This window comes from Peromyscus californicus, unplaced genomic scaffold (genome assembly GCF_007827085.1).
Source record: "Peromyscus californicus insignis strain IS unplaced genomic scaffold, ASM782708v3 Scaffold_11__1_contigs__length_118956290, whole genome shotgun sequence".
In the NCBI taxonomy this organism is placed as follows: Eukaryota; Metazoa; Chordata; class Mammalia; order Rodentia; family Cricetidae; genus Peromyscus; species Peromyscus californicus.
Genome location: NW_026294402.1, coordinates 59,930,986 through 60,073,817, shown reverse-complemented (window position 1 = coordinate 60,073,817; position 142,832 = coordinate 59,930,986). Strand labels below are relative to the sequence as shown.

Genomic DNA, 142,832 nt, shown 5'->3' with positions numbered 1-142,832 from the left:
TACATTTTATGTAAATGTATGTAATTTTATGTAAATATATGGGGTTTTTGCCTGTGTATGTCTGCACACAACATGTGTGCAGTGCCTGTGGAGGCCAGAAGAGGGCATCAGATCCCGAGACCAGAGTTAGACAGTTGTGAGCTGCCGCTGGGTGGTGGAACTGAAGCTCAGCCCTCTAACCACTGAGCCATCTCTCCGTAAAGCCCATAAAGTGAAGGTTAGACCGGCATAAGTTAGAGTTGTGTAAGAAAGCAGGAAATGGCTACTCCTCACTCAGTCCTACTATGTGGTTATTTAATGACACTTACTGCTTTGGGGTGTTAGAACTTTACTTACACAAGTATTGTATAGCACAAAGTAAGCACTGAACAAGCTGGGCGGGGTGACCACCTAGGAAGCTGACTTGGAATGATGCCATTCCAGGCCTGCCTGGGTTACACAGCGAGTTGCAGAATAGCCTAAATCATATAAACACTGCCTCAAAAAACCACAACTAACAAATACAAGATAAGATCAAATCAAACTTTTATGCAATTTATAGTTCAGGTTGTTTTACATAATTCATATTTCCTACAGAACACATTTAAGCTAACATACCACACTATTGTTATATTTAGCTCTTTAAAGATAGGAAATGTATAGATGGCAATAAAGACAAAATAACAAAAATAACCTTATTTCCATCTCCAGAGCCGTCTTTGTTTGCCCCATCTTTTGAGGCAAAGTACGCTGGTGTTTCTGAAAAGGTTCTGAGAGGAACTCTGCGCAGAATCTGAGTGTCCACGGTCCCCAGTCTTCCTAAAATGGGCACGTGAATGCGCCCACAAGAAATACCTGGAGGGAGAAGAAATCTATTAGTTTTCCACACCAAACACTGGTATGTCTCAATAAATTCCCAGTAGGAACTGGAGAGAATGCTCTCAGTGCCTCCGCTTCCAGAGGACCTAGGTTTGATTCCCAACACCTACACGGAGGCTTACAACCACCTGTAACTCCATTTCCAGGAGTTCCAATGACCTCTTCTGTCCTCCGCAGGCACCAGACACATATATAGCACACATACATACGTGCAAGTAAAACACTTACACACATAACATAAAAGTAAGTCTTAAAGTCCTGGCAAGTAAAAATTGAACAAAAGAGGGTTGAAAAATGCTAACTTTGACAGCAAAGCTACACACCAAGGGAGAAAAAAAAGTAACACTGTCAGAGTCAAAGCCTTTTCACAAACAAGCCAGGACTCTGAATGATTCCAGCAAGATACATTGTTTTCAGATCAATCATTTAAAAGTGAGCAAGATCAGGTGAGCGGTGGTGGTGCACGCCTTTAATCCCAGCATTGGGAGGCAGAGGCAGGCGGATCTCTGCATTTGAGGCCAGCCTGGTCTACAAAATGAGTTCCAGGACAGCCAGGATTGTTACACAGAGAAACCCTGTCTCGAAGGAAAAAAAAAAAGTGAGCAAGATCATGTAGGCTCTTTTGAAATATGACAGACATTTAACACTTGTTTTACCTGTACGTTTTTGAAAAAGGCCTTTATATGCTATATTTGCACTTTTTGTGTACTATTTCTACCCTTGAGAATAAGCATTTAACAACTCTTGCCTCTTTGGTTACCGGGGGCAGTTATCACTTGTTTTAAAACTTACATGAGTTTCAGTTTTACAAAATCATGGATGGTGGTAATGGATGAACACTATAAATGTACAGCTGGCAAAATGGCTCAGCGGGTAAAGGTATTTGATGTGCAAGCTTGAAGAATGGAGTTTGATTCCTGGAACCCCCATAAAGATGAAGGAAGAAAACTGACTCTACAACGATGTCCTCTGGCCTCCACAGATGTGCCATGCCATATAAACCCACAAGCACACATCATAGATACAAGTAAATAACAATAACTTTAAAATATTTAATATGTATTTAATACTACTGAATTATACATTTTAAAATAGTGAAGACAAGCAGAGAATTCAGTATATACTTTTAATCCATCTCTGACATATAGTAAGTTCAAGGCCAGCTTGAGCTACTTTTTTTTTTTTTTTTTTTTTTTTTTTTGGTTTTTCGAGACAGGGTTTCTCTGTGTAGCTTTGCGCCTTTCCTGGAACTCACTTGGTAGCCCAGGCTGGCCTCGAACTCCCAGAGATCCGCCTGGCTCTGCCTCCCCAGTGCTGGGATTAAAGGCGTGCGCCACCACCGCCTGGCCAGCTTGAGCTACTTTAAAACCTTCCTCAAAGAAACACATCACACACATGTACACACGCATGCACGCACACACATACCCCAAATCGGGCAAAGTGGCACATGCCTGTAATTCTAGCTTGTAATTTTAGCACTCAGGAAACAGAGGCAGGAGAATTCCTAGCTGGAGCCTATCCTGGGCTATGGGATGAGACGCTGTCTTTAAAAAAAAAATAATAAAACAAGGATAGAATGGTAGTGTAGGCTTGTAATCCTAGTACTTAGTGCAAGAGGATTAGTCCAAGGTCATACTCAGCTACATATTGAGTTTGAAGCCAGCCTGGACTCAAGATTCTATTTCTTTTTTTTCCCTGGGAGACAAAGTTTTTCTGTGTGGCCTTGGCTGTCCTAGAACTCACTTTGTAGACCAGGCTGGCCTCAAACTCAGAGAGATTTGCCTGCCTCTGCCTCCAGAGTGCTGGGATTAAAGTATTATTTGTATTCCTCTCTTGATGGACATTATATTGCTCTTCGTGTTGTTGTTGTTGTTTCTTTTACCTTTTCCTTCTCCTTCTCTCTCTCTCTCTCTCTCTCTCTCTCTCTCTCTCTCTCTCTCTCTCTCTCTCTCTCTCTCTCTCCCCCTTCTAAAGACAAGGTCTCTATATGTAGCCCTAACTGAACTGGAACTCAATATATAGACCAGACTGACCTTGACTTGACTCATGGAGATTTCCCCTGCCTATGCCTTCTGGTTGCTGGGATTAAAGGTGTGCACCACCATGCCTGACTTTTTGTTCTTTTTTTTCTTAATTTATTACTACTGGGTATCTATGTATGAGGGCATGTATGGGTGCAGTGGAGGCCAGAGGATAACTGTGTGCAGTCAGCTCTCCTTCTGCCTTCACAAACAAAAAGGTGACTTGCCTTTGATTAAACAAAATTCTATTTTATTTCAGTACTGTGGGTCTACTAAGAACCTTACAGCCGGGCGGTGGTGGCGCACTGTGCATGCCTTTAATCCCAGCACTCGGGAGGCAGAGGCAGGCGGATCTCTGTGAGGTCAGCCTGGGCTACAGAGTGAGTTCCAGGACAGGCTCCAGAGCTACACAGAGAAACCGTCTCAAAAAACAAAACAAAACAAAAAAAGAACCTTACATAAGCCACAGACTGTAGTGAATCACTAAGGTGGCTTGCTAACAGTTTACCAAAGTGCTGTTAGGAGGTACTAAGTAACAATAAAAGTGGTAGAGGAGAGATTAGCAGTTAAATTTAAGAAAACATTTTTTTCTCTCATTTTATTCTTTTTTTTTTTTTTTTTTTCTGAGACAGGGTTTCTCTGTGTAGTTTTGGTGCCTGTCCTGGATTTCACTCTGTAGACCAGGCTGGCCTCGAACTCACAGGGATCCGCCTGGCCCTGCCTCCCAAGTGCTGGGATTAAAGGCGTGTGCCACCACAGCCCGGCTTCATTTTATTCTTTGTAAAATTCTGAACTCATTCTTTAAATTTTATTTTCATATGATCAAGGATTTGCATGTCTAAGTATACAGTGTTTCTAAACACAAAAACCAATGCAATCACACAGAAAACACTAGCAGAAAAAATAATCCATGTGTCATTTAAACTTCTGAAGGTAAAGATTTCTTTACTGAAACTTTTCATATGGTACCATAGTGCTATTTTAACATGCTGTAATCTAAGACCATGAACAAGAAGCCAAGCTATAACACAGGTGGTTCTCAAACTCAGGTGTGCATCAGTATTGCCTGGTGGATTTATTAAAACACAGTGCAGGCACTCTTCCCTGGTTCTGCATAAGGTTGGAGGCAGGACCCGAGAATGACCTTCTAACAAGGTCCCAGGTTGATGTTGATGCTGCTGCCAATGCTACTGCCTTGGGACTGCACTTCAAAAACAACTGTACTAAACAAAGAGGCCAATCACCAATCATAAAACCATCACAGAAAATATAAGGCACTACAGCAAACTAATCAGGGGGTTCAACTGGTTTTCTGTAACATAAAACCTACATACTTTGGTGAAATGTTTGGACAGATTTCAGATTTTTTGAATGTATACTATAAAATACATAAAGAAAATTCACCATACTAAGCTAAAGAAGATAAAAATAAGGCTTGATGGCATAGACTTATTATAGCACCCAAAAGGCTAAAGCAGGGCCAGAGAGATGGCTCAGCAGGTAAAGACATTTGTGACTAGCCTAACAAACTGAGTTCAATCCCTGGGACCCACATGGCGAAAGGAAAGAACTATTCCCACAATTGTCCTCCACAACACAGTGTCATGATACATGTGTACAGGCCCATCCCCCCACACACAAAAATAAATAAAACGTAATTCTTTAAGGAAATGTGGTTTTGAGGGAGGCCAAAAGCAAGATCTCTTTTTTAGGTCCGGGCCAACTCAAATTGTAGTATGAAAATGTATGATTCTGACTGGTGACAAATTCATAGATACTTCTAAAACTATGATTTGTTGCCTACTTTGACAATTAAAGGAAATGCTATTTTTCAGTTAAAAACTAGTGGAAATAAGGATTAGAAAACCTGATTCCCATCTATGGACCCCTGAAGGTCCTATGAACTTCAGGTGAAAAACCCCTGAAAGCCAGGGAAACATTCCTGTACATTTTGCAACACTGTTTGGCAGCAATGATAAAAGTCAGTTAACAGTTAAACCATTATGAACATCTGTCCTACAGATAAAGCCTTGAGTTTCAGAGCAGCTGTCTTTTAAAATAATAGCATAGGAATGTCCATTTTAAGGCTCTTAAGAAATAGGAGGAAGCTAGACCTGGTGGCACAGATCTTAGTCCCAGCTGCTTTGGAGGTTGAGGCAGGAGGATGGCAAGTTCAAGGCCTGTCAGGGTTACAAGGTGAATTCAAGACTAGCCTAGAGATCTTGGTGAAGTCCTGTCTCAAAACAAAATATTCTTAAAGGGCCAAGCATACAACTTGGTGGTAGAATGCTTGCCTGGCATGTGCAAGGTGCCTGGTTCAATTTCCCACTATGGCTAAAACAAAAAGAAATACATATGAGAAGCCAAGTATTGTGGTGTATGCCTGTGATTCAAGCTGATGCAGGAGGATCACGAGTTTGACAACAGCTCAGACACAGTGAGTTCCAGGAAATCCTTAGCTACATAGTGAAACCTTGTCTCAAAACAAAGACATAAGAAAGTAATTAACTCAGTATTTAATTTTTTAAAATGTGTATGAGTATTTTATCTACATGTAATCTATGCAACACATGTGTGCCTGGTGCCTATGGAAGCCAGAGGGTGCTGGGTCCCTAGAACTGGAGTTACAGACAATGTGAGCTACCATGTGGGTGCTGGGAATTGAACTTGGGTCCTCTGGAAGAGCAGTTAGTACTCTTCAGAGCTCTATCTCCAGACTCAATTTATTCAGCTTTTAAATATTATTCTTAACATATACATTTAATACATATTTGATTTCTTTTTCTTTTTAGGACATGCTTTCATTCTACAGCCATGCTATTCCACTCTCTTCTATGGCTTAAAAACCATGAGGGCCCTCCAAAGTGCTAAGGTTATATACAGGCATGAGCCCACACCATACCTAACACTGTTTTCTGAGTTTCATGTAACCCAGACTGGTGTGAATACTCTAGGTAGCTGAGGTTGGCCTTGAATCCCAGATCCTCCACCTCCCAATTACTGGGATCATCTTTAGATTCTTGTACTTTATTTTGAACTAAGGAGCCTAAAAACTTTACAAATGATCCAGCTTTAAAAAAAAATCCAATCTATACATTTTAAATAGCATGAAAGAATGAATAAGCAATAGTAGAGTGTGCTCTCAAAAAAGTCTCAAAAAGATGAAAAATGATTACCGATTTTAGTGACAGTATTTTAATTGTGTAATAACTGGTAAAGTAGAAAATGAAGCTAAATCTTCTCTTACAAGTTTAGCCTCAAACCTCTAGCACAAATTGAAAAACAAAAAATATCAAAAAATATCCGCAATTTAGCTGGGTGGTGGTGGCACACACCTTTAATTTCAGCACTTGGAAGGCAGAGCCAGGCGGATCTCTGTGAGTTCGAGGCTAGCCTGGGCTACAGAGTGAGTTCCAGGAAAGGCTCCAAAGAGACACAGAGAAACCCTATCTCAAAAAAAAAAAAAAATTTATATATCTGCAACTTAACAAGTGCTTACTGCATTTATTTTTTCCAACACAGAGTTTCTCTGTGTATCTTTGGCTGTCCTGGAACTCACTCTGTAGACCAGGCTGGCCTGGAACTCAGAGATCCGCCTAGCTCTGCCTCCTGAGTGCTAGATTAAAGGCGTGCACCACCACACCTGGTTGCTGACTGAATTTATTAATTTATGATGGGATTTTTATTTTATGCACTAGTTATTGTTTCGTGAGCTCTAAATACTGTTTAATAAGGAAAAATAACATCATTTCTGTAACATTTGATGGGTTTTTAGTAAGTCCATTCTGCTTGCCAAGAAAAAAAGAGCTCTTAAATGCTTTGAAGGCCAGAGACAGTATGCACTTGCCTGGCATACTCAAGTCCCTGGATTCAAGCCTCAGTACAAAAAATCAAAACAAAAAGTTTTGAGAAACCAGACTTGCTTGTGAAGGCCCATGACTCTTGCACTCCAGAGGCAAGACGAAGAAATCATGAGTTCAAGGCAGCCTGGTCTACCCAGCAAAACTGCTAAAATGAAAATGTTTCATCAATTATTAACTTTGCCCTATTTAATCTATTATAATTTGAGTACCAGAAGGAAAGGAAGAGGGAAATAGGACTAAAAATTAAGGTAAGTGCACTATATAATCATGAAAACTATGGTCAACATGTTTGACCTCTTCACTCAGACATTTTTATTAAGTGATACCCTTTGTCTTGGGGGGAGGGGGGCATGATTCAAGACAGGGTTTCTCTGTGTAGCCCTGGCTGTCATGGAACTCACTCTGCAGAGCAGGCTGGCCTCAAACTCAGAGATCCTCCAGACTCTGTCCCTGAGTACTGGGATTAAAGTCGTGGGCCACCACCACACTGAAAGAACACCCTTTCTACAAGGATTGGATTAAAAGAAGTCAGAAACTGAAGTTATATGCAATTCTACAATTCTTTCACCTAAATTCAGGGTCAACACTGTCACTGAGACATTTTAAATGGGCATCAAGTACTTCTGAATGCACATATTTAAAATACAAAGTGACCTCATCTATGTCAAGCACATTTAAAATTTGTATCATTCATGTATGTATATATGTATGTATGTACACTCATGACCATTTGCAGGACTGTTCTCTTTCTACCTTGTAGGTCCCAGGGTTGAACTCACAGCAAATGCCTTTATTTGTTGAGCTATCTTTACAGCCCACATGTCAAGTCCATTTAAACATATAAAAATCAGCCAGGCCCGGTGTCACATGCTTTTTAATCCTAGCACTTGGAGGCAGCACACAGAACTGAGTTCAAGGCCAGCCTGGCCTACCAAGTTCTAGAGACCCGCTTGCCTCTGCCTCCCAAGTGCTGGGATTAAAGGTATTCACCACAATATCCTGCTGACATATCAAGAACTTCCTCCTGTCCAGAACACATGACCCTTGTTAATGCTGTTGTCTACTTGACCAAATTCAAACACGAAAATTTTACCTAGCACCAAACAGTAATACCTTAAGCCCTCAACAAACGTATGCCAAATAAACGGGTTAAAATTAGTTCCTTTCAAGTGTTTACAAATCAAGCCTCTGGAATTGGGACATCTACTTGCTGAGGTGTGGCAATCTTTTAAGACTAAACCTTACACTTACGTGTCACTTCATACAACAGGCTCCCACCCACATTAACAACTCCATTTCATGTGTTTCATAAAACTGTCAATTATACATTTAGTAAGCAATGAAGATTTTATAGTTAATCCAAAAAACGTAGGAAAACAGCTCTTATTGACCCAAGGGTCGTCATGAAAAGACGTCTGTAAGATCACAAAGTCTAACAGGACCTAGCCTCAGTCTGATATGCATAGATTTGAGGAAAAGAAAAACGGGTTTCTTTCCCGGAATCTCTTGGCAGGTGTGCACTCTGTCACAGGCCCTGATGATAGAGAGGCAAAGTAAACAAGAGCCACTCTTGGGGACAGATTCCAGCTGTCAAACTGGGGGGAGCCCAAGAGCGACTGTTGCTGTGTGTGAGTATTTGAAGAATTCCAGTAGTCGTTTCCCATCTCCCCAGCCACTTTCCTAGAACCCCGAAGTTTTCCAAATATCTGGAAGCCCCGTGAGACCCGTGTTTATGTTCTAGCGTCGCCGACCGCACAATGACAGTGACACCCGAGTGTTGCGCTGCCTGAGTCCAGGCGGCTAGCCGGACAACCGGGTACCCGGAGGCCCGCAAAAAGTGGCAGGCCCGAATAGGGCTGAGCGATTGTCACTTTTTAACGACCGAGTGCAGCACTCGGCCCCTCTCCCAGAGTTGAGGCGAGATGGCCCCATTCCAGCCACAAACTCCGGAGGCCTGGAGAGCACACCGGCGGGCGACAGCACACGGAGTTTTCTTCAAAACCAGACCGCCAGCGACTTCAGAGGCTCGCAGCGCCTCGCAGTCCTCATGCCCTCCTCCCCAGGGTCCTCACCGGTCCACTTCCCGGGAGCCCAGAACGGGCTCCAGCGCGGGACTATTTCGTTACCTCTCTGCGCGGAGGTGAGCGAGGTGGTGAGCAGCCGGGCGGCCGCAGCGCCGCAGGTACAAGCGCCACAGCTGGACATCTCCGCGGGGCCTAGGCCGGGGCTTCGCACCCTGCGGATCTCAGGGGCTCAGCGGCCCGACTGTGCCGCTCGAGGGCTGCGGCGACTGGCTCCGCTCCCTTCCGCCGGCTCTATGCTGGCGCAGCGTTTTCGCCACCAGGCAGCCAGGCCCGGCCGATCGGAGTGTCCCACTGCCGTCTACTCACCAGAGTAGACACCTTCCCTCCTCCCCTCCCTCCTGTTCTCCCCCATCCCCCACCTACCCCAGCCGGGGAGCGTGCGCGCGCCTGCGTCCTAGGCCCGGGAGGGGGCGTAGCACACGCCGCGCATGCGTGGAGACTAACGTGAAGCTAGAGAATGGGGGCGGTAACCTGGGCACCAATGAGCGCGCTACGGCAAGCAGCGAGCCCAAAGTTTTGCGATCGCTTAATTTCTCAGGAAGCGCCTTTTTTCTGATCTTGGGAAGTTTCAGTCCCAAAGGATGCATGTCGGGAGTTATCCCTACCCTTCATAGAAGCAGGGAAAGTAAAAGCGAAAAAGGTGAGGGCTTTTTTTTAAGTGATTCGAAGACTGAGAATGTAGTTCGGTGGTAAAGGCCCTAATCGCACATAATAAATACATTAATAAAGTGCCAGTAACCAACAAGCGCTTACACTTCAACAAGTTTCTCCCCCCATGGACTCTACATTCTGTGCTCCTTTTATATTTTTTGTTTCCTTACTTGTTGAATGGAAATGTCACCGAATCCCACTCCCATCCCCAGCAACAATTGTTGGATAGAGACAGCTTTTCCTTGTTCTCTTAAGCTTAGTGATGATACATTTTGTTTTGGTTTTGGTTTTTTTGTTTGTTTGGTTTGTTTTGTTTGAGGGGGGTTGTTGTTTGGTTTGGTTTGGTTTTTCGAGACAGGATTTCTCTGTGTAACAATCCTGGCTGTCCTGGAACTCATTCTTTTTTTTGTTTAATAATTTTTTTTTATTTCCAAGCTTTCTTTTCTTTATTGAATGTTTGTCTGTCACCATTTGCCATTGATTCACAAGTGCAGGCTGGCTGCTTCCCGCTTTGCGCAGGAATATCTCTATGGCAGTGGTTCTCAGCCTTCCTAATGCTGAGACCCTTTAATACAGTTCTTCATGTTGTGGTGACCACTCAACCATAAAATTATTTCATTGTTACTTCATAACTGTAATTTTACTACCGTTATGTATTGTAATATAAATAATTTTGGAGGTAGAGGTTTGACAAAGGGGCTGCAACCCACAGGTTGAGAACCACTGCTCTATGGTAACTGGTGTCTTGGCCAAGTGGAGAGGATACCGTTAGTCCTGCAAAAATCTCCATAGTTCTTCCTGTTTGTGCTTCTCAGACCTGAGATCATGGTCTCATATTTTCTCTGCTGAGTACATTTCTGTTTCTTTCCAACTTTGATTTTCTGTGTCCTGATCACTGTTAGTGGAAAAAGAATGGAAAAAAAAAAAAAAGTTTCTTAGGCTGTTTTATATAAGACTGCTGGTTTCAGCCGGGCGGTGGTGGCCCAGGCCTTTAATCCCAGCACTCAGGAGGCAGAGCCAGGCGGATCTCTGTGAGTTCGAGGCCAGCCTGAGCTACCAAGTGAGTCCCAGGAAAGGCGCAAAGCTACACAGAGAAACACTGTCTCGAAAAACAAAAAACAAAAAACAAACAAAAAAAAAGACTGCTGGTTTCACAAATTACTATTTAGCTCCTTTTGACTAGACCAAACACAGACCTTATAAAAATAGAACAAACTTTTTAAAACCTTCAAATATATGGCATATAAGAATTATACAGAAACACATACATACTTGTAGTAGTTAAAGTCCTAGGACCAGATGGTGGCATGGCAGTTGCCTGAGACAAGCAGGACTGGGGAGGGGGTTATTGTTTGATGGGAACAGGGTTTCTGTTTTACAGAATGAAGATAAGCTGTATACCTATAATGCTGGCACTCAAGAAATTGAGTCAGGGGCTGGAGAGATGGCTCAGAGGTTAAGAGCACTGGCTGTTCTTCCAGAGGTCCTGAGTTCAATTCCCAGCAACCACATGGTGGCTCCCAACCATCTGTAATGAGATCTGGTGCCCTCTTCTGGCATGCAGGCAGAACACTGTACACATAATAAATAAAATCTTTAAAAAAAAAAAAGAAAGAAAGAAAAAGAAAGAAATTGAGTCAGGAGAAGCAAGAGTTCAAGACATCTGGGTGGTGTTGGCTCACACCTTTAATCCCAGCACTAGGGAGGCAGACACAGGGGGATCTCTGTGAGTTCAAAGCCAGCTTGGTCTACAAATCAAGTTTTAGGACAGCCTGGGCTTACACAGAGAAACCCTGTCTCAAAAATAAATAAATAAATAAATAAATAAATAGAGCTGGAACTCATTCTTTAGACCAGGCTGGCCTCAAACTCATGGAGATCCACCTGCCTCTGCCTCCCCAGTGCTGGGATTAAAGGCATGCGCCACCACCACTGGCGACTGTATGTTTTTTGTCTGGGTTGTTGGTTTTTTTGTTTGTTTGTTTGTATTTTGGTTTTGGTTTTTCGAGAGTTTCCCTGTGTAGCTTTGCGCCTTTCCTGGAACTCACTCTGTAGCCCAGGCTGGCCTCGAACTCACAGAGATCTGCCTGCCTCTGCCTCCTGAGTGCTGGGATTAAAGGCGTACGCCACCACCACCCAGCTTTGTCTGGGTTTTATTTGTGGTTTATGCCAGAGTAGTTATGCTTCTTTTATATAGGTCTGATCAATTGCCAGATAGCTCAGACTTTGCAATGTAGCTAAAAATGACTTTGAACCATCTGATGTTTACGCTTCGCTTCCACCTCTAGATGACTGAGATTACAGAATTGCCCCACACCCTGCTAGAACCTTCAGAGAGAGAGATTTAGAAGAAGCCGGGTGTGGTAGAGCTTGCCTTTAATCCCATCACTCAGGAGGCAGAGGCAAGGGGATCTCAATGAGTTCAAGGCCAGCCTGGTCTACAGAGTAAATTCCAGGAGAAACCCTGTCACACAAAAAAAAAAAAGAAAAGAAAGGAAGGAGGGATGGAGAGAGGGATGGAGAGAGAGAGAATCAAGCCAGGACCAACACCAGTTCACTAAATCTCCACCCAGAAAAGTGATTGACAGTTCTCCAGGTAAAGCTCTGAGAAGGGGAATTCCAGGTGTGGCCCATATTACAGAATTCTTTCTTAGGGCGCGGACTCCTGATAATTCCTCGTCTTAAAGTTGCAGAGCTAGAAGAGAATAAATGTCTTCCTTCACTAGGACCGACTTCTTTCTCAGACACATCCTTTAATACAATTTTGAAGGTACTCTGAAGTTCTCTCAGTACATTGTTTTTTGATGTGTTCTTGGAGTCTCTCAGAAGCTCTCCCTCCATGTCTGCTGTGGGGGAACCAAGTACACCTTCCCTGCATTCTCTCCCCCGCCACCTTTAATCCGAAAAGAGAAGTTACACTTGTATCTGTTTTATGTATTGGGATTTTATGTGGGAAAAGTTGTTCTGCTTTAAAACAGTATTTGGAGCCGGTCAGCCATGGCACATGCCTTTAATCCCAGCACTCGGGAGGCAGAGGCAGGCAGATCTCTTTGAGTTCGAGGCCCCCCTGGTCTACAGAGGGAATTCCAGGACAGCTAGGGCTACACATCAGAGAAACCCTGTCTCGGAAAAAAAATTATGCATATGGGTGTTTTGCCTGCATGTATGTCTATGCACCGTGTGCATATAGTGTCCAAGGAGCCCAGCAGATGTCAAACCCTTTGGAACTGGAGTTAGACATGGTTGTGAGCAGTCATGTACATGGCTGGGAAATGAACCCAGGTCCTCTGGAAGAACAGCCAGTGCTCTTAACTGCCAAGCCATCTTTCTACCACCCTTCCTCCTCCTCCTCCTTCCTTTGATATAAAAGTATGGACCACGACTCACCATCATTTACAATTAAGGAAACAATATATGCCGGGCGGTGGTGGCGCATGCCTTTAATCCCAGCACTTGGGAGGCAGAGCCAGGCGGATCTCTGTGAGTTCGAGGCCAGCCTGGGCTACCAAGTGAGTTCCAGGAAAGGCGCAAAGCTACACAGAGAAACCCTGTCTCGAAAAACAAAAAAAAAAAAAAAAGAAAACAATATACAATTGGATAGCATTGTAATTACTCCAAAGTTATTTTCTTGGCTTCTGCTGAACCAGTAACCCAAAGGACTGCAAAGACTGAGCCCACACATAGGGACCGAGTTGGGGTCCAGAATAAGCATTCAGGTCAACAATTGGTATTACAAAATTGTGTTTCCCCCATTGTGCTAGCAGGTCCTGAACTGCCAACATTTCCAGCCATGTGCCGAAATTCTCATGAACCAAATGAGATATCACATGAACCGCCGCCCTTTAGTGCACAGGTACTAACCGGTACTAAAGGGATTAACTTTCTGTAAGGAAATAGCTCACTGGAAGAACCACTTAAGTCTTTAAAACAAACCAGGATTTGTCTAGTCTCCTCGTGTGAGGAGAGATTTATTGGTAGTGTTCAAATTTTGCTTTTCATGGCCTGCCTCCCAGTGTTTGTAGATTCTGTCAAGGTCATAATTAACACTAACCATCATACTACACAAGCATAAAGACTTGAGTTCAATCCTCAGAATCTGTGGGAGCCCGTTCTCGGGTTCCTCGTGGCTTTACCCAGCAGGTCCACATAGAGGATGATTAGACCACGGGCCTGAGTGCAGGTGTCTGAGATGGTCTGCACTTGGCTGTGCTGGGGGAGGAGGTCTTTTGCTCCACCCCTTGGCGTCTCTATAAAAACCCTGGGGCAGAGACAGTTGGGGCCATTGGAAAAGGTTCCAGGCCCTCTCGAGGCTATCCTTTATTTTCTATCTGTTTATCTCCGCAATAAATCCTTCTATCTAATATTTCCCGCTGCTCGCACTCAAAACTCTGGGGAACTGTGGGGTTGATGGGTAAACTCCCCACAGAATGGCGCCATGAACAGGGACTAAAGAAAAAAGAAAAAAAAGGGACTAAAGAATAAAAAGGGGACCAAAAAAAGGGGGGACAAAAGACAAATGGACAGGGACTAAAGATAAAGGAAAATAATAGTTTTATTACACAGTTTTTGGCGAAAGTGTGGGTCAGCCCTGCCAGTGGAAAGGCATGCCAGTGTTATGGAAAATATATATTTTACATATATATTATTGAGAGGCAGGGGTTTTATCCTCGAGAGAAAAGGAAAGTGGACTGGAAGGATGTCCGATGCGAAATTCTCTTCTGTCAAAATTTTCTATCTTCTATTCCTTTCTCAATTTCTATCTGCGAAAAATAAGTATAAGATATAGGATAGTAATATAATGTAGGAAAAACTTAGAAGTGTAAGATCGTGTAGGAAAAAATAAGTAAGGCAACTAGACAGAAAAACTCTTCAATTTTCTAACTTTGGGGGCTTTGAACGCAAACTGGGGGAAAAAATCTTTCTTTGGGCTTTTTGGGTAGTAAAAAAGCTCTTTGAGCTTATGGGGAAGAAAAAGTTTCCTATGGAAGCTTTTGACCTGGGGACAGCTGAAATGCTAAGTCCAAGCGGCAAGAGAAAGTGTTTTCTCCCTGAGGCAAAAATGGAGGTGTAAAAAGCCAAAAAGTTTAAAGTTGGGAAGTTTTTGGGAAATGTTGGTCTTTCTCTCTTGGGGAAAAAAATCTTTCTCTTAACTAAAAGCTTTTCTTAGAAAATTTGGGGGGAAAATCTCTCTAAAACTTTAATCTTAAAAGCTCTCAAACTTAAAAACTAAAGCCTTCCAGAACTCACTCTCTCAGGACAAAAATTAGAATCACCTGAAGATATTAGTATGAGGACCACCTGTGATTAGCTCTAAGGGAAAAACAACAAACCTCTTAAGACAGTAAAACCTCTCTAAGTTCTCTTTCAAGCTTTAAAAATCCTCCCTGCAATGCAGGAGGCAGGGACATGTTCCTAAAAACCTCTCTTCTAAGCTCTGTCTCTTCAAGCTAGTAAAAGACAGTGGGTCAGAGTACCCTGAGGGAAATGTTTGGGACAGTGTGGGTAAAGAGCTACAGAGAGCCCAAAAGGGCAGGAAACTCTACCTGAGAAAAGCAAAAAAGCCAAGCTTTTCAATTACAGCCAAGCTGAGGCATCAAGGGTTTTGTTTCTGAGTGAGCATTTCAGAATGAAAAGGTGCTCCTAATCGTCCTAATGCAAAGATCCCCTGAAGCATTGTATCCTCACTTCTGACCAAAAACCCACTGGCCAGCGTCTGAGTTGAAATGCATTTCGGGGATACTAGGATTCCTGCAGTTGCAAACATCCTGGAGCACAGAGCTGAGGCAGGAAGGTGCAGGACCCAGGGGAAGATTGCTAATGAACAAACAAAACTAAAGCCAGTGGGAATGGCACAGTTGTCCACTTTCCTACAAGTCCCAGGTTGATAGGCCCACAGCTGCAAAAAGAAATCTGAGAAAAAGCTTTCCTATCAGACTAAGGACCTTTCTGGGAAAATAGTAAAGCTGAACTGAGTCTGAAGCAGTTGTGCTGCTGAGTCAGAATGTTGTCTGGGGAAAGAGCCCAGCCAGGGCAGAACAGAACTATCCAGGAGTAAAGCTTTCTTTTCTGTCAGAGAAAGCATCTCCTTGAGAAAAGCTGTTTCAACTGACTCCCGTGAGATGAGGAGTGTAGCCCTGAGGGGTGATTGCCTCTGGCCTAAGCTCTGTCCTTGAGTACCCTGACAAACAAATCCAACCCACTGGGCGACTGGGCCAGGTGAAGGCCTGATGAGACAAAACACCTGTCCTAATGGGAGTTTAGAGATGGCAAAAACCTCCCTTGTTAGATTTTCAGTCTGTACGCAAACCACGCAGACCCCGAAAACAAAAGGACAAAAAAGCCCCTACCTTCAGGAGCAGGGAAAGCTACCACTGTAGTGTCGGAAACTGTTTCTGGGGTAGAGAGAGTAAACTGAGACCAAACTGGGAACTGTCTGGGAGAAAGACTCTGAAGAAAGAGATGGGACATAATCCTCCCCAGAAAATATATGACCTGAAAAAGCTGCTAGAATTTGAGGCAGATTTGAGGGGGAAAAAAGCCCCTACCTCCAAAGGCAGCTAGCAAAGGTACAGAGCCGCAGACAGATACCTGAAGCTCTGCATCTGCGGGGGAAGGAACAAGCATAATGAGAATAAAATCAGTGGGAGAAAAATCTCTCATGAAGGAGCTATGGAAAAGCTGTTGTACATGATCTTGTTTTTCACTGACTGGCTAAGACAAACACAAGCCCCGAGGAAAGTTGCTATCAGAAATGCCAGCCTCAATGCCGGCTAACGAGGCAGGTGCAGTTCTGATTTGGGGCCAGTGTCAAATGAAGGAGAGACACCTGTTGAAGCCAGCTGAGGCGAGAATAGAAATCTCCCAACGTGCCATAGCTGAAAATGTAAAATGCTTGTTCAAATCTCCCATTGTAAAAGCAAAAAACTTTGTTCAAACCTCCCGGGCAAGAATTTGTAAGCAAGTCTGGTAAAAGAGAACCAGTTGACTCTCAGACCCGAAAAGAACTATGGGAAATGACTGATGGGAAATGATATAAGGGAAATGATATAAGGGACTGATATGGGACTGAATAATATGGACTGATATAAGGGAAATGCATTCTGGGAAAGGTAGTTTTTCCGCTAAAGATGGCAACATTGCCCTGAAACACTTTTGTCAGCTCGAAAATAGGTTCATGGTAAACTTAAAATACAGCTTTTAAAAAGAATAAGAATAAGAAAAATCATCTAAGAGTTTAAGTGTCACTTCCAATGAAAAATTGAAAGGATATGGAACTAGGCGCCTCGCGTTTGGGGGGGAGGGGGTTGGCTTATTTACCCTAATAGCTGTGCAAATTTTTACGATAGTTGGATGACAAAAAGCTACCTATAAGAGCAGACAAGCCACTGCGCAGTTTATACACTGAACATTGTCTTAGATATGAAGAAACTTATGTTGAAATTAAAAAAGTTCTTTGCCTTTTGAACAAACTGCCTGCAATGAGTAATTCCTTTGCAAATCTAATAAGGATATGAGGAAACAGGCATTCAAAAAGAAATGATGCTTTATAGATGGGAAACAAACCAGAAAATCTAGCTGTCTTACAAAAGGGTTGTTTCACCTGAAAGTTCCTTATAAGAAATCAATGCTGAATATCACAGCTGCTAATAACATCAGGAGTTAAAGCTAATGAAGTGAAAATACTAAATACAGTTCGGAGCTGTGCCACTTGTGGCTTTACTAGCTCCTTTAGAAAAATACTTTATATCACCTAATAGCTGTGCAGTACTCTGCGAAGAGCTTTACAGCATCTAAATATGGTAATTTCACCCTCAGCGTGAAGTGAAGTTTTTTGGTAGAACAAACCAAAAGTACTACTGTAATAGAAACGTTTGTCTGAATTGAAGCACTTAGGGGAACTATTATGAATTTGGGTGAAGGGACAGCCTCTAGTTAAAAACTGTCTACCGCTGACAGTGCATCTCTGCAGGTCCGGAATGGCTGAGAGAACTGACAACTTTGGAGTGTGGCGTCATCCTGGGAAGGTTATAGTCCCCTAGCAACAACTATCACAATTCTATAACAACACTCACTAAATCCCAGTGCTTTATAACAAAGCTGACTATAAACTCTAAACTTTAGAAATGATGTCCGTACTTCCTGTCTAGTTAAGAGAATCTTTCTAATAGAGATAGTGATAATAATTAAGAGTAAGAAATAGAAAAAGATGAAAATAAGATATGAGTTTGTAAAAATTCTCTTATTAGATCTCTGTGTTAAGAAATCTTTAGGTGTTTGCTAAATTAAATATATGTGCTAATGGTAGCCCTATATAAGTTTGTAAAGTAGATCTATAGAGTTTCTTTAAGAATATAAGCTTGTAAGAAGTAGTTAAAGTAGTCTTAAGACATTTAGTAATAAGCTTGTAAGAAAGATACTAGTTGTAAATGTAAGTTTAAATAAGAAATAAGATAAGCAGTATATGAATAAGTAGATGTTAATGTTATATGTGAGTTTGTAAAAATGTATAAATGTTGAGTGTGAGTTTACGCTTAAGCACATGTTATATGTAAGTTTGTGAACGTGTAAATATTGAGTGTGAATCTGTTTAATGTATATGGTAAAAGAATCTGAGACACAGAAGTTAGTGTCCTAGGAGACTGCAAAGCAGGCAGTCTGAGCGGTTTTCAAAAGTTCCAGAAGCCGCTAAGAAGCTAAGAATGGCAGATTCCAGAACCAGCACAAGGCATCCGCAGCTGAGATCCGTGGAAAATCGATGCAACACAGAAAAACCTGAGCTAACATCAAAAACGGTGCGGTTTAGAATACTGCTGTACCTAAAAAGGTCTCTGGCTTGAGGAAAAAAGTTGCAGAGACGCTTGTTTGAACTAAAATTGTTAACTGTAAAATGTTTTGGTTGCAAAACATCTCTTCATATTTGGAAGTGAAAGCCTGATACCAGAAATTATTTCTTGTTTGAACTTTTTGAACTTAAAATGAGATAAAACTACAGAAAGATTTTGGTTATGGATTTCTTCATAATTGGAAGGCTAGTACCAGAATTTATCATTTGAATTCTAGGACTTAATGAACTGAACAATAGATTTCATTGCAATGGGACAATTTTGAGTTTACTTACAGTAATGACCTAGAAACTGTTTTCTGGAACTGGTTTTGTGTTACAAATAGAACTGCTTAAACAGAAAAGTTTGGGTTTTCTAATTAGCCTTGGGACTTTGTTTAAAAAATTATAAAGAAAAGGAGGAGTTATGAGTGAATTAAGGTTGAATGTATGTTCGCAGAAACCTATTTATATTAATGCACCCTGGTTTTGTGGAGTTAAGGAAATATCTAAGTTTGATGTGAATACATCAAAGTTTTTCCTATGTTCTGTTAGCAAGAAAATTCAAATGATTGAGTTAAAGTTGTAAGACGAAGAAAATTGTTAACTATATATAGCACCATATATGCTAATTCAAATGGTTCTGTTAAGAGTTTGCTTTGAGTCGTAAGACTGAGAGAATTATGACTATGTATATCAATATTTATGTTAACCTGTTAATGGTAATGATGAAGCTAAGGGATTCTTTAAGTTTGTAGTCACCTTAAGAGTTTTTGGTTTAGAAAGGGCTTGAGGCAGCTAAGACTGCTGTAGTCACCTTGGACCTAATTCAAAAGAGAAATGCCATCTTTATCATCCTCTACTCCCATATTGGGAGGTGTAACAGCTATGGAGATTGCTGTAAGCCATTAATAGTTATTTTTATATATTAGGAAAGGGGGACCTGTGGAGCCCGTTCTCGGGTTCCTCGTGGCTTTACCCAGCAGGTCCACATAGAGGATGATTAGGACCACGGGCCTGAGTGCAGGTGTCTGAGATGGTCTGCACTTGGCTGTCCTGGGGGAGGAGATCTTTTGCTCCACCCCTTGGCGTCTCTATAAAAACCCTGGGGCAGAGACAGTCAGGGCCCGTTGGAATAGGTTCCAGGCCCTCTCGAGGCTATCCTTTATTTTCTATCTGTTTATCTCCACGATATTCTCCGCAATAAATCCTTCTATCTAATATTTCCTGCTGCTCGCACTCAAGAAAACTCTGGGGAACTGTGGGGTTGGTGGGTAAATGCCCCACAAGAATCCACATTAAAAAACCACTAAAACAGCTGGGTGTGGTGGCATGTGCTTGTAAACCCAGCATTTTCAGTCTCACCTACTCACAAGTTCAAGGCCAATGGGAGGCCCTGTCTTAAAAACAAGGTGGATGGCTTCAGAGGGGACAGTACCTGAAACTGTCCTCTGGCCTCCGAATGCAACCATACACATATGCCTGAACACCTATGTACACCAACATGGACATGCACACATGTGAAGTTGTAAGTAATGAATGGAAATTTCCCTAACAAAGACTATAGAGGTCCATCCCCTTAGAGTCTTCTCCCAGAGTTCCAGAAGAGACGCTACCAGTGGCGAATTAATCTGAGGGATGTTGAATGAATCTAAGTACACCAAGCTCTTTAGTCCATTCACTTTAGTCTTCTAAGTGGAGATCTTTCCACACAGCTTCAGTTCTGTTCTCACACTGAGCTCCTCTCTTGCCTGATTCTCTCTACATTTTCTGCTGTTCTCTCTACGTCCTGTCTTAGTTCTACCCATCTTAGTCCTACCCCGGCTTCCTTCCTCCCCATCTCAATTCTTCATCTTAGTTCTTCTCAAGTCTCTGAGGTTTGCAGGTATATACCCATGCCATCAGCAGTACTATGGCCGAAGCAAGATCACACAGCTTGGGTTCTTTTAGGGTCAGAGAGGTGATAAGATCCACACAAAGAGCAGTAATAGTTAGCTATCATTAGCAACCCCAAAGGGAAGTGACTAATGGGGAGTGAAACCACTAAGGGCTAAATTCGGGTAATAGATCTAAAAAGGGAATTTATGTGCTCAAACTATATTCCTAGAAGTGGTTAGGGAAAATGTTAGGAGTCTATAAGTCACTAAGTCATGAATGAAAACAAAACTGCCTTTTTTCCCTTTGGCACTGTATCTGCCCAAGCTTAACTCGGCTGTGCCGTTTTCTGGCAGGGCAGGGAAAGTGTACTCAGGAGCTAGGCAACCTACATCACAGCTTGATGTACCTGGTGTGTAAAAGCCCTTTTGTTCTGAGTTAATTGTTAAAGGGAGTTCTTTAGAACTAGAAATAACACTTGGACGGTTAAGCTTAATTTGCACATCTGTCTGGCCTGGAAGGTTGTCTCAGTGTAAATTTTTACCTTATCTAGGTCTGGGAAGTATCTCAAATAAAATACTTTTATCAGAGAAGGTCCTGGCCTGATGTTTGCTAATAAAGATGATTACAGAAAGGCCTGAAATTAGGGGTCTTGGCTGCGTGAGTGTTGTCAGCACATTTGGGGGATATTATCCAAATGGTCCAATTGTACAGGGGAAATGTGCCCAATGAGTGATCAACCATACTGATAGAAGTTCTCAGGAGGGGCTAGAGAGATGGCTCAGAGGTTAAGAGCACTGGCTGTTCTTCCAGAGGACCTGAGTTCAGTTCTCAGCAACCACATGGTGGCTCTCAACCATCTATAATGAGATCTGGTGCCCTCTTCTGGCCTGCAGGCACATATGCAGGCAAACACTGTGTATATAAAAAATAAATAAATCTTAAAAAAAAAGTTCTCAGGAAAAGAATCACATGGGAAAGCTACAATAGCACACACATTCATTATAGGAAACAGCTAATATATTCAAGAGCCAATATCACCGATACTCCTTGAGTTTTGGCTTTATCCTCTGGAAGAGCCCTGCCCTTACGGGTATTAGCTTTTGCCATTGTCAGATGAACTCCTACTTCATATTTCTGCAGCTCACAGCATTTCCCTAATGTTTAGCAGAAGCTTTTCTCCAATTCAGAGGAAATGGACCAAGTGCTTTTCTGATAGAGGAAGCAGAAATGACTGCAAAGAGCCGGGCGGTGATGGCGCACGCCTTTTATCCCAGCACTCGGGAGGCAGAGACAGGCGGATCTTTGTGAGTTCAAGGCCAGCCTGGTCTACAGAGCGAGATCCAGGAAAGGCTCAAAGCTACACAGAGAAACCCTGTCTCGAAAAACCAAAAAGAAAAAAAAAATGACTGCAAAGAGCCTCAAAGTAGCCAGAACTAGGCTACAAAACAAAAAAAATCACAATAAATCCCTTGATGTTTTCAAAACCAGTACACCAAACTTCATTTTCATTAGAACATTGTTATTTTTTTACTTAATAATTAAAAAACCAAGAACCATAGGCTTTCAAGATATCTCAGTGGGTAATGACATTTGCTACCAAGCTTAATGATCTGAGTTTGATTTCCAAGAGCCACATGGAGGAAAGAAACAGATCCAACAAGTTGTCCTCTCATCTCCACACTCTATCTGCCCTCCCACACACACACAATGAATGACAGAATAAATAAATGTAGTAATAATTAAGAAAAAAACAAGATGGGGTAGTTAAGAGTGCTCATTGCTCATGCAGAGGACCCGGGTCTGGTTCCCAGCACCCAAGTCAGGAAGTTTCCAACCACCTGTAACTCTAGCTCCAGGATGGGCTGATGCCTCTGGCTTCCAAAGGCACCTCCACTCACATAATCACATATATAAATTAAAAATAAAATAATTTTTAAGGCCAAGAACCAGGCTGGATGTGGTGGCCCACACCTGTAATCTCAGTACTTGGGTGGAAACAGGAAGATCAGGAGTTCAAGGTCAGCCTGGGCTGAGACCAAGTCTCAAAAACAAAAGACAAATTGCCAGGCATGGTGGTACATGCCTTTAATCTCAGAACTCAAGAGGCAGAGGCAAGTGAATCTCTGAGTTTGAGGCCAGCCTGATCTACATGAGTTCTAGGACAGCCAGAACTACATAGTGAGACCCTGTCTGGAAACAAAAAGCTTGAAGTGATGCACACTTGTAATTCCAGCACTTGTAGGCAGAGTCAGGAAAATCACAAGTCCAGTCCACCAGCCAGAGCTACATAACAAGACCCTGCCTCAAAAGAAAAAAAAAAGAAAAGAAAAAGTAGAACTGCATTTGGTGAAAAGGTGAATATTAGAAGACAAAGCCTATAAACTTGTATAACAATTAATCTTAGTGTCCAGGAAGGGATTCCCAGTGGTTGCCCAATTAGCAGACTGTAGACTTTGCCCTAGAAAGCACAAAACACAGTGAGCTGCACATAACTCAGGTTAAATTTTCTCATCAATGTGAACAAGGGTTGTGTGGCTCTGGCATCAGGCCAGGGAAGGTTTCCTCACGTGGCAAAGCAAAGTTGGTAGTTTCAATTTGTTCTCTAAAACTGTGCTCTGCACTCCAGAGGCAGAGGCAAGCAAGTCTCTGTGAGTTCAAGGACAGCCTGGTCTACAGAGCAAGTTTCAGGACAGCCAGAACTACACAGAGAACCCTGTCTCAAAAAAACAAACAAAGAAACAACTGTGCTCTGCATTTCAGAATGCCTGAACTATTGGGATTTCTGTTTGTTTGTTTTTTTGTTTTTCAAGACAGGGTTTCTCTATGTAGCTTTGCGCCTTTCCTGGAACTCGCTTTGTAGCCCAGGCTGGTCTCGAAGTCACAGAGATCTGCCTGCCTCTACCTCCCGAGTGCTGGGATTAAAGGTGTGTGCCACGACTGCCCGGCATCTGAACTATTGGGATTAGCACTCACAAAGCCTGGGTTGAGACACTGGCTTCATGCAAAGCTCTTTCATGGTTATAGCTCACAGTAGTATAGATGGAACACCTTGTAAGTGGTGTTCGAACTGGGGAACTTATAACTGGATATGATGGTGAATTCTTTTAATCCCAGCACTAGGGAACCCTTGTCATCTCTGTGAGTTCTGGTCCACTCTGATTTACATACTGAGTTCCAGGCCAGCCAGAGCTATATAGTGAGGAGACCCTGCCATAAAAATAAAGGGGACTGAGGAATCACTGCAGTACTTTCTCCTCTTACAGAAGATCTATTTTGGTTCCTAGTACCCACAGGATTCACAGCTATCCCTAACTCCAGTTCCAGGGCATCTGATGTCTTCCTCTGACTTCTGTGGGCACCAGGCTCACACATAGTACATATACATACACACAGGCAAAACATTCATGCACATATAATGCAAATGGGTGTCATATTTAAAATAACAACAATGTTGGAAACTATAAGCATTGTTCTGTTTGTTTGTTTGTGTGTTTGTTTGTTTGTTTTTGAGACAGGGTTTCTCTGTGTAGCCCTGGTTGTCCTGGAACTTGCTCTGTAGACCAGGCTGGGCTCAAACTCAGAGATCCATCTGCCTCTGCCTCCCCAGTGCTGGGGTTAAAGGCATTTGCCACTACTCAGCTGTAGGCATTCTTTAGGAACTGTTTAGCAAAGTGCATGCTCCATTTTACACGTGTACACTTCTTGCCCTGATATTCACAGGTTGGGACAGGCCCAGGGTTATGGTGAGCAGCTGTGAGACGGAGCAGAGCTGGGAGTCTGAACATGGAATCCCAGAGGCATGCTATGGCTTCTGTCTCACTTGGCACAGCACCGATAACCTCTGGTCAGGTTCCTACCAGGTCATTCTCTCAAGTTTTTGATTCTGAACTACAGGGCCATTTGAGATTTCCGCTGTGATTAAAAAATGGATGGGAAATACTGCTGGTCACATCTCACCAGCTCTTTGAGACAAAGCACTTCCACATTACACCTACTTCTACCCTTTTCAGACAGGTTAATGATGCTTAAAGTAAATCAAGTGCAATTTTCCATCTCAAATAGTTTTAATGGAGCCGCTGAGTCCTTATCTCGAGTTATTATCTTGTGTAAACTACATAGCTGGAGACCATAGCTTTGTGTATCTTCTTCTTGCATAAAACTCATTTTTTCTTTTTTACTCAGTTTTATCTCCTAGCATTGTGAATATTGTGGGTTGCTGTGGAAAAAAAAATATATATTTGTATAGGTTAGAGTCAGCACATCATCCAAAACCAACACTGAGTTTTTTTAGATTGGATCGTGGGTAAAGGTGTCTGAGGCCATAAGTTTGAACCCTGGGACCTGTATAGTGGAAGAAAAGAACAAGTGTTGTCCCGAAAGGTGTGTTCTGACCTCCACATGCACAGTGTTGTGTGCCTATTCACACACACACACACACACACACACACAAACAAATAAATGTTAAAAGAAAAAGGTAGGAATTTGAACAGGATCCTGTGGTGATTCAGAAAAGAGACAGAATAGAGCTCAAGTCTTCTGGTTTAAAAACTTTACTGCTTGGGGGGGCTGGAGAGATGACTCAGTAGTTAAGAGCACTGGCTGCTCTTCCTGAGGTCCTGAGTTCAATTCCCAGCAACCACATGGTGGCTCACAACCATCTGTAATGAGATCTGGTGCCCTCTTCTGGCCTGCAGGCATACATGCAGACAGAACACTGTACACATAATAAATAAATCTTTAAAAAAAAAAAAAAAACTTTACTGCTTGGAACTATTGAGATGGCTCAGTGAGTAAAGGTGCTTGCTGCCAAGACTAATGATGGCTGGGGTTCAATCCCTGGGGCCCTCATGGTAGACGGAGAGAACCAACTCCCAAAGATGTGCTCTGACCTCCACATACCCCATTGCACACAAATACTGTTTTTAAATCTCACCTTCTCTTTCACCAGGAATTCTAGTGCTGCCTCTCAGAGAGCCATGGGGTCTTAGTCAGTGTTACTATTGCTGTGATGAAATACCAATGTGGTGATATTTTATTTGTGCTCTAACAAATAAAGCTTGCCTGGGGATCAAAGGAAAAAGCCAGCCACTAGATTAAACACAGAGGTCAGGCAGTGGTAGCACACACCTTTAATCCCAGCACTAGTTAACCATAGAGGTCTGGAGGTCTGTGCAGACAGACAGGAAGTGATAGAGCTGGGCAGAAAGAGAAAGAAAGATGGCAGGACACAGAAAGGTATATATGGCATGAGTATACAGGAAGTAGCTCTCTTTGGGCTAAGGATTTCCTAGTGGTAAGAATTTGTGGCTGACTTGTTCTATCCCGCTGATCTTTTAGCTTTCACCCCAATATCTGGCTCTGGGTTTTATTAATAAGACCGTTTAGCAATTTGTGTTTCACACCATGCCCTCAATAGGACAGGAACCTGGAGGCAGGAGCTAATGCAGAGGTCTTGGAGGAGTGTGGCTTACAGGCTTGCCTGCAGCCTGATTTTAGGGAGGAATCTTCTTGAAGTTTCCCTCTCTCAGATGACTTTAGCTTGTTTCAATTTGACATAAAACTTTCCAGCACACATGCTCTTCTACAATCACTATCGCCTTTTTGTTTTGTTTTGTTTTTCGAGACAGGGTTTCTCTGTGTAGCTTTGTGCCTTTCCTGGGACTCACTTAGTAGCCCAGGCTGGCCTCAAACTCAGAGACCCGCCTGGCTCTGCCTCCCGAGTGCTGGGTTTAAAGGCGTGCGCCACCACCGCCCGGCCACTATTGCCTTTTAAATAAAGATGTTGAGTGATATTTTGATCACTTTCTGACAATAAAGTTTGCTTTGAGTTAGAGGGTGGATGGGGTTGGGGATTTAGCTCAGTGGTAGAGCACTTGCCTAGCAAGCACAAGGCCCTAGGTTCGATCCTCAGCTTAAAAAAAAAAAAAAGAGAGAGAGAGTTAGAGGGTGGAGCTATCCACTAACTAACCAAAATTAACCATGAAGGTCTTGGACTGAGGACAGATGGGAGACAGAAAGTATTAAGGTGAGGCTGAAAGAGGGTCTCAGCCTTTCGGATTGAGGAACAGAAGAGAGATGAGGTCCCTGTGGCTTCCCCGTCGCTTCTCTGATCATTCAGGTTCTTACCTTATATCTGACTCCCGATTTTCTATTGGTGAAAAATAAAACAGATAAACGCTTCACCTGGAGCCCAATATGGGGCACAAAAATCACAAGACAGTCACTCACCACTGGCTTTGCGGCCTCCACAGCCTCCAGAATCGGCTAGCTATTCGTCCCTTACCCCAATCCCTCTGAGCAAGTCCGGGGTTTTCCTGTCTCGGCCGCTTTGCAACAGCCTCCAGCTGCACCCCAAACTCACTCCACAGACCCCAAACTCCACGTGGGCTGGGCTCCAAACGCGGAGTTAGTTAGCTGTCCAGGACCGGCTGGCTCTGCCATCAGGCAGCTCCGGCCACATGTGCCTCTTCCACACATTCCTCTGTATCTGCTTTTCAGACGGCTGGCTCCTTGGCTCCTTCTCCCTGTGGGTTGTGGGGCTTCCCCTGGACCCCCTCCTCAGGCTGCTGCCATACTAGGTTAGCCGCCTGGACACCTGCTCAGGCTTCTATGGCTGCAACCGCACACTCGGCTCACAGCTGCATGTGAGCAGGTACCGCTGCCCTCAGCCAGGCTGTGTGCACCGTCCAACTGTGTTTTCTGTCCAACTGCGCTGTGAAACAACAGCCAGACTCACACTTCACTGTCACCGTCAACGGATTTAGTGAGACAACTGGGAATTCTTTTTTTTTTTTTTTTTTTTTTTTTTGGTTTTTCGAGACAGGGTTTCTATGTGTAGCTTTGCGCCTTTTCCTGGAACTCACTTGGTAGTCCAGGCTGGCCTCGAACTCACAGAGATCCGCCTGGCTCTGCCTCCCGAGTGCTGGGATTAAAGGCGTGCGCCACCACCGCCCGGCTAACTGGGAATTCTTAAAGGGAGGAAAAATGGGAAACAATACTGCAATGGAGGAAGTTAGGTCCCTGTGTGATTCCACAATGAAAGGTTTGAAAATGGAACTATGGTGATATTTTATTTGTGCTGAAATGTGATTTTATTTGTATGTTAATAAAGTTGCCTGGAAGCCGGGCGGTGGTGGCGCACGCCTTTAATCCCAGCACTCGGGAGGCAGAGCCAGGCGGATCGCTGTGAGTTCGAGGCCAGCCTGGGCTACCAAGTGAGTCCCAGGAAAGGCGCAAAGCTACACAGAGAAACCCTGTCTCGAAAAACCAAAAAAAAAAAAAAAAAAAAAAAAAAAAGTTGCCTGGAGATCAGAGCTAAGAGCAAGCCATTTAGCAGAAGTCTGGGTGGTGGTGGCCCAAGCCATTATTCCGATTACATGGCAGGCAGAATCTCTGTGTGTTCAAGGACACAGCCAAGCGGTGACCAAACCTTTAATCTCAATATGAACCATAGAGACCTGGAGGTCTGTATAGACAGGCAGTGATGAGGAAGTCATGTGGTTGGGTTTACAACCAATGAGAAGGCAGAACAGAAAGGCAATAAAAAGACAGGACACAGGAAGAAGGTCTCTCTCTCAGGGGAAGGACAGCAGCGAGTGGTAAGATAAGGTTGTCTTAGCTCTTGGCTGCTGCTCAGTCTCTGGGCTGTTAACTCTTTATTTGGCTCTGTGTTTCTTATTTAATAAAACCTTTAGAATTACATCTACATGGAACAATTAAATTAAGGGATAATTAACTTAGCTGGGATTTACATAATGTCAATTATAATCATTATCAATTTGGTAATTCTTGTTTTATACCAAAAATGTTGGTTGATATCAGTGCCAAATATGAAAAATAGACTTATAAGATAAAATTATTAGAAAGACAGACTAATGGAACTAAAAAAAATATTCACACACAGAGAATTTAGAGCAGAAGTTACTACATCATTGCATTACAAAACGGAAAAGAAGTGGCCCAAGGTTATTAAAAAACAACTTTAGCTGGGCGGTGGTGGCGCACGCCTTTAATCCCAGCACTTGGGAGGCAGAGCCAGGCGGATCTCTGTGAGTTCGAGGCCAGCCTGGGCTACCAAGTGAGTTCCAGGAAAAGGCACAAAGCTACACAGAGAAACCCTGTCTCGAAAAACCAAAAAAAAAAAAAAAAAAAAAAAAAAAAAAAAAAAAAACAACTTTAATTTATCCAGTTACCATTCAAGAATGACCACCAGCTGGTAGGCATCCCCAAGGCTATTCAGAAGTTAACTGGGATCCTATAGATTTTAAGAGATTTAAGGAAGCAATAGTTTCTTATGGTATGCATTCACCTTTTGTGAAGCAGATGTTAAATTCATGGGCTACTCGGAACAGAATTATTCTACAAGACTGGAAAAATTTAGTTACAACTGTATTAGAAGCTGGTCCTAAGTTACAGTGGAGAACCTGTTGGAGAGACAAAGCTAGGGCCATTGAACAACAAGGTAGGGTTAGAAGTTATGAGACTTCCCAAGATCAAATTCTCAGTAAGGGCCATTATGCTGATGTGGAAAGACAGATTACATTTGATGATCACAACTTGGCCCTGTGCTATACAACAGCTTTGAATGTTTGGGACAAGATTTAAAAATCAAGAAAGAGAACTGAGCCATTTATTAAAATTATAGAAGTCCCAAAAGAAGCTTTCACTGAATTTTTACAAAGATTGACTTCAGTTGTAAATAAAATATCAGATACAGAAGTTAGACAAATATTAATTGAAACTTCAGCTTTTAAAAATGCTAATTCAAAATATAGAAGGGTGATCAGGCCTTTAAAAGCAAGATCAACACCCGTAGATGAATGAATTAAAAATACAGCTGAGTTGGGCAGTGATGGTACATGCCTTTAATCCCAGCACTCAGGAGGCAGAGCCAGGCAGATCTCTGTGAGTTCGAGGCCAGCCTGGTCTACAGGGCAAGCTCCAGGACAGGCACCAAAACTACACAGAGAAACCCTGTCTCAAACCTCCCCCCACCAAAAAAAAGAAAAAGAAATACAGCTGAATTTGAAGTTCATGCTTATGATACTTGGATAGGAGAAGTGAGTTCTTTTTTCTCTTTTTTAAAAACTTATTTATTCTTATTTTATGTACATTGGTATTTTGCCTGTGTGAAGGTGTCAGATCTTGGAGTTACAGACAATTGTGAGCTGCCATGTGGGTGCGGGGGATTGAACCTGGATCCTCAGGAAGAGCAGTCAGTGCTCTTAACCACTGAGCCATCTCTCCAGCCCCAAGAAGTGAGTTGTAAAAATTTTAAGAAAAATCAAAATGTTAGATGTTTTAATGGTGGTAAACCAAGTCATTGGAAAAGGGATTGTAGGCAAGGAATTCCTAGGAGTAATGTTCTTTCTAAAGAAAATCCAAATATTAGGCCCCAGCCTTCTGGCATATGCAGAAGGTATGGCAAAGGCTGACATTGGACTAATGGAATGCAGATCAACATGGTACAGACAAGATAACCCTTTGCCATCAGGAAATACCATAGGAGGCCTCTTTCAGGCCCTCATATTAAATTTGGTTCAATCATTCCCTGTCAGCACTGGGGAAACTTCTCCACGGAATAATTAAAAGATTTTTTTTTGTTGTTGTTGTTGTTGCTGTTTTTTGAGACAGGGTTTCTCTCTGTAGCTTTGCACCTTTCCTGGGACTCACTTGGTAGCCCAGGCTGGCCTCGAACTCACAGAGATCCGCCTGGCTCTGCCTCCCGAGTGCTGGGTTTAAAGGCGTGCGCCACCACTGCCCGGCTAATTAAAAGATTTAATGTCTGTTATGGAGAACCATACTGCTCTGGATGACAGAACAGCTTTAGAAGATAAAACAATTTTCAGAAAAATCATAAAGCAAATATTTTGGCAAACTTCCATAAATGATCAAAGTCCAAAGTTAAAAATACAAATAAGCCGGGCGGTGGTGGCGCACGTCTTTAATCCCAGCACTCGGGAGGCAGAGCCAGGTGGATCTCTGTGAGTTCGAGGCCAGCCTGGGCTACCAAGTGAGTTCCAGGAAAGGCACAAAGCTACACAGAGAAACACTGTCTCGAAAAACCAAAAAAAAAAAAAAAAAAAAAATACAAATAAATGGCATTGTAATTGAGGGTTTGGTAGACACAGGGGTAGATGTAACAATAATTGCACCAAAATCTTGGCATCCAAATTGGCTTCTTTAGGAGGTAAATGTTCAGCTTTTAGGGATTGGAACTTTATCTCAGATAAAACAAAGTGAGAGATGGGTCGAATGTATAGGGCCAGAAGAACAGAAAGGAAAATTAAAGCCACATGTGTCTAAGATAGCAATGAATTTATGGGGATGTGATTTGTTATAGCAATGGAATACCCAGATTAACATTCCTTCAATCTCAAAAACAAACCATAAACTAACGTATGTTTCTGAGAAAATATTAAAAGGTTTTATAAAGAACAGTCACCAACCATTCAGGTTGTACATACACAGGACACAACAGCTGCTAAACTTTCAAAGGTACCAACAGCCCTACCTTTAAAATGGTTAACTGACAAACCTGTCTGGGTGGAACAATGGCCTTTGACATCAGAATAATTACAGGCCTTAGAACGGCTAGTAGAAGAGCAGCTGAATGCTCAGCATACCAAATAATTGACCAGTCCTTGGAATTCTCCTATATTTTTCATTAAAAAAGAAATCTGACCGGGTGGTGGTGGCGGCGGCGGCGGCGGCGGCGGCGGCGGCGGCGGCGGCGGCGGCGCACGCCTTTAATCCCAGCACTCGGGAGGCAGAGGCAGGCGGATCTCTGTGAGTTTGAGGCCAGCCTGGTCTCCAAAGCGAGTTCCAGGAAAGGCGCAAAGCTACACAGAGAAACCCTGTCTCGAAAAAACCAAAAAAAAAAAAAGAAATCTGGACAAAGGAGAATGGTAACAGATCTAAGAGCTATTAATAAAGTGATTCAACCAATGGTCTCTTTGCAGTCTGTAATTCCCTTGCCTTCTCTATTACCTAAAGGATGGTTTATATTATAGTGATTGATGTAAAAGACTGCTTTTTTTTAACTAAACCTTTGGAAAAACAGGATAGAGAAAAATTTGCTTTCACATTACCTACTCTTAATAATTCCCCAGCCTGTTAAAAGATATCAGTGAAAAATTCTTCCACAAGGAATGTTAAACAGCCCTACCATGTGTCAATATTTTGTACAACAGCCTTTAGAAATAATTCATAATCAGTTCCCTCAATCTATAATTTACCACTATATGGATGATATCTCTGATTTAGATGCAGATACCTTAGGAAAAAATGTTTGAAGAAGTAAGGAAAATTTTGCCTTGTTGGGGATTACAAATTGCTCCTGAAAAAATACAAAGAGGAGATTCTATTAATTACCTAGGATATAAGATAGGTTTACAAATAATTCAACCACAGAAAGTACAAATCAGGAGAGATCAGTTACAAATTCTTAATGATTTTCAAAAATTGCTGGGAGATATTAACTTACTATGACCCACAATTGGATTAACAACTCAAGAACTCAGTAATTCAAACCCTACAAGGTGATAAGGACTTAAATAGTCCCCCAAAAAATATTATCAGCTGAGGCTGAGAGAGAATTGGCCTTAGTAAAAAAAAGAAACTACAGGATGCATATATGGATCATTTGGATCCACAGCTTGTTGTATTCTAGTTATTTTACCTTCTACACATTCTCCTACCTGTTGTCTAGCTATGCCTTTACCTCTTTTTATGTATGTATATATGTATGTAAGTATGTATGTATGTATCTATCTATCTACCTATCTATCTTATTTATTTATCTAAGAATTACATAGTGAGACCTTGTCTCAAAGGGAATGAAAAAGAAAGGAAGAAAGGCAAGCTAAGTGATAGTTTTCTAAAATGAGACAATGATGACATGCTCATGGCAAGTTTACTTCAGTGTGTCAGAAGGTAATTGTTTTCCTGCTCGACCAGGTAAATCTTCCTATATACCTCACTCAAGAACAAAAATTAACATATATGGTAACAATGTAGATGATTTCTTATTATCTGCCTTTTTGGTCTTCTGAATAATTAGATTAATCCCCAAATGCACACATGATTAACTAATGCTGATATCCCTAAAAACATTGATGACACCATTGCATGCTATATCACAGACCCTATCAATGTCTTCTTCCCTCTCCCAGAAATTAAAGCATGTAGATGTAACAGTCTTATTAACTAAGAAACACAGAGCCAAATGCAGAGTTAAAAGCCCAAGGGGTCAGAGCAGTATCTAAGAGCTGAGACTAAAACCGCCTTAACACCCGCTGCTGTCCTCCCCTTCCCAAAGAGACCTACTTCCTGTGTATCTGTCATTTTATTGACTTTCTGTTCTGCCTTCTCATTGGTTGTAAACCCAACCACATGACCTCCTCGTCACTGCCTATCTATACAGACCTCCAGGTCTTCTATGGTTGATATTAAGATTAAAGTCATGTGTCTCCATGATGGTGGTGTCCTTGAACACACAGAGATCTGCCTGTCATGTGATCAAGATTAAGGGCATGTGCTACCACTGCCAGAATTCTGCTATGGCTTGCTATTAGCTCTGACCCCTAAGTAACTTTATTAATTAACATACAAATAAAATCACATTTCAGCACAAATAAAATATCAGTGTAAGACCAGGCATCCTTTAGCTTTGTGTCAGTGATTGCAAGTTGATAAGGAAGTGTTATATATTACTTTCCCTCCACCTGCAACTGTGTACAAGCCTAGACTTCCCCTCTTCTAATCCCTAGACCAAGCACAAGCTCTAATGAAACCTGGTTCTTCACAGTGGTTTCTTGACTTCTGACATGTAGGTCAGGTAAGGCCATATCTTGCAGTACAAAAACTGCAACCCCTATATTTACATTAGAAACCTATATGGTAAAGAACCTTTTTTGTTCTCTGACGTGAAAGGTCTGCCTTGCCCTTCAGAAGTCCTCTGTTCTGTCAATGGTGAAGTGTCCTAATTCTCCTTGTATCATGGGATTTGATGGAAAGTTTCTCCACTTCCAGGAAGGGCCAATTATGCATGCCTATGGCTGTGATGCTTTATCTCTTCTAACACTTTCAGAAGTTAATTCCTAATCATGGCTGCCTGTGGTAGTGCTGCTAGCTCTACTAATATAGCTCATCTGAGGATAATTTTGAGTCATTTTCCTTCAATGATCCTGCTTGTTAAATCCTAATACATAACTGCAGTGTTTTGTTTTTCATTTCTCTTGGAGGACAGGGGATGTGTGTGTGTGTGTGTGTGTGTGTGTGTGTGTCTCACTGGCAGGAAGGGTGGCCTAGGGTCACAGGTTAAAGGGCTGGGGAGGTCAGGTGCTGTGGGATGTTCTGTATGTCAAATGTGTTGCTGATTAGTCAATAAATAAAACACTGATTGGCCATTGGCTAGGCAGGAAGTGTAGGCGGGACAAGGAGGAGAATAAAGCTGGGAAGTGGAAGGCTGAGTCAGAGAGACACTGCCAGGCGCCAAGATGAGAAGCAGCATGTGAAGATGCCGGTGGGCCACGGGCCATGTGGCAAGGTATAGATTTATAAAAATGGATTAATTTAAGCTGAAAGAGCAGTTAGCAGGAAGCCTGCCATGGCCATACAGTTTGAAACCAATACAAGTCTCTGTGTTTACTTGGTCGGGTCTGACGGCTGTGGGACTGGCAGGTGAGAGAGATTTGCCCTGACTGTGGGCCAGGCAGGAAAACTCTAGCTACAGTCAGGGGCTACCCAATGGTTGCCAAATTCACATGTGAGTAGCCATAGATTTGAACTTTGCACTCATCGCTCCAGGCCTGGGCCCTACATGGAGGACTCAGCCCAGTGGCTGGTGTTCCAGTTCAAAGGCCAGCAATCTGGTTTCACTTGGCTTAGTGTTTTGGTCTTCAGTGGGTCCTGTACATTCCCACCAGCCTCCTGGGTGTGGAGAGTGTGGGATGGGACCAGAGCAAGCATTGTGCAGTTTCAAAGCTGTGCAGATTCATCCTGGTTTAGAAATGGAAGACCTTCAGGGTGGGTGTCAGAGGCCCCAATTACCCTCAGAAACAGTAAACTTTTGTCCAGAATGCCTGAGTGTGTGGTACCAAGGACCAGTTAAGAGCTTGCTCTTTTGGGTCCACTCTGGATGCAGTTTAGCTAAGTTCACAATGCTGAGGCCCTGAAATGAACCCCAGGTTCTGCCTCCTGGAAAGGGGAGAGTAGGCATTAGCTAGAACATAAATTGGAAGTAGAATATCTTAAGCATCCCAAACAATACCTACACTGACATTTTAAAATCTGCCATAAGTCCAATGTACATTTATATTTATTAACACATATCAGTCTATTATCTACTATATATAATAGATTACTTTATTATATATGTTAATTGTATATATATTGTGTTTTTTTTTCCCCAGGGTCTTACCAACTTGGAACTTGCTATGTAGACCAGGCTGGCCTTAAACATACAGACATCTACCCACCTCTGCTTCCCGAATGCTGAGATTAAAGGCTTGGGCCACCAGACATGGTTTATTATTATATTTATTAACCATGTTAAGAAATGTTGTTGAGCCAGGTGGCACCCACCTTTAATCCCAGCACTCGGGAGACAGAGGCAGGCAGATCTCTGTGAGTTCAAGGCCAGCCTGGTCTACAGAGTAAGATCCAGGACAGGCACCAAAGCTACACAGAGAAACCCTGTCTTGAAAAACCAAAAAAAAAAAACCAGAGAGAGAGAAACATTGTTGAACTGGGCATGTAGTTCAGTTTGCAGAATACTTGTCTAACATGAATGAGGCCCTGGGTTCTACCCCCAGCACTGCATTTTCTAGGCATGGTGGCAAATGCTTATAATCCTAGCATTCACAAGAATCAAGAGGATTGGAAGTTCAAGGTCATTCTCAGCTGCATAGCTAGTTCAAGGTCTCCAAATTAAAAAAAAATCACTTCATGGGTCATTTCTTTACTTCAGGATTTCTCAAAGTATGATTTCGACAACTCCAGCCTTAGGCACAGACAGCTAGCTGAAGATATGGACTCCCTGAGCACAACTCCAGGTTGTGGAGCCAAAATGTAGGAAGAGAAACACTTTAATTTTTCTAAATTACTTTCATCTGGAGGGGTGGGGCACTGTAGCACTCGTGCGGAGGTCAGAGGACAGCTTGCAGCAATCAGCTTTCTCTTTCCACCATATGGATCCAGGAGATCAATCCCAGGTCGTGAGGCTTGGCAGTGAGCACCCTTACCAGGTGAACCATCTTTTCAGTACTGAGAAATAGCTCAGCGGTTAAGAGTACTGACTGTTCTCCCAGAGGACCCGGGTTCAATTCCAGGGAGGAGCAGAGGGAGGGGAGGGTTTACTTTACCATATGGAGTTTACTTTCTTTTTAGCAAAAGTTAGCCACTGGGCAAGAAACTGCCCTCACCTCGACTGCTGACAGTATGATGTCCAAATTGGACAAACAGGACACAAAAGAAAGTGACTGCTGAACTTTGCCAAGACAAGGCTGGACAGTCCTTCAAAATTGCTGCTTCACAAAAAAGTCTATCAGGTATTCTAGGCCTATTAGCTGAAGATGGACACTCCAGTGTTACAGAAAAACCTTGGATAACTGTCCAGGCAGTCAGTTGTTTCTGTCATTTCTTAGTTTTGGAAGTTGTTTGTTCTACACTTCCTGTTTACTCAAGCAGGAAACTCAAGGTCTCTGATGGAGTTAAAGACTAGATCATTATGATTATAGTTTTCCTTGTTACCAAATTCATAAAAGAAACTCACCAAAGAGATGTAAAATATATAAGGTTGAGAGATATAAAAAGATAGTTTTGGGTTGGTAATGAAAGTTGGGATAGAAAGTGAATTAGGTCCAAAACTTTGGACTCACCAAGATAGGATAGGAATGGAGTATTTTCTCTGAATTTGCCAAATGCAAATGGACTAGACATTGTTAATGTAATTCTTATCTGTACATATTTGTATATAGTTATTGTACTTATTGTATATAGTTTTACTATGTTAAATATTTTTACTATGTTTGTTAAATGTTTATTTAGACAAAAGGGGGGAAATATTATGTGATACTTTGATTACATTCTGACAATAAAGTTTTTGTCCTTTGAGTCAGAGGACAGGGCTAGCCACTAGCTGACCAAAATTAACCATAGAGGTCTTGGACTGAGGACAAATAGACATGAAGTAGTAAGGTGGGGCTGAGAGAGGATCTCAGCCTTTTGGATTGAGGAACGAAAGAGATCGGTCACTGGTGGCTTCTCTGCTGCTTCTCTGATCATTCAGGTTCTTACCTGATATCTAACTACCAATTTTTTATTGATAAAGAATAATTAGAGGGGCTGGAGAGATGGCTCAGAGGTTAAGAGCACTGTCTGCTCTTCCAGATGTCCTGAGTTCAATTCCCAGCAACCACAGGGTGGCTCCCAACCATCTATAATGAGATCTGGTGCCCTCTTCTGGCCTGCAGTCATACATATTGTATACATAATAAATAAATAAATTTTTAAAAAAAGAATAATTAGATAAATGCTTCATAAATTTTTTTTTCTGGTTTTTCAAGACAGGGTTTCTCTATGTAGTTTTGGAGCCTCTCCTGGATCTCACTCTGTAGACCAGGCTGGCCTCGAACTCACAGAGATCCGCCTGGCTCTGCCTCCCAAGTGGTGGAACTAAAGGCATGTGCCACCACTGCTCAGCCACAAAGACGTTTTTAGTATGTGTGTGAGGGGAGTTTGTGTCATATGACATATGCACATGCCTGTACACATATGCAGAAATCAGAGGAGAATATTGGGTGTTTTAATCACTCTCCATATTCTCCTGAGACAGTCTGTATCACTGAACCTGGGAGCTAGGCCCATGGCCTAGTGATCCTCTTGTCTCTGGCCTCCCCCATCTCCCAGCACTGGGGTTACAGTCACAGCAGCCGTATCAGGGTGGTATATAGTTATAGTTATAGCTATAGTTATAGTGAGTCATCTCCACAGCCCCAAATCCCTAAGTAAACCTCCAGGTTCAGCTAGAGATCTTATCTCAAAAAATAAGGTGGGAGAATAATGGTGGGAGACTTCTGAAAGTCAGCCTCTGGCCTCCACAAACACACAAGTGTGCAAGCATGCGTATGTCGCAACATGTGAATATACACACACAAACATGCCACGCACATAGATAAGGGTTTGCGTCTGTAGGTGACGTGAGCCACCATCGTACAGAACTTCACAGTTTTGAAAACCTCTACAGCCAGGCGCAGCGGCCCCTGCCTGGAATCAAAGCACTTCGGAGACTGAGGTGGAAGCACGGCTACCGCTGGGAAGGCAGCCTGGGCTACATGCTGGGTTCAGGCTAGCCTGGGCTACGAGTGAGCCGCTGTCTCAGGAAAGCAAGTGAGGGCTGCAGAGGTAGCTCAGCAGTCCGAGCTGGCTCGCCAGTCTAGCCTTATCAAGAAGCTCTGGGTTCCAATAAGGACCTCTGCCTCAGTGAATAAGGTAAAAAGAAATTGAAAAAGACAGATGCTGTCAACCAGGGGCCCTTGAGGGTGTGTCCACACCTACATACACATGCACACATGCACACCACACATACTTGTGTAAGAGGAAAGTGCCTTTTTCACATCTGTATTTTAATCCAGTCCTCACAACAGCCTGAGGTGTAGCCAACTGTCAGCACTTGGGTTTAACGGACTGGCCCAAGCTAGCTGAAGCAGGACTCAGACTTAAGCCTCCCATATGGACTTCCCATTTCTCCCCTGTTTCCTCCTTCAAATGATAGTGAGGTTTTAGATTTGCAGAATCTCTACCCCTTACTTAGAAATATCTCACTTCAAGGATTAAAACTCCACTGCTTCATTAAGACAAGAACCTACCATTCTTCATTCTCTTAAAATTACACACACCCCCGAGGGGGAGCATGGCTTAGTGGTTAGGAGTGTTTTGTTTTGTTTCAGAAGAACCGAGTTCAGTTACTGCACTGGGTCAGTCTATTATAAATCCACCTCCAGGGGATCAGACTCCCTCTTCTGACTTCCAAAGGCACCTACACACTTGGCATAAAGTTACACACACACACACACACACACACACACACACAAATACTAAAAATTAAAAAAAAATCCTGGAGTGGCTGGGTGTGGTTCATGCCTGTAATCTCACCACTGGGAAGGCAGAGGACTGAAAGTTCAAGGTCAGCCAGGAGTAAACAGCAAGATCCTATATCAAAGAGAAAAAGCATGAGGGTGTTGGTTTTTATACACCTAAGTCCCTGCCCCAAAATCCAAAGTGCTTTGATAAAATACTCTGGATTAGGACTCAGGAATATTTTATTTGTTTGTTTGTTTGTTTGAGACAGGGCCCCAGGTAGCACAAACTGGTCTCAAACTCACAGCACAGTGGACGATGACCTTGAACTTCTGATCCTCCTGCCTTCGCCTCCCAAGAGCTGGAATGACAGGCGATGGGTACTATGTCTGGTTTGCTTGGTGTTGGGAATTGAAGGGGGGCTTCGTGCATGCTAGGCAAGCACTCTATCAACTGAGCTACATTCCCAGCTGAGGAACCTATTTTCTGTTGCTGGAGCAGTGAGGAATGACTCCCCTATGGTAGCACAAGCCTAAGTTTCCTGAGATCTCTCTTTTTGGCTTTTTTCCACCAGGGTCATTGCTCACGTTTTGTGTTATAGTGAAATGAAGGAGACCTCAGGACTCCCCGATCTCCAGTGGCAGTGCTTTGGGGTGGAAGACCTCAGAAATGGAGGCAGGGGACGCTATCATCCTGCTGTTTTTAGAGAGATGGTCAGCAGGGGGCACTAGTTTACCACACTTCCCTTGGACTCTGGGCGCGGTGGTGAATTGGTTCTTGAAGCTAACCCAGTGGAACTCCAAATCCTGAAGACAATGCCAGGAAACACTTGTTTGAGGGTTTGTTTTTGTTTTTCGAGGCAGAGTTTCTCTGCGTAGCCTTGGCTACCCTGGAACTCGCTCTGTAGACCAGGCTGGCCTCGAACTCATAGAGATCCGCCTACTTCTGCCTTCCAAATGCTGGAATTAAAGGCGTGCGCCACCACCGCCCGGCTAGTTTGAAATTTTTAAAGGGCACAGATAGTAATTTTCAAGCATGAGGACAAAACCGAAGCATTCCAAGTAACTGAAAATCATGTTGGGGGAGTCACACTTCCTGCTTTCAAAACTGCAGCCACCAGGAAGGCCAACAGTACTGCTGTAATAGCAAAAGCAAAGGAAGAGACTGGTAAATTCATAGATCAGGTCGTTGACAGTCAATCGATTTTCATCAGGGCTGCCAAGACCGTTCAGTGGAGAAGACTTTTTCACCGAATGGTGCCGGGTCAACAGGATAATCACATGCCGAAGAACGAAGTGGGGTCTGTCCTTTGTACTGTATAAGAGAACTGCATCAAAATGGCCACACAGACAAGAAGAGCTGGGGTGTAGCTCTGACGGTGTGGTGCCCAGCATGCATGGCTCTCAGGGTTTGATCCCCACCACTGCATAGACAGGGCGTTGCCTCCAAATTTGCTTATATCTTTTCAAGCTCCACAGACTCTGTTCTTGTCTCGACAATTAGTGACTTAGCTCCAGCACCCCAGATGCTGGAGATGGCCAAACTTCCTATTTATGAGCAGAGCAGCGGGCCTGGCCCCTCTTGTGTGGCTTCCTGCCTGCTTTTTCCTACTGCTACGACACATCTATCCTGGTAAAATTCACTCTCACTATTGAGTGATCAGCCAGCATAGCACTGGCTGAGAATAAAAACTGAGGTCTTTTCTGAGGTGAACATTTGGTCCAGAAAATAAACAGACGCCACAGCGGAGAACAAGCCATGAGTCAGTGCTGTTCCATGTTTGCTTGTTTGTTTTGCTGTGCTGGGGTAGGAACCTGGGACCGTGTGCACACCAGAGACATTTCCAATTGATTATAAACTGCACTCCCAGGAGCTAGGCAGATGCTGATCTGAGAATCCAACACAGCATAGTGGTGGCCAAAGATGCTCAGACTGACCAGGGAAATTTTTTGTCCTGATTATAAATAACGCCTTGTCTTCCTCCAACCCTCCATGACCTGTTTTCCTGACAGTTTTGAAGTAGTTTCAATTCCATCCCAGTTCCGCTTCCCACCTCCTGACTGGTTGTTTGGTTCTGATTTTTCAAGGAGGAGCTTATGTAGCCCAGGATAGCCTTACTTTGAAGCTTAGGCTGGTCTTGAGCTCCTGGTTCTCCGGCCTCCACCTCCCAAATGCTGGAATACAATTCAAGCTTGTGTGCTCCCATGCCCACTATTTCAAACTGTTTAAACCAAAAACCAAATCCTGTAGACCCATTGTTTCACTCCAGGGAGAGGTGTTACCCACATCAGAGGCCTGCAGTCTAGAAAAGTGGGGTGTCTGTGGAAGAACTTGAAAACAGAGAAAGAGAAAGCCCGTCGTTTGGAGCAAGGTCAACCAGACCAGCTGAATGAGACAACAGACTTGGGAGAAGCCAAAGGACCACTTGGCCAGAATGCCAGATCCTAGGCCAGCTATTGTATAATCTCCTTCATGCAGGAAAAAAAAAAAAAAGAGAAAAATTGGGACATATTTTTTTAAGTCTTGCTTAGGAGCCCAGAACAGGCTCACAACTCCAGGAATCTCTGCTTTTCTCTGAAAATGGAAAATATGAGCTAAGAGAAGAAATGTGGTTGCTGGGGGTGCCCAGCCCTGTAACTTAGGGACATTGGGACTTGCACCTTGGCCCTGCTTTCCAACACCCCTGTGCTCTGAACATCTGGCGTAATTTAAAGGCTGGAGGACAGCATGGCAGCCTCAAAGCCAAAGCACAGAATGTGCATTTGTGGACATCTGCCCTGGCTCTGCAGGGCTTCTAACAAGAACAAAAGCAACTAACTATAAAGGGACACACAGAGGACTGGGGATGTCACTCAGTTTGTAGAGGACTTGCCCGGCATGCATAAAGTCATGGGTTTGACCCCCAGCACCACATAAAACTAGGTGCAGTGATGTTTGTCCCTAATCCCAGTACTTGGTGGATGAAGGCAGAAATACCAGGAGTTCAAGGTCATCCTAAGCTTTATAGTAAATTTGGGGCCAGAATTCACCACAAGAAACCCTGTCTCAAAAGAGAAATATACACAATTAGCAATCTGATGTAACTGTGGGGACTAAGATATTCTTCCCAGAGTTGGAGAAACTGTGATAACCCTCCATTCAATATCTTTGGAGGCTGGAGAGATGGCTCAGCACTTAGGAGTGCTTATCACCCTCACAGAGGATCCTGGTTCTGCTCTCAGAACCCACATCAGATGACTTTAAACCACCTCTAACTCCAGTTTCAGGGAATCGAATGCCCTCTGGACTTCTTGGGCACCTACACACACAGATACACACACATACACATAAATTAAAAAAAAAACTTCAATCACCTACAATTACATGTATACCAGAGTCCCAAATTTGCTGAAGAAATAAATGTTAAAGGACTGGAAAGATGGCTCAGTGGTTAAGAGCACTGGCTACTCTTCCAGAGGACCCTGGTTCAATTCCCAGCACTCACATGACAGCTCACACCTGCCTGTAATGTCAGTTCCAGGGCTTCTGACACCCTCTCACAGACATACATGCAGGCAAAACACCAATGAACATAAAATAAAAATAAATTATATATTAAATAAATAAATTTTAAAAAGAAATGTTAATTGCATTTCAAGAAAAATATTATCGTTTATTTCCTTATTTGACCACCATTTATATATATATATGAACTTTGACAAAGGCTTTGCTTACATTTTTGTGGAACATGGCCAAGAAATATGCTTTAGACTGTTCATTTGTTTCACTTGTATTAAATTATCATTAGTATAGAGGCTGGTAAAACCATACAAAAGAAGTGTATTTGCAGTCACAGGAAAATGAAGAGCCAAAGTTGCAGAAGTGTACCCATTCCTTTTGTTTCTTTTTAAAAAGGGATCTTTATTTTGTCATCCTGGGGGCCATGTGCCAACCAGCATCATGAGATAGAGACAAGAAGTAAAGGTACAGAGAAGCAGGATGCACCAAAACAGATGTGTTTAAATTAACAAGTGACAATTCGTGCAAAAGTCTCACAACAGCTGTCACCTGAGGTGGACAGGGAGGACTATGAAGACCCACCAGACTTAGTTGCTCAGAGGTTGTTGAGCAACCCCAGAAAACCTCAGAGGGACCACTCCTTCACGCCGGCGCAGGCCACCCCTGCTTGCCCGCTGTTGCCTCATGGAGGGTGCTCTTCCTTGGACAGTGCCTGCAGCTGGGGACCTGGCGGGTGTGCTTTGGAGGTACTGGAAGGCACTCTGGCGGCCTACCTGCCTCTCTGCGCAGTTAAAGGTCAGGGCAACTCCCACATTGCTCTTCATGATTCTGGAGGAGCCATCAGAAGTGCCATCAAAACACCGGCCAAGTGCAATCTCCTTAGCTGTACGAGGGTCCTGGTCAGTGACCGTGTAGATACCGTAATTATGGCCCAGGGGGTCCAGGGGTGCCAGCATGGTATACTCACTGGTGTCATTGTTGACTGCTAATGGAAGGTGGTTGACCAGATACTCATGCAGCATAGAGTTAACACTGGCCCGATGGCAGCTGCCCTGGGGGATGACCTTTACTAACGTGCGGTCTACACGATCTTGGTCATAGAGCATTCCACTGCACTTGAACTCCAGGCAGGCGGATGAGACATTAGGCTGGTCTCTGTCCCGAGTACTCTTCACATCTCGGATCCCATAGAGCTTCCCCACGGTCTGCCGGTGGGTGCCCCCCATGTTGCGGGATCGTACATTCACCTCCAGGGGCCCCACAATCTTTACCTTGATGTAGCAGGCCCTGAACTCCATTGGCTTGGGCCACCATGCCAGGTAGTCTTCAGTCCAGCTCATGGGGTCATCTTCACTGAAAGGAACTGTGTTGTAGTCATAGCGATCCCCTTCAATCTGATAGAACCGGAAGTGGGCCGCACTGGGCGGTGCCTCTTCACACGCCCGAAGGTTCTCAAAGGCGTAGATGGGTCCATTGCTCTCTTCAGCTGAGTTAGGTCTCGGCTTGGCCATACTGATTTGGAAAGCCGTCTTTTTAACCCGTGGATCCTCATGGTCTGTCCGACGGTATTTAAGTTTGTTGAGGTAGGGTTGAGGGACACCAATTGCATTTGGGTTGAATTTAGGAGAAGACTCTACTGCCTCTAGTTCTTCTCCAGAAAGGCTTGCCAAGACATAGACGGAGTAAGCGTCAGGGGACTGGTCATCACAGAAGGCAGGCAGGCAAGCCCCATTGGGGCCTGTGATGACACTGTCAAATCGGCCCCAGGCCCTGGGGTTAGATGAGAAGCCAGTTCTGGGCTCCAGATTGATCACCGAGACTACAACCCCCTGGATTTGCTCACTGGGCAAGAACCTCTCACTCCGGTAAGTTCTCACCTTGATGAAGCACCTTCGGCTTTCAGGGACGTCCAGGTTAAAGAGCCTTCTCTCTCGGATCTCCATGTTGCCCACTAGGAAGGTTCTCTCTTCCCTCTTGTTCCTCCTCTGGCTTTCAAATTTGAAATCGCCTTCCTCTTCCCACAGTCCTGTGTCTGGGTTGAGCGACCAGAGTTTCATGGCTGCCACATGGTCTGGCATCTTGACCTGGGTCGAGTCTAGGTGGACCTTCACCTTGCCAGCATTGAGTGACTCAGAAGTGGCCTCGTCTCTGAAGTCCACTGAGAACATACCGTATGTTCGAAGGGGAAAGGTGTCTCCTTCATCATTGATGAAGTTCAGGTCACTCTGGGCAGCTGTGGCCGTGGAAATATTCCGAGGATCCAGGAAGGTCACACTGGCCTTCACCTTTCCTGTGAAAGGCTCCCCATTCTGCCTATAGAAACTTTTGGATGGAATCTCCAGTTCAGCCACAGGGTCTTCACCAGCCACCTCTCCCAGGGGGATAATGTTGGTTTCCATGGCTTCCAATGTGATAGGCTCTTTCTGCCGAAGCATCTTGATCTCATGGAACACTGCACTCCCCTTTTTGTTGAAGGGCAGCACTTTGGTAGTATTGACAAACTTCTGCAGCCTGTCAACAAATGTGAGCACTAGCCTCTCCGTATCCTGGGGGATGTGGAGGGTGAACGTGCCCTTGTAGCCAGTCATGCTCACACGGTTATTCCCCATGTACACATGGCCAAAGCGCATGGGCTCTCCGTTGTCAGCCGCACTGACTCGGCCCCTCACGATGCTCCGTGTCTCTGCACATCGCTGGCAGCTGCACTCCATGGCCACCTTGGTGGGTAGTGTGTACCCACTGCACTGGATCTCCCTCTCTTCTGTTCTGGAGATGCCACAACAGTTCTCCACAGCATCCCGGCACCGGATCCCATTGTCTTGCTGCCCTGCACAGGTCTTGATCGGACAGCGGCCTACATCATAGTAGAAGGAGTTGGTGGCATTCTGGAAGCAGTCGTGGGGCAGCCGGATAAGATAGCTCTCAGGGGTTGGGTTGCAAGGACTCTCATCATGTGCTAAAGAAGAATGGTGTGGATGTTAAAGTGTAAATTCATGTCTTACACAGAGTACTTCAACTCAATGTGTTCTCTCTCTCTCTCTGTCTCTCTCCTCTCTCTCTCTCCTTCCCTCTCTCTTTCTCATCTCTCTTGATTTTGTTTTTGTTTTGTTGAGACAGGGTCTCACATAGCCCAGGTTGGCCTCAAGCTTGTGCTGTAGCCTAGAATGATCTTAAATTCATGATCCTTCTGCCTCTACCACCCAAGTGCTGGGATCGCTAAGTATGTGCCTCCAAGCTTGGTGTATGTGTTTGTGTGTGTGTGTGTGTGTGTGTGGTGGTAGTGCTAGGAATTGAACCCAGTGCCTTGTGTATGCTAGACAATTGCTCTACCACTGAGCCACATCCCTTCCTTTCTACAGTTTTCAAAGGACTTATATGTCTGCAACCGTGACTCTCTTAGAACTTTCTTGGGGATATGGGACAGCTATTACTAACCTGTTTATACATGCACGAGGTCAGTAGAATAGCAGTTCTCAATGGAGGGATCTTGAAAATGTGAGGGTGTTTTGAGATTATCAGCAAAATTGGAGGTGTTGCTGGCATATAAGAGAAAGGAGCTATTCGTGACCTGTGTCCTGCAATGACAGGCACTTCTTGCATCCTTGGGGATTTTCATGCATCTCAGGAAACATTCGTGTAGGCAGAAACCCTGTTTTTCTTGTTTTTATTTTGTATACATGGGTGTTTTGCCTGTGTGTTTCTGTGCCTACAGAGGCCAGAAGACTGTCCATGGAGGCCAGAAGATGGCATTGGATCCCCTGGAACTGGAGTTACAGATGGTTTTAAGTTACCATGTAGGAATAGAACCTGGGTTCTCTGGAAGAGTAGCCAGTGCTTTTAACCACTGAGCCATCTCTGTAACCCCAGAAACCCTGTTTTACCTGGGCATGGTGACACATACTTATAATCCTAGCACTTGGGAGGTAGAGGCAGAAGGATCATAAACTCAAGGTCATTCTTGGCCATATAATGGGTTTGAGGCCAGACTGGGCTATATAAAACCTTGTCTCAAAACAAACAAACAAAACCAAAAACAAACAAACAAGCAAAAACAAGCCCTGTTTAAAGTAATGGCAGCCTGGTGTTTTCCCCATGGCCTCTACCATACACTGAAGTTCTCAAGACTTCAACTACCACATGAATCAATATAAGACTCCACTTTGCTTAGCTTGGAACAATGCCCAGAATTGTTTCTCAATTGAAAAAAAATGATGTCTTTATAATAGTCGTATTCAAAGACTAAACCACTGGGATGCCACCTCTGTACCCATCAACCTTTATAGGTCACATCCATGGTCACTCTTCAGTAAGCACAGATGTCAGCTCTCTCTTCTTAGCTGTTGTGCCAAAGCTTTTAGCTGTTGACACAATTCTTTTTTTCTTTTTCTTTTTCTTTTTTTTTTTTTTTTGGTTTTTCGAGACAGGGTTTCTCTGTGTAGCTTTGCGCCTTTCCTGGAACTCACTTGGTAGCCCAGGCTGGCCTCGAACTCACAGAGATCCGCCTGGCTCTGCCTCCCAAGTGCTGGGATTAAAGGCGTGCGCCACCACTGCCCGGCTTGTTGACACAATTCTATTTCGCATTAACACCATTTTCTCTTTAGTTCCCCTTTATGTTAAACTTAAAGCAGTATACACACATATTTGGAAAGAATATGCAGTTGTTATCTGTCAACTGAACTTCCGAATAGTAAAGTATCATGAAAGGATCACTGTGGCAGCAGGGTGTGTTGCTGTGACAGCTGGCACACTCCTCGCTTCCTCCACTAAAGGCCCTTTGCCTTGTCTGTTCTGAGGTCTGTTGCTCAATTTTCTTGGAGTCTGTGAAATATTCCATAATTCTTCCAATGAATTTTCATTTCCTCTGCTTTGTTTTATTCCATTTAGGCCAATTCCTAAGATATCCTCTTCCCCTCACTGTCCAAGACAGGTTTGATAGGCCTTTGGCTTGAAGTCCTTGCCCCTCCAGTTTTCTTCTAGAAGCCAGCTTTAATCAGGTCACCCTTTCGTATAACACATGCTCAGTCCCCTGCTTCTATAGCCCCACAATCCATAACACTTCTCCCTCCACACACTGTGCTGAGGCTTCTCTAAGATCAGGACTGGCCAACCTTCACTGCAAAGCAGAATGAAGTGAGGAGCTTTGAAGCCATGCATGCCCAGGCCACACCTCAGACAACAATCAGACTCCTGGGGGTCACTGCACAATATCAGTTTTGGGGTTTTTATTTTTGGAGGAGGCCTGGATTTTTGAGATAAAGTCTTATATAGTCAAGGCTAGCCTTGAACCCACCATGTAAGAGAAGATGACCTTGAATTCCTGATCCTCCCCTTACCTCCCAAATGCTGAGATTACAGGCATGTGCTACCATGCCTTAGCTATCTGGAAGGGATCTATTTCTTGTCTATTAGGGCCTGGGCTCCTATTTTAGCTACATTTTTTTCTGAATTTCAGGGGCAAGTTGACAGGATCTCATGTAGCCAAAGCTATCTCAAACTGATGATGTAGCTGCTGATGATCGTGACCTTCTGACCCCCTTACTTTCATCTTCTGGGTTTTTGCAGTGCTGGGGACTGAACCAAGGGCTTCATTCATGCTAGACAAGTGCTGTACCAACTGAGCAGCATCCCCAGGCCCTACATGTTTTTGTCTTGATTGAATTTTATTTACATTTCTATACACACACACACACACACACACACACACACACACACACACACACACCTCAAATGATGGTGCTGCGACAGCAAGACATAGCTCTTCATTACATCCCGGAGGGCCTGGTACTGTACACATCATAGAAAACCCCAAGCTTTTCCTGCCCAGTGATGCCGACTGGAGTAGTGCTCAGCCAGCCCTGATGTAGACCCAGGGCCCCTGAGACCCACACAGGCTTACCGATGACAGTCAGCTGGGCAACCTTGGACTTCACAGCCCCAGCATCACTCTGTGCCTTACAGAAGTACTCCCCTGCCTGGTCCTGCTGCAGGTTCCTCAGCACCAGCTTGCTCTCATGCTTGTAGAGGGAGGGATCCAGCAATGTGTTGTTGTGGTACCTGTAAGGATGCAGAGGTAGAGCCCCAGTGGGCCACAAGAGGAGAGGTAAACCTGAAGATGTGCCGGGAAGCAGGGGACTGGGAATGGTTCACTTTCACTTGGCTTGCCCAAGAGCACCTGATTGCCTGGGAGTTGGGAAACTGCTTCTAAGCCCCAGCCCCACCTCTTAATTGATGGGGGATCTTTAGACAAATCCTCACACCTCTCTGAATTACAGCTTCCTGCTCTGTAAAACAAGAGCGCTGATCTCCAACTGACCTCCCAGAACTGTTGGCATTCTAAACAAGCTAGTGGCAATATGTGCTTATTGGAGGGTAAAGAACTCACCCCTAGCATTGGGGATTCTGACCTTGCTGGGGGAAGCAGAACTGAAGAATCTTGCTGATTGGTATAGGAACATGCATGTTAGGACCCTAACTAAGGTCAAGAGACATTTTGGAGACAGGCATGGTGGTGCATGCTTTAATCCTAGCACTCAGGAGGCAGAGATAGGTGAATCTCTGAATTTGAGGCCAGCTTGGTATACAGATCGAGTTCCAGGAGAACCAGGGCTACATAGAGAAATCCAATCTTAGAGAGAGAGAGAGAGAGAGAGAGAGAGAGAGAGAGAGAGAGAGAGAGAGATGTTTTGGGAGAGTGAGCTGAGCTTTGAGGTGTAAGAGGGTTGGCTGGTTGTCTGATCAACAACCCTGCAGACCCCCCACTTGTAAACGCCATTATTCAGGCACTGCACCAGTAGCCCACATGTGCCTTTATTCTATGAGCCATTGCTACGGTTTGGTCTAGAAACAAGGCAGGCAAGCCCCAATTTCTGAGAGAACTGGGGAGGGTGGCTGAGAGAATACACACCAGAAGTACTGGTCTGGACTGGGTTTCCCTGTGGCCTTGCAGCACAAGGACACACTCTGCCCGGCCCGCCGTGCTTTCGTCTCCGGGTTCATTACAATGTATGGAGTCTCTGGGGGAGAAGATGAGAAACGGTGTCGGGTTTCTTACTTTGTGACAGGCTCTAGAGAGCCCTGCTTCCTCAGGGTCTTCGGCGGTATTGAAATTGTATGGCTTTATCCTACCCACTGCCCATCTCTGGTGCCCTCCTAATACCCAAAGGAACTGACCACCAGTGGATTCCCCTCCTCCATCCTCTCCATCTGGGACCTGTTCCCAAACTTCTCTGGTAGCCTCTGGATGGGACAGTGGAGAATGCTGGGACCTGGTGTCAGCCACACTCTAAGTGCTACAAAGGATAGAACCAAGTGGCTCACTTGTGCACTATTCATGATCTTCTGCCTCCAGCAGAACAAGGTTTTTGTTATGTTTTTGTTTTGAACTATTCTACACCATTTCTGAACTTCCCAAGCTCCTCTAGGACCTACAAACCTTTGTGGTAATTGACTATTTTAGACAAGGTAGTCAGGGAATCCTCATGCCTCAGGGTGCTGGACCTACCAATATCTAGTAGAAGAACACTCTACCCTGAGTACACACAGCAAGTGCCAAAGCCCCGAGGCAGGGATGTATCTATACTTGAGAAGCAGACAAGCCATTGTGGCTATAACAGATTGATTCTGCACAGTAGGAATAAAGAAAAAAAAAATTAGGGAAAGCCAGAGGATATAGGGCTTGTGGGTCATAGCAAAGATTCTACACTGAGTGAGCCGGGGAAGGAACTTTCAACTTTGTAACCCTCCTACCACAGGGCACTTAATCACCTGCCCTCACAAACTCTGCGTTGACAGTGGCTGACTTCAGGCTAGTCTTGGGCATCGTGAGCACAATCGGAGCAAACTTGGTCTTGGTGATTTTCAGGATGCTCTTGCCATCAGGACACAAGCCGGGAACTCGGAACCTCCCTCTACTGTCTGTCTGGGTCAGCATCTTCGGTGCCTTGGCCAGCAGGTAGACAGTGGCCCCCGGAGCTGGGGCACCTCCAGGGAGGGAGATGGCCCCATGAAGCATGAAGTCCTGGCACATGCAGGCATCACAGTCAGCATTCACCTGGCCCATGGGGCAGGTCAGGTCACAGGCTGTGGGACAAGGAGCCATATCAGCAGGACTTTATGGATTCTGACTCATCTTCCCTCCTATCCCAGCCTGGATGTTCACGCACCCTTCCTTTCTTCCTTGGGTCTTTCTTAACTCCTTCTTACTGCCTGTACAACTAATTCATATTCACCCTTCAGATTTAGCCCAGGAAACTTCCTCTATACAACTTCCTGGTTTCTTTTCTTTTCTTTCTTTTTTCCTTCCTTCCTTCCTTTCTTTCTTTTCTTTTTTTTTTTTTGTTTTGTTTTGTTTTTTGTTTTTTGAGACAGGGTTTCTCTGTATAGCTTTGGAGCCTGTCCTGGATCTTGCTCTGTAGACCAGGCTGGCCTCAAACTCATGGAGATCCGCCTGCCTCTGCCTCTGCCGAGTGCTGGGATTAAAGGCGTGCGCCACCACCGCCCAGCTTTCTCCTCTCTCTCTCTCTCTCTCTCTCTCTCTCTCTCATATTCTTTCTTTCTTCTTTTGTTTTGTGTATGTGTGTGTGTGTGTGTAGGGTTCAAGACAGGTTTTCTCTGTGTAGTCCTGGCTGTCCTGTAGACCAGGTTGGTCTTGAACTCAGAGATCCATCTGCCTGTGCCTCCCAAATGCTGGGATTAAAGGCATGCACCCCCACTGCCCAGCTGATTTCTTAAGCTGTGATAATTGACAATGCCCTGTGTTCCTAGCTGCCTTGTATATCTCCCATCAGAGCAAATGACCTGCTCAGTTAGGGATAGATAGTGAAGGAATGACTCAGTCTTTCACTGACCCTCTAGCCCATCCTTCAGGCTATTTCAACCTCACCTATCACAGAAGCCCAGTGCGCAGAGGGAGGCAGGTACCTGTGCAGGGCTGGCTCACGCAGAGCTGGCCCTCCTCGGTGGCCTCACTGCACAGTGACACTGTCTGTGCCAAGCACGTGCGGGTACGAGTCTGGACCCCGGTGTGACCACAGGCAGCTGAGCACTTGCTCCAGGGAGACCAAGGACTCCAGATGTGCTCTGTATCTCGTCTCAAGGACCCTGGAAGATGAGAGCAGCAGAAGTCACTTTCTCCCCCAGGGGATTGGGTCAGAAGTCTGACCCCACGAGTGTTTCTTCTCTGGTGCGGGAGCACAAGGTCCCTACTGACATCAGAAGCCTCACCGATATTTCTATTTATTTCAATGAATTAAAAATAATTTTTGAGGCTAGGGATTTAGCTCAGTGGTAGAGCACTTGTCTAGCAAGCACAAGGCCCTGGGTTCAGTCCTCAGCTCCAGGAAAAAAAAAAATTTTTTTTTTTGGGACAGTCTCATGTAACCAAGATTGGCCTCCAATGTCTGATCCTCCTGCCTCTACCTTCTGATTGCTGTAATTATAAGGAGGCAGGCTACCACATATCCAGTTTAGGTGTTGCTGCAGACGAAACCTATTGCTTTGTGGATGCTAAGCCAGCACTTGACCAACTGAGCTACACCCCAGCCCTACAATGATTTTTTTTTCTAACAAGGGAAGTTAAGAGTCTTGAGGAAGTAATGTTTCTAACTTGCACAGAGGCAACATATGGGTGAAAGGTGTTTTGTTTTGTTTTGTTTTTGTCCTCCACTGTTGTCTTAGGACCTATGTTGGCGGCGGCCCATCACCCTCCACTAGTGTGAAAACAACCACATGCTCCCTGAAGACAGGCTCCCTGGGAATTCAGGGCCTGTAGTTTACAATGACCCAAATAGCCAGACTCCTGCCTACATCCTCACTTCTCTCCTACAGCCTGTGCATAAAAAGGAGGCTCAACCCTTGCTGAAGAGAACAGCTGGGTTCCCAACAGCATAAAACTATCACAGGCTCCGGGGTCTGCAGCATCAGTCTGTATCGACAGGTAGAGCCCCAGGGGCAGGGTGCCTGTCCAGAGTGCAGGCCTGCAGCAGGTCACTTAATATCTGCACTGTCCAGTGTGTGGATAGAATGAAATATAAAGAACATGGATTCTGCAAGCATGGACGTGTTTCAAATCCCTGTGTAGCACTTAGCTGTGTAGCTGGTGTACTAACTTGACTTCTCTAAGCCTCGTGTGGCCTGTTGAGATAGCAAAGTCTCAAGGTCAATTGCCAAGGCTGAATAATGAGGGTAGCCAGCATCTTGCACACAGAAATTGTAGCAGCAGTTGACGTTTAGCGAACCTGGGCTCAACTGCTTCGTTAATTATCTCACGTAAGCGTCATCAAAACTCCCACGAATGGAGGGACGGCACTTGGAAAGCTGAGTCAGATGATTATAGGGACTAGTTTGAGCTACATAGTAAGTTTGAGGCCAGCCTAAACTATGCAGTGAAAAAAAAAAAACTAAAAAAAAAAAATTAAAATTGTAAACCCTTAAGATACACTGTTACTCCTGTTCCACATGTAAGAGGCCAATAGCTATAATCCCCTAACAGAAGGATCATGAGTTTAAGGCCAGTCTGGGTAGTTTATCAAGATTCTCTCAAAACAAAAATACAGAAAAAATTTTTTTAAGAGAACTAGGAATGCAGCTCTGTGAAAGAGCGCTTGCCTAGCATATGAAGGGCCCTACGTCAAATCCCTAACACTGAGGAACATGTGAGAACATAAGACTAAGGAGCCTCAAAAAACTGTCTAAAATATGCAGCTGGGCATAGAGGAACATGGCTGTAATCTCAACATTCTGGAGAGAGGCAGGAGGGTCAGGAGTTCAAGCATAGCCTGGGCTACATAATGATTCCCAGGCAGACTAGGGCTAGACCCTACTTCCCCCCGCCCCCCAAAAAAAGGAGGAGGAGGGAACAGGACTGGGGATGCAGCTCATAGAATGCTCGCCTGATACACATACGGCTGTGGGTTGGAGACCCAGCCCCTAGGCCTGGTGCTACATACCTAGAGTCCCAGCACTTGGGAGCTGGCACCATCAGGAGGATCTGAAGTTCAAGGTCATCCAAGTCTACATAGGAAGTTCAGGGCCAGCCTGGGCTATAGGAATACAGTTGCTCTAGGCTTGTTTCCCTATGTTTATAATCCCAGCTACGTGGGACAGAGGCCGGAGAATCATATGTTGTAAGACCTGCCTGAGCAACTTAGTGAAACCCTATCTCATTATTTAAAAAATAAATAAATAGATAAAAGGGCAGAAGGCTGGAGATGTAGCTCAGTAGTAGAGGGCTTGCCTAACGTAATGTCCTGGGTCCAATCCCCAGTACCACAAAAATAAATAATGAATAAATAGACAACACAGTTGTACACAGCAACTTAGAGTCAAACCCCAGAAGTTAGATGAGCGCCATCTTCCCTACGGAGTCACTGGAATGCAACACAACAGGTTGGCTGGAGCAGTTCTGGGGCCCTTATCACACTAATGAGACTCTGTAGCTGTTACAAGACTGGGAGCTTATGCAGGGATGTGCTATCCGAATCCTGGCCTCTCCTGGGCCAAGGCTGCCCAGAGGCAAGGGCTGGGGCCATTCAGACTCACCTGGTGGGCAGAGGAAGCGCACTGTATAATTGGAGCAGTTCTGGCCTGGTCTCTGTTCCCTGTTGAGGCACCAGAAGCCCTCACGGGGACTGCCATGGACCACCTGGCCAGTGCTGCCCGCAGGCATCCAGTCAGTGGTCCGGGCCTCTAGCCGCAGGGGACGGGCACACACACGCTCCCCATAGTAGAAGCGAATAGCATCCAATCGCTCATAGTCACCCTGCCCACCTGGGTGGTCGATGTTAAACCAAGTTGTCCACTCACCAGGACCTGAGAGACAGAGCTAGGTTGAGGAGGAACCATCCCTGAACAGCAGGTGAACTCCAGCTATCCTTTCCTGATGCATCCGGGAGAACCCGCCCTGTCTCTATTCAATCCCCATTTCCCACCCCCACCCCTTATTTCACCACCAACTCTTCAGTCCTTTCTCTGTCTTACAATGTGGAGCCCTCCATCCCAGCTCTCATCAGCCTGGAGGGCCATGCTAGGGACTTGCTGTCCAATCTCTTCCTCCCACTCTACCCCTTTCTAACACTGTACATGGGGTAAGCTTTTTCCATGTGGCTTGGACCACAGCATTCTCTGGCACAAAAATCTCTTAGCAAGTCAGCGAGGGTGAGACTCTGCTATTTTTCCATGCTCCTCTACCCCTTCCATCCCCACCAGCTCTAGTGTGCTAGCACCCCGTTTCTAGAAGACATCAGGCAGCTTCCTGGCTCTGAGCTTTCTTATACTGCACTCTTCTGCCCGGCGAGAACAGCCAAGTGTCTTGTTCAAGTATAGTTTCCATGAAATCCTAACTTCCTCCCCAGGCTTCAGAGACGGACCTAGCAAGCCCAGTAAAGACCCCCTCCCAACTCTCCCTGCTCTGATGGAGACTCACTCTCCAGGGAGTCAGCAGACTTGGCAAAGGTGTTAGAGGTCCTCTTCGCAGGCTGGACTCTTCTCACTGACTGGGAAAGCATCTGTCTCCCTGCAGGACAGAAGAAGAGAAGCCAGGGCTCACAGGGTTTGAAGATGCAGAGAGCTGGTCTGGAGAGGTGGATTCAGCATGAACCCTGAGCATGGGTCCAAATCCCCACTGGGCCGCTCACTGCTGTGAACCTCCCCAAGTGCTTTCTTTCTCGGCCTGTTTCCCATAAAACACACCGAGGCTGGCATGGAGGGCGTGCTCGACAAATGACAATTCCCTTTTCAGTCTTGTTCTAGAAACAGATGAGCAGCTGGACTTTTTACATGCATGTAATCTCAGCACCTGGGAAGTGGAGGAGGCAGGAGTGTCCGAGGTTCAAGGACAACCTTGGCTACATAGTAAGTTCCTGGCCAGCCTCAGCTACATGAGACTCTGTCTCAAAAAAAAAAAAAAAAAAAAGAGAGAGAGAGAGAGAGAGAGAGAGAGAGACCAAGCCTAGCGGTGCATGCTTTTAATCTCAGCACTTGGCTAGACTGGTCAACCAGGCTACATAAACCCTGTCTCCAAAAAAAAAAAAAAAGAAAGAAAGGAAGGAAGGAAGGAAGGAAGAAGGGGGTGTCAGCAGGAGTAGAAGGAGGACAAGAGAGGGCAATGGGAATTAATTTTATCAAGATATACCACACATATATGAAAATGATATCATGAAACCCATTCTTACGTATAGTTAGTATATGATAATTTAAAAAAATTAAGGCCAGAGAGATAGCTTGAGAGGTAAAGGCATTTGCTACCAAGCCTGACACCCTGAGTTCAATCCCAGGGAAGGAGAGAACAGACTCCCCAAGTTATTCTCTGACCTCCCCGCACACATACACACAGGAATAGTAAGTCAATACATAAATAAAAGTTTTAAGTGGGGCCGATGGATACTTCAGGTAGCTAGTAGGTTGAGGCTCCTGCTAGGGAGTCTAGACCTGTCCCAGGGAAGATGGAGCCTTATTTTCCTTTCTTATACAGCGGAAACACTGATTTCCCCTTTGTAAGGTGCTGCTGGCCTGAGGGTCCCATGAAATGAGACACCAGTATCTCTGGAGAGGGCTGCAGACTCTGCCACGTTCTAACTACCCTTGGGCAGGCTATTTAAGCCCCCTGACCCAGTCCTCAAAAAAATAGGAGAGTTAAGAGTTCATTCACAAAATCCTCAGAACAATGCCATATACTGAATAAATGTTAGCAAGCTATTCTAGCTCAATGCCTGGCACAAAGTGTGTGTGGGGGGGGGGGGGCTGTCCCTTTCTCTTGATGGGCTGACACTGAAATCCACCATCCCATAAAGGACTCAGTGAACCTACTGGGCCAGTGATCTTCCCTGTTCTGACCACAGCCTCATGAGCAGAGGGTCCTCAGGACAGGGGCCACCTTCTCTAGCCCTTCTCTACACAAAGCTGGGTTGAGGGCTCCAGAAGCAGCAGAAGAAAGAAGAGCGGAGGCCTGCAAAAGCTTTGAAAGGCAATTAACTCCCAGGCAAGGAGCCAAGTCAGAATTCTCTGTGCTGCTTAATTGGGGTGATGGGAGCCCTTTTAATCAACCTAATCTGATGTCCCCTCAGATGGCTGAATGTTAATCATCTTTACAAACAGCAGCTGCCAAGGTAGAAAGGGCGAGGCAGGAGGCGGGCACGCACAGCGCTGGCACTGTGGAGGAGCTGCCTTTGTTCCCGCATCTGTGGTCACGAGCCTGCGGGGCATGCAGCTTGAAAAGGGTTGTGAGCAGTCTTTGCATCAGCAGTGTGATGAGAAATGAGAAGAGGCGAGCGACATGGGAGAGTTCTCCGCAAAGTACAGACATCTCAGGCCGCCGGCAGCTCCGCCAGGCACCTTCTTTCTGATCTTTGGGTCACCTCCAGGAGCAGAGAGCAAGCAAGCCAGGACAATGTCTGGTGTGTCCATCCAACCTGACTTCAGGGTGTAAAGGAACTGAGTTTTCAGGGCCAGAAGAATTTTCATGCAACTGAAAACAGACCAACCCCAAACCTGCTTCTGAGAACTCCGTGGTTCCCCTGTGACTCCCTTTTGCTTTGGCTGCCGGGAGGCTCAGAGCTAAATTTGGTGCACAGGGACAGAAACTTTCCCATCTCTTTCCCTTCCTCCCCATGTGTGACCGCTCATCCTGGCCATTTGATTCTGTTCTGTGCATTTTAATACTAAGTATGATCTCAGAGTAGATACTATCAAACACCCTCAAATCTCCAGGCCAGGCAGATGCATAATTGGGTCCCAGAACAGAAACGACTTCTCTGTGTCAAGTAGAAGCTATGGGACTTAGTGCGTACCGAGCACAGTGGTGAACTCCAGGACCAGGAAAGAGAGTACCCAGGTCTTGGTTGCTGCCATCTTTCCCTCAAGGCCACGTAGAAATGTCACAGATAGGTGATACTGCTTCACAAAGTTGGGCCAGTGGTTCCCCAGGGATGTTTCATAGAGCCAATGATCTGCAAAGAAGCAAAAGGTATCATATCCCACACTTCTGGATCACTTTTTTTTTTTGAGACATGGTCTCCTGTAGCCCAGGCTGGCCTCAAATTCAATGTGTACACAAGGATGATCTTGAACTTCTGATTCTCCAGTTTCCATCTTCTGAGTGCTGGGATACAGTCTGGCTCTATGTGGTGGTAGGGATGGAACCCAGGGCTTCCTTCAAGCTAGGCAAGCACTCTACCAACTAAACTACATCCCAAGCCCGAGTCACATCTCTTATGGCTCCAGCAGAAATAGCTCTTGACCTCTCCAGGGTGAAGGGTAGATAGAATGGAGTCTTACTGAGGTGACAGCTGCTTGAACGGCCAAACCGAGCTGTTTGGGAGATGTAGAAATGTGCCAGGTACCACAGCAGGCAGGCCACAAGGGAGGATAGAGATAAAGAAGTTCCTTGACAGTAGGAAGGGCCTGGCTTACTTCCAGGGCCTTCTGGGTAGCTTACTGATCACTTTCAAGACCCAGGCTTTTGTTTCGCTACCCTTTGGTGGGATTCATAGTTTTGTACAGGTGGCGACATATTAAGGCCATGCAGTCCTGGCCCCAGCCACAGCGGGCTCTCTTAGGGTAGACAGGCAGGCTGAAAGTCACCCATGCCTCAGCCGCACCACCTCCAAGAACACATTCCCAGATGTGCACGGGCCACAGCTGGAACCCATTCTGGCCTGTTTGTTTTCGACCTGGCTAGGAGCACCACAGCCAGGAGCCAGCTAAAGGGAACTGGATGGGGTGCATAGTGAGAACCCAGGGCTCCCAATAACTGGAAACATAGAGTCAGGGCTGCAGGACCAGGGAGAGGAAAACATGCCCAGACATAATGTTAAAGAACTATGGGGTGGGCATGAGTGGCCCAGGCTCCTCTCAACTGGGTATTTTTTCCAACCCAGAATCTGATCTAAAAACCCATTCTCTCCAGTTGCGTACGATGACTTATACCTAAAATCTCAGATTGAGACAGGTAGGTGTCTGTGAGCTGGAGGCCAGCCTGGGCTATTATAGTGAGTTCCAGGATGTCTTTAGCTACAGAGAAAGACTTAAAAAAAAAAAAAAAAAAAAAAGTTACCTTCAATTACCAAGTTTGGTGCGGAAGGAACAGGAAGAAAACGTCTCCTTTCTGGAAGAAAAAGATCCCTTAAATTTTTGGATGTCTCAGGAGACGAAAAAACCCACAATGCAGACTGTCTAGCCCTGAAACCGCTGTACCAGGTTGGTTCAGGCTACTCCAAGCTTCCGGGCTCTGAGCAGGCCTGCAAAGCCAGAGACAGCTCCAAGACTGTCAGAGAGGCCGGGGTGGCCTGAGGCACCTTGTGGAAAAGCCATTTCCCATCTGGCAGCCAGCAGAGAGGCTCTCTACAATCCCACCATTTCCTCCCAGTAGGCCTGACACTCAGGCTCCCCAGCCGACGCTCCCCGGAGCTCCTGGACAGTGCACAGTGGCCGGCCACAGGAGGAAAAGGTACAGAGACCAAGATGGGGCCATTGCGGGGACTGTGACTTCAGGTGGGCAGGCCTGAGGCACGACTTTGGATAATAAGGGACAAAAGAGAAGTGTCAAAGCAGGAAAAGGGCGTCTTTCGTGGGGGATGAGGTGGTCAGCCAGAAAAAAAAAAAAAAAAAAAAAGAACAATGAGGTGTCTATGGATGAGGGTAGGAGCAGAGCCAGGCAGTGAGATGCAGGGATGGGGTGAGAGGGTTGGAGCTCACCGTGTCCTGAACAAGGCTCTTAGCTTGGGGTCCAAGTCTTCTTCACCTCTCCAGCAGTCCAGCCGCGGGCCTTATATAGCACAGCTGGTGGCTCAGCCCGTGGCAGCCAGCCACGGGAAGAAGCAGGGAAACCAGATCTGAGCATGAGGCTCCCTCCCTTCCCCACATCCCCAGCAGCTCACAGGGGCAAGAATTTAACATCAAGATCCTTGGGGATGTGGGGGGGCGGGGTGGGGAAGGACGCCATAGAGCAGGGATGGCCCAAGTGGGCCACAGCCTAGGCACCACAGTCTGTGTCAGAGAGACAGGGGTCAGGAGGAAGGCTGGCCATTGGACCCAGTCCTGGGAAAGGGCCAAGGGGAATTCTCCATCTGGGCAGCATTTCATAGCTTGGGATGGTGCGTGCTGGCCTAAGCTTGGTCTGCTGATCCCCCACATTCCCCAGCTGGCCAGCCCATGCACAACAAGATCTTAGCACATACTCTCTTTGGCACACAGGTCACCTCAGCCTCCATGGATGGGTGTGTCTGGTCTGAGCTGGGCAATGACTCAGCTTCTCTGGCCTTTGAAGGAGCACTCAGGGACCCTCAGAAGGGATGAGGGACAAAGATCCTGGGTTACAGGCTATCACCTAAGAACAGTTCATCCTTAGCCCTCCCCATTTTCATTTGTGTGCCTCCCTGCACCCACCGAGACCAGAGAGATTCAGCATTTGAGGTGCTTTGACCCTGCCGTGTGTGTGTGTGTGTGTGTGTGTGTGTGTGTGTGTGTGTGTGTGTGTGTGTCTGCCTGTATGCATGTCTACCAGCAAGCCTGACCCACAGATGACTAAGCAGCTGCCTGTACCTTAGGGCTTCCCCCATCTCCTTCTTCCAGCTCTAGCCTGAGGCTCCCTGTTGTCTTAGGCCATGGCTATCTAACTTTAGCATCATAAGAAACAGCTAGAAGGGAACAGGGTGGGGGAGGTGGGAGGGGGGGTGGTGTAGTTCCATTGGTAGAGCACTTGCCTGACCTGAACAAAGCCCTGAGTTCCATCTGCATAAACCAGGTGTGGTGGTCCATACCTGTAATCACAGAACCTGGGAGATGGAGGCAGGGCAATCAGGAATACAGGATGGTCCTCAGCTATACAAAGAGTTTGAAGTTAGCCTGGGCTACATGAGACCCCTCCTCAAAAAAAAAAAAAAATTCAGAAGGCTAGTAAAATCTGGGCTTCTGGGAACTGGAGGCTGGAGAAATGGTTTGAAGCTTAAGAGCACTTGCTGCTCTTCCAGAAGACTTATATTCAGTTTCCAGCATCCAAATCGGGCAGTTCACAACCACCTGTAACTCCAGTTCCAGGTGGATATCCAATACCCTCTGGCTCCCATGAACACCAGGCGTGCACATGGTGCACATATACTCATGCAGGCACACATACACAAACAAACAAACAAATAAGTCCAGGTTTCTTGGCCCCCCACACAGACTTTGTAGAACATGAGACTTGGGTTTGCGATGGAGCTGGTGGTCCTCAGACCACATTTCGAAGATAACTGGTTGAAAAGACGGAGAACCACAGCTGGAAGGAGAAGATGAAGAGGGGGTCTCCCGAGTGCTGCCTCAGGTCACAGCCTCATCCAGCTGGCCTGGGCTTCCTGTCCCATGCCAACACTTGGAGGTAGAGGCTGGTACCTACAGCCGTCCACAACAAGGTCACTCCACAAAGCCTGACTGAGCTCTTCTTCATGGCAGATGGCTAGCTTGGCTGGGCAGCGGGAAGCCACAAGAAGGATGTTGTGTTAGTCACATTTCTCATTGCGGAGCCAGGATAAGAACGACAAGAGAGAACAGGTTTATTTTGGCTCACAGCATAAGGATCCACAGTCCATCATGGCGGAAAAGTCACGGCAGCAGGAACTTGAGGTGGCTGGTCACATTCCAACCACAGTCAGGAAGCAGAGAGAGGTGGATGCTACAGCTTAGCCCACTTCTTTATTTAGTCCTGGATCCCTGCCATGGAACAATACCACCCACACACATTTAGTACAGGTCTTCTTATCCCAGTTAACTCACTTCTAAAACTTCATCAGACACATGCCCAGAGGCTTGTCTCCTAAGTGATGTCAGAACCTGTAAGGTTTACAATCAATATTATACATCATAGACATGTCTCTGCACTCAGAGGAAAGAGCATCTCGTGGACCAGTTCCCACAATGCAGCAGTATGGATCCTCTTGTCGGCCTGTGTGGGCATGCATGCTCAAGCCTGATTGTATCTCTGCTTTTCTCGGTGTGTAAGCAGAGGATCAGAAACTTAGTTTCTTAGTGGGGACACGGCCTGAAAGGAGGGACAGAGGAAGGATGCTGAGTAGCAATGACTCTGGAGTTGACACAGGACACAGGTCTGTTTGGCTTTTTCTTATGGAGCCTATTTTCCAATCCAGCATCCAGGCCTTAGCCAACAGGCTCTGTAAATATAGTCGGCCCCAGCCCGACCCGCTCATCAGAGCCAATCCATGAAGTGGCTTCAGCTAAGGCTTGGTGGTTTGCTTTTCGTTGTTGTTGTTTTGTTTTGAGAAAGGGTCTCATTGTAACCTCAGACTGGCCTCAAACTTGTTATGTAGCCCAGGATGGCCTTGAATTCCTGATCCTCCTGCCTCACCTCCACAGTGCTAAGATTACAAGAGTGTGTCAGGCTGTCGAGTGCTTCGCAAGCACTCGACCAACTGAACCACATCCTCAGTCCTCAGCTCAGGCTTTGACAGCAGCTGTATGAAAGGAATGAAGCCCAGGTGAGCAGGTCTGAGGAAGAGACAGACAGGTAGAGAGAGACTGAGCTACAATCACTAAAATAAAGGGCAGGGGGAAAAAAAAAGAACCTGGGGTTCAGAAGTCTAGTCCTGGTCCTGTAACTCATTCTGGTTTGTGAACTTGGACTAGTAACATCCCAAGTAATCCTGGGCCTCAGTGTCTCCAACCTTGCAATAAGAGTTTGGACTGAGTGAGCGCATTCCTAAACCCCACTCCCCATCCCCCCAGCTCTAGGAGAGCAAGGTCTGTTAACATATGGAAAGGAGAGAACAGGAGAAATGGCCCTGTGGGGCAGGAGGCTTGCTAGAAAAGCAGTATGACTTCGGAGGTTGGCAAGATAGGTAAGATTGGCCGGGCGGTGGTGGCGCACGCCTTTAATCCCAGCACTCGGGAGGCAGAGGCAGGTGAATCTCTGTGAGTTCGAGGCCAGCTTGGGCTACAGAGTGAGTTTCAGGACAGTCTCCAAAGCTACACAGAGAAACCCTGTCTAGAAAAACAAAACAAAACAAAAACAACAACAACAACAAAAAAGATAGGTAAGACTGATGGGAGAGGAAGACAGACTCTCTGGGTCTTAACTCTAGCCCTGCTGTTTGGGTCCCCCTAGCTCCTGCCCCGCTCCTCTCCCATGCTCCCATCAGTCTCTTCTCAAGAGCTATATACAACTAGACTCAGGGCATCGGAGCTTTCCCAAGCCTCTCCTCCAAGATCCCCTCTGAGGAAGAGGTTGCTGCTCCCTCAGCCAGGACCCTGAGACAGACAGGGATTGGGAGGCAGCCATAGGCCTGTACTATCCAAGGCCTGGCCTGGATGGGTCAGCCATCTGGGACTTCTGCAGGCCAAGCTTGTCTGCAAGCAGCTCCAATCCCCTGCTTGGAACGCACTGGAAATTCATTCATCAACCCTACTCCCACCCAGGCAGCAGAAGAATTTGGGGCCCAGCTTAGCTGGCCTTCTGGGGCCAAATCCTATGGTCAAGGATCCCCACTCTGCTGTTGGGAAAGAAGCTTGGCAGGGAAGGTGGGATGGGCTGACCCTGATGACTCCAGAGGGCGGTGTTGTCTGTCTCTAACACTCTTGACACCCCCACCCCCACCCTGGGTGCCCTCCTGTGGCCTGGAGAGGCTTTCCAGACCCAGGCAGGCCTTCATGTAAGCCAAGGCTGGCCTCAAACTCACTGTATGACCAAAAGTGACCTTGTGCCTCCTGCCACCACCTCCCAAATGCTAGGAGTATAGATGTGCACCACCATGCCCTGTTTTATGCAGTGCTATGGACCAAACCCAGAGCTCCATGCATACAAGCAGGCATTCTATTAACTGAAACATCCCCGGCCCTTACTTTATTTTTTGAGATGAGATCTCATACTGTAACTCAGGCTGACTTTGGACTGTATCAGTCTTCTTGCCCCTGGCTCCAAAGTGCTGGCATTACATGCATATACCATCATGCTTGTAAAATTAGATCCAGGTACACAGACAGACAATGTCTTCAGAACTGTTCTCTCTCCGTGTCTAAGATGGCTTCCATTATATCGCTCATTCTTTTCCTCTTTCTTTTTCTTCCTTCCTTCCTTCCTTTCTCTCTCTCTCTCTCTCTCTTTCTTTCTTTTTTTTCCATGACAGACTTTCTCTGTGTAGCCTTGGCTGTCCTGGAATTCGCTCTGTAGATCAGGCTGGCCTTGAACTCAGAGATCCACTTGCCTCTGCCTCTCAGGTGCTGGGATTAAAGGTATGTACCACCATGCCCAGCTATATCATCCATTCTTGTACAAAGTGAGTACACTACTCCACATCAAGATGAAGAACTGAACTTCTCTCACCTTGAGTCTCAGGTGGCCTCATGACTTTCATGCCATACAGCTTCTCTTGGGTCATTCAGTGTAGTCCATTGGTTCTCAACCTTCCTAATGCTGCAACCCTTTAATACAGTTCCTCATGATGTGGTGACCTCCTAACCATAAAGTATGGTCATTGCTACTTCATAACTGTAATTTTACTACTGTTATGAATCATAATATAAATATCTGTTTTCTGGTGGTCTTAGGCAACCCCTTTGAAGAGAGGTCATGCTCTATAGATCTATGAGAAGCACTGCTCTAGGGAGATCCAGCTGCTGAAAGAAGTCAAATCTGATTACCACGAGACCACTATACCAGAGAAGCCTACTGCAGCAGCTCTTGTCGACAGCCCCACTGAGCCCGGCTTCCAGCTGTCACCACCAAGGCTGCAGACATGTGAGTGATGTTGTCTTGGGTCCTCTTTACCAGCTCACCCATCAGCAGAGTGTCATTAAGTGGTCTTAGTTAATGCCTCAAAGGACATAATTGGAACTGGTCCCAGTATCCATGGAGACACCTGCACTCACATACACATAGCCACTCACAGACATGTACACACATACATATAGTTCAAAATAAAATGAATTTTAGGGGGCTGGAGAGATGGCTCAGCAGTTAAGAGCACTGACTGCTCTTCCAGAGGACCCCGGTTCAATTCCCAGCACCTACACGGCAGCTCACAACTGTTGGTAACTCCAAGATCTGACACCCTCACGCAGACATACATGCAGGCAAAAACGCCCATGCACATAAAATAAAAACAAATAAGATTTTTAAATGCTAGGACTTTGTAATTTAAACAATGAATTCAAAAAAATTTAAGGGCCTATCGAGGTGACTCGCAGTTAAGAGCACTTGTGCTCTTCCAAAGGACCCGGGTTTGATTCCCAGCTCCCACGTGGTGGCCCACCACCAACTTTAACTCCAGTCCCAGGAACTTGATGCCCTCTTCTGTCCTCTGGGGGCACCAAGCATGCATGTGACACACAGACATACATGCAGGCAAAACACTCATCTACATGAAATAAAAAGTTTTAAAACTGTAGGGGTTTCTACAATCGGGGCTGGAGAGATTGGCTCAGTGACACAGAGTGCTTGCTGCTCTTGCAAAGGACTGGAGTTCAGTTCTCAGAACCCCATCAGATGCTTCACAGTACCCTCTTCTGGCCTCTTTGGGTACCTGCACTCACATAGCATACACTCACCCCAACATATAGACATACACATGTTAAATAAATAGGAAAAAGAAGCAAAAAATCTGAGATGTTTATAAATCCCAAGAGTATTCCAAATGGGGGGAGGGAAGAACACATTGTCCAGCTGATTCCTACATGAAATCTTGAGCTACCGAGTCTGCGGGGCATGATAAAATGGTTATCACTTAAGGCAGAGAAACTTGGGTCATTTGTTCCACAGAGACAGTACCTGGAACAGATGGTGACTCCATGTCGTCTCTCCCAAGCAGTTTCAAGACCCCTTCTTGCATATTTCAGATCTCTCAAGCAATCGTTCCATCAAAATGTCCTAGAAAAGAGAGCTGGAGGGGTGGAGATGGTTCAGTTAAGAGCGCTGGCTGCTTCCGTAGAGGTCATGTGTGGGGTTCCCAGCACATTGTCTCTCAGGCACCTGTGTTTCTCCTGAAGTTTGTCTGCTCCCTGTGGAGAGACTCAGTCCTTTTCTGCATCTCTGTCAGTTAATCTTTCCCTAGACACACAGAGACACTTCCAAGAATACAGACTCAGACTCCAGATTTGTGAAATTCCCTCACTGTCTATGGATAGTAGGGCTTGCCCCAGGCACCCATCCATTCCTCTGAGAGCCCCTCCTCACAGCCCCAAGCTAAGCCAATGGTCCCTCTTCTGCCCCACAGTCCCTGAGCACTCCTCCAGAAGAACTGTAATCACAACCTACTGACGTTTTTCTTGCCCCCCACCCACCCTCACCCTCCCCGTGGTGAGAGGCCCTACAGGAGAGAGTATCCTGGCTTAGCTTCCCATTCTTGGCCTTTTAGCACCCAGAAAGCTCTGACTATGTGTAGAGTAGGCCTGGCCTCTCACACTCCCACTGAGATAGCCCATGGCCCATGGCCCACACTGCTGTGTTCTCTGCCCTCCCCAGAGTACCGGGTAAACCAAACATAACAGACCCACAGGCTTTCCTCAGGTCATCATGCCAGGGCCTTCCTCTGGCCCAGGAGAGGCTTGTGCTAGTCCTGAAGATGGAGATGGCCTGGGATACAGGGTGTGGGTGACCGCTAGTTGACTCCCTGCAGACCCCTGGGTCCTCAATAACAAGGATGTTTCCTCTTCTTCTCTGTACTTTCTGTCTCTGGCATGAATCTTGTTGGCGCCATTGGACTTTTAATATTTTCCGTTCATGGCTGTTAGACAACATTTCACCTCAAAAATGCTTCCTCCCCCTCACCAAAGGGTGTGCCTTTCCAAAGAGGAACCCAGGATTGAACCAGTAGAGGTGACCTACCCACACTCTAGGCCTTGGAGTAGTCACAGCCTAGCCCTAGAAAAAGAGGTGACAGAAATGTCTTCCCAGCCAATGGAGTGAGTTCCCAGGCTGCCTGGGGCTTCACGGTCCCTCAAGAAACATAGGTTCTGTGACTCTGTTCTATCTGAGGCCCCACCCCCAGCCTTCTGTCAATTCTCTGACCTTGGCCAAGAGGTTCTGCTTCTGTGGGCTGCATCGGTCTCCTCCGGAGAACCATAGTGCTTATCTTGCCTGGCGTTTGTGAGGCCCTCAGACTACATGTTTGGGTCATCCAGGAGCTGTGAGGACTGGGAAGATAGCTCAGTCTGAAAAATGCTCTTCACAGGAGCACCAGAACCTGACTTTGAATCCCACCCACCCTCCCCACAAAATGTCAAGTGTAATAGTGTATGCTTATCTTCCTAGCCCTGGGGAAGAGACAGGCAGATCCCGGGAGCTCACTAGTCAGTCTCACTGGCAAATTATAGGTCCCAGAGACCCTTTCTCAAAATATAAAGCGGATAGCTCCTGAGGAACAACACCCAGGGTTGACCTCTGGTTACCACATGCATGCTCACACATGTATATCTGCACACATATGTGCACATGAGCACATGAACACACACACACACACACACACACACACACACACACACACACACACTTAGTCCCTGGCCAGAAAAGCCCTTTCTGAGGTGACTCTCTACTTCTGCTTTGATGATCAAAGATACCTACCATACTACCCATTTCCTCCCATACCTCAAGGAGGAAAGGCACACCGAGGGAGAGCGAGGGTCCCTATGGGTAAGCCCAGAATTCCCAAGTCAGCTTCGCCCATAGCAGATACCTGGGAGCCACTAGCTCTGTCCCAGGCCAGGAGATCTCCGTCACCACCTTCCTCCCTGGACTGCACCCAGCTATCTGGGCAGCGGACCAATAGCCTCTACGCCCCTAGGACAGACTGTCAGCCGTGGGAGTGGGCTGTGCGATCAAGGCCACCCTGCCACTATCATCTTCCTCGTTGCCCTGGGAACTAATAGGTGCTCTCACTCGAGGGTTAAGTATGGAGAAAGCTTGTGGCCTGTGCCTTGCAAGGAAGGATCATCCCACCAGTGGGGGGAGAGCTGATAGGGGCTTTTCTCCTCCTGGGGAGGGAAGGTCTGCAGGGGGCTTTCACAGCCTAGAGGAAGGGAGTTAGGAGAGCCAGGTTCTACCTAGTAGAAGCTCAGCCTCTTCCTGGCCCCAGCAGAGACCAGAGCCCTCAAGCTTTCAGGCCACTTTCTCCACTGCCAGTGAACAAAGCCTAGGGCTAGAGACACCCCCAGAGGCTTGAGCCACATGACTGCCCTCTTCAGAGGAGGTTCCTGGTGAAGGAACAGGGGGCTTGCAGAAGCTGCTCTGAAGGTTGCTTGCAGCTCTCCATGCCAAGCTTTTGGGCAATGGTGGATATTAGGTCCACGCTGGCCCCCAACCCACAGAATGACAGCCTGGACTCAGCTCAGGCTAGACCCTGAAGGGATAAAAAGAGGATTGCTACGCTTGCACTCAGTGTGAATTGGTTCTGTGTGTCAGGAAGAGTCCTACTTCCCTCCTCTCCCCCTATAGGCAAATGGGGCGTCTAGTTCCTTATTAGCACACACCTTTAACACATATCAAAATCTCCAGGCTGTTCCAGTTCACAGATTCCCTCCCCCAAAACGCCTCCCTCCCCACCTTTTACTATTCTCATATGGTGCCTCCAGGTTTTTGGTTTTTTTTTTTCCTACCTAGGGCACACTGGGAGGCAAGTGTGAGCACCAGCAAAGCTCCGGGCTTTAGAACTGGAAGCTGCAGAGGCTGGAGAGATAGCTGGGTTGGTAAAGTGCTGTCTCACAAGCCCGGGAACCCGAGTTTGACCCCCAGAATCCACAAAAAAAGCCAGACATGTCAGGACATGCTTGTCATCCCAGAGACGGTGAGATGGGAGGTGGAGACAGGCAGATGCCAGAAGCTTGCTGGCCAGTTAGCCTAGCCTGCTTTGTGACATCCCAAACAGTGAGAGACCTTGTCTCCGACAAAAAGTGGAAGGTACTTCAACCAGGTGTGGTGGCACATACTTTTAATGCCAGGACCTGGGAGGCAGAAGCAGGTGGATCTCTGTGAGTTCAAGGCCAGCCTGATCTTCAAAGTGAGACCCTGTCTCAGGAAAACTAAAGAAGGAGGAGGAGGAGGAGGAGGAGGAGGAGGGAGCAGTGGTGGTGGCACTGGAGAAAAGGTAACTGAAGTTGTCCTCTGACCTCAACAGCCGTGTGCACGCACATGCACAGATGCGCCTGCTCCCATACATTCACCCACATGAAAACCCACGTTTTCACACATGCAAAACAAACCAAAGGTTCCTTCTTTCCTTCCCTCCCTCCCCCTCCCTCCCTTCTTTCCCTTACTGAGAAGGGCCCTGGGCATGCTAGGCAAATGCTCTACCACTACAGGCCTAGCCCTCAACCTTTGATTTTAGAAACAGGTTCTCACACTCCTGATCAGGCTACTTTGAACACACAATCCTCCTACCTTGGCCACTCCCAACAAGTACTTCTTTTTCCTACCTAATTTTTTCTCCTTTGTGAGTTTGCAAAATATACGTCTTTTTAAATTTTAATTGTATGTGTTTGTGGGAATGTGAATGGCATGGAAATCAGAGGACAACCTCAGAAGTCAATCCTACTCTTCTATCTTGTTTTGAGGGAGGATCTCAGGGCCTGGTGGTAGACACACACCTTCAATTCCACTACTCGAGGCAGAGGCAGGTGGATCTCAGTGAGTTTGAGGCCAGCCTGGTCTACAGAGTGAATTCCAGGACAACCAAAGCTACATGGGGTGACCTTGTCTTGAAACCCCATCCCCTCAGAAAAAAGAAAGATAGGGTCTCAGGGCTGGGGAGATGGCTCATTGGTTAAGAACACTTGCTGCTTGCTTGCTGACCTGGACCTTGATATCCTCCCTATGCTAATTCCCTGCCAGGTTCCACCCTCCTGAATGCTTAAGGGAAGTTCCTTGTCTGTGTATCCTGCATATTGGGCGTTAACAGCTAAGATGCAAGATTGTAAAACATCAGTAGTGAACTTCTGCCTTCCGGGGTTCTCCCATTGTGCTGTAAGCCTGATTTAAGACCTCCTCCCTCCTTCAATAAACAGCATTCATCATTAAAAACAAATAAATAAATGAATGAATGAATGAATAAATAAATAAATAAATAAATAAAAGAACACTTGCTGCTCTTCCAGAGGACCTGGGTTCAATTCCCAGCACCCACCATCCACCATGGTGGATCACAACCATCTGTAACTCTAGTTTTAGGGGATCTGGTACCCTCTTCTGGTCTCCATGGACATCAGGCACGCATAAAATAAAAAATAAAATAAAAGTAAATAAGTTTTTTTTTTTTTTTTAAATAGTCTCTTTGTTTTTCCACTGTGTATGCCACACTAGCTAACCTGGAAGTTTCCAGGGATTCTCTTGTTTCTGCCTCCAATCTCCAAGTTTCTACCACATACATTTAGGCAGGACATGTTCAAACCACAGCACTTCAGGTTTTTTGGAGAGCCTGCCTAGCACACTACCAGTTCTCACAAATTACTCCATCCCATAAGACCATGTAAATTCAAGTTCAAAGCTGGGCGGTGGTGGCGCACACCTTTAATCCCAGCACTCGGGAGGCAGAGGCAGGAGGCTCTCTGTGAGTTTGAGGCCAGCCTGGTCTACAGAACAAGTTCCAGGACAGCCAGAGCTGTTACACAGAGAAACCCTGTTGTGGCAGGGGTTGGGGGGTGGGATGGTGGAAAGAAGGAAAAAAAAATCTCATAATTTTTAAGCACAGTAAAAATTAAAATTATAAAAATGTCCTTAAGGCAAAAGACAGTTTCATAGCTCAGATTGCTATGGGATTATAAATATTTTTGGCTTGAATATTTCTTGCCTTCTTGCCAGTTCAGGCCTATTTTTTACAGTTTTTTTTTCCTTTTCTTTTATCCAGAATTATTTCCAGAAGGAAGTGGAACTCTATTTCTTAACCTAAAAATTGAGATAATTGGACTAGAAAATAGTTCTTACTGTGTCTGGACCACAGATACTTTTGAGAATCTGATAAAAGATAGAGCCCTCAAAAAAGAGCACATTTGAAAATGTGCACAATTGCTGTTGTTCTGAAACTATTCTTTCACCCAGCATTAAAAGCTCCAGTGAGGGAACACTTTTTTCTTTCTTTCTTTCCTTTTTTTTTTTTTTTTTTTTTTTAAGACAGAGCCTTGTGTGTTTTTGAATTTGCTGTATAGCTAAGGATAACCTCGGACTCAGGGTCTTCCTGCTTCCACCTCCCACAGGCTGGGATCACAGGGCACTACCATGCCTGGTGTATGCAGTGCTGGGAATCAAACCCAGGGCTTTGAACTCAGGGCTTCAGGCAGGAGCTTAGAACTTTACTAACCAAGCCTCAGAGGTAAGTTGTTTTGTTCTGTTCTGTTTTGTTTTGTTTTTGAGACAGGGTTTCTCCATATAGTCCTGGCTGTCCTGGAACTCTCTGTAAACCAGACTGGCCTCGAACTCAGAGATCCACCTACCTACGCCTTCCAAGTGCCGGGATTAAAGGCGTGTACCACCACCACCATCACCACCACCACCACCACCACCACCACCACCACCACCACCACCACCACCGGGCTTCAGAGTTAATTCTGATGCCACCATGACTCCTGTTTTGAGCAGAGTTCTTCCTGCACTTCCCAAATCTCCAGTTCTCTTGTGGAAGGAGAAACAGAACTGTCAGCTAAAACTACAAAGAGCTCAAACACTGTAAACCAGATCTCTCCACTTCTGTTCATTCCAAGTATTCACTGGGGGGAGGCATGGGAGTGCAGGCCTGCCACCCCAGTACTTGGGTAACTAAGGCAAGAGGATCATGAGTTCAAGGCCAACCCAGGTTAACTAGACCGTGTCTCAAACAAAACAGCGGAGTATTTACTAAACTCTATTCCCACTGACTACTGCTGCTGAACATACCATCCCTAAACTTAGTGACTTACATGATAATTGTTTGACTCTCGTGGTTCCAGGAGAAATGGGGCACCACTGGGCAGCCCCTACTCAGACTCATATGACTGTAATTATATGGTGTCATGATTTATTTGTGGTCTGATCACAATCATGTGCTAGAAGCTTAGCGCCCAGTGTGAAGATGTTGATGATAGAACTATTAGAAAGTGGGGCCTAATCAGAGGGAATTGGAGCATTGTCCTCGGCAGGGTTAACGTAGTTCTTGCAGAATTTGAAAATCTTCGACTTTCAGGCTCGAAAACCGTGAACTTAATCGACATCCTGTCTTTGTAAAGTATCCAGATTCCACTGTTTTGTTTTAGCAATAGGAAATGGCCTAAGACCTAGAAGCATATTAAAGGCTTCTGCAGTTCATGCCCAGCAGTTGGTGCTGACTATGGGCCAAGTACTCAGTGGAGTTTTCTCAAGAACTTCCGTGGATCTCTGTCTGTGACCCAGGCATCCTCACAGCAGAGCAACTACCATTTGACTTTGTCCTTGGAGGAAAGGGGAGTTGCTGGCTCTTTTGTTTGTTTTTGTGAGTCTTGCCATGTAGCCCAGGCTGGCCTTGAATTCATGGTAATTCTCCTTCCTCAGCCTTCTTAGTGCTGGTATAAAAAGCTTGTGCCACCAGACCATGCTGGCAACTGTCTTTTGAAAGGGAACATCCAAAAAGAAAGCCACCAGGAAGCCAAGCTGCCTCTTGGGCCTGCCTCAGATGTTCCACAGTGCTGCTTCGCCACATCTAGTTAAATAGATACAAATGATCAGACCATCTCAGACAGGTAGCTAGACAGACAGACAGACAGACAGAATGCGCCCCAGGGTGAACTCAAACACCTGAGATCAAGTATTCTCTGCCATGACCTCGTGCATAGCTGGATTACAAGCCTGTACCAGGAGTTCAGGGCCATCCCGGGCAGCAAAACAAAACCATGCCTCTTTAAATTTCATTTTATTTTATTATTATGTGTATATGTGCATGGTGTGGGGGGGGGGGGGCGCACACATTCCATGGCGCACATGTGGAAGTCACATGACAGCTCACATGTTGAAGAGTGATGGGAGTGGGTTCTCTCATTCCACTATTGCATGGGTTCTTCTGGGAATCACACTCAGGCCACCAAGCTTGTACAAGTACTGAGCCATCTTTCAGGCCCTTAAATATTTGAAAAACAATATAAATATGCATTTTATAGTATTATGGAAGATGAGGCAGGAAGCCATGAGAATTCTCATCACACATCTGTATGGCCTCAAACAGAACTGAGGGGAAATCCTACAGAAGAGAAATCTGAGTTGAGATCTGAGACCTCAGTGGACACTAATTTGGTGAAAAGGGTCAAAGAACTTTCTAGCATGAGGGAAGACCCGGTCAAGACACCAGGGGCAGGATGGACACCGGCCTGAGAGGCAGTTTGTGTCTGGAGACAGCAAATAAGAGACAAGACACAGAGGTGGATGGGGGCCGCGGGGCTCTGTGGATCAGAGGAAGCTGCTAGAGGCTCACATGTTGAAGAGTGATGGGAACAGATTTGCAACTTCAAGATCACTTTGGCTGCTGTGTGGATGGCCCACTGCCAGAGACTGAGTCAGGGCCGGGAGGAGTGAGAGGCTCCTGTCTGCAGTTACCTCCCGGCCCCATGAGGCTCTCCCACACAAGTCAGGCCAGCTGCAGCCCCAGCCCTATATGTCTGGTCTGGGACGCCAGGCCCGGCTCTCTTTTCTTTTTCAGACAGGTCCTCACATAATAGACTGGGCCCAAACTCTTGATGTATCTGAGGATGTCCCTGGACTTCTGATTCTCTTGTGTCCACTTCCTAAATGCTAGGATCACAGGTGTGCACCTCCATGCCCTGGGTGCTGGGGATTGAATCCAGGGCCTCATGCACATTAGGCAAGTCCTGTACTAATTGACTGTATCCTTAGCCCTACCTTCTGATTTTGAAGCAGCTTTTTTTTAGAGATATAGTTAGCATATAATTAATATGTCACATTGTACAATCTGTTAAAGTTGACATATATATACATAGACACACGCACACATGCATGCACACATATTCACATATCCATTAGGTCATCAGTAAAACAAAGAAATGACACATCAAGAAGTAAACGAGCAGCCAGGCAGTGATGGCACACATCTTTAATTCTAACACTTAGGCAACTGGATCTCTGCGAGTTCGAGGCCAGCCTGGTCTACAGACTGAGTTCCAGGCTACACAGTGAAACCCTGTCTCAAAAAAAAAAAAAAAAGGTAAGCAGCTGGGGTGATAGCTCAGTGGTAAAGCATAAGGACCTGAGTTCACGACCTGGCTCCTATTTAAAAGTTGAGTACAGTGGCACACATCTGTAATCTCAGCACTCAGAAGGCAGAAGCAGGAGGATCACTGGGTGTTCAAGGCCAGCCTGGTCTATATAAGTTCCAGGACTCAAAACATTAAATTAAATAAAAAAATAAAGTTGCAAGGAATTGAGGAAGACACTGGATGTTGGCCTCTGAACATAAACACACACACAAGAGGCAAACAACCCCTTAAAGTTTCCTCATGTGCGTCCGTACATGTGTGGTTTCATGCCTGTGTAACACTGACTTTATTGGCGTTACTTACAGGGGACCTCATGCTCCCTTGAAATCCAGCTCTTCCCAACTCACTTCCTACCCCCAAGCTTCAATGATCCACTTTAGGTCACTACAGATTAGTTTTTTTTGTTTTTTTTTTTTTTTAAAGATTTATTTATTTATTATGTATACAGAAGAAGGTACCAGCTCTCATTACAGATGGTTGTGAGCCACCATGTGGTTGCTGGGAATTGAACTCAGGACCTCTGGAAGAGCAGTCAGTGCTCTTAACCTCTGAGCCATCTCTCCAGCCCACTACAGATTAGTTTTTATTTAAAAGTTTTTTATCCATTTTACATACCAACCATAGTTCCCCTCCTTCCCCTTTTCCCGCTCTCCTCCACTCCAATCCCCCATCCACTCCTCAGAGAGGGTAAGGCCTCCCATGGAGAGTCAACAAAGTCTGGCAGATCAAGGGAGGCAGAACCAAAGCCCCAATCCCCTGTATCTAGGCTGAGCAAGGTATCCCTCCATAGGGAATGGGCTCCAAAAAGTTAGTTCATGCAGTAGGGATAAATCCTGGTCCCACTGCCAGTGGCCCCACACACTGCCCAAGCCACACAACTGTCACCCACATTCAGAGGGCCTAGTTTGGTCCCATGCAGGTTCCGCAGCTGTCAGTCCAGAGTCCGTGAGCTTTCACTAGCTCAGGTCAGCTGTCTCTGTGGGTTTCCCCATCATGATCCTGACCCCTTTGCTCATAGGATCCCTCCCCCCTCTCTTCGACTGGACTCCAGATATATTCATTTTTATATTTACTCATTTTATGAGGCTTCATGGTTGAGAGTCTGTCTCATCCATGTTCTTCACTCTATTCGTGACTGGTCCCTTTTCTTGCTGAGGAATGTATCTCAATTTCTTTATGCATTCTTCTGACGATGATGCACATTGGGTTTCTGGAAACAGTCATGTACCTACAAGTCTTTGTGTGGACTTCTGCCATCATTTGGGTAAATACTTTCGTAGGTCTATGTTTAACTTCCTGAATGACTGTCAGGCTGTTTTCCGAAAACAGTGTTTGTACTACTTACATTCCCATTACCAGTGTCATAACTGACTTGTTCCAGGATCTGGGTAGCACGTGACGTGCTACCACTTTTTAAACTAAAACAGCTGACAATTTTATTTTCACATTTCATGATATAAGTGAAAGCTGCACCTCATTTATCCCACTTCTTCCCTCCAAAGCTATTGTCTCTGTTAGGAAGGGGTTAGTCTTCCTCATCATACAGCTAGAAGACTCTTGGGCTCAGCACGGTGACCTCCTGGTGAAACAGAACAAGAAATACAAAACTGATAAATAGCCTTTCTACTCTACCTGTCTGGCCGAGTCATGCCAGACTGAGTGGGCACCATCATAGGGCGAGCAGGAGGTCTCATCATTGGAGGCCCAGGCATCGTGGGCATGTGGCCACCCATGGGAGTCCTCACTCCAGGAGCAGGTCCCACAGGCATCATCCCGGGAGGAGGGGGGCTTATTATTAGCATCATGGGAGGGTCTCCCACGTGGGGTACAGGCATCATGCCAGGGCAAAGAGGACCCGGGAGACTGGGAAGAGGTGGGATCATGGCCCTTGCAGGAGGAGGAGCAGAGAATGGAGCTGGAGGTATCTTTCCTTGGTGAAATGCAACCATTGTTTTGTCAGTCAGGCTCTGGGCCTGCTCTTCCATCCATTTCTGGTAGTAGTCTTTCACGTTCTCTTTGTGTTTCCAACCACTGTGATGTGTCTCTCACAGATGGAGGGACACGGGCCAGATACATAGCGAAGTAGTCACAATAAAACTTAGGTATGGGTTTGGGGATTTAGCTCAGTGGTAGAGCGCTTGCCTAGCAAGCGCAAGGCCCTGGGTTCCGCCCTCAGCTCTGAAAAATAAATAAATATAAATAAATAAATAAATAAATAAATAAATAAATAAATAAATAAATAAATAAATAAATAAATAAATAAAATAAAACTTAGGGATGTTGCTCTGCAGGCTGCTGGCTTCCTGGTTCCGTGGCCCTTCTTTTTAACTGTAGCTGTTCTAGTGTCTGTTCAGCAGTACTCATTAAGGTTTAATTTACACTCTCCTGCTAAACAAGGAGCATCTTTCTGTTGTGTGTGTGTGTGTACATGTGTATACCAAGGTGTGTGTGTGCATGAGTGTGTAAGCAAGAGGTCACTGTCAGCTCTCACTCTTTAGGAACTGTGATCTGCTATAGCCCAGGCTTGCCTCACTCACATTTGCTGGGTGGTTAAGGATAGTCAGTGCTGAACTTCTAATCTTCTGCCTCTGCTCCATGCACCGCCACACCCAGCTGCTTTTAAAAACCTGTATTCTAGGGCTGGCAAGATGGCTCAGCTGGTAAAAGCCCGGGCTGCACAAGCCTGATGGTCTGAGTCAATCCCAAGAACCCACATAAGGGTGGAGAGAGAATTCGCCCCACAGAGTTATCCTCTTGACATATATAATAATTATAAATTAAATTATAAAATTAAAAATTTAAAACAAGCCAGGCAGTGGTGGTGCACGCCTTTAATCTCAGCACTCGGGAGGTAGAGCCAGGCGGATCTCTGTGAGTTCGAGGCCAGCCTGGTCTACAAAGCGAGTTCCAGGAAAGGCGCAAAGCTACACAGAGAAACCCTGTCTCGAAAAACCAAAAAAAAAAAAAAAAAATTTAAAACAAACCCCCCTGTATTCTAGATTGAAGTTTTTGTTGGTTATGTTTTGTAATTCTCTTATTGATATTTATCTTTCATTTTGGGGACTGGTGTTCACACTGGAACTCACTACGTGGTCCAGGCTGGCCTGGAATTTTCAGCAACCCTCTTGCCTCAGCCTCTCAAGTGCCTGGGCCACTGGGACTGGCTGACGTGTGGTTTTCATTTTCTAGAATATCTTTGTATCTGGTATCACAGCGATGCTGGCTTTGTGGAATAAGTGGGGAAGTAGTCCTTCCTTATCAGTTTTTAATGTAAAATTGGCATTGTTTCTTCCTCAGATGTTCGATATGTATTCCATTATCTCTGTGTTCTTGGAGGTGACCCACTTTTGCTAGAGTCTCCCAGGTCTTCCCCTCATACCTCAGTCCTTCCTGTGGCTCATGAAGCCCTGTCTGGCCAGCTCCATCCCTGCTCTCCAGCCACGTCCCTACCACTTTCCCCTGCTCCCATGCCCCATGCTTCCGTGTTGGGTCCTCTCATTGTTCTAAGATTAGGGGGCCTAATGTCTGGGTGTTGGGTCCTCTCATTGTTCTTAGTTTAGGGGGCCCTGTGCCTTGGTGTTGCTTTTCTCTCTACTTGGCATTTCTTCCACGTACCCCTGCATAGCCCTTTCTTATTCTCCATCCCACACTGCAATCAGGGTACGGTCTGTAGAGAGCTGTCTTCCACGGAACCCCATCTTCACCCTTCCTGATAGAAAACGTGTGGATCTCACTCATCACCGTTCTTTGCCAGCTCCCTAAAAGCAGGGCTCTTGTCTGCCATCCTTGTGCCTATATCTCCTGCATCCAGCAATGATTCGGCACAAACCAAGTCTGGCAGCGAGGGAGAATCTGTTGAAGGAGATGAGCAGCAGACTGGCCTCGTGGTCAGACAAGCGGCACATCAGAGTCGCTGACAAGCCTGTCAGCCAGCCTGAGGTCTTGGTTCAGCCTGGACCGGGTCAGGCAGCCCTTAAGTTGGGTGGGTTGCTCTTTGGTGAGTGTCTGTTGACTGATGAGTCCACAGTGAAGTCCTGGGGTGACAACAAGGCAAAAGACCCAGGCTTTCTTCCAAGAAGTGTCTGGCCCACTCTCTACTCAGTTTCACTGCTCATGGCTCTCCCGCCAGGAAGTGAAGTCTTGTGGTGCGGGGGAGCGGGGAGACTGGTGAGCCTGTCCCCACCCCTGGCAGCTGCAGAGACTGCTGTAGGGCTTCTGGACCCCATAAAAGCCTCACCTGGGGTGGCGGCGCTCAGAAAGAGCCCGTGGGATCACAGAGAGGGCTTTGTGGCTTGCCTGCTCCCCACCCCAGTCCCCCCAGCGTGGGCTCTCTGCTCATGGAAACTCCCCTGCTGGACTTGGCTGCCTGGCCCCAGGAGACAGGCTGGGTTGCACGTTGCCACTGTCCAAGCTCTGGTCGGGGTGGGGGGATTGGAGGACAGGACATAAACCTATGCCTCTAAAGACCACTTTTTATAAATGAACTCACCCTCAGTGACCCTCCTTAGGCCAAGGGAGGCCCTGCTCCTGGAGGAGGGCAAGGCCTAACATGGAAAGTAAGGGCTGGGACAGTTAATCCCAGGCATCCCCAGAAACACTTCTGCTGTGGGGTCATGGATGTGGCTGGAGTCCCATCCTAGAAGATGCGTAGGAGGGCATCCCAGCGGCTTCTATGGGAAGCAGCTGTTCCCAATAACCGACAGTGGCACCAGCTGTCTGAAATCGTGTGACCTCCGTCCCGCTCACTGACAAACTCCATGACCAGAAGGCCCCACTCATGGTGACATCATTCTCCATCTCACACTGCTGAGGGAAATGAGCTCAGGGCGGCCATCAGAGGCGGCCTGTTTACTTACAGAGACCCTGGCCGTCACCAGCTCTTTGACCAGACATTCCCAGCCCTGGCCAGCATGAAGCAGAAATTTCCTTAAACACATTACTTTGGCTACAATCTATCAATTGCTCCCTTCCTTTCAACTTTTTTTTTTTTTCAGTAGGAAAATTCCTAGTTCTGATCCCAAACAGAGAAGCCTAGAGATGTCAGGGAAATATCACAAAGACCCACCAGGGGCCAGGTGTGGCGGTATGTGCTTGGAATCCTAGCATTTGGGGAGCTGAGGCAAAAGGAGTGTGGCAAGTCTGAGGACTGCATGCACTAGATAATGAGTTTAAATCTAGCCTGGGCTACATAAGGAGACCTGATATCAAAATAAACACAAGACTCCACAGGGTCTTTCTTTCCTAGCTTAAATCACTCCCACCTGGGCCACCTTGAGCTCGGGAGCTGGGAAACCACCAAATGGGCTCTCTGTCCCCATGGGACGAGGGTGTCAGGATGACGGTTTCATGACCTGGAGTGGAGGGCAGACCCTTTCCAGCCTTCCCTAGGCCCTGGGCCCTGGGCCACCCTGAGCTCCCTTTCCGAGCATCTCCCAGCCTGCAATCCTGGCTGCACCCTGACCCCTCCTTCATTCCCTCCAGGTCAGAGATATTTCAGGAGAGCATAAACGCCGCCAGTTTTAACAGGTTCTAGGGGATTCCCAAGACAGGCACCCCACCAACCCGAGCTGCCTCCCGCCCTACCCCACAACTCCTTCTGTATTGTCCACCCTGGAACTCAACCATTCTAGGTGTCCTTGAGGAGACAGGAGTCATGGAGGTCTCCTGTCCCTCTATTGCTCCAAGATCTCAAGGCCACCCATGCCAGGAGCAGAGATCCCCACCTAGAGTATCAGCCGCGAGGACAGCTGCCTGAGCTGACCTGGGGCTGGGCAAGCAGGCATAGACATGTCAAGGAGCTGAGGCCTGACGTGACCCAGCCCTGCCCTGTGCCTAATGCTGCTGAACTCAGCATGCTGCGGCCCTGGCATAGGCTGGAGACAGTCCAGATGGAAGAAAGCATTGAACTTGTGATTACCTGCGTGTGGACACGTGACTAGAAGGTCTCAAAGCTCCACAGTAGAGGAGGGTGGGAGGGTGTAAGGGTGGAGGGAACCGCTCACCTGCACTGAAGGAACGGCTAGGTTTTCTTATAGCATCCCCAATTCTAGGCCAGAACTACCTAGACATGTGGTTTAAATGAATTCAATCAGTCATTACGTCTGCTGGACCCAGGAGTGGTAGGGTATGATAGCAGAAAACTCCAGAAAAGAACAGAAACAGGTATTTATTGACCACTTACTTACCAGACACCATGATCCTCAACACTTCACGTAGTTCCTTTAATTGTCTTAACATTCCCAAGAGAGGTTCAGTAACTCAAGAACGAACAGCCCATATACGGCAGAGCTGGGATTCAGACTCAGTTCTGTCTGAGCCCAAAGAGCCTGGATTTGAGTGTCTCCCACTTTGACCTCTAAAATGCACTTAACTCAGGGGCCAGCAAGATGGCTCAGAAGGAAATGCTGCTTGCTGCCAAACCTGCTGATGTGAGTTCAATCCCTGAGACTCACATGGTGGGAGGGGCAACTGGCTCTCACACGTTGTCCTCTGACCTGCACATGCACACACACACACACACACACACACACACACACACACACACACACTAAATAAATGTAAAAAAAGTATTGACCATATTCCTTCTGTAAACTAACCTTCATTCTATAGTTTTATTTTATTTTTCAATTTGTTTTGTTTTGGTTTGAGACAGGGTTCCTCTATGTAGTCCTGGCTGTCCTGGAACTCACTCTGTAGACCAGACTGGCCTCAAATTCAGAGATCCACTGCTTCCCAAGTGCTGGGATTGAAGGCATGCACCACCACTGCCTGGCTGTAGTTCTATGGTGAACTGTTCCACAGATGAGACCCAGACTGGGTGTAGGGCAGAATCTTGAACTCTTGATGCTTGCTTGCTCTTCCTACCACCCCAGCACATCTCGTTGTCCTAAGTCAACCCCAGCAGGGAAAGGAAAGGCAGAAAGCTGTGGGCTGGCTGTGTCCTCTAGGAAATCAGACATACATGTAGCTAACATGGAGGCAGACACCCAAACATGTCTCCAGGCAAAGGTATACACTAGACACTTGGACTGAGTATATTGCTCTTAGCTCTTTTCCTGTCATAGTTTCATCCCATAAGAAATAGACAAGAAAGGTCCCAGAAGGCCACAGCACAGCTCTACGTGGGTCACCAATACCCTCTAGATTTTTCAGTGCCAAGTACAGGACATCACTGAGCAAGCACTTCAGAAATGTCTCCTGAATAAATGAGTATACAATTTTATGAATGAATCAATGAATGTAAGATGAATGCTTCTGAATAAATATAAAGAGGCCACCCACATGTTCGTAGAGGCTCAGTGACCTGCTATAGACCAATCTGCATGTTTCCAGAGACAAATCCCTAAGCTTAACATCTACAAAGACAAGCTCACATTTACTCCAAAATGACCTCATAGGAGCAGCTCCACTCATCTCTGTGAAGACACAGAAGCCCATAGTTTGTCCTCCATGACACCCACAGGCAAAGGCTTACTCAGAGGTGTGGACACTTACACGCAGGCCTAAGTACACATAAGCACACTTTCTACCAAAGAAACCAGCTTCCACGAAAACACAGCTGCCCACACAGGCAAGCCCAGGACAGTCGCACAAACCCACACAGATGTGGGCAGCTAGACAAAGGCACAGCCTGAGGCCTAAGACAGACCAGGATCGAGACACCTGTCCACAGAGACTCCTGAGCTACCCCAACCCTCCCACGCTGTCTGCTCCCCACCGTCCTGTCTGCAGCTGGGAAGGGAAAGAGATGGGAATCCTCCTAAAGGAATTCCGGCTGCAGATGGCTGAGGCATCCCCCCTCTCCCCCCTCACCCCGCCCCAGTAATCTCGGGCCAGGATCCTGGGGCACAGAAGCAGATGGTGTGTGTTGAGGAGAGGGGGGCTCCTCTTCCTGAGGACTCTGCCCTTAGTCCCTGGCTTCTCTCGTGACTTGGCCAAGTTAAAGCTGGGCGCTGGACTCTCGGACAGTGGCAGAGACCCTGCTACATCAACTCTGCTTCTGACAAGATGATTTAGCAGAGCCGGGTGACCAGTGATTTTCCGGGGGCTGTCTTCCCTCTCAGGAAACAGTCCCGCCATAAGCTTGATCTCCAAAACAGGCCTAGGATGAGAACACCCTGCTCCCCTCCAAATGCATGGGTAGCCCATCGTGTCATCAAAGCAGAGTGTCCACGTCATCCCAAGGTCGTAGGAATCAAAGGCTTACTCAGTTCTAGTCTCATTCTGCCTCACCTCTCTCTTTCCACTTCTCTGAAACAAGCTGTTGGGATATGATGACTGCAGGTCTATGCAGAGAGATGGTACATTTCAAGTGCCCCAGGTAGTAGTTCACAGGCTCCAACTCCAAGGACAATGACCCAGTAGGGGGTCTCCTCTGAACTGACAGAGTTGAAATGCAGGTTGAGATATATAACAGCTCAGTTGATAGCATTTTCCTACCATGCCTGAAGCCCTGGGTTTGATCCTCTGAATTTCCTAAACCAAGCATGGTGGCATACACTCGTGATCACAACACTCAGAAGGTGGATGTGAGAAGATCAGAAATTTAAGGTCACCCTCAGCTACAGAGCAAGTTTGAGGCCAGCCTGGGCTACATGAGACCCTGTCTCAAACAAAACAAAAACAAAAACAAAAACCAGGACTTGGGGCCAAAATGCCTGGGACTGAGGCAAAATAGAGACTCAAAAAGTGTCCTCACTAACACATAGGCCTCTCCCCTCCCCCTCTCCCCACTTCCAGGGCCCCCAGGCCTCAGCTGGAGGTGGACACAGAACTATAGCCAGCCAGGAAAAGACAGAAATACTGCTCGTCACAGCTGGCTAGACAGCGGAGACTGTTTATTCTCTGGTGTCCGGAATAACTCAGACAATCAGAGAAGGATTTGGCTGCTGGCAGTCCCTGGATTTGTGGTCTCGAAGAAATCATAATCTGAGCAGGCTGGAGGCTTAAGCTCTGAGCAGCAGCTGGGAAAGGAGGGAGGGTCCCCCTGCCTACCTCTCCTTCAATGCCCTGTGAGCCTCATGGTCACCTCCTGGACCTGCAGTGACTGGGATCAACAGTTGACTAGGGTTGTGTGCAAGGCTCTGGTTAATAAGTGAATATCCGGGGAGATTTCCCATGGGATCCACTTCTGGCACCCCCAGGTGGCCCATGCTTAACTAGGCAGAAGGGCTAAGGGCTCTCAACAGGGAGATTTTTCTGCCCACTGGGGCTGGTTCTGACACCACAGCCTTCCTTCACCATCAGTCTAGGTCATCAGTTCTCAACCTGTGGGTCACAGCCCATTTGGGAGATCAAACGACCCTTTCACAGGGGTCGCATATCAGATACCCTGCATATCAGATATTTACATTACGATTCATAACAGTAGCAAAGTTACAGTTATGAAGTAGCAACGAAATAATTTTGCGGTTGGGGGTCACCACACCATGAGGAACTGCATTAAAGGGTCACAGCATTAGGAAGGCTGAGACCCACTGGCCTCGGTCTTTTTCACTCCAACAGCTTCTCCAGCTGTAACCTGTGCCCACCGGCTTCCATTATTACTCTAGCTCTAGAGTCCACACTTTCTGGGATCCATCTCTCGTTTTGTGTACATTTGAGTACATTGTGGGATCATCCATGGGTTATAACGGCAATCAAACCTCATTGATCCAGACTCACCAGCTTAAAAGTCACATTTTTTTTTTCGTAATTCATAGACTTACACCAAAAGTAAGAATCCAGGACAGCTGAGGGCATCAGTTAAGAACCCTGTCCTCCCATGCACATGCCTTCATTTCTCACCAGATCCAATTTAACTTCATTAAATCACAAAGAATATATTGATCACCAAGTGAAATGCCTGTGGTTTTTTTTTTTTTTTGGTTTTTCGAGACAGGGTTTCTCTGTGTAGCTTTGCGCCTTTCCTGGAACTCACTTTGTAGACCAGGTTGGCCTCGAACTCAGAGATCCTCCTGCCTCTGCCTCCCGAGTGCTAGGATTAAAGGCGTGCGCCACCACCGCCCGGCTAAGCCTGATTTTTAAGCACTTCTGATTTAGTGAATAGCATCCCATGGTAGCAAGGTGGCAGCCGGGTGGTAACAAGGTCAGCAGGATAACACTCACCTGTAATCCCAGAACTCTGGGATGGGGGTGGGGGAGGGTGGGGGGAGGGGTGCAGAGGCAGCAGGACTGAGTCTCATGCCATCCCAGGCTACACAGGCAGACCCTGCCTCTCACACAAAATGCAAACAGCACAAAGGCAGCAGAAAGGCCAGCCTCTCACATTCAGGACGAGGAAATACAAGTCTCTTTCCCAGGAACATCCACAAAACTGGACTTCATCTTGCTAGGATTTTCTTATCCAGTTGAGTCACAGACCCACATCTGAAGCCAAGTGCTGCTCTATTCAGAGTGGGTGGGTGGAAAGGCCGTCAGCTGCTTTTACCAGGACCTGGGGAGAGCAGGAAATGGGGCTGATGCCCTGGAGGAGAGGTCGGAGTACAGCACCAGGAGGGTGAGTGGAGCCTGAGCGACAGGAACAGGTGACCCCACACAGAAGAAATGAGGGACTCCGAGAACTGAAAGGATGACCCCCCCCTTTAAAATACACGTGGTGGTGGGGGTTCAGCTCAGCTCTTAAGAGTAGGTACTGCTCTTCTAGACGACCAGAGTATGGTTCCTAGTACCCACGTAGTGAGGGGACCCAGGTACTGCCGTACTGCCCCTCCCAATGCCTGTAATTCTAGCTTCAGAGGGATCAACTGTCCCTGGTCTCCAAAAGCACCTGCACTCATGTTCATATACCTACACACACAAATATATGTATACACACACACACACACACACACACACACACACCCCTTTAAAAATCAATAAGTAAACACTATAGTTGAAGTCCAGTAGACTTCTGGCAACTGGACATATGGACATACTTGTGCCTGTGCTTGCCCAAGACCAGTGAAATCTTAAGCCAGTTTGCAATGTGTGGGTCCAGTAGTTCAGACTGGCCTTGCCTCCTTCTGCAATCTGACCGACCTGACCCATGCCACCAAGGCTGGCTGGAAGGGCTTGGAAGAATACGTGCTGTTTTCAATGGGGTCCTCTGGCTAACTGCAGATAGAGCCATGTTTGGCTCCAGTGCCCAGTTAGTGAAGTTCCTTTTGCTGGTGAGTCTCCAATTATTTCTCTCTCATTGTCTACCAACTCATTACTAAAGCCTGTTCTTAGACAGGCTTTGCTTTGTGTTTTGGTTTCTTGAATGTTTAAGGTTTTTGTTTTGAAATGCTCTCACTCTGTAGCCAGGTTAGCCTAAAGCTCAAAAAATAAAAAAGGTAGATGGACAGCAGATATCTGTAGCACAGACTGGTCTCAAATTTGTGCAATCCTCCTGCCTCAGCTTAGTGGGTATTTTGGGGTTTGGTTTTTTTATGTCCGGCGCCCCCACCCCCCACCCCCCGCGCGCCCCCGAGACAGAGTTTCTCTCTGTAGTCTTGGCTGTCCTGGAACTTGCTCTGTAGACCAAGCTGGTCTCAAACTCACAGAGATCCTCCTGCCTCTGCCTTTCCGGTGCTGGGATTAAAGGCATGTGTCACCACTGACTGGCTGCCTCATGGGTATTTAGATTACAGTTGTAAGCACAATGCCCAGTCATTGACCCATGTGTGAACAAGCTTCAAAACCAGTAGTATTCCACTTTCCAGGACCATTTGCATTTTAAAACAAAACACCAGGCCGTTTGCTGCCCACCTCACTAATCCTACCAAGTACTTCTGGGGTCACAGCAAGCAGGATTTCCCAAAGCCAAGCAACAGCCTCCTCAGATGCCCTCTCCTACCAACTCCCCCTTCCCCTTCCCTGAGGTCTAATTCAACCCTCTTAGACTGCCACTCAGCCATTCCATGAATCTTTTCATATATTCACTCAATGAACTTCTCTTGGGTGCACCGAGACAAATGTATATAGGCTTGTCCTGAGAACCCTGCCCTCTGAAAGCTTCCGGTGGAATTTTAATGCAGAAAACATCAACTTCACACAAAGTGCAGCTCGTTGGGACTAAAACGCTCAGTAGACACCGCTTTCCCTTCAGTCCACGGACACTGCTTTGGAACACTGGAAATTTTCAAAAGTCCTTTCCAGGTGGACCAGGGCGCCAGCAGAGTGGGTGGGGACGGTGGTTTCTATCTTGCTTTGGAATGTCGGGATTTGTTTTGGATGTTCTGAACATCAGGTTGGAGATACACGCAAAAGCGGAGGGGCTCCTAACCAGATCAGGGTTAGAGGCAGCCCAGGACACGGTCTCCATGGTGCACAGCCCCAGACAGCTGGGAAACAAACAAAAACCCATGGTGGGGAGTGGACAAAGGCAAAAAAAAAAAAAAAAAGAAAAGAAAAGAAAGAAAGCCAAGAGATGGAAACCTGGGGGGGGGGGGGCATGTGGTGACGCAGTGAAGAGGAGGGAGGGGTGGGAGGGAGTGTTAGAGGGGCTCGGGAGGGGTGTGGTCATGTGTGTGTGTGAAGAACTGAATCCAACCCCAGGGCCTAAGAGTCACCATGGCAACGGGGAGGGTGAGTTCGGCAGACTCCATGCCAACACAAACCTCCTGGGCTTAGCAGTGGATGGGCGCAGATGCGATGCAGCCATGTTATAAAGAAAAACACCTGGATTGGGCTCTTTAAATCAGCTCCCCACCCATGGCCCCGCTCGGGAGGCGACTGCCATTTAATGGAATGAATTAATCAGAGCCAACACTGAATCACATCTGCCTCTCTCTCCTCTCCGCCCGCATGCACTAGTAGGATTATGGGCCCTTCAAAGCCAGCCTCCTACCTGTGAGAGACCCACTTGACACCTCTCTGAATGCAGCATTCCAGTCAATGACGTGTAGTTGACAGAGCTGACCTGGGGGTGGGGTGGGCGGTGCTTCTCACAAGGCCAAGACAGCAGGGGCCCCAATGTGAGATGGTGGCACCTGAGTGCCTCCTGACCTCCTCTGCCATCAACTACCCGGGCATGCTCCTCCTCTTGGGCACATTAAACAGAACAGAGAGGAAGCTGCTTTCTCCTCCTGGGCCCCACCCTACGGCTCCCAGCCTGCCTCCTCCAGAGCCTCTGTTCTAATGGCATCCGCTGTAGGCTTAGGGTAGGGGCTGAGTGGCTTTGAGTCTCGTCTCCTTCCTGTCTATCATTTCCAGGGACCCAGAGGTCTCACAGCACCTCCCACAACCCTACCCAAGGGCTAGCGCATTCACTAGACAACATGAGCACAGTGCTTCAGACCCATAGTTGGGAAATGTCTTAATTCCTTTTAAAACCGGAAGGGGAGAGCTTCAGATAGAGCTCCATGGTAGACACTTGCCTAGCATGTACAAGGCACTGGATTCAAAACTCATGGAAGTACTTAAAACCAGGGTCGGAGAGATGGCTCAGCAGTTAAGAATGCTGACTGCTCTTCCAGAGGACCCTGGTTCAATTCCCAGCACCCACGTGGCAGATCACAACTGTCTGTAACTCCAGTTCCTGAGGAACCAAACCCATGGCAAAACACCAATGCACATAAAATAAAAAGTACAGCCGGGCGGTGGTGGCGCACGCCTTTAATCTCAGTCCTCAGGAGGCAGAGCCAGGCGGATCTCTGTGAGTTCCAGGCCAGCCTGGGCTACAAAGGGAGATCCAGGACAGGCACCAAAACTACACAGAGAAACCCTGTCTCAGAAAAAAAAAAAAAAGTAAAATTTTAAAAATAAATAAATAAATAAATAAATAAATAAATAAATAAATAATTTTAAGCCAGATCTGGTGTCCCGTGCACTCAGGAGGTAGAGGCAAGAACATCAGAAGTTCAAGGTCATTCTTAACTATGTAGCCAGGTCAACCTGGCTAGGTCAACCTGGATTTCATGAAACTCTGTCTCAAAACAAACCAAAAACCCAGTTCTCCTTTAACTTTGCCCTATCTGCTTTTCAGCACAATTCTTTGTGTCTTTCCTCCTTTCTGCTTCTGAGAACACTAGCCCTTTGCGAGTCCCCACTCCTCCCTCTCTCTGCCTAGACTGACCACTCCTCAGGTTCCAGCTGATGTGTGAGAGGGCAATGGAGCTGTGTTGTAGGTCAGCTGTCTCCCACACGCTGGTGCATTCAGTTCTTGGTCCCCAGCTGATGGTGCTGGGAACTTTAGGAGGTGGAGCTCATGGAGGAAGATCTGGGAATGTGGTACAGGCTCCTGTTTTTTCCCCGACCCTTCTCCGTCTCTGTGCGTGTGTGCGTGTGTGTGTGCGTGTGTGTGTGCGTGTGTGTGTGTGTGTGTGTGTGTGTGTGTGTGTGTGTGTGTGTGTGTGTGCGCGCGCGCGCGCTCTGCCCAGACACAGACACACCCTTCCCACCCTGCCATCGTGAGCTGGGACCATGGAAACTGTAAGTCTTCATCAGTCGTCCCTCCCTCTGGCTGTTTATTTCAGGCATTTTGTCCTGGCAATAAGAAAGCTGATGAGAGCCGGTGGTGGTGGTGGGGCATGCCTTTAATCCCAGCACTCGGGAGGCAGAGGCAAGAGGATCTCTGTGAGTTCAAGGCCAGCCTGGTCTACAGAGTGAGTTCTAGGACTGCCAAGCTACACAGAGAAACCCTGTCTTGAAAAATAAAAATAAATTTTAAAAAAAGAGAGAAAGAAAGAAAGCTGATGGGGGTTAGTATGACTCCATCACAAGCGCCCAGTTTGATGCAGTGCTGGGGATCAAACCCTCGGCTTTGTGCACACTATGCGAGCACTCACCATCTCATCTATATTCCTAGCTCCAAGGATGGACATGAGAAACCAGCCTTCCAGATTTAACTCCCAGCTCCACCACCTCCTCCTGGTATAGCGTGGACATGCTATTAAGCTTTCTGGGCCTGCCTTCAGATCTGCTAAAGTACACAAGGCCTGTTGTGGAGATCAAAAAAATCAACACACATGTATAGTCTATGGTACTGGTTCTGTATTCCTGACCCCAGACCATGTTAGGACTCTTTGCCAAGTGCTTCTCCTTTATAACATCTCAGGATGTCAGCCTTACCTGGAATGCTTGTCTATGTGCCCACATTGCCAGCTCCTGGCGGGCAAGGGCTTTGGTTTTGATCCTACTTGTATTCCTAACGCAGGGCACACAGTAAGTGTCCCCGTGTGTGAGGTCAATGACCACAGGTCCCACTTACCAGCTATCCTGGTGGCACTGCCACTCACGTCCACCATGAAGAAGGAAAAGGCTAAGCTTTTTAACCCTGAGTACAGCTGACTTGAGCTGGGGCTGCGGACAGTCACACAGACAACTTGGTATTTAGGAAAATATCTTTATTGTTTTTTTAAATGACCCACGATTTGATTTAAAAACTTAATAGTGGCTTTTTCAGAAACTTTACAAATTGTAGAAAACGATCTTCCCCTCTGTGGAGACCTCATTCCCATTCAACAGCGTTCTTTCCTGGTTGAAGGCTGGCAGGAAGGAGGGGTAAACAACCCAGCATGGACAGTTGGGGCTCTCTGCTCACACACTAAAACTCAGGCTGAGTCCCAAAGATGACGGCTCCTCTGAGGGAGACTCAGTCCAGGAAGATATGAGGCCAACTGAGGCAGGTGTCTGTCTTGAAGACCACCGGGCCCCTGAAGGCCTAGAGTGTTGTAGATCAAGGCAGCTTCGTGGGAATGAGGACCCTGGCGAGCCTATGGCTTGGATCCTTCTCTCTATAACACAGCCAGGAAAGAGGCTGTGGCCCCAGGCCACGTGGTGCTCTAGGTTTAGACATCTCTCCTTTTATTCGGCTCACGGAGGCTAATGTATCAAACAGTTACTTTAAAACAAACAGCAACAAAAGCAGAGAACAAACATTTGGTTCCGTTTCAGCTGTAATCAGCAGTTGGTCATTTTTAGAAAACGATGACGGAGTTGCTAGTGGTTAAGTCTGCATTTTGTTATCCCTCTGTGGCTCCTTCTCTATGTGGTTAAGGGAGGGCGGTACAGCTGTAGCAGAAACCGTTTGTTGATCTGAGAAAACCGTTCAAATGTTTTACACCCGCAGACTAAAGCTGATGGAATCCCCAAACGATCCCACTGGTTCTTACGAGAAACATGACTGTCCCTCTTGGGTGTCTTGAGTCAAAACAAGGCAACCGCCTAATGATTTATCACCCCCATTGCACACTCTCTGTCTTCCAAAAGGCATTAAAGAAAGGGCCAGCCTCCGTTTGAGCGATTGTAAACACCACGGACAGCTTGGACATGTTGCTTTTAAACGCAGCAGGAGTTACTTTTCCTTTGGCCCTGGCTGAAGAGCCACCTCCTTCGACTATTTGGGAAGAAGCAGATGGGAGGCCACCCATTGACTGGACTGGGACTGGACACACCATCCAAGGCAATCAGTACATTTATGGCATATGAAAATTGTCCTGTGCACCCCCTGCAACCGGTCCCCAAATTCGACCTGGCTGGATATGAGATGCAGGAGGTGGAGGACAAGCTTCCATAAGGCACGTGGTGAGTGGCCCCCACTCCAGGCGCCTGGGATCATCTCTTCACTCGGTTCCAGAAGTGGTGGAAAGCAGAGGAGTTGGTGACACTCACAATGAGCAGCAGCAGCAGATACAGGGACATCATGACCATGAACCAATGGCTGGACAGCCAGGAGAGCTGACTGGAGGCCCTGCCCAGAGGGAAAAAGGGTGTTGGCAACTCGGGAAAAACATTTTTGTTTTAAGTGTATGCAAGAAGTTCTGGCTCAGGGGACAGGACATGATGAATTTCACGAAGTGAAGCTTCGTGCGGCTCTGCTCAGGAGATCTGGGGCTGTTTGCTCTGGCACCGCCAACTCGCCTTTCAACAGGACATTTTCTAAAAGCACAAAGACAGCTATGCAGTGAGCTCACCCGCTCTTCCCTGTGTAGGCCCTCTATTACCTTCTAGAACTCGTTTTTTTCTTAAGCACGGCTTTGGTATCTAAAAGGATGCCCCAGCTCAGGGTGTCTGCACAGTTACGTAGGAAAGGTGGTCTTTTCCACATGAGCAAATACAAATCTGAGCTGGGGGAATCTTTTGTTACTATTATTATTTGTGTGTGTGTGTGTGTGTGTGTGTGTGTGTGTGTGTGTGTGTGTGTGTACCTGTGTTTTGTGGGGAACACAATAACAAAAGAAGCAGATCAGGAATAGAGAGGAGTGCAGGCCAGAGGACAGCTTGTGAGAGTCCGTTCTCTCCTTCCACCATGTGGGTCACGGGGATTGAACTCATGCTCTCACCAGCCTGGGAATTTTTGTGTTACACTGAGAGGTATTCTAAGCCATCCAAACGTGCCCTGAAAACATTCACTAAGGAGTTAATTAAGAATAAAGTTTTTCGCCAGGCGGTGGTGGTGCACGCCTTTAATCCCAGCACTCGGGAGGCAGAAACAGGCGGATCTCTGTGAGTTCGAGGCCAGCCTGGTCTCCAAAGCGAGTTCCAGGACAGGCTCCAAAGCTACACAGAGAAACCCTGTCTCGAAAAACTGATAATAATAAAAAAAAAAAAGAATAAAGTTTTTCAAAAATAAAAAAGAATAAAGTTTTTCAAGTAAATTTTAGCATGTAACTCCAACTCCAAGGGATCTGATGCCTTCTTCTGGCTTCCCTTGGCACTTATACACACACACACACACACACACACACACACACACACACACGAACACACACACGAACACACACACGAACACACACACAAATCCTGAAAGAAAAAAAAGAATATTCAATGCAACCCCTTTTCTGTGGGTTTGGCAGGAGCTCCACCATAGACTCCAACAACATAGTAAAATGGCAAAATGTCAGTCCCCGTAAGGACCTGGACATCCTCTTATCACCATGCTACTAGAAGGGATGAGTCCTCCCCTACAGTCCTCCAGAGCGAAAGGCCCTCATCGGCTGCTGGGGTCAACACTCTCTATTACTCATTTATTTATTTCATACCTTTTGCGATGCTGGGGATTGAACCCAGGGCCTTTGTATGCTAGGCAAGCACTCTACCACTGAGCTACATCCTTGATGATATCAACTCATTAGAGAGACAAGATGAAGCATCTGGGGTCCACAGCAAGTCACTGTGGGAAGCAGCTGAGCCGTACCTTCTCAGCCACTGTCTGGTTCCCATCCTGCCTCTAGGCTCCATCTCTGGAATGGAGTTCAGACAAATCATGGGCCCAGAGAGCCCTAGTCTGACTTCACATATCCCTCAAACAGGCTTGTTTCCAAATCGATCTTCTCCAAACTAGAATGCTTGGTCCCCTTGGAGTCAGACCCACATATATCTTCTCCGATGTCCCTACCTCTTCCCTCAGGTGTCCAGCATTATGGGGAGCACGCTTTACACACATCAGAGCCTGAGGCTGGGGAAAGGCTGATGACTGAGCAGCCGACATCGACCCCAGCAGCCATCGCCCAACCTCGTGCGTGCGGGGAGCATCCGCTTACCTCTTGGGCTGCTTCTGGGAATACACCAGAAGGTACTTCACCCGCAGTAGCTGGTTGTTGGTGACTACAAAGTACTTGGGAGGGACATCTCCCCCTTCGCTGTGCCTGATTCTCGCTCTGCTGCGGTCGATTTCCTTGGAATCTGAAGGAGGAGAGTGAAGCACGCTTTGTCGGGTGTTGTGTGGGGGTGGGGAACGCAGTAACAAAAGAAGCAGATTAGGAATAGAGAGGAGGCCAGGCCCGTGGTCCTGAGGCATGGAAGGTCACAGGCTGTGAAATGCACCTGTGTCCGTGGGAGACTCAGCACAGAGAAGAGGAGACTCCGGCAGGCAGGACGACAAACGGGGAAAAAGAATAGGAAAATGGAGGACAAGAAAGCTGCAGAATGGAGATGGCAGAAGACAGCCACACACTGAAGGCTGCAGCAGCAGATCGGCATCACACACCCCAGGACCAGGACCCGGACTCATCCTGGAGCAAAGCCGGAGCAGGACCGCTTATTTATTTATCTGTCTAGAGACAAGTCTCACACACCTGAACTCAAGAACTAGCTAAGGGTGACCTTGAACTTCTGACTCTCCTGTCTCCACTCTGAGTGTTGGGCTTGCAGGCCCGTACCACTGTACCAGGTTGATGCTGTGTTGAGGGTGGAACTCAGGGCCTCACACTTGCCAGGTGAATACTCTGCCAATGGAGCTACAACCCCTTGGCCTAGGAGGCGTTCTGAATAAACCACACCAGATCTGAGTTCTCAGAACACTCTTCCATCAGGCCCGGTGGAGCACACCTTTGACCTCAGCACTTTTTTTATTTTTTGTCTTTGACAAGATCTCACTATGTAGTTCTGGCTGTCCTGGAACTCACTATGTAGACCCGCCTGCCTCTGCCACTCAGTGCTTGAGAGGGAGACAGAGACAGATAGATTTCCTGTGAGTTCAAGGCCATCCTGGTCTACATAGTGAGTTCTAGGATAGCCAGGGCTACTATGTAGTGAGATTCTGTCTCAAAAAACACAAATACAAAAACAAACAAACACTTCCACCACGCCAAGACTTTTGTTTGTTTGAACTTGCTATAGCTGAGGGTAACCTTTAACTCCCGACCCTCCTGTCTATGTCCTAAGTACTAAAATTACAGGTATTTGTCACCACGCCCTGCCCAGGATTTAAAAAGAAAAAAATGTTTTTTAAACACAAGATCTCATTCTGTGGCTGCATTTAGACTGGAACTATGTAGACCAGGCTAGCCATGTACTCACAGAGATCGGCCTGCCTCTGCCTCCCAAGTGTCAAGATTAAAGGTGTGTGCACCACCACGCCTGGCTTTATTCTTTCATTTATTTGTTTGTTTGTTTTAGGGTTTTGTTTGAGACTGGGTCTAATGTAGCCAAGGCTGACTTCAAACTCACAGCATAGCTAAGGCTAGCCTTGATCTGCTGATCCTCCTGATTCTGCTTCCTACCCACTGAGATTACAGGCTCGTCCCATCACACCCAGCAAAACTTTTTTTGTTTTGTTTTGCTTTTTTGTTGTGGATTTTATGCGTATGTGTGCGATGCTGAACCCAGGGCCTTTTGCACATGCTAAGCAAGTACTTTATCTCTGGTCTGAGAGGGAGGAAGAGAGAACACTCTCTTTTCTTCTAATAACATGAGAAGGCTTTAGCAAACACAAGCCAGGGCTCCGTGGCAGCAGAGGCTGAGCGGTCTTGTTTTGATGTTTGATGTCCCCATATGCAGACTTGCTAAGAATTACGAATGCGAGTGAGCGTTCGTGCTGTCTGGTTGGGAGGATGGCGTCAGACCTGGGCCTGTTCCTTGGGTCCAGTTGTTTCACATTAGAGGCCAGAACAGTTTGTGTCTTGAATTCTCCTCTTCTTAGTGAAGCCAACAGCCCAGTTTGGAGACTGGAAGGACGGTCCTGTGACTCTTCTGCCTTGGGGGAGGGTGGCCCAGAGGGACACCTCAAGCCAGTGGAGCTGAGGTGCCTGCTAGCGATCTGCTCCTGCAGAGTCCATGGCCTCAGATGCCCCCCTGGTCATCCGGGGATTCCAGCACACTCCAGTGTCGCTCAGAGGATCTGGACCCGTTATCCTTAGCGTTCGTTGAGCAAACATGGATTGAACGTTAAGTGTATACCAGGTTCTCTGCTGATGCAAGTGCCCAGAAATAATACCAAAATTCAGATTCCCAGGGAGCCCTGCTCTCACCTTACATACGAGCTTCTGTTTGTCAAATCTTTTTTCTTTGTTTTAGTTTTGTTTTTTTTGTTATTTATTTATTTGTTTGTTTGGTTTTTTTTTTTTTTTTTTTGGTTTTTCGAGACAAGGTTTCTCTGTGTAATAACCCTGGCTGTCCTAGAACTGGATTTGTAGACTAGGCTGGCCTCAAATTCACAGAGATCCACCTGCCTCTGCCTCCCAAGTGCTAGGATTAAAGTTGTGAGCCACCACCCGACTATTCTTTCTTTTTTTTTCGTAATTTTTATTTTATATGTATGAGCGTTTTGCATGAATGTATGTATGTTTACCACATGTCTGGTACCCATGAGGTCAAAAGAGGATGTTAGATCCCATCAAATTGCAGTTACAGGTGGTTGTGAATCCCACAGCGTGGGTGCTGAGAACAGGGCTCAGGTCCTGTGGAAGAGCAGCAAACACTCTTAACCCCTGGTCAAATCCTGCCTCCTTCCCAAAGCTTTCCCTGGATGCTTGGACCCACTCAGCTGCCCCTTGTCAGCCCATCCCCCAGCACTCCCCAACTCCTACCTGTACCATGCGATCTTTTTCTATCATGTGTTCAATCCCTGAGAAGCCATTTCCCTCCTTGAAGACCAGCCTCTGTCCTGCACTGCTCTGGACCAACCCATCCCTAAGCATGCAACGGCCCTCCACTCCACACCTGGGCCAGTAGCAAGTGCCTGCAGCCAGGCCTGGGTCATGTGCTCACTCACCCTTCTTCTTGGTTTGGCACTTGACATCTGGATGATCGATGACCTCACACACGGCTACACAGCTAAGGATTGGTCCAAGGAGGCTATGTTGCCACCCATGGCCGTGAGGACTGTAAATGAGGGCCAGGCTCAAGTCACTTGTGAGGTAGGTCCCTTCCCCAAACAAAGATGTCTGGAATAGCAGAGGTGAAAAGAAACACACAGAAGTGAATGGAGAGCGGACATTACCAGATGGCATACGTCGCTCTTCCACAGAGCTGTAAACATTAAAATAAACATTTTTCAGTCTCCCACTCCTTTAAGACAAACAACCTCCAATGTCATCATAGGGCTTATTACTAAGCACATTCCCATCTGATAATAGTTTAACTGACTGTGGATTTGGCCACCTAGCCTGGCAAAGGAGCTGTACCTGGTGGTCAAGGTTGAATGGAAAAAACAACATCGATATCAGAGTTCAAACAGACATCCGTTTCAATGTTCCAACGAATTACATAAATTCTGGTGTTTCAGCGTCTACATCTACAAAATGGTGTAAAAGTTCCTCCTCCATAAGCTTATGACCATGACCCAAAGACAAAATAGGGCTGGGGGTGTAGCTCAGTGGTAGAGCTCTTGCCTAAGCATTCAGTCCTCAGCAACACACACACACACACACACACACACACACACACACACACACACACACAACCAGACATATGTATATAAAACAATGTGCATTCGAAATGTACCCGGCACTAAGAGGTGGTGACAGCCTCAGGCGGGCACACCATCACGGGTGCTGCTGTGATAATAAACAGTAATTCCCATTATATCAACGCGTGACACATAGCTACACTTAGGGGTTTGCAGAAGCAGAGCTACATCCTGTTACTTGAATAAGAAATGAGTCTCTCTGACCAGGAACTGGGACTAAATGATGGAGCTGCCATGAGGGGCCGAGTGGAGTTTTACTCTGTGTTGGTGTGGGCTAAGAAAACATCTGAGAACGTAGGGTGAGGTGCCTGACAGGGGGAGTCAGTCGGCTCCTCCCGAAGGAAGAATGGCCGATGGAAGCTCTGGCCAGTGGAGCCTACAGCAGGCACAGGGAACACAGGCTTCCTTGGCTACCATAGGCACCGATAGCTGATCACCACTCGGTCACAGTAACATCCATCCTGGTGCTTAGTCACACTGACTCGGAACACTTCTCCTCACCTCCCAGAAGCTTCCATCAGTGGATGGACTTTGACACTCAGGTTGAAATTCGATTGCTCTCTGTGGACGCCAGTCCCATCTTAGATGACACCGAACTCCAGGAGTTCACTGGAAATACATCCTCTACTCTGGAACTGAGAAATGGCTACCCTGTGGCTTGAGGCAAATGAAACAAACCTCTGCATGACCTTTGGAAAGCTCCCATGCCAAGTTGGACAATTTCTCCATCTCTCAAAAGCTGACACAGACCGTCTCCAGGGGCAATGAACACCCTCTGATCAGACCCCACAGCAGTTTTCTCCTTCTTTTTAAAAATATTTATTCAGTCTCTCTCTCTGCCTCTGTGTGTGTGTGTGTGTGTGTGTGTGTGTGTGTGTGTGTGTGTGTGTGTGTGTGACACACAAGTAAGAAGACAACCTGTGGAAGCTGCTTCTCCCTTGGGCCGTATGAGCACCTGGGATCAATCTCAGGTCACCAGGATTAGCAGAAGTCACCTTTACCCGTTAAGTCACGTCTCTGTCCCTGCACATTAATCCTTAAGTCCTACATATGTCTTCAGCTCCTGAGACTTAAAACCTTGAGCCAGGCTGCTGTGAGTGGAGAGCACAGGAGAGTCCTAGGGCATTTCTACCCCCAAGATAACTTCACACCTTCCCCCTGGTACATGGGCCCTCAAGAGAGCCCCAGAGTATAAACTTCGGGCAACTTCTCCAGGGTAAAACAGAGACCCCTGGATTCCAGTAGCCTGGCCATAGCAGGAAGCCCAGGGCCAGCATAAACAAGCCAGTCATCCTCAGCAGAACCCACCAGCACTAATCAGATGCAGCAGGGTTGGAAGCAGCTTCTCCAGCCTTGGGGCTACATCAGCCCTAGCTGAGTCCAGGCTCCCGGAGCCAGCCCATCAAGACATGACAGATGCTGCCCTGCCTGGGGAGGGGCCCCAGCACCCACTACCTCAGATGGCCTCTCCACTGGCCTACAATAGCTGCTGCTGCTTCTCCTGGAGCTTACGGAAGGAAGAGGCCTTTGTGCACTAAGCTGCTCCAATCCTTTCCTGTGCTCAGAGGGTAGGGGGAGCAGTGCCACACAAGAGGGAACAGACCAGGACAGCGTAAGTTCCTTTGCCCAGGCCGGCGTGGCTGCCCATGCCTGTTTAGCTATAATAGACTGTCATCCTCCTCCTTCTCCTTCCTAAGGGGTAGAGTAAATGTCAGAAGGAAGAGGGCGATTGAAAAGTTTTGATTCATAAATACGAGAGGAAAAGAGTTCTAGGGAAGGGCCTCCTCTTGCTGAATCTTGGCACACCACGCAGCAATTTCTCAGGGCTGACAGAAGCTCAGCCATGCTTATGGTTGTCTGGGGATCCTGTTAAAGTTCGGGTTCTCACCCTGTCATCTAAGGCAGGCCTGGGGCTTCACATTTCCAACAAAGTGTTCCTGGGTAATGCTTATGCTGCTGGTCCAGGGTCCACACTGTGTGACCAGGGCCGGTCACACATTAAGACCACTGGAAGAGTTGGTAAAGCATACTGATGGGCCCCACCCCCGCAGAATCTCAATTAATTGGTCTGGGATGCAGTCAGCATTGGGATTTTCATTTGTTTTTGTGAGACAAAGTCTCATGTAGCCCAGGATGACCTTGAACTTCAGATCCTCTTGCCTCCATTTCCCTAGTGTTAGGGTTATAGACAGTCAACACCACATCATCTGGTGTTGGGAATTGAACTCAGTGCATACCAAGTAAACATTCTACCAACTGGGTTACATCCCAAGCTCTCCAGTACTGGTATTTTTGTTTTCTTTATTTTAAATTTTTTATTTATGTTTGTGAGTCTGCTTGTCTATTTGGGTCCCAGGTATGGGCAGTGCCTGTGGAGGCCAGAGAGGGTGTCGGATAACTACAGCTACAGGCAGTAGCCACCCAATGTTGAGGCAGGGAACTGAATCCAGATCCTATGCAAGAGCAGCAAGTACTCTTAGCTGCTGAGCCACTTCTCAGCCCCAGCACTGGGATTTTTAAAAGCTTCCCAAGTGACCTAAATGTAGAGCTAAGGCCAGAAACCATGATCCGTCCCCAACCATAACCAGCCCAGGAATCTCCCAGAACCTGTCAAAACGCAGCTGGCCCCAGGATTCAGAAGGTCGGCAGTGGGCCTGAGATGCTGCATTTACCCAGGTGACCAGGTGACTGTGCTGCTGGCCTGCAGACCACTCCAAGCTCCAAGCGCTATGGCCTCAGTAAATCTACCTGCCATGTACCCCACACCGAGCAGTCCCCTAACTCCCATGCTCCTCAGCGGGGGAGAGAGGGGAAGGCCCACCTTGTTCAGGTGGCAGTGTAGACCATTGTGGATGATGGAGTGGAAGTTCTCTAGGCGGCTGCCATGGAAGGCATAGATGAGGTCTCGTTCTCCTTTGGTCTCATAAAATCTGGCGTTGGCTGGGTCAAAGTACTCGATTTCAAACAGGAAGTCCGGGGTGGGAACAGGCGTGCGAGGGGCACCGGTCAGCTGCTGGATCTTTTCGAACTTGAAAACATGAAAGTGAAACGTGAAGGGAGTCACGGTTTTCCTTGGGACACTGGTAAGTGTGCTGCGGTGTGTCCTCTTAATGGCCAGTGTGCTGGCACAGGCCTACACGCTCAGTACTTAGGAAACAGACAGGAAGGTTGTGAGTTCAAGCTCATCCTCAGCTAGATGTCAAGTTCAAAGCCAGCCTGGGCTACATGAGACAAAAGAAGGGATGGAGGAAAGGAGGTAAGGAGGGGAAGAAGGGAGAAGAGAGACAAAAGGCCTCCCCCACCCCCAATCAGCTTGCCCATCAGAACAATTAGTTTCCTAATTCTGAAGATGTTCCTCTATAGTCAAACGCAGGGCTTCTGACAGCTCAAGAGAGCTTCTCTCCAAGGACACTTACAGGCGAGAGAGAAGTATGAATCGCTCCTAACCAAGGATTAATTCTTTTTTCTTCTTCTTCAGTTTTTAAGACAGTATCTCATGTAGCCCAGATTTGACTGCTTCCAAGTCCTGGGGTTAAAGCATGCGTCACCACACCTGGCTCAGAAATCACTCCTAATGTTCCCAGAACTTTTCAGGTTTGGATGGTAGCCCACATCTGTAACCCAGCATTCAGGAGGTTTCAGAAGAGGGGGTGGAAAGTTCCAGGTCAGCCTGGGTTCCATAGCAAGACCCTGTCTCCAAAAAACAAAACCCTAACAACAAAACCAATACTTTCCCATCTGGTCCCATATTTTATCTTCTCATGAGGCAGAAAGCTGTGACAAATGTCAAAAGCATCCACAGAATTCCCCTTCTACCTGTGTCTGTGTTCCTTCAAGTGTGACTCTGCAGGTGGGATTCCCCCAAGATGGCATCCAGACATGGAGCCTATTTCTCTGCGCTTGAAGCTGGCTGTGCTTAGATTTGTTTTGATCAATGGGCCCTTAGCACAATTCATGGCAGAGACTTGCAAAGGGTTTGTCCTTCTTTGCTGCTGGCCACCCTTACTCAGCCTCAGCAAAGTGAGAGCCTCACAAAGGAAGGCCTCAGCCATGGCAGCCATCCCCCCACTAAAGCCCAGAAATATAAGCAAAATTACCCTAGAACATCCACCCCCAAGAACCGCCTCAGAGTCACAACCTCAGAGTCATGAAATGCAACCAATACTTTCCTTTCATCTTTGAAAGTCACTAAACTTCAGGGTGGTTTGTTATTCAGCAAAATCTAACTGAGAGAGATTTGTCCTGACTGTGGGCCAGGCAGGAAAACTCTAGCTACAAATGGCGCACAACGTGTTGGCAAGAGTTTCCAACCAAAACCTGAGAAAAGATTCTAAAACGGAGCTAAAAACAGTTCCTAATTGTCTCTCTCAAAAGAGCAGCAGCTGCCGGTTTGAGCTACTGGTGGGTTCCTGGAGTGTGCGCTTGACCTGCGTATGGCGGGAATGAGGCCTCTGCAAGTGGCACATTGAGCTGCGTGGTGGATTTAGCCTTTGCTAGTACAAAACAAAAAAAGAGGTTTCTGGGCTACACGCTGCTTGGATAAAAGCATAGACCCACGATAGCTCCCAGAGCTGGCGGAAAACATACTACCGCCATGTTGGGAAGCTGAGGTGGGCGGAGCCAGCAGCCATAGCGCCCTTTCAGTCTTACAAATGCTGCAGTTTAAAGCAATAGATTCACAATAAGACAGATTCAGATGTAATAGTTTACAATGTGTATAAAATATACATAGGCTTGAAAGAGACAAAAAGGGTGATATATACAGTTATATAAACAAATACATAGTTTTAAAAAATAAAGTCTTTAAAGAGACAGTAAAATTAATATAAAAAATAAGCCACGTAAAGATGAATATTACACAGAGAATCTGGATTGTGTTGTCTTTGGGATTTTTAACTGCAGAAAAACATTTAATCGTAAAAGATGTTGAGTTAAACCAATATGTATATTTTAAAGATACTTTGACTTCAAAATTTGGATGTAAGGATGTGTTGCTTTGGAAAGGAGACTCTGCTTTTGTTCCCACAGAAAGCCAAAGGCTATGGGTTTGTTCCAGATTAAGATACATCAGGTTTGACCAGCCAAGACCCCCTGAAAGGTCTCCGATGACACCATGACCCAGATGATCCAACATCCAGAACGGTTTGAAGGCAACTGACTCAGACAATACACACTCATGGATTATTCCATGATCCTAAAATTTTCTTTGTGTCCCCATAAGATACAGCACCCTCCTCCAGCAGGAAGTAGTAAGAGAAGCTACGCCCAAATTCCCAAATTATATGTAATTTTACTTTGTTAAGGTTAAAACCTTCCTTTTTGAAAAAAAGAAAAGAAAAGGGGAAGTGCTGTGGGATGGTCTGTATGGCAAATGTGTTGCTGATTGGTCAATAAATAAATTATTGATTGGCCAGTGGCCAGGCAGGAAGTATAGGCGGGACAAGGAGGAGAATAAAGCTGGGAAGTGGAAGGCTGAGTCAGAGAGACACTGCCAGCCGCCATGATGACAAACAGCATGTGAAGATGCCGGTAAGCCACGAGCCATGTGGCAAGGTATAGATTAATGGAAATGGATTAATTTAAGCTGTAAGAACAGTTAGCAAGAAGCCTGCCATGGCCATACAGTTTGTAACCAATATAAGTCTCTGTGTTTATTTGGTCGGGTCTGAGTGGCTGTGGGACTGGCAGGTGAGAGAGATTTGTCCTGACTGTGGGCCAGGCAGGAAAACTCTAGCTACAGGCATGGATGTCTAAGTTTCTTTTTTAAGTATTAATTTTTCTTCTTTTTCTTCTCTCTCTCTCTCTCTCTCTCTCTCTCTCTCTCTCTCTCTCTCTCTCTCTCTCTCTTGTTGTTGTTGTTGTTTTTCAAGACAGGGTTTCTATGTGTAGCCCTGGCTGTCCTGGAACTCACTCTGTAGACCAGGCTGGCCTTGAACTCAAAGATCTGTGCTGTGGGATAATGTTCTTGTACACTGTAAAGATTTGTCACTCAAATTGGTTTAATAAAATGCTGATTGGCCAGCAGCCAGGCAGGACACATAGACGGGGTGACCAGACTAGGAGAATTCTGAAAGAGGAAGAACAGAGAAAGGAGTCGCTAGCTAGAGGAAGCAAGATGAGAATGCTGCACTGAGAAAAGGTACCAAGCCATGTAGCTAAATATAGATATGAATTATGGGTTAATTTAAGTGTAAGAGCTGGTTAGTAATAAGCCTGAGCTACCAGCCAAGCATTTATAAATAATATTAAACCTCTGAGTCAATTATTTGCAAAGTGGCTGCTGGGTATTTGGGAACAGGCAGGCAGGAGAGAAACTTCCGCCTACAGATCTGCCTGCCTCTGCCTCCCAAGTGCTGTACTACCATGCCCAGCTAAATGTCCTGTAATAAAGTGATAATACATGGTAGGCAAATGTCCTGACTTGAGCAAAATAAAAAGCTGACATTCCTGGGCACCAGACCCCCCACATTTAAAATATTGTCTTCATTTTCATTTATGTGTCTATGTGTGTGCCTCTTTGTGTATATGTGCACCACATGCACACGGGTGCCTGTGAGGGCCAGAAGAAGGCACTGGATCCCCTGGAATTAAGGACAGTTGCAAGCTGCATATGGATGCTGGGAACTGAGCCCAGGTCTTCTCCAAGAACAGCAAGTACTCTTAACCACTGACGGTCTCTCCAGTCCCACCCTGACACCACCCCACATTTTAATGTGTATTTAAATCAGTTCATAACTGAAAGTCAAGGAACCACTATCACATTGGCTTTAGCTGTAATACCCACCATCTAGCAGGGCTTTGATCCCATATGAGGTATGGATAAATGATTCAATTCAACAGATGAAGTAGATCCACCCACTCTGGAATACAGACTCCCTCTCCACGGCTCCTCATGCTTCTCACCATCCAGCACAGCTGCATATCCCTGTGCTACCAGAATCCTGGGCATCAAAATCTGTGCTACTTGGGGACAATTGTAAAATTGAATTCTTATAGCTGGAGCTGGTAGAACATCTCTGTGATCCCAGGAATCTGAGGCAGGAGGACTGCCATGACTCTATAGCCACCATAGGCTACATAGTGAGGCTACATATCAAGACTTTGTCTTAAAAATCCAAAAGCATGAGCTGGGCGGCAGTGGTGCACACCTTTGATCCCAGCACTCAGAAGGCAGAGCCAGGCGGATCTCTATGAGTTCAAGGTCAGCCTGGTCTACAGAGTGAGATCCAGGACAGCCAGAGCTACACAAAGAAACCCTGTCCCGAAAAACCAAAATAAAATAAAAATTAAAATTAAATGCTTACTTGAAATTGATTAACTTAGTAACAGCACATATAACCAAGCTGCTGTTGCCACTCAGAACAGAACACCTGACCAGGAACCACATGACCCACTCTGGACCTTGTTGTCCCAGCCTATTCTTGTGAGCCTCTGGCCAGGCAAAAAAAACCCTAAATTCCAGCACATCTGGCTTCTGCCAGCAACTGTTAGGGTAACACCCTTCCGACACTGCTCCTCTGGGAGATAACTAGGGTCTCAACTTACAAAAGGGACTCAATAATTGACTAAAAGAGGATCTGAACCCCAAAACTCAAGTATTCCACTACTTTGGGACTCTACTGTTTAACAACCAGACTAGTCCAATTCCCTTCCCTTCTCCTTCCTCCCCTCCCCTCTGTCCTCTCCAAGTATTCAGGATAGAACTCCAGACCTAGCACATGCTAAGAAAGTGTTCTGCCAGGGCTGGAGAGATGGTTCAGAGGTTAGGATGGTTCAGAGGTTAGGAACACTGACTGCTCTTCCAGAGGTCCTGAGTTCAATTCCCAGCAACCACATGGTGGCTCACACAACCATCTGTAATGAGATCTGGTGCCCTCTTCTGGCCTGCAGTCATACATGCAGGCAGAACACTGTATACATAATTAATAAATAAATCTAAAAAAAAAAAGAAAAAGAAAGTGTTCTGCAGGTAGCGTCATCCCTAAGGCATGGACAGGGCCTTCACTTGGCAGAAATGCCTGCAGTTCTTGGTAGCCCTCTCTATGTGCTCCTAGATACTGCTCCACGTGTGAAAACTCATTCCCATAGCTGATGTGCATTCGCCCAACTGAAGTACACCGTAGTCATTCCCATTTATAGATGAGGAGACACATGCCGAACTGTGCCTGCCAATGTGTAGGTTCCTGGGCTCTTCAGACATAAGAGAATCTCTGAGGGTGGCACCCATGAATCTGCATTCTCAACCAGCTGCCTAGTGGTCTCAGAACCACTGGATTGGTGATGTCCCAAAGCAGTCAGCCTTAGGAACTTATGACCTACACGCTTACCTCTGCTTTCTCTGAGCTGTGGATTGTCAGGATCTTGGAGGATAAAATCCAGCTCACCAGGTCCCAGGCCTGTTTGTCTGTGTCTCTGGAGGACTGGAGAAGTTCCTTCAGATTGGGTAACCTGCCAGCATCTGCAAGCTGAAAGGAGAAAGATCCTCCATTAGCAAGGATCCTGGATAAAACGGTAATTGAACGCCCTCTAGTGGTAATGTTGAAAACTTCACTCCTTCTATCTGGAGGAATTTTATAGAGTAGATCAGTCTCCTTCCTAAATAATACTAAATAATTCTAAAGGGTTTTGTTTTGTTTTATTCACTTGATACAAAACATGCCCTGAGCTTATGGCAGGTTTTAGTCTTCGTCCTGTTAAAACTAATGCAATTAGTTGCAAGAATGTTACTGTGTTAAGGCTGGAGGCGCAGGAATTCCTGAGTGGGTGGTCCCTACACTGTTCCCCCTCCTGAACAAAATGGGTTGATGCTATTCTTAGTCCTTACTTCCCACTTCCTGCCTCTTCCACTCCTAGCTCTTGTCCAGGAAGGTAGTCTTTTTTACTAAGCATCTACTCAGTGCCAGGTCCTGTAAATTTGGGAGGCATTAGAGGGTGGAATCTTGGTAAAATAGAGAAGGATGCGAAATAATCCTTATTTAAAGGTATTCACCACCAACTGGCGCTGGTGGTGCACGTCTTTAATCCCAGCACGTGGGAGGCAGAGCCAGGAGGATCTCTGTGAGTTTGAGGCCAGCCTGATCTACAGAGCGAGTTCCAGGACAGTCAAGGATACACAAACCCTGTCTTGGAAAAAAAAAAAAAAATTCACCATCTGGCTTGTGAGAATGTTCAGCAGGTAAAAGTGCTTGCTGCCAAGACTGACACCCTGAGTTCCATCCTCAGGACCCACACAGTGGAAGGAAAGAACTGACTCCCACACTCTGACCTCCACATGTCCACAATGGTGCAACTACACCACACACACACACACACACACACACACACACACACACACACACACACAAATTAATTAAAATTAACTGTCAGTTGAATATGGTGGTTCATGCCTGCCATACCCAAAGTGGAGAATCTGAGGCAGGAGGATCAAGAATCAAGACCCACCTGGGTTAGTTACCTAGAGATTTCAAAATATGCTTGAACTATATGAGACAGACTGGGGGAAAAAAAATGTTGGGTGTGGTGGTGCACGCCTTTAATCTCAGCACTAGGGAGGTAGAGGCAGGTGGATCTTGAGTTCGAGGCAAGCCTGGGCTAAAAGAGCTAGGACTGTTACATAGAGAAACCCTATCTTGAAAAACTACTACTACTACTAATAATAATACTAGGGATGTGGCTAGTGGTAGATTTTTCGCCTAGCACATATAAGGCCCTGGTTTAATCTCCAGTCCTGAAAAATAATATTCCATAGTCGGGGCTGGAAGCACACCCCTGTGATCCAGATTCAAGAACCTGAGACAGGAAGGTTGCTGGGGGTTTGAAGGCAGCTTGAGCAACAACACTACAATCCTGGTATTCAGGAGAAGAAGGAGGGTTAGGAGTTCAGGCCATTCTTAGCTACGTAGCAAGTTCCGGCCCAGCCCAGGATCCGTCAGACCCTATCTGGAAAAGAAAGAAAAGGAGAGAGGGAGAAAGGGAAGAAGAGAGGGAGAGAGAGAGAAACAAAGAGTAACGAAGGACACTCCATCTCCCGACTCTGTTCCGGGCTCACGCTCAGTTTGTTTGTTTGTTTATCTGTTGCATATTTCTTAACCCAGAACCGGAGCTCAGCCACTTCCTTCCACTCCCCAGCACTGGTATCTCCTGTCTCACCCTGCATAGCACAGCCCTGGCCACCATCCAGACCTGCGCTCTGAGAGCCCCACAGAAGGGCAGTAGTTAGACCTCTTTTAGGTGCTTCGGGCAAATGGGAAAGCCCCCTACCCGCTCCAATCTGGAGCCAGCACCCCCGCCCCCATCTCCCCTGGACGAACAGTCATCTTCCAGGCCCTCCACTGCCGTCTGCCGGGAGAGGACCCCTGCTGTGTCCGGCCTTCCCGGCCCTCCATCTGCCCACACTCTCACCCTCTTTGGGCCCTCTTCACATTATTCTGCTCTAATAAAGTAAGAGTCTTCCCTGTCCGCACTGCAGTAGGGCCTTTGTCGTGAAGCCACGCAGGCAGGCTTACCAGACAAAGTAGGATAGGCCCAGGTAAATGAGAATGTCAGATGAACACCACCAAAAAGTGAGCTGGGCCTGGTGATACAGGCCTGCATTCAACAGGCGGGAAGCCCGACCACACACAGGGCCAGCCTGGTCTATAGTGGGAGGGTCCAGGACCACCAAGGCTCACGGTAAGAATTTGTCTCAATGAATAAATAACCTATGTGGTATCTGGGGCAGAGTGTCTCACTACCTGGTTCAGGCTGGCCTGTAACTCACTGTGTAGAACAGACTAGCCTCAAACTTAGAGTCATCTCCCCGCTTCCCCCTCTCAAGCACAAAGGCTACAGGCGTGTAGCCTACAGGTGGGAGCCCCCATGCCAGCTAGGCAAGCACCCTACCAATCCAGCGACAGCCCCAGCTAACTCAACAACTCATTATAGGCGGGCAGTCCTGGTGCACTTTAATCCCAGCACTCGGGAGGCAAAGGCAGGCCGACCTCCTGCCGCTATGGAATGAGTTCCAGGACAGCCAAGGCCACACAGAGAAACCCTGTCTCCAAAACAAAACAGTAAAGGCAAGGAAACTGAGCTTGGAGTCCTAAATGCCTTGCCTGGGGTCATAAAGCTAGCTGCAGGGCAAGAATGCCTGAAGCCAGGTAACCTGACTCCACAGTCTCCCTAACCTTAATGTTCCTCTGTCACAGTGGTTCTCAAGCTGCGGGTCAAGACCCCTCTGGAGAGTTGGACCTTTCACAGGGTTCACCTAAGACCATCGGAAAAACAGATATTTACATTATGATTCATAACAGTAGCAAAATTACAGTTATGAAGTAGCAACGAAAATTAGGAAAGTTGAGAACCACTGCTCTATTGAACGAACTTTTAATGAGAGCCCGTATTTTAGCAAAGGAAGAATTGAGCCAGACTTTGCTACTTGGGAAGCTAATCAATCATGTAATCCCTACTCCACCCACCAACTACAACCAAGACACCTACTGGGTGTGCCTAAGGTCTGTCAAGGGCAGAGAGAAAAAAGTATATTCTATGTAGCATGGGATGGAGCAGGAGACAGGAAACTTTCCTGTGGGCAAGAGATCTACACCACAGCTCCTGACTGGATGCATTTACCAATACCTGGGTGGAAGAGAGTAAGTGTGGGGGGCGGGGGCAGACGAAGAGGGAACTCACTGTGCCAGGAGTGTGTGTGGAAGTGGAGTGCCAGGGGGTGGGGGTGGGGGGTTGTGAGAGGCAGAGCGAGTGGACACCCAGAGGACTGAGCAGCCAGGCACCCAAAAGGTGCATCCTGAGCTCAAACACCACCCCCTGGGACAAAAAGGGTGACAAATGGGGGGGTGTCTGTGGAAAAGGCTGTGGCACTGGAGATCTCCCACCCCAGTTCCAGGCAGTTCTTCTCACCAAAGCTGTGACGTCAGACACTAACCTAGTTAAAAAGAAATCAAGGGCAGGAGAGGCGGTTCAGCGGTTAAGAGCACTTCCTGCTCTTGCAGAAGACCTGGGTTCAGTTCCCAGGACCCATGTCAGACGGCTTGAACTGCCTGTAATTCCAGCACCAGGGGCCCTGACACTCTCTTCTGGTACCCGTGTGCACGTGGCATATACTTATATACTCACAGATAGACACACAAAAAAATAAATAAATAAAATAAATATATGTTTAAAACTGAATAAAGACAGAAGCAAAGAGATCCACCAATCACTTGAGCACAGTGGTAGACCCCTGTAATCCCAGCACTCAGGAAGCAGAGGCAGAGGCTGTCCAGCAGGAGGCTATCCTGGGCTACACAGTGAACTCCTGTCTCAAAAAATAAAAAATAAAAAGAAGAAAAGCAATCAGCAAGTCGAGGGTTTTTTCCCCCCTGAATTCCTAATTTCTAGAAAGCAAGAGGACAAACAAATCCTATCAGCTATGTGTTTGTCCAAGACAGAGTCTCCCTGTACAGCAGAGGTGATCTCTAACTACCCTGTCAGCCTCCCACCAGCTGAGACCGCCGGGCTTTCACAGCCCACACCTCTGCCGCTCTGCTACGGACACTAAGGAAAGGATCCAGCTGCAGAGATGGCTGGGGAGGTATGAATGGTGGGCAGAGCTGAGAGCTTATGACTGGGAGACAAAAAGCCTCAATAACCAGCCAAGGGTGAACAGCGAGGAGAGGCCCAATGACCCAGAAGGAGGCAGCCCAGCCTCTGTGCTTTGAGCAAGTGACAGGGGACACTTTACAACTCCCCAGATCACCAGCTCCTGGATCAGTGGCCCAGGAATCTGTTTGCAGATGTTACCACAGGTGACATCTGTGCTCATCCCCAGGCAAAACTGGAGCTACTCAGATGCAGGCGGCAGCTGTTGCTGTCCACAAAAGGCAAAGCGGGCAAGAACACACCTGGAAAAGGGAACTGACTAGGAAAGTGCCAGAGGTCACAGTGACAGGTGGGGGAGGGGGCAGTGCTGGGAAGAGAATGAACCAAAGGGCACCTGCCTTGGGGACCAAACCATGACATCTGCCACAGTGAGGGGAAGGAAGGACCAAGCTGGGGGGGCCGCCAGGTAAAGGCTGAGAGGTGAATGCTGCAACTCCATATAGGCGTACCGGGCCAAGCACACGCCCAAGACACAAAGTTCTACATTTACTAAAATGGATTGGGGGTAAATTGCAAGTAGCTGGGGTGGGCACGTTGGCGAACGCCTATCATCCAGTGTTTGGGAAGCTGAGGTAGGAAATTGCCACGAATCCGAGGCCAGCCAGGTTTAGAGTGAAATCCTGTTTCAAGATGCTAAATCCAGACAGTCTGGGGATGTAGCTCAGTTGGGAGCATTCCAACCTTGCAGGCTCTGGGTTTGATGCCCAGCACCAAATAAAACCAGGAACATACCAGCAGCTGGGAGGTGGAGGCAGGAAGATAAGAAGTTAAGGGTCATCCTTGGCCACATAGGGAGTTCGAGGCCAGCCTGAGTAACAGGAAATCAACTCAAAACAAAACAAAAACTAACAAAGGGAGGTGGAGTAATGGAGTAATAGCAGTTAAGAACACTGACTGCTCTTCCTGAGGACCTGGGTTCAATTCCTAGCATTCACATGGTGGCCAACAACCCTTCAGTTCGAGGGGATCTGATGTCTTCTCGCCTCTGTGGGCATAAGGCATAAATGTGGCACACATACATACATGTAGTTAAAACACCCATAAATAAAAATAACTAAATCTCAGCCTGGTGGTGGCGCATGCCTTTGATGCCAGCATTTGGGAAGCAGACGCAGGCCAATCTCTGAGTTCAAGGCCAGCCTGGTCTACAGAGTGAGTTCCAGGACGCCCAGGGCTGTTACACTGAGAAAACTCAAAACAAACAACACCCCACTAAATCTCTTGGCCTCTTGGTTCAGACGAGGGTCCAGGGTATCCCTAGTTACCATTTCTGCCATTTCTTCTTAGCCATCTCCGTTCATTTGTGACTCCCAGCTGACCAGCAGAAAAGTTCTCTACCAGGGACCCACAGCTACCTCACTTGGCTAGGACTCAGATCAGTGTATTCACTCAACTATCTTCAGAAAAGCTACTTCTTGTAGGAGACATGAGGTCTTAGGCAGTCACAGATAAGCACTAGGAAAATTAGGAATGTTAAACCTGCAGGGTTATCTCTTCAAAAGATAACCTGTTTTCCTTCTAGAAGGCCAGGAGCTAAGGTGGTTAATAACCTAATGTCCTTTGCATTACCTGTATGACCACACCAGATCCTCTCCCAGACCCTTAAGATGTCACATGTAGTCAGTCTATAGAACCCATTGTTAGGATCCTGCCCTCATTCCGGCACATGCGCAGCTTGGGGTCTTGCATCTTATGTCATAGCAGGTGCTGGTGACTACGTACCCACCTTAAAAAACAGACACAGACCTCCACCCTCTCTCTCTCTCTGTACCCTGTTCCCGCCATCTTTCTTTCTCTCCAGGCCTGGCTTTCCTCCCTCCTATCCCCTCCTTCCTTCTAATAAAGTTCTTTGTAACTCTGGTAGCCGTGGCCGTGGCCCATGACTTTTCCGCCGATAACCAGTGCCACCACCAGCACCGTTTACCTATCACCCATCTTTTTGGATGATGCCACACATACTTTACAAAGAGTTTTGATGCACTCATCTTAAGCTCTGTCATATACAAGGGACTGAGTTAATTATCACCAGGAAACCTTTATCCAAATTGTGCTGGGCTTAAATATAGCTAAAATAAACTGCCAGTGTCAGACTCTGGAAGTTTGAACCAACACCAGCTACTGAGTCGTGTTGAACTGGACTTCCTTCTTGCCGCACACAGATTGGATGACACTCTCCTAGCCGTGGTGTTTGCGAAGACCCCCACACAGTACATAGTAATCGGCACAGAGACACACAACTGTACAAGATGAAGAAAGTGTCTTTAGAGCACTCGGCCCTAAAGGCAAGGTTTTTTAATCAAGCCTCTCCTCTCAAGGCTCAGGGATATATGTAGAAGAGGAAACAGAAAGACTGTTAAAAACCAGAGGTAATGGAAGACTCCAAGGTAAGAGCATCCTACAGACACAACAGAGCTGATGCCATATGAACTCAGAGACTGTGACAGCACACACAGGACCTGAATGCATTCAAACCAGACAAAACCTTAGCACAGAGAAAGTAGACACGTTATTTGCAAATGACACCTGCTGAGAAAGGGAAATTTTCCCCAATTTCACTAGATTTACCACACATTCCAGGGCAGGTCCCATGCTCAGGAGCAGTTGGTAGACACAAAATGGACCCCATATTTTTGGTATGCATTTTTCATTTTTGTCTGGTTGTGGATTTGTTTTGTTTTGTTTTGTTTTTCAAGATAGGGTTCCTCTGTGTAACAATGCTGGCTGTCCTGGAACTCACTCTGTAGACCAGGCTGGCCTCGAACTCACAGACATATGCCTGCCTCTGCCTCCCGTGTGCTGGGACTAAAGGTATGCGCCACCACCCAGCCTCTTTGTTTTGACCTTTGGGTTTTTGTTTTTTGTTGCTTTAATACTCATTTTTATTTTATGTGCATCGGAGTTTGGCCTGCATGTATGTTGCTATGAGCCACAGCAGAAATATGAAGTAGAAATTCAGGTGATTATGGAAAAGCTGTATCTGGAAGAATCAAGGAATTCTTTTGGAGGATTAAGCTAAATCTCAGGGAGTGTTTGGTGATATTGGGTTTTTTTTTTTTTTTTTTTTTTTTTGGTTTTTCGAGACAGGGTTTCTCTGTGCAGCTTTGCGCCTTTCCTGGGACTCACTTGGTAGCCCAGGCTGGCCTCGAACTCACAGAGATCCGCCTGGCTCTGCCTCCCAAGTGCTGGGATTAAAGGCGTGCGCCACCACCGCCCGGCGATATTGGGGTTTTATTATATCAGCTGTCTTCTGCTATGAATTTCCTGTGCACTCATAACTTCCCCAAGAACTTTTTTTTTTTTTTTTAATTTTTTCTAATTAATTTAGCTTTATTTGCATTGGTATTTCGCCTGCAAGTGTGTCTGCATGAGGGTGTCAGATTTTGGAGTTAGAGACAGTTGTTAGCTGCCACGTGGGTGTTGAGAGTTGAACCGTGGTCCTCTGGAAGAGCAGTCGGAGCTCTTACCCACTGAACCATCTCTCAGCCCCCCACCCCCACCCCTCCCCACTGCAAGAACTTCTAACAGTGTATTTTATCTGAAATACGTCTCAAGCATCCTAGGCCAAAATGGCAAACAGACCAACTGCTGATCTGAATTAAGGTAAGCACCCTTACAGAGACACTGCCTAGCATAGCTTTGTTTCTTTGTTGTGCAAATAAAGCTCAGACCCTCCTTCCTCTCACAGCCCAAATGGCATTCCAGAGCAACTGACTCAGAACAAAAGGGTTTTTTTTTTGCATACCAGGTGCAATGAGACTTTGAGGCAGTTTTCCCAGCTCGGAGCAGAGGTGCCCCGCTCGACCAGAAAAGCGGAGTTTTTTGAGGATGGTCGGTGGATTGGGTCGGGAGAGTAGGAGGGAAGGGACGAACATGGATGGAGGAATGGAGGACCAAGATGAGGTCGAGAGCAAAAGAGCTTAGTTAGGACAAAGAGAGGACAGGAAGAGAAGGGACAGAGAGGAACTGAGGGTGAGAACAGACTGAAGCTGTGTAGACAGAATTTTGTCTTGGAATAAAGTGGACAGGCAAAAGAGCATGGCGGGCGTACATAGATTCATTCCCTCAGACTAGTCCCAGTGTTCACAGCATCTTCCCCAGGACTCGGGGAGAAATCCCCTCAGGGCAGGCCCCCGAGGAAATTCCCACAGCATGTCCTGTTGGGTCCTTAGAACTTCAGTTATACACAGTTGTGAGTTGTCATGTGGGTGCTGAGGCTTGAACCTGTGTCCTCCCCAAGAGCAGCCAGTGCTCTTAACCACCGAGCCATCTCTCCGGCCCGTTATTATTATTATTACTTTTCTGAAAGAGAAAGAACATGAAGTTGAGTAAGTAGAGAGGTGAAGAGAATTGGGGAAGAGTTAGGAAAAGGAAAGAATATGATTAAAATAGATTGTATGTAAAAAAATTAAAATAAATTAGTAAATAAATCTCAAAGACATAGCAAAGGAACTAGAATTGTAGCTCAGTTGGTTGAAGGACAAAACCCTGGACCCCTGGGCACATAAACTGTGTGTGGTAATCCCTGGGATCCTAGCACTCAGGACACAGAAGGACCAGGAAGTTGAACATTGGCCTCAGTTACATAGGTTCCATAGCAAGCTGGAGGCTAGCCTGGGCTACATGAGACCTGTCTCAAAGAAAGAAAGAGAGTGGGAAGGGAGGAAGAGAGAAAGAGAGATGAGAGACAGGGAGGGGAAGAAGGAAATGTGGACTCTGCATCTTAGAAGGAATTCCAGTGGCCTCCAGGCACAGGCAGTTCTCTAGAAAGGCCTTTTTTTGGAACTAGTTGTGGGCATCACTGATTCTCAGGCAACAGAATGTGAGTCAACTTATGGCTGCTCCTTCTAGAACTGACCTGTGGAAGCTTTCTGTTCAGCAAATGAAGGAGACAGGCCTGACGACCTGAATTCCAACCCCGGGACCCACATGGAAGGAGAGTACAAACTTTCCCAGTTGCCTGTCCTCTGACCTTTGAACACACCCACCCACACAAACAAGCAAACAAACAAATACATAAACATCCCAACACTAGGCTGGGGATGTAATTCCACTGCTACACTGTGACCGCCCAGCATGCATGAAGCCCCTGGTTTAAACTATCATCATCATCATCATCATCATCATCATCATCATCATCACCAACCACTCTACTGCTCACTATACTTACTAGGATGGTTAAAAGGAAGTGGTTGGGGCTGGAGAGATGGCTCAGAGGTTAAGAGCACTGGCTGCTCTTCCAGAGGTCCTGAGTTCAATTTCCAGCACCCACATGGTGGCTCACAACCATCTGTAATGAGATCTGGTGCCTCTTCTGGCCTGCAGGCAGAACACTGTATACATAATAAATAATTCCAAAAAAAAGGAAGTGGACCTGAGCAAGGACACGCCCCCCCATCCTCCACAGCCGAGACATCTTCCCCAGCAGTCACCCTGTGCTGTATCTGTGTCTGTACCCAAGCCTTTGGGAGCTGCGTCATCATTTTGTTCTCCCTACTCTTCATACACATCTTTGAGTGGAGCAGTTTAATACAGCAGTAATGTGAGGGTTGGGGATGTCACTCAATGGTAGAGCACTTGCTTGGCATGCTGAAAGCCCTGAGTTTTGTCCCCAACACTGGGAATATAGGGTTAATCTGAAAGACTAAGAACTACACTTAAAAATATCAAGTATTACCACCAGGTGTGACGGCACATCACACTTGAGAGGCAGAGACAGACAGGCAGTTCTGGGAGTTTGAGGCCAACCTGGTCTACAAATCGAGTTCTAGGACAGCCAGTTATGGTATTTATCTAAAGCATTTTTATTAGACAAGACCAAATCTAAACGCTATAATTTTCTCCCTACCAAGCACCTGAGTACTTGTGGAAACCCCCAAATCAATTGATAGGAAAATTCAAATGCTACATCTAATCTACAAACACCAACCAGAAGCCCAATGCTCGGGCTACACTGGTCAGTTAAACCACATGCTGTAAGGATGACAACACCCAGGCATCAGGGTTGGGTTAGGTTTGGTTCAGCTTCCTGGGTGACTTCAGAGTCAGACAAGGTTGAGAGCCTGGAAAGAGTGGTCTAGCCCAGTGAACGTCAATACTCTGTTTCTCATCTGGAAATAAGCACAAGTCTTTCTCACAAAGCTCCATCAGCCTTTGACCCAGCAACGCCATGCCTCGAGAGTTTGTCCTAAGAAGACAATGTAAACGATTACTAACATAAAAGGGTGTTTTACTGTGGCATTCTTTGTGAGAGACATTGTCTTAGCCAGGGTTTCTATTGCTGGGAAGACACACTACGACCACAGCAACTCCTGCAAAGGAAAACATTTAATTGGGGTGGCTTACAGTTCAGAGGTTCAGAAAATTATCATCAGGGTGGGATACGGTAGTGTGCAGGCAGACATGGTGCTGGAGAATTAGCTGAGAGTCCCAGGAAGTAGTCAGAGACACTGGGTGGTATCTTGAACATACCTGAGTCCTCAAAGCCCACCTCCACAATGACACGCTTCCTCCAACAAGGCCACACCTACTCCAACAAAGTCATATCTCCTAATAGTGCCACTCCCTTTGGGGGCCATTTTCTTTCACACCACCACTGCCATTTTTAAAAGTTGTGAAAGAAGCAAGCCGAGTAGTGCTCACCTGTGATCCCAAGTACTCAGAAGTCTGAGGCAGGAGGATTCCAAATTCCAGATCAGTCTGGGCTTAAAAGACAAACAAACAAACAAACAAAAAAACTGGGCATGTAGCTTAGTTGACAGAGTGTCTGCCTAGCAAATACCAGCTCCTGGGGTTTGATCCTCAGCATCACATTGAAGGGGTGGTGGGGTTGGGGTGGGCGGGTAGATAGCTCAGTGGATAAGGTGTTTGCTATGCAAGCAGAAGGACCAGAGTTTGAATCCCTAAAACCCATGCAACAAAGCTGGTAGGTGTGTGGGCCAGCTGTAATCCTGGCACTCTGGGTAGCTACACTAGCTGGAATTGCCAAGTTTCAGGTTCTGTGAGAAATCCTGCCTCAATAAACAGACAGTGATGGAGAAGACACCAGATCTCCAAACCAGTGTGCACACACACACATGAGCCCACACACAGATGAATACACACATACAAAATGCAAAATAAATAAATAAAATACCTCCAGGGGTAGGACTGTCTGCTGTAAGTGGGACACAGAACAAGGAAAACTTTCATCTGAGTCTTACAGGAGAAGGAGTTTCCAGGGCACACAACAGAAATGGTATCAGGAGGGCTCCGGGCACTTTATACATGTTTTTTTTTTTTTTTAATTAATTAATTTTTGGGGGTGGAGTCTAACTTGGCTATCCTGGAACTCACTATATAAACCAGCCTGTCCTCAAAACTCACAGAGATCAGCCTGCTCTGCCTCCAGCAGTGTGTGTGTGTGTGTGTGTGTGTGTGTGTGTGTGTGTGTGTGTATTCATATGTGTGCCACAGTGACTGTGGAGGTCAGAGGACAACTTGCAGGAGTCAGTTCTCTCCTTCCACTCTGAGTTCTAAGGACCAAGCCCAAGTCATCGGGCCTGTGCAGCAAGCACCTTTACCCAGGCAGCTCCATTCTGCCATTTTAACAAGCTCCAAGGTGATGATTGGGATGCCGGTGTGGATTTCCGTCCCAAACACCCTGAGCATGGGAAGCCTGGAGTCAGTTCAGAGGAGGCATCATCAGCTACCTCCCACCCCCACAAAGGGTCTGTGGTCTAACAGAAAACCAGAACAAAGGCTTAACAGTTGTTACAGCCAGTGACAAGGACTGATGGCAAACGGTAATTGCAATTTTGGAGACAAAAGGCAAAGGGCCAGGAAATCCCAAGAGGGCTATAGATTCTCTGGCCTGATAAGAGTTTATGAAACCCCTGTGCCAAGGAACAAAGTCAGAGACTCAGCCTGTGCAATCAGCACATACTCAAGTTAGATTCCTCCAATCTGGGTAAGGACCTCCCAGGCCAGGCCCAGCAGTGAAAATCGAAGAACTGGCTGGGACAAAGAACTGGCCAGGTAGCAGTGGCGCACGTCTTTAATCCCAGCACTCCGGAGGCAGAGGCAGGTGGATCTCTATGAGTTTGAGGCCAGCCTGGTCTACAGAGCGAGTTCCAGGACAGCTAGGGCTACACAGAGAGACCCTGTCTTGAAAAACAAAACAAAAATCAAAGAACTGAGTTAACATAGAAATGTTCTCAAAACAGGGCACCTCAGAGATAATTGAGAGCTTTGGGGACAGTGGCAGGGCAAGGCTAGACCCTGCCTAATGCCAGGAACTTGGTCTATCAAAGGGTTCTGGAGCAGAAAACAGTCAATAAAACAATTCAAACCAGAGCACTAATTGTCCAAAGCTACAACACATGTAATAACACCTAGGCCTGTGGAGAAAAGTAAATGTCCAAAAGTAGCAAACACTCATATTACTTCCCAAATCCAAATGCTTTCAGCAAGAAAATGAGGGATTAAAAACAAAACAAAACAAAAAAACCAAACCCAGCTTCCTAAGTTACCTTCTTCAGATAACCACAAAATGATCCAGAAGGCCAGATCCAGAATGGGCTTGCTTTTCTTTGAAAATTAGCCTTTGAAGTCACTTGACCTATAAATATCTGTTGTCAAGCTTAAGTAAGCATGTTTTGCGCCCAAGTCCTTACATCACAAACTCAAAAAAGGGAATACCAGAGCTTTTCGGAACAAACCACGGTGGAAGTCAATTTGCCTGTTTCTTTGACATCCCACTTCCTGCACCCTAACCGGCCTGGACATTGTGGCCAAGACTGAGGCATCCTCCACACACAGGGAGGATGGCAAGCTCCAGGTGGAGCCAGAAGGCTCACCCTTTGTTTGTTACTTGACCTCTAAGGAAAAAAAAAAGCAAAGGGGGAACCCAGTACTCACGACCTCATCGGAGAAGGTACTACATACTAAACGTCCACTCTGAACATTTCTTTCATCGATGAACATGGTTCATTACATTAGTTAATGTCCTAAAACTGGAAAGGTTATGCATTCCTAACAGGGACTCAACCCCGTGATGATGAATTACCTTTTATTATACATTGAGTTGGGGTCCTAGTACTTTGTAGGTGGATTTTTGTATTTAAAAAAAATTTTTTTAATGTATGGGTGTTTTACCTGGATGTATGTCTGAGTACCATATGCATTCCTGGTTCTGGCAGAGGCCAGAAGAGAGTCTGGGACCCTCTGGAACTAGAGTTAGATGGTTGTGAACCACCATGTGGGTGCTGGGAATTGAACCCAAGACCTCTGGAAGAGCAGCCAGTGTTCTCTCCCTCTGAGTCATCTCCCTAGTCCCGGATTTTTGCATTTACACTCGGGAATGGCATTGCTCAATAATTTTCCTATACTACCCTCATCAGATTTAATACTAATCACATGCCAGCCTCTTTTTCTTTCCTAGTGTCTTGCTTTATTTGAAATAGTATTATGTAGTCCAGGCTGTACAGAAACTCAACATGAGGCTGACCCTGACCTATTACTGATCCTACGGCTTCCACCTCCCAGGTGCTGGGATTACAGGTGTCTGCCTGCCACCACACCTCACTACATATCAGTACGTCGGAAGAATTTCTATGAGACTGCATGTAGGTATCAACCCTATATTTGAAAGAGCGCTCATCAATGAAGCAGCTAGGCTCAAAGGTTTGTTTGCTCGTTTATTTTTTGTAGCCCCGGCTAGCCTCAAATTTGTGATCTACCTCATCCTTCTGAGTGCTGAGATTGTGGGTGTACACACCACTACCAAAGACTTTATATTTTCTTTACTGAGTCAGTTTTGGCGAGTTATAACTTCCCAGGTAATTCCAAATATTTGGATTACAAGGATAGCTGACATCTGGAATACTGGCCCTATCTCTTCAAGAAATGATATGCCTAGGACGATGGGCGGGGATGGCCTTTAATCCCAGCACTCAGGAGGCAGAGGCAGGCAGATCTCTGTGAGTTCGAGGCCATTCTTGTCCACAGAGAGTTCCAGGACAGGCTCGAAAGCTACACATCAAAATCCTGTCTTGTGGAAAAAAAAAAAACAAAAACTGTATGCCTTATAGGCCAGGCATAGTGTTGAAGCCTGTAATCCCCGCACTCAGAATTATAAGTCATCAGAAATTAACAATACATATGTGCACTGTGTGTGACAGTTTATAGTTTATGTAAGAACTGTTCCTATGTAACTTTATCTGAAGAGCAAAGTCTAACTGCTTGCAAAGGGAGGGGCAACTTCCTAGCTAGGCAGAACAGCTGGTTGAGATCAACGCCCCTTTGGGACACACGGGAGCATTTTGTGGAGGACTCTGCAGCTATTCCTCACATCACTCCTGGGAGTCAGCAACTGACACGAGGAAGCAGCCACCAAATGACTTGGCAGTGTGTGTCTACACGAGGGTGTTTAGGAGTGGGTTCTAGCTGATGGGAACCTTCCCCAAGGCCAGGCTGGGAATGGGAAGTCCAAGGGACTGGCGTGTTTTCTAACACGGGTGGCGCTGCCGCTGCCTGCTGTTCCACGGGGCCACTTGGCCCGGGATGCGGCGAGCAACGCTGGATCAGGGCGCACTCACCAGGGCCTCGAAGTCCTTACAGTCGCGGCGGGCGTAGGAGGCGGGGAAGGGCCGCAGCACCGAGTCCCGCTTGTAGCTCTGCAGCGCCGAGGCGAAGAGGCTGCAGCGGAGGTCCGCGGCCAGCACGTCGCGGCTCGCCGCTTCCCTGGCTGCCACCCTGTTGGAGAGCTGCATCCCGGGCTCGCGGCGCGTGGCCGCGGGGAGACAAGGCGGGGCAGCCCGGGGCCTGGGCCCGGGGGACCGCGGACCGTCAGCGGCCGAGTTTCCCAGCCCGGGGGGTGGAGCTAAACAAAGGGGTGACAAGATGACAGTGGTAAGAACGCGCTGACGAGCGTCCTCTGCAGGACACTAGGCTCGATCGCTCCGTGCGGCGAACACGAGGTCTGGAGGACCGCCTCTCGGACCCCTGACCTGGAGGAGGCGCTATGGCACCCGGCGGGGGCAGCACCCCGGGGACCGGGGCGGGCAGGCCGGGTCCGCCCCACTGCCTGCATCCACGGCCTACCTCCGCGCCCGCCGCTCTCACGCCGCTCCGCCCACCCGGCCCAGGCCCGCCCCTTCCCGCGCCCTGACCTGCGGCGCTCCGCTCGCGCCCACCCACCGGTTCCCGAGGATCCCAGCTGCCCAGGGTGCGGGACAAAGGTGCCCCATGCGGCTGACAGTCACCCTCACAGCAGCCCCAGGTGGAAACCGTTCCGGGACCCGCCCCGGGGACTTGCCTTTGTCCTGACTCTGCGGGTTGAGCCTGCCTCTCTCACCTTGGGAATTGCCACCTGTTGAATAAATCGGTTTCCTCCCGGAGCTGACGCGCTGCGAAGAAGGAGCCACTTGACACCCAGGGAAACTGAGGCTCGGAGTGAGGCAATACTTTCTCAAGACACTATAGCCAACGCAAAGTCCTTCCTCTCTACCTTACAGCCTCCGGAATTCTCCCAACTGCTCAAATGTATGACCTCAGATCTCCCGAGATCCTCCCGCTTCGAAGGCCTCTAACAGGAAGCCTGGGAAAAGAGACACCGGAGGGCAGAGGGAACAGTGACTTGTCCCCAGGAAGGGAAAAGACCCGGACTCCAAGATGACTCAGCGGCTGGACGGGAAAGGCATGTGATGCCACGCCTGACGACCTGAGTTCAATCCCGGGATCCCACCTGGTAAAGGCGAGAACTGACTCCAGCAATTTGTCCTGTGATTTCCACGCGTGTCCCCAAGGCTCAAGAATGCCCACACTCAAACATATACACAAAATAAGTAAATGTAAAAACAGACAAGCTGCCACCACTTCTCCCTACTCGAGACTTTTCTAGGAAAACAAAACTGTTTGGTCTCCTGATCACATAGAAATATAAGTACAAGTCTATACTGAATTATTAAACCAAAAAAAATAGTCCCCTTTAACAACCACACACACGCTGGGTGTAGTAGCACACGCTTTGTGAGGCAGAGACAAGGGGATCTCTGTGAATTCCAGGCCAGTGTGGCCTAAGTGTCCAGTTCCAGGACAGCCAGGACTGCAAAGAGAGACTTTGTCTCAACATAAATAATAATTAACATAAATAATAATAAAAAAATTAAAATGCCACAAACAGCACTGAGGAGATGCCTCAGTGGGTAAGAACACTTGCTCCTCAAGTGACCCGGGTTCAAACGCCCAGCACAACACGAAAGCAGAGCGCGACCATGGCTGTGGACAGGAGGAATTCTGGGGCTTGCTAGCTGCTGGACTAGCTCCAGATTCAGTGAAACCCTATCTCAACGGACTAGGATGGAAAGTGATAGACCTGGTCACTTCCTCCTCCGGCCTCCGCTTCCATGAGTGCAAAACCTCACACACCAAAATGGGGGGCAGAGAGGGGCTAGGGAGATGGCTTAGTGGGGAAAAGTACCTGCTGCCCAGCCTGATGACCTGAGTATCATCCTTCTTACCCACATGGTGAAAAGAGAGAGACTCCAACACATATGCAAACATTAAAAACAAAAACAAAACCTTAACCAAACATATTAATGAAATAATGTAAATAAACATACACATACAGTCACTTTGCTCTCTCTGAGAAATAAACCCCTTCCTTGCTCATCAAACTTTGTGAGTGGGGGAAGGCAGACAGGACTACATCCCCAGGCCCCACAGAGCTTCCCAGGTCAGGCAATGGGTGCAGGCTACCCCCAGGAGTCCTCCTGATAACAGTTATCCTAAGGCCTGGGCTGATCTAGAATCACCAAAATGTCTGAGAGTTTCATGGCCTCGAATAAAACCCCTCGAGCCCCCAAAGTCCTGGGGTCCCGTGAAGCACCAGAAACACTAGGGTAGCTGCTGCATATCAGGAGTGCAGTGGACGAACCTCATCCTGGGAAAACCTGACCTTCACTCCTGCCAGGTAAGTATAATAAACGTGATTTTTAAAAATTAATGAGGGCTGGAGAAATGGCTCAGAGGTTAAGAGCATTGGCTGCTCTTCCAGAGGTCCTGAGTTCAATTCCCAGCAACCACATGGTGGCTCACAGCTATCTGTAATGAGATCTGGTGCCCTCTTCTGGCCTGCAGACATTCATGCAGACAGAACACTGTATACATAATAAATAAATAAATCTTAAAAAAAATTTTTTTAACGAAGGGCCAGAGGGATGGCTCAGCAATTCAAAGAGCTTCCTGTTTTTCCAGAGGACCTGAATTCAGTTCCCAGAACCCACAGCCGGTAACTCCACTTCCATGGGATCCAACACTTTTGCCCTCCATGGTCACTGCACTCATGTGTGGAGTGCACATGTTAATTATGTGGAGACACACATAATCAAAAATAAAGGAGCTGAAGAGATGGCTCAGTGGTTAAGAGCATTGGCTGTGCACCCAGAGGACCCAGGTTTAGTTTCTAGTGCCCACATAGCAGCTCACAGCCCTCTGTAACTGCAGTCCCAGGTGATCCAATGCCATCTTCTTTGGGCACCAGGCATGCATATAGCACACAAACACACATTCAGGCAAAACACCCAGCCAAAATAACCTTTACAATTCTTTTACAAATAAAAAATACTGCTGGGCAGTGGTAGTGCATACCTTTAATCCCAGCACTCAGAAGGCAGAGACAGATGGATCTCTGAGTTAGAGGCCAGCCTGGTCTATAGAGGACAGCCAGAGCTACACAGAGAAACCCTGTCTCAAAAAACAAAAACAAAACAAAAAAAGTAAATAAGTTAATTAAATTAAATAAATAAAAACACTAATGAAACAGAGAACAAGTATATGCTTACAGTTTTGTTCTATTAATTTTTTGTTTTGTTTTGTTTTTTGTTTTTTGAGACAGGGTCTCTGTGTAGTTTTGGTGCCTGTTCTGGATCTTACTCTGTAGCCCAGGCTGGCCTCGAACTCACAAAGATCCACCTGCCTCTGCCTCCTGAGTGCTGGGATTAAAGGCATGCGCCACGATACCCAGCAACAACACGTTTATGAAATTTTCATTTCTTTTCTTTTTAGTCTTACTCTGTAACCCAGGCTGGCCTGGAACTATGTGGCCCGTGCTGACCTTGAACAAAACAACTTTTCTCTCTCATGATACACTCTATTTGGTGTGACATTGTCCTTGGAGAGGCCTTTCCTTCTTTAATCCTTACTCCTTTGGCTCCTTGTTTACAGCAGTGACTTGGAAGGCTGTGTCTGTCGAATCTGACCTCTGCCCGCTTGTGCAGGCGATCTCTGCTGCCTGCTTTTGTTAGCTTTTCACTGTGTGAGTCATATTTTCCTGTTTCTTTCAAATCATGCCTTGTGATTTCTGTTGTTTTGGAGAAAGGGCGTTTTAGAGAATATACTGCTGCTTGTTCTCCTGTTTCTGGGGCATATGATTATTGTCTGCTTGTTTATTTATTTAGTGATGTCAATGGAGGGAATCAAATCCATGTCACCCCTTCAGTGCCTCTAAAGTTGCCACTCATGGTACACATCAGGGGGTATGCTCACAGTGACTGCAGGGGCATGTTCACAGTGACTGCAGGGGGTATGCTCACAGTGACTGCAGGGGCATGTTCACAGTGACTGCAGGGGGTATGTTCACAGTGACTGTAGAGGGTATGCTCACAGTGACTGTAGAGGGTATGCTCACAGTGACTGCAGGGGTATGTTCACAGTGACTGTAGGGGGTATGTTCACAGTGACTGTAGAGGGTATGTTCACAGTGACTGTAGGGGGTATGTTCACAGTGACTGTAGGGGGTATGTTCACAGTGACTGTAGAGGGTATGTTCACAGTGACTGTAGAGGGTATGCTCACAGTGACTGTAGAGGGTATGTTCACAGTGACTGTAGAGGGTATGTTCACAGTGACTGTAGGGGGTATGTTCACAGTGACTGTAGAGGGTATGTTCACAGTGACTGTAGGGGGTATGTTCACAGTGACTGTAGGGGTATGTTCACAGTGACTGTAGAGGGTATGTTCACAGTGACTGTAGGGGGTATGCTCACAGTGACTGTAGAGGGTATGTTCACAGTGACTGTAGAGGGTATGTTCACAGTGACTGTAGAGGGTATGTTCACAGTGACTGTAGAGGGTATGTTCACAGTGACTGTAGAGGGTATGTTCACAGTGACTGTAGGGGGTATGTTCACAGTGACTGTAGGGGGTATGTTCACAGTGACTGTAGGGGGTATGTTCACAGTGACTGTAGGGGGTATGTTCACAGTGACTGTAGAGGGTATGTTCACAGTGACTGTAGGGGGTATGTTCACAGTGACTGTAGAGGGTATGTTCACAGTGACTGTAGGGGTATGCTCACAGTGACTGTAGAGGGTATGTTCACAGTGACTGTAGAGGGTATGTTCACAGTGACTGTAGAGGGTATGTTCACAGTGACTGTAGAGGGTATGTTCACAGTGACTGTAGAGGGTATGTTCACAGTGACTGTAGGGGGTATGTTCACAGTGACTGTAGAGGGTATGTTCACAGTGACTGTAGGGGGTATGTTCACAGTGACTGTAGAGGGTATGTTCACAGTGACTGTAGGGGGTATGTTCACAGTGACTGTAGAGGGTATGTTCACAGTGACTGTAGAGGGTATGTTCACAGTGACTGTAGGGGGTATGTTCACAGTGACTGTAGAGGGTATGTTCACAGTGACTGTAGGGGTATGTTCACAGTGACTGTAGAGGGTATGCTCACAGTGACTGTAGAGGGTATGCTCACAGTGACTGTAGAGGGTATGTTCACATTGACTGCAGGGGGTATGCTCACAGTGACTGCAGGGGTATGTTCACAGTGACTGTAGAGGGTATGTTCACAGTGACTGCAGGGGTATGTTCACAGTGACTGTAGGGGTATGTTCACAGTGACTGTAGAGGGTATGTTCACAGTGACTGTAGAGGGTATGTTCACAGTGACTGTAGGGGGTATGTTCACAGTGACTGTAGGGGTATGTTCACAGTGACTGTAGAGGGTATGCTCACAGTGACTGTAGAGGGTATGTTCACAGTGACTGTAGGGGTATGTTCACAGTGACTGTAGAGGGTATGTTCACAGTGACTGTAGAGGGTATGTTCACAGTGACTGTACAGGGTATGTTCACAGTGACTGTAGGGGGTATGTTCACAGTGACTGTAGAGGGTATGTTCACAGTGACTGTAGGGGTATGTTCACAGTGACTGTAGAGGGTATGTTCACAGTGACTGTAGAGGGTATGCTCACAGTGACTGTAGAGGGTATGTTCACAGTGACTGTAGAGGGTATGTTCACAGTGACTGTAGAGGGTATGCTCACAGAGACTGTAGGGGGTATGTTCACAGTGACTGTAGAGGGTATGTTCACAGTGACTGTAGGGGGTATGTTCACAGTGACTGTAGAGGGTATGCTCACAGTGACTGTAGGGGTATGTTCACAGTGACTGTAGAGGGTATGTTCACAGTGACTGCAGGGGTATACTCATAGTGACTTTGGCAGTGAGGGTTTTTGTAGGGTTTTTTGTTTGTTTTGTTGGTGTTGGTTTGGTTTGTTGTTGCTGTTATTGTTGAAGACAAGTTCTCACTATATAGCCCTGATTGTGCTAGAACTTAAAACCATGTAGACCAGGATAGCCTCAAACTCATAGGGATCCTCCTGTCTCTGTTTCCCCGAGTATTGGGATTAAAGGCATGTGCCACCACACCTGACTGGTTTTTTGTTACATGGTTTTGGGTTTTATGAGACAAGGTCTCATTCTACATAGGCTGTTCTGAAACTCTCTATTCAGCTAAGGCTGGTCTCAAACATGCAGCAATCCTCCTGCCTCAGCCTCACAAGTGCTGGGCAGTATTTTTTGCAGATCTTTTATGTGTCTTTGTCCCTGGCCACATACAGTTGTTCAATTCACTCAATACTGTATGATTGCTCAGTTGTTTTGGACTCCTGGGAAGAAACAGTCCCTGAGTCAGTGTTCATATGTTGTGACTCTGTTTACTCTCCTGAAAATCTGCAAGACTATAGATGAGCCCATAAAACCAGTGAGATTGTCTGTCTCCCAATTGCCCTTAACCACAACCTCCAGGACTGCCCCACTTTATTTCTCTATTTATTATTATAACTATTGTTGTTATTTTTATTATCATTGTTATTTGCCTTGCTAGGGATTAAACTCAGAGCCTTTCCCATACCAGGAAGGTGCCCTACCACTGAGCCACACAACAGCCCAATCTGTTTGCAGGAGGTTTCGCCATGCTTTAACTAACGGAGTCCGTTCCTTTGGGAAACCATCAGTCTTCTCCGGTAGTTAAAGCCTCTGGCCCAGGACTATGGAGATGGGGTGAGGACAGTGAGAGACTTCTTTCGGAGTGGCACTCTTGCTCTGTAGGAAATGTGCTGGTAGGGGAACTGGAGGGATGTCTCAGTGGTTACAGACCTGATGTGCAATCATGAAGGTGAGAATTCAGATCCCAGCACCCAAATAACAAGCTGAGGCCCCCCAAATATCTGTAACTCCAGCCCACAGGGATCTAGTGCCCTGTTCTATCCTCTTTGCATGCACAAACACAAATAAAAACATGTCTTTTTAAAGAGTGCCTGTTTTATGCATTCATGTGCATGTGCGCGCGCACACACACAACTAAAAATAAAATATAAAATACTTTTAAAATGCTCTAGTGCACCGGGCGGTGGTGGCGCACGCCTTTAATCCCAGCACTTGGGAGGCAGAGGCAGGCGGATCTCTGTGAGTTCGAGGCCAGCCTGGTCTATACAGCAAGTTCCAGTACAGGCTCCAAAGCTACACAGAGAAACCCTTTGGGGGGGGGGGAGCTCTAATGAAAGGAGGAGGGTACAGCAGCGTAACTTTGGCTTGCTACAACTCAAAGTTAGTCCAGGGAGACCTCGAATTGAAAGCAATCCTTCTGCCTCAATCTCCTGAATGCTGGGATTACAGATGTGAGCTACCATGCCTAGCGTTTACTATGCTCCTTAATAAATGTTGTATGTCCTTAGGATTACTTCTAGAGACTGTAAATTGTGTTGAGTGTGACGTATGCAAACACCCATGTACACACACAAAGGCCAGAGCAGGGCAGAAGTGTCCTGCTCTATTATGACTCACCTTATTTCCTTGAGACAGGGTCTTCCACTGAACGTGGAACTAGGCTGGCGGCCAGCAGACCCTCATGGTACTGGGGTTATTCCCATACTCACAACCTACTTTTTACATGGGTGCTGGGGATTCAAACCCGGGTCCTCATGCTTGCATAGCAGGCACCCTCACCCACCGAGCCATCTCCCCAACTCCTATAAATGTTGGGGTATTTTGATTTGTGTTATTTTCAAGACAAGGTTCCTCTGTGTAGCCCTGGCTGTCCTGAAACTCTCTCTGTAGATCAGGCTGGCCTCGAACTCACAGAGATCCACCTGTCACTGGCTCCCGAGTGCTGGGATTAAAGGGGTGTGCCACCACCACCCCACTGGTTTTTTGTTTTTTTTTGGCTTTGTTTAGTTGTTTTAATTTGGGGCTACAACTGGAGTAGCTGAGTGCTCTACCAATCTCCTTTCTTTTTTTTTTTTTTTTTTTTTTGGTTTTTCGAGACAGGGTTTCTCTCTCTGTGTAGCTTTGCGCCTCTCCTGGAACTCACTTGGTAGCCCAGGCTGGCCTCAAACTCACAGAGATCCGCCTGGCTCTGCCTCCCGAGTGCTGGGATTAAAGGCGTGCGCCACCACCGCCCGGCCAATCTCCTTTCATGTATAAGATTCTGGGTTCAATTCCCAGTATCATATAATCCCACTTGAAGAGTAAAGAAGGCAAAAATTCAAGAAACAGAAGAAAGCCATTGAAAATACAAGGAATTGAATAAAAATAAGATCAGAAAATAGAGTACAGACATGAAGCATGGTATAAAAGGGTATAGAGGCGTGGCTGGAGAGATGGCTCAGCATCAAGAGCACTGGCTGCTCTTCCAGAAGACCTGAGTTCAGTTCCTAGCATCCCTATCAGGTGGCTCACAACTGCCTGAAACTCCAGCTCCAGGGGATCTGACGGGGCTTTTGTGGGCTTAGGAACACATAGCAGACACACACACACACAAATACATATAAATAAAAGATAAAAGCAAATCTTAAAAGAAATAAATAGCCGGACGGTGGTGGTGCACGCCTTTAATCCCAGCACTCAGGAGGCAGAGGCAGGTGGATCTCTGTGAGTTCAAGGCCAGCCTGGTCTACAAAGCGAGCTCCAGGAAAGGCGAAAAACTACACAGAGAAACCCTGTCTCAAAAAACCAAAAAAAAAAAAAAAAAAAAAAAAAAAAACCAAAAAAAACAAAAAAAACAAAAAAAAAAACACTTTAATCTGGACATAACAGCATCACCTGCAGCAAACCAACACTTGGGACATGGAAGTTAGCTGATCAGGAGTTCAAAGCTATCCTGATCTACGGACCTTGTTCCAAAAAAACAAAACAAAACAAAACAAAATAGTGCCAGGTCCACACCTTTAATCCCAGCACAAGGGAGGCTGAGGCAGGTGGATTTCTGTGCATTCAAGGCTAGCCTGGTCTATATGGAGAGTTCCAGGACAGTAATGTCTACATAGTGAGATCCTGACCAAAAAAAAAAAAAAGAAAGAAAGAAAGAAAGAAAGAAAGAAAGAAAGAAAGAAAGAAAGAAAGAAAGAAAGAAAAATAGAAAACCCATGGTCATCTTCATATCCAGAAAACTAGAAATAGAGTAAAAGAGGCTTCGTCAAAACAATTCCTGCCATACGATGGCAACGCACGCCTTTAATCCCAGCAGGCAAAGAGGCAGGAAGATCCCTGTGAGTTTGAGGCCAGCCTGGTCTACTTGGTGAGTTCCAGGACGACTCGGAGCAGAAGGAGAATGTGGGGACATTGAAGACTCTCTAGGAAGGTCCGGGGCTACAGCTCAGCACAGAGCACCAGCTCAGTAGTCACGGGGCTCTAGTTCAATCCCCGGTGCTGGATAAATAAGTTACTGAAGCACATCACGAAGGCATCAGCAACACGGGACTGTGTACTCACCAGACCTTACGGGGCTGTGCGGACACCCTGCCAGGAAAGCTGGGCTGTTCTACTGAAAATTTGGCACTTACCAGTGACTACTAAAGCCGCCCGCCAGTCAAGTGAGGAAAAGTACAAGGAAAAGTAGGTAATATACACAAGGCAGGATTAAAAAGACAGGGAAAGTTCAGCATACAAGGAAGGGAAAGAAGCCGCTCACTCCAGGATCTGGTTAACATTTCTTGCTGGTTGAGGGTCAAGAGCTTCAGTAAAACTAACAAAACCGGGGGAGACTGCCCGCTAAGACAACAGTCCTGATCCCTCAGGATTGCCCAATATGAGTCAAACAGGAAACGCACTGTGGTTGCTTAACATCAGAGACATGTATGTAGTCTTTGAGTTATCAGCAATTTCTCATCTCCAGAACCATGCACCTCATAGGCCACTTTAATTTTAGATTTACAGAACAAAGTTCTTTCACAAACTTTGTTTATTTATTTATTTATGTGTATGTATGTGTCGTGCACATGTGGAGGTCAGGGAACAACTGGGAGTCTGTTCTCTCCTTCCATCATGTGAGTCCTGGAGACCGAACTCAGTTCATCAGGCTTGGTGGTCAGTGCCCTTACCCATGGAGCCATTTGCCAACCTCCCCTCACTTTTTTTGGAGGCAGAGTCTTATGTATCCCTCCCAGGCTAGTCTCTAACTCCCTACGTAGCTGAGGATGCCCTTGAACTCTGCCTGTCCTTCCCAAGAGCTGGGATCATGAGCATCTTCCACAAAGTCCAATTTTATGAAGCTCTGGCAATGAAACTTAGGGCATTGTGCAGGTTAGACACTCTATCAACTGAGCTACATCCCTAGCCCACAAAACAAAATTCTTTAGGATACATGAGTAAACCAGCACCTTAAAAAATTATTTCTAGGGGGCTGGAGAAATGGCTCAGAAGTTGAGAGCACTGGCTGCTCTTCCAGAGGTCCTGAGTTCAATTCCCAGCAACCACAATGAGATCTGGTGCCCTCTTCTGGCCTGCAGGGATACAAGCAGGCAGAACACTGCATATACAATAAATAAATAAATCCTTTTTAAAAAGTATTTCTAAGCTGGGCAGTGGTGGCATATATCTTTAATCCCAGAACTCAGGAGAAAGAGGCAGGCGGATCTCTCAGTTTGAAGCCAGCCTGGTCTACAGAGTGAGTTCTAGGACAGCCGGAGCTACACAGAGAAATCCCGTCTCGAAAAACCTAAATAAATAAAATAAAAACCTGGATTTCCCAATTTTAAGAAAAAAAATTGTGCCGAGCTGTGCTGGCACATACCTTTAATCCCAGCACTTAGGAGGTCGAGGCAGGAGGATCTCTAAGAGTTTGAGGCCAGCCTGGTCTACAAAGTGAGTTCTTGGCTGGAGAGATGGCTCAGAGGTTAAGAGCACTGGCTATTCTTCCAGAGGTCCTGAGTGCAATTCCCAGCAACCACATGGTGACTCACAACCATCTAGAATGAGATCTGGTGCCCTCTTCTGGCCTGCAGGCACACATGAAGGCAGAACACTGTATATTAATAAATAAATAAATCTTAAAAACAAAACAAAACAAAAACAAAGTGAGTTCCAGGACAGTCAGACCTGTTACACAGAGAAATCATGTCTTGAAACACCAAAACAAAAGAAGAAAAGAGCTGGGTGGTGGTGGCCCATGCCAGCACTCAGGAGGCAGAGCCAGGCGGATTTCTGTGAGTTCGGAGTCCAGACTGCCTGGTCTACAGAGTGAAATCCAGGACAGGCACCAAAACTACAGAGAGAAACCCTGTCTCGAAAAAAAGAAAGAAAGAAAGAAAATGTTTACTGAGAAAAGTAAATTTTACTTAAGAAAAAAAGATTACCGAGAAGAAAAAAAAAATGTTAGGTACCAGAACATTGACGGAAATGTGTTTATCGAGACTTTATTTTTTACTTTGTATTTTAATGGAGTGTGCTGGATATCTCTACAATTTTATTCATAGGACTGCAGAACCTGGAAAAGCTGCTGCTGCTGTTGATGCAGAGCGTGCTGTAGTTATTGGCCTTTTTATATAAATAAAAACGTACACATACACCTTCACTCACAAATATGATACATATATCAACTGTGGGAAAGGTAGCCCCCTTTACTACGCTGAGTTGGCACGGTACAGAAATGAAAGCCGCAATGGATTAGAAATGATGAACTTCATTTTCTTTTCTCCATTTGTACAGAGGTAACACACTATATTGAATATGCGAGATCTTATCTACGTTGATTTCATTACAGAAACTAAGAACAGAGAAAACACACTGCCAACACTCCTGAAGCCCTCTGGGCTCCTGTTCCAATCCCACCTCCCAGAACAGGAAATCTGTCAGTATCTCGTCCTTTTCAGTTCCTCGATGCCTAAACCATCGGAAACATCCTTTATTTAAAAGAAACCGTGCTCAAATGCCTGGGTAGGAACCCAGCCACTCGGTGAGCAGGAGGCGGAAGCCTTCGCCCCGCCCCTGTAGGAGGCCCCGGGCAACGCGGCCAGTCTCTAGGGCGATTGCTCGGATCATTTGCATACCCATAACACACTGCAACTAGTACCGATATTTTCGTGGAAATATACTTAGCTTTCCTAGAAGTTTTAAAAACTAAAAAGTATACATATTATGTAGTACAATCATGAAGAAATGTCTGTATGTAATGACTCTGTAAATGCATAGTCACCATCAGTAAACTAGGAGGTTCAGTATCTTAGAGACGTACTAAGCCACCCTGACTCCATACTCTGGTTTCTCTTCAGATCGTATAAATCTTTCGCCTTTTACTAAAGATTTCCGTGGAGAGGAACAACTCTGAGTCTTAAACCAATTTTTTGAGGCCTTGTTCTTGCAAGGCTCCACGTGCTGTGTTAATAGTAGATGATTTCTCAAGCTGCTCCACCCGTGTTTAGTCTTAGCTCTGTGCATGCTCGTTAGCAGTGGCTGTCGTTTCTTACTTACGCGGGGTTTGTGTGTATAGTCCTTCCGGCTGCCCTGGAAGTTGGCTCTGCACACCGAACTGTCCTGAGTTCAGTTCCTAGCACCCACATGATGGCTCAAAAACTACTAATCAGTGGTGGGATCTGATGCCTTCTCCTGGAATACAGGCATAAAAAAGAAAATAGGAACTCCTAAAGGAAACCTCCACTTAGGGTGGGCAACACCACCCGTGTTCTGGGTCCTCAGCCGCAGCGCCCCTCCCTCCCTTCCCTGACTGATGCAGTGTGACAGCTGCTATGACTACTGTCCCAGACGACACCACCTATCTGTAAGCCAGACTGTGCCCTTCCTTCCTGAAGTTGCTTGAGTCAGGTGTCGTTATTCACAGGCTGGCACCATCTCCCAAGAGCATCTACACTGGGCTGGCGTGATGTGTAACTTCAGAGGGCTTACCAGGACCCCGTGCCACCGTCCCGTTTCATACTCCAACCATCCCCTGTTGAAAGCCACTCTGCTCCTGTCATCATGCACGGCCCGGAGCACTCCGAACCGTTTTTTGTCCTTTGTAACACGGAGACTGGTCTTTCCTTCCGTAGTCACTCAGGCCCTCTAAGGCAGATGGTCAATATAAAAGGAGCTGAGAACACAGCTCAACGTACAGTGGTGCCTGCTACATACAAGGCCCTGGGTTTGATCCCTAGCACTGGGGGTGGGGTGGGGTGGAGTGGGGTGGGGGTGGGGGTGGGGGACGGAGGAGGGGAGGAGTTGAGTGCACACACACACACACACACACACACAAGCACAGATGTGTTTAAACACAACAGAAACATGAATCAGAACACTGCAGATTCAGAGCTCAGAGGAAAGATCTGGGGCTATGACTACCCTGCTGCCTGTCTGCCCAAGAGTTCCTAGCATCACTCAGATTTTGCTCAGATGACATCTCTAGATACACCTTTGGGGTCCTCTCTGTTCACAGCCTGAAGAAGTTAGGAGGTGATAAGTGGATAGAAGGAGAAATGAGAGCTACTTTGACCTCAAGAGCAAACTTTCATTTATTTGTTTATTTATTTGTTTGCTGGTTTTCCGAGACAGGGTTTCGCCGGGTAGTGGTGGCGCAGGCCTTTAATCCCAGCACTCGGGAGGCAGAGGCAGGCAGATCTTTGTGAGTTTGAGGCCAGCCTGGTCTCCAGAGTGAGTTCCAGGAAAGGCGCAAAGCTGCACAGAGAAACCCTGTCTTGAAAAACTAAAAAAACTAAAAAAAAAAAAAAAAAAAAAAACCAAAAAAAAACCAAAAAAAAAAAAAAAAAAAAAACCCAGGGTTTCTCTGTGTAGCCCTGACTGTTGTGGAACTCGCTCTGTAGACCAGGCTGGCCTTGAACTCACAGAGCTCCACCTGCCTCCGCTTCCTGGGTGCTGGGATTAAAGGCGTGCACCACATCTGCTTGGCATTCAAGAGCAAATTTCATTGCTGTGGGATGTCTTTCTGTATGCTGTGAATATATGTTATATTCATATATATATATGAATAATTTGTTAATAATTAAAGCTGCATTGGCCTATGGCAGGGCAGAATGGAGGCGGGCTAGAAATCCAAGAGGGATATAGAGAGAAGAAAAGCGGGGTCAGAAGGGAGATGCCAGCTTGATGCCCAAGGACCACAAGATGCCAGTAACACCATGGCCACGTGGCAACATATAGATTAATAGAAATAGGCTAATTTAAGATGAAAGAGCTAGCTAGCAAGAAGCCTGAGCCATAGGCCATACAGTTTGTAATTAATATAAGCCTCTATGTTTACTTGGAGTCGAGCAGTTTGGGACCGAGCAGCTGCGGACCGGGCGGACACAGAGAAACTTCCCCTACACTTTATTACTACTCCTCTAGAACCTCTCAGCTAGCTGGGCACAGTGGCACACACCTTTGATTCCAACACTGGGAGGGTTGGGACAGAGGCAGGCAGATCTCTGTGAGTTCCAGGACAGTATGCTCCACAAAACAAGTTCCAGGTCAGCCAGAGCTGTCTCAAAAAAACCCACCCAACCAATCAATAAATAAAACCTCTCAGCCTAAGAATTAAATTGGCAGCCAGGAGTGGTGGTGGATCTCTGAGTTCAAGGTGAGCCTAGTCTACAGAGAGAGTTCCAGAACAACCAGGTCTACACAGAGAAACCCTGGCTCAAAAAAAAAAACCAAAAACAAACAAACAAACAAAAAAAAAACCCCACAAAAAACAAAAAAACAAAAAACCCAAAACCAAACCAACCAAAATAAAAAAAAAAAAAAAAACAAAACTCTCCCAGAGGATCTGGGTTTGGTTCCTAGCACCCATGGTGACTTATAACCAGCCATAACTTCAGTTCCAAAGAATCTGACACATTATTCTGACATCCAAAGGTACCAGGCACACAATGGTGCACACACATACATGCAGGCAAAACACTCATGCACATAAAATGCATAAATCTTTTAATAAAAAGATTAATAGGAGAAAAGCATACACATTTTCTATATACAAAAAAGTGACCACTAAAATAGATGATCACGTGTTTATGCACTGTTGAATAAAGAGAAGAAAAGGTAGGCTGGAGCCCTTGGCTGTAAAGCTGTACAGAGTGGAATCAACATTCGGCAGAGATCTGCCCTTGTCTCCTCCCTTGAGGTTTAATCCAGTGGGGCAGGTGAGGGATCTGGCTAGGGGACCCCCTCTAGGAAGAAGAGTTCATTTTACAATTAGATACACTTCCTTTCTCTGAATCCCGGTTCTGGTGCAGATCCTAGGAGTGGCGGGAGGTTGGGCTGGGTCCACCCACCTCTCTGAGATGTAACTATAACTATTCCTTTTGCTCTCTCTTGTCTTTTTCTCCCTGCTGCTGACCATAGCCCGAGTATGCTTTAAGCTCCTTAGCTGGTGCTTGAGGCGTCCTCAAAGCTCTGCTCCCAGCCATGTAGCTACCATGCCAGCTTATCGTCTCGGTTCTCCTCCAGGCAGCTGCAAGATCTGCAGTTTGCCTGCCCCGGGCATTTTTCTTTAAAACCCGAGCTTCTGTTTGTGTCTGTTCTTAAATTATATTCTAATGAGACTAAGAACCTCAAGAGGGGACACCCAGATCCCTGATGTCACATGATGGTTCTGCTGGAATGCCCCAAGATTTATGATGACACTGCTTTCCTGCCTTTCTTTAATCATCAGAGAAAATGAACCCATTCCTGCACCCCTAAATAACATCAAAAGCAGTTACTGCCAAGCCTGATGACCTGAGTTTGATTACTGGAACCCACACGGTAGAACTGACTCCCCCAAGCTGACTTCTAACCTCCACGCATACAAGATGGCATGCCCCCAATAATGTCTTGTAAAACATTAAAGAGGACAGGGGCCTAGAGAGCCAGGGCTGTGACGCAGAGAAATCCTGTCTTGAAAATCAAAACAGAACAAACAGACAAAGATGAAATGAACCCTTTCCTCCCGGAGCTGCTTCTGCTCATCAGGTTTTACCACAGCAATAGAAACCTCACTAGACTGAGACTACAGGAAGCTGGGAGGTATTTTATCAAGGTTTGTTTGCATAGACTTCTCTCAACTGGATGCCCTCTCTCTGGTGATCAGAATGTTCTTTCCTCCTATTGTGGAGAGGGAATCTTTCACAGGGAGCTCGTTTATCTTTTACAGGGAGCTGGCCTTGTTTCCTGCTGTCAGAAAGAGGAGGTGAGGTCAGAGTGCCATTCATGTGCAGGCTGTTCTGTTTTTTTCTTTTTTCTTTCCTTTTTCTTTTTCTTTTTTTTTTAAAGACGTATTTATTTATTATGTATACAGTGTTCTGTCTGCATGTATGTCTTCCATACCAGATCTCAATACAGATGGTTGTGAGCCACCATGAGGTTGTTGGGGATTGAACTCATGATCTCTGGAAGAGTACCCAGTGCTCTTAACCTCTGAGCCATCTCTCCAGCCCTGTTTTTTTGTTTTTCTTTTTTCTTTTTCTTTTTCTTCTTCAAGACAAGGTTTCACTGTGTAACCCTGGCTGTCTTGAAACTCATTGTGTAGACCAGGCTGGGTTCGAACTCACAGAGATCCTCCTACCTCTGCCTTTGGGAGAACTGGGATTAAAAGTGTGTACCATCACTGTCCAGCCATCTGGGCGCCCCCCCCCCCCCCCCAGGTCTTTGGCTCAAAATAAATCTCGTGCCTCCGTGTCATAGCCTACTGCTCTCAGACCTGACTGCAGAAGAGAGGGACTTGACTCCCATCTCCTCTGTCCTGTGAGAGAAAAATCCAACATTCCATTCCCTTCCTCAAGTAGAAAACCAAGCCCCAAACATGGCTGGGTAAACACTGCACAACACAGTAACCATTATTCATGCTATCCATTAGATGTAATTAATTCAAACTATGAAATAAAAAGCCCAGGAGCACGGCTAGACAGACAACACAGTGGCTAAGAGCATTTCCAGAGGACCCGAATTCTGTTCCTGGCACCCACATGGTGGCTCACAATAGTCTCTAACTCCAGTTCCAGGGGATCTGACAAACATTCATACACAGAAAATAAAAGTTAAAAAAACTTTTTAAAAAATATTTCAGGACCTGAGCATGCGTGAAGTACAGAGTAAGACCCGTCTCACAACAACATTCAGTTCCCAGATGCACTATTTCAAGGGCCCAGCGGTCACGTGGAACAGTGGCTGTCACTTTGTGTGTATCTTTTCTGTCAAAGCTATTCCAAACCAAGAGGCGAGAACTGCTGACCCCACCTGAGTCACACAGCAAGACGGCCTCCAAACACACGAAAAGAGCTGGTTTCCATTCAGGACAAGGAGTCAGGGTGGGCCAGCCCCGGGTGCCACTGCAACAAAGATCAGGGTCAGAGACCGACAACATCTCATCCACAGCGGTGGCAGAGCCTGCAGGAAACTGGAACCAGCATGCAAGCTGCAATTATTTATTTATTTATATATTTTGGTGTTTTGTTTTGTTTTTTTTTTCTCCAGACAGGGTCTGACTATGTAGCTCTGGCTGTCCTAGAACCCACTCTGTAGACCAGGCTGGCCTCGAACTCCTAGAGATCTGCTTGCCTCTGCCTCCCGAGTGCTGGGATTAAAGGTGCACACCACTACACTTGGCTGCAAGCTCCAGGAAACAGGAAACTGGAGCATTGTTTAGACCCATCCCTCGCTCTCACTAAAGCGAGGAACCCGCGTCCTGAATTTAGTATCTCCGCAGGTGATAGCTATCTTCTAGTTCGAGTCTATTGCAGTCATTAGGGCCGGGAATATAGCTCGTTGGTAGAGCGCTTGCTTGACATGTGTGAGGTTTTAAGTCCAATCCCCAGAACTACAAAAGTAAACAGAAAAAAGAAATACAGTCTTTAACGTTAATAAAACGTAGACGCACAGAAACACAAAACTCAAAACCTGAGTCCCGGTCCTGGACTGAGCGCAGATCCGCCCCTAGCCAGCTCTCGGCGTCGCCCTCTGGTGGCCCGGCCGAGCACTGCGGGCGGCGCCGTTCCCGCCCTCGTCCACAGGGCGGGGCCGCCACAAATTTGCATACCGCAGAACACCGCGCACAAGACAAAAACAAAACGAAAAATTAACGTATCTTTCTAAGAATGTCTTTGTGAAAGTGAGCTTTAGTTTATAAAACAAAAAGAATGGTTCTTTTGAGCCATAGTAGTCTTGCGTCAAGTAAGACACCACCACTGTGCTAGGAGTAGCTGTTACTCGAGTTGTGGGAGGCGGCAAGCTCAGGCATACTCTGGTTTCTCTTCAGATCGTATAAATCTTTCGCCTTTTACTAAAGATTTCCGTGGAGAGGAACAACTCTGAGTCTTAAACCAATTTTTTGAGGCCTTGTTCTGCAAGGCTACGTTAATGGTGTTTAAAGTAAGAGTGAGACCTTGGTGCCCAGCTAGCACAGTTCATCAAGTTCATCATCTACGTACAAAGGTACTACGATGGCATACTACGATGGGTATGTCGTTAGCTAGACTGGCTAGGCACTTACCTGACCCCCCACACTTGTAGAGCTGAGGGGTTTAGACCATTACAAAGCCACAGCTACTTTGTCTTTTTAGGGGTGGGGAACAGAATTGGTTTTTCATCTCAGGCTGGTCTTGAACTCAGCAGCAATCCTCCTGCCTCAGCCTCCCAAGTGCTGGCATTACAGATGTGAGTCAACACACCCAGGAAACAAGCCAACTCTCATTTGGAAGAGGAAAGGACTGTAAGAGTCTGCTGAAGACCCATGACAGTGAGGTAAACAACTCATGTCCCACGTCCAGAGGACAGCATCTTTCCTGAACCTTGACCTCCCCACCTAGCTAGAAACTCTTCTGGAAGCCCGTCTTATCCCACTCTTAACTACTAGCCAGGATCGATAGGTCCCAGGGAGGCCAACTTTGTTGTTGTGGCAACAGAAAAAAGAGACTGGGGAGATGCTGTTCTCAGCTGGCTTACGGACTAAACGCTGTGTGTCCTCTAGTCCTGATTCAGGGACCTGTCTAGGGCCTATTTGTCAGGTGAGTCAGATCATCTCTAACCCCCGTCCCCCAGGCTCTGACATTTCATGATGCTAAGCCCCGGGCCCCAGGGAGTAGAGATGAGAGAGCAACAGAAACCAAAGTGCACACAGTCTATAAGAACCGCCCCCGCCTTTAGTTACTACAAGGCTGTCCATCCTATGGGACCTGACTCAGACAGGCTTCCTGTGGGGATGAAAGACGCAGCAGGGACAGAGCCACACTGCCAAGTCAAGCCGAGATTGACAGGCTACATATGCTGTCACATGTTCATGCGCATTCATAAAACCAGGCACACATTATGTGTGCACTCCCATGCATACACTCGCACACACATACTTAAAAACATGCAGTCATATACCCATGTCACATACCACATACACACTTGCATACATACATTCCCCTAAATAACATGCAGTTACTTATGCACACATGCATACACTCATGCATACTCACATACATACCTGGGAGTGAAACTGCTGGGCATGCATAGTTTGCGTAACTATGGCCTCATGCATGCTGGCAGGCAAGTGTTCTATCACTGAGTTACATTCCCTGCCCGTGGAGAACTTGCTATGTTGAGCACTAGCATGGGGTGCTGGAACTCCACAGCAACGGACCTGAGGGAAGCCATGCAAGTGAAGGGTAGTGGGAACAGACTCTGCCCAAGATTCACAAAGGCTTTGTGGAAGCAGAGGTGTGGGTGTCAGACCTTGAGGCAAACCCAGAAGGTCCCAGAAAGGACTGGCAGGCACATCTCAGCCCGGAATGGGTAGACTCCCTCCCAAGTTCACCTTTTTGTGTCAGGGTCCCAGAGACTGTTTCTCTGTGGCTCACACTAATTCCCATTGGAAGGAACTAATTCCTGCCCATCTCTTTTCCCCTTCAGGCTGGGGAAGCCTCCAGAAGGCGAAACAAGCCTCTGGCTGGCAATCTTGGGTCCCTAACTTAACACAAGCTGCCACCCATCAAGGAGGATGTAGCATGGCTTCCGAGTCATTTATGCATTTCCACACTAGGATCACTCTGCAAGAGGGCAGGCCTGGTACCTTCTGAAACATCAATGTCCTGGAAAACAAGCAAGGCAGGGCTGTTCTGGAGGGAAGGGGAGTACAGATGTGGCCAGCTGCAGAGGGAGAGTTTTAACTTGACTTTGGATCAGGGATCACTAACAAAGACACCATCAGGGTGACAGAAGACACAGACTATGAAGGGTCATGATTAGTTAACAGTGATGAATCATCACATTCTGATCTTCAAAGAGGGTCCAGAGAGACACACTCCATCTAAAAACCTCCTCACATCCGCTGCTAGAGTAAGCACAGAGGGAGCCTGCTGGACAGAAGTTGAGGGCCTGTTAACTAGTACCACTACCTGCTGTCTATCACATAACCTTGAGAGGCCTGGGTGTTCTCACCTCTAGAGAGGGTACAGCAACAATACTTTCTTTTTCTTTCTTTCTTTCTTTCTTTCTTTCTTTCTTTCTTTCTCTCTCTCTCTCTCTCTCTCTCTCTCTCTCTCTCTCTCTCTCTCTCTCTCTGTGTGTGTGTGTGTGTGTGTGTGTGTGTGTGAGAGAGAGAGAGAGAGAGAGAGAGAGAGAGAGAGAGAGAGAGAGAGAGAGAGAGAGAGAGAGAGACGGTTCCACTATGTAGCCCTGGCTGGCCTGGAACTCTATGTAGACCAGGCTGGCCTTGAACTCACAAGAGATCTGTCTGCTTCCGCTTCCCAAGCATTAGGATTAAAGGTATGTGCTATTGAGCCCAGCAAAACAAATCTAAAGAAAAGATGACTCGGTGGTTAAGAGCACTGACTGCTCTTCCAGAGGACCTGGGTTCAATTCCCAGCACCCACATGGCAGCTCACAACTGTCTGTAACTCCAGTTCCAGGAGATCTGGCATCCTCACACAGACATACACGCAGGCAAAACACCAGTGCCATAAAACAAAAATAAATAATTTTTTAAAGTTAAAATTATTGTATCAAAGCCAAGTGCTATTAATTTTACTAGGTTATATTCTTCAGCAAATTTTTTTTAGATTTTTATGTGTATGAGTGTTTTGCCTGCATATACACCTGTCCGCATACCACGTGAGTGCCTAATGCCCTCAGATCACAGCAGGGGGTGTTGTGTCCCCAAGAATTGGAGTTATGGATGGTTGTGAGCCACTGTGTGGGTGCTGGGACCCAAACCTGGATCCTCTGCATGAGCAACAAGTGTTCTTAACCACTGAGCCATTTCTCCAGCCCAACACTTATTTTTCAATGTTTACAAACCGCCCATAAGAGACTTAGTTCAATCATGCCAAAAGACTCTCAGAACATATCCACACAGTACTGTTAGAGATATCAGAACTCCTAAATAAAGAGTGGTCTGTCCTTCAAAAAATCGTTTTATTGAAGTAAGTGAACTAGCGTGGGGAGATGTAGCTCAGTAGTAGAGCATTTCCCTGGTGTGCACGAGGCCCTGAATTCTAATCCCCAAGAATAAAAACCCTTCAGTGTCAAATGGGGATGGTAGGAGGCATCACGCTGCTGGGCTCGGTGGCACAGACCTTTAATCTCAGCCCTGGGGAGGCACAGACAGACAGCTCTCTGTGAGTTCAAGACCAGCCTGGGCTACAATATGAGAACCTGTCTAAAAAACAAAAAATTACATTGACGCGAGGAATCACACATCTTGGGAAAACAGGGCAGGCAGGGGAATTGCTTTTTTCCTTGGAGGTCTTTAGAATGGGTTTCTGTGTTTCAGCTAAAAATAGGCAGGTAGTTTACGATCACCTAACGCAGACCATGGGAGGCAGGTGGCAGTATACAGCAGGTGACAACTAGTGTTTGAAGAGTCGACCCACCAGACGTATAACCCCCGATGGGGAGCCCACCTGGCAAAGCCGTGGGGTCACTGGCTGTGGAAATGGTTGTTTTCTGTCTGTAACTTTCTCAGGTGCCACCTCTATACCTCCCTAAGAAGAACAGCTGTGGGGTTCCTTACACAGCCCATTGGTAGTGTGTTTTATATCTTTGGGCACACTTACAGTTGTGGATGTTCAGGAAGATGATTTCTGTTTAAGTTGTGTAATTTGGATGCATGGAAATAATACCAGAATAGTCTTCTGTACTGACACAGGAAAGTAACAATATTCTGTCACTAAGACAGTTAATTTTAGAACTTTAAAGCAACTTAGTGACAAATGGTTTTAGTCTTATTTCTTTTGAGATATGGTCTTACTATGTATTAAGTCTGGCTTGATTCACCCTCCTGCCTTGTGGGGCGTTTACCCACCAACCCCACAGCCCCCCAGAGTTTTCTTGAGTGTGAGCAGCAGGAAATATTAGATAGAAAGATTCATATTGCGGATAATATTGCGGAGATAAGCAGATAGAAAATAAAGGATAGCCTCGAGAGGGCCTGGAACCTTTTCCAAGGGGCCCTGTCTCTGCCCCAGGGTTTTTATAGAGATGCCATGGGGTGGAGCAAAAGACCTCCTCCCCCAGCACAGCCAAGTGCAGACCATCTCAGACACCTGCACTCAAGCCCGTGGTCCTAATCATCCTCTATGTGGGACCTGCTGGGTAAAGCCACGAGGAACCCGAGAACGGGCTCCCACACTGCCTCAGCCTCCGAAGTCTTTAGTTCTTCTAAGAAGGAAGTTTTCTTCTGCCATGAAAGCTCTTCTTTACTTTGCTATGTCCCCCAGCCCTGCCAGGGTGCCAGTCCACAAGAGCAGAGGATGTGCTGGAGCAAGCTATGAGCAGAGATGAGCATGGCTCAGTCCCCAGTCTTCAGGTTTTTTCCTCCTGTCCCAAGAAGGGTCTTTTTTTTTTTTTTTTTTTTTTTTTTTGAGCTGAGGATCGAACCCAGGGCCTTGTGCTTGATAGGCAAGCGCTCTACCACTGAGATAAATCCCCAACCCCGAGAAGGGTCTTCTTATTCACTCTCAAAAGCACCATTGATGGCCCCCATGTGTCTGGACATTATTGTGCCTGGCCCACAGTTTCCCACGGGTGCCAGGGAGGTAACAACACAGTATGTCCGTGATGGGGTAGCCTGGGCTGAGTCGGGGCAGAGTGGACAATCTGGGGTTATCTTATTAAAGAGTCTGCATCCCTTACCCAGAACTTGGGCCTCTGGGCCGGGGGCTGCCACCCTGGCCACGGCAGCCCCTTCCTTGGCGACGCAGGCCACTGCAAGGTTTACTGGTTCTCCATAGGCACCATTGAGATTCAGTGCTGGGGGCGGGGGGGTCGCCACAGATTTGGAGTTTGAGGAGGGATGGTGGTCCCCGAGTGGGCCCAACCAATCACACTCCATCCCCACATCCTTGGTCAGTGAGAGAGGAGAGCTTGGGGCTCTTCTCTGGGCTGGACACCTAGAACAGAATCATGTCCAGTTCTCCCAGCAGCTAGCTGCAGCTGTCCGTCTTTTTAGTCTCTGCCTCGTGGCCGGCTCGCTGGGTCCATGTCGCCAGGCATTCCAAGACTGGCCGGCTTCTGAATCTTTTTCTTTTAAACGACGGGAAGAAAAAGAGCCTCACTGGTTGTCAGCTCTCTGTGCTGTGCCGGTGGGAGGGCTGCTTCCGGCTCAGCGCTCCGAGGTCACTGGGTCACTGCATGAACTGAGACCCGAGGAGGGGCGGGAGAGCAGAGGGGTGCTGCAGGGAACCCTAAGGAGGCGAACCCACACAACGTCCTTTCCCTAGGCCCCAGCTCCTAAGGTCTCTCACAGCCCAGTAGCCCTCCACCTGTCCTTCAACACGTGGGCATTTGGAAAACATCGCAGGTGTAAAATGTAGCCGTTTAACAAAGTGCTCTCCCTTGGGGTGGGAGTATATGGGTGAAAAAAGGGCAAATTTTGTATGTGAAGGTGCGCACGCTCCTATGTGCACACGTGTATGGAGGGGCCCGGGGCCAGCCTCGGGTATTGTTCCTCAAGCACTGTCTATCTTGGAAAAAAATTTAGCTCGTTATCATCATCACTGTCACTTGTGTGGGTGAGAGCATGCATGTTCCAAGGTGCACACGATGGAGAAGAAAGGACAGTAGTTCTCTCCTTGCCCTGTGGGTCCTAGGGCTTGAATTCAGGTGCACAAATGCTCTTACGCTCTGAGCCACCTCATCAGGCTTTTAAAATTTATTTTATTTTATTGTTTAATTTTTTTTATTTATTTCTTTTTTTTTTTTTTGGTTTTTGGTTTTTTTTCGAGACAGAATTTCTCTGTGTAGCTTTGCGCCTGTCCTGGATTTCACTCTGTAGACCAGGCTGGCCTCGAGCTCACAGAGATCCGCCTGCCTCTGCCTCCCAAGTGCTGGGATTAAAGGCGTGTGCCACCACCGCCCGGCCCTTATTGTTTAATTTTTAAATTTATTTTATTTTATTTTTTTTTTGGTTTTTCGAGACAGGGTTTCTCTGTGTAGCTTTGCGCCTGTCCTGGATTTCACTCTGTAGACCAGGCTGGCCTCGAGCTCACAGAGATCCGCCTGCCTCTGCCTCCCAAGTGCTGGGATTAAAGGCGTGTGCCACCACCGCCCGGCCCTTATTGTTTAATTTTTAAATTTATTCCTGGGCTGGAGAGATGGCTTAGAGGTTAAGAGCACTGGCCGCTCTTCCAAAGGTCCTGAGTTCGAGTCCCAGAAACCACAGGGTGGCTCACAACCAT

At 46.7% G+C, this 142,832-nt stretch overlaps 4 protein-coding genes and 2 non-coding genes across 9 annotated transcripts in view; 2 read left to right on the top strand and 4 right to left on the bottom strand.

The window, feature by feature from the left end:
• The window catches only part of Clpx (caseinolytic mitochondrial matrix peptidase chaperone subunit X), a 38,320-nt gene extending 29,168 nt beyond the window's left edge, over nucleotides 1-9,152 (bottom strand). For both annotated transcript variants that reach the window (XM_052712408.1, XM_052712402.1), the window contains exons 1-2: nucleotides 8,869-9,152; nucleotides 674-834 (exon numbers count right to left, since the gene is read on the bottom strand). In XM_052712408.1, the coding sequence (XP_052568368.1) occupies nucleotides 674-834; nucleotides 8,869-8,947 (240 nt within the window). In that variant the 5' untranslated portion in view covers nucleotides 8,948-9,152. The remainder of the gene's footprint in view (nucleotides 1-673; nucleotides 835-8,868) is intronic.
• A 33,066-nt stretch (nucleotides 9,153-42,218) lies between these two features.
• On the bottom strand, nucleotides 42,219-85,920 carry Cilp (cartilage intermediate layer protein). 2 transcript variants are annotated; one of them, XM_052712348.1, is made up of 12 exons: nucleotides 85,743-85,920; nucleotides 64,503-64,614; nucleotides 58,445-59,523; nucleotides 57,804-57,854; nucleotides 56,539-56,697; nucleotides 54,177-54,266; nucleotides 53,294-53,563; nucleotides 50,675-50,854; nucleotides 49,520-49,834; nucleotides 48,660-48,768; nucleotides 47,652-47,809; nucleotides 42,219-44,711 (listed from the first exon to the last, which is right to left on the bottom strand). In XM_052712348.1, the coding sequence occupies exons 5-12, from the start codon at nucleotides 56,597-56,599 to the stop codon at nucleotides 42,343-42,345; spliced, it is 3,552 nt and encodes a 1,183-aa protein (XP_052568308.1). In that variant the 5' UTR covers nucleotides 56,600-56,697; nucleotides 57,804-57,854; nucleotides 58,445-59,523; nucleotides 64,503-64,614; nucleotides 85,743-85,920; the 3' UTR covers nucleotides 42,219-42,342. The 2 variants fall into 2 exon arrangements, with proteins under 2 accessions (XP_052568308.1, XP_052568316.1); XM_052712356.1 differs by lacking the exon at nucleotides 53,294-53,563.
• Nucleotides 73,694-118,745, bottom strand: Parp16 (poly(ADP-ribose) polymerase family member 16). 2 transcript variants are annotated; one of them, XM_052712377.1, is made up of 6 exons: nucleotides 118,238-118,745; nucleotides 103,352-103,489; nucleotides 97,846-98,052; nucleotides 94,329-94,500; nucleotides 91,378-91,519; nucleotides 73,694-74,510 (listed from the first exon to the last, which is right to left on the bottom strand). In XM_052712377.1, exons 1-6 carry the CDS (start codon nucleotides 118,409-118,411, stop codon nucleotides 74,495-74,497), a joined length of 849 nt encoding a protein of 282 aa, XP_052568337.1. In that variant the 5' UTR covers nucleotides 118,412-118,745; the 3' UTR covers nucleotides 73,694-74,494. The 2 variants fall into 2 exon arrangements, with proteins under 2 accessions (XP_052568337.1, XP_052568330.1); XM_052712370.1 differs by lacking the exon at nucleotides 73,694-74,510 and adding an exon at nucleotides 88,223-89,585 and having other exon boundaries at nucleotides 118,238-118,743.
• On the bottom strand, nucleotides 74,560-75,026 carry LOC128094200 (U1 small nuclear ribonucleoprotein C-like). The gene has a single exon (XM_052712391.1). It carries the CDS (start codon nucleotides 74,914-74,916, stop codon nucleotides 74,560-74,562), a length of 357 nt encoding a protein of 118 aa, XP_052568351.1. The 5' UTR covers nucleotides 74,917-75,026.
• An 11,713-nt stretch (nucleotides 118,746-130,458) lies between the features above and the next one.
• LOC128106055 (U5 spliceosomal RNA) lies at nucleotides 130,459-130,574 on the top strand. Its single transcript, XR_008216576.1, has one exon. It is a non-coding gene; the product is annotated as a U5 spliceosomal RNA (small nuclear RNA).
• A 5,835-nt stretch (nucleotides 130,575-136,409) lies between these two features.
• Nucleotides 136,410-136,524, top strand: LOC128106061 (U5 spliceosomal RNA). Its single transcript, XR_008216581.1, has one exon. It is a non-coding gene; the product is annotated as a U5 spliceosomal RNA (small nuclear RNA).
• The last annotated feature ends 6,308 nt before the right edge of the window (nucleotides 136,525-142,832 follow it).

Coding starts and splice junctions, on each gene's coding strand:
- Cilp (XM_052712348.1), bottom strand. CDS start 56,599: ATGGCAGCAACCAAGACCTGGGTACTCTCTTTCCTGGTCCTGGAGTTC. Junction 50,855..53,293: donor GCGCTTCCTCTGCCCACCAG/GTGAGTCTGAAT, acceptor CTCATCTTCCAG/GGTCCTTGAGACGAGATACA. Junction 48,769..49,519: donor CGCAGAGTTTGTGAGGGCAG/GTGATTAAGTGC, acceptor CTTCTCCCCCAG/AGACTCCATACATTGTAATG.
- LOC128094200 (XM_052712391.1), bottom strand. CDS start 74,916: ATGGAAGAGCAGGCCCAGAGCCTGACTGACAAAACAATGGTTGCATTT.
- Parp16 (XM_052712370.1), bottom strand. CDS start 118,411: ATGCAGCTCTCCAACAGGGTGGCAGCCAGGGAAGCGGCGAGCCGCGAC. Junction 94,501..97,845: donor TACACTGCCACCTGAACAAG/GTGGGCCTTCCC, acceptor CTGCTATTCCAG/ACATCTTTGTTTGGGGAAGG. Junction 91,520..94,328: donor GTGCCAAACCAAGAAGAAGG/GTGAGTGAGCAC, acceptor CTCCTCCTTCAG/ATTCCAAGGAAATCGACCGC.